General features: G+C 43.3%; 8 protein-coding genes and 2 pseudogenes across 11 annotated transcripts; 7 read left to right on the plus strand and 3 right to left on the minus strand.

The window, feature by feature from the left end:
• Positions 1-21,243: 21,243 nt before the first annotated feature.
• htr1ab (5-hydroxytryptamine (serotonin) receptor 1A b) lies at positions 21,244-23,102 on the minus strand. The gene has a single exon (XM_055874252.1). The coding sequence runs from the start codon at positions 22,817-22,819 to the stop codon at positions 21,575-21,577; it is 1,245 nt and encodes a 414-aa protein (XP_055730227.1). The 5' UTR covers positions 22,820-23,102; the 3' UTR covers positions 21,244-21,574.
• Positions 23,103-23,274: 172 nt separating this feature from the next.
• rnf180b (ring finger protein 180b) lies at positions 23,275-34,820 on the plus strand. Its single transcript, XM_055874251.1, has 7 exons — positions 23,275-23,620; positions 24,352-24,457; positions 25,848-25,946; positions 26,064-26,912; positions 30,194-30,407; positions 30,554-30,679; positions 30,967-34,820. Exons 2-7 carry the CDS (start codon positions 24,377-24,379, stop codon positions 31,158-31,160), a joined length of 1,563 nt encoding a protein of 520 aa, XP_055730226.1. The 5' UTR covers positions 23,275-23,620; positions 24,352-24,376; the 3' UTR covers positions 31,161-34,820.
• Positions 34,821-34,853: 33 nt separating this feature from the next.
• LOC129818407 (regulator of G-protein signaling 7-binding protein B-like) lies at positions 34,854-37,908 on the plus strand. The gene is made up of 6 exons (XM_055874254.1): positions 34,854-35,440; positions 35,940-36,112; positions 36,855-36,985; positions 37,137-37,281; positions 37,503-37,573; positions 37,674-37,908. Exons 1-6 carry the CDS (start codon positions 35,291-35,293, stop codon positions 37,763-37,765), a joined length of 762 nt encoding a protein of 253 aa, XP_055730229.1. The 5' UTR covers positions 34,854-35,290; the 3' UTR covers positions 37,766-37,908.
• A 3,690-nt stretch (positions 37,909-41,598) lies between these two features.
• On the plus strand, positions 41,599-47,891 carry LOC129819187 (complement component C6-like; annotated as a pseudogene).
• A 214-nt stretch (positions 47,892-48,105) lies between these two features.
• Positions 48,106-53,881, minus strand: c7b (complement component 7b). 2 transcript variants are annotated; one of them, XM_055874247.1, is made up of 17 exons: positions 53,590-53,881; positions 53,443-53,504; positions 53,275-53,350; positions 52,997-53,165; positions 52,694-52,841; positions 52,347-52,485; positions 52,116-52,244; positions 51,768-52,011; positions 51,543-51,656; positions 51,161-51,327; positions 50,823-51,051; positions 50,469-50,640; positions 50,235-50,322; positions 49,984-50,116; positions 49,299-49,487; positions 49,066-49,162; positions 48,106-48,944 (listed from the first exon to the last, which is right to left on the minus strand). In XM_055874247.1, the coding sequence occupies exons 1-17, from the start codon at positions 53,593-53,595 to the stop codon at positions 48,641-48,643; spliced, it is 2,466 nt and encodes an 821-aa protein (XP_055730222.1). In that variant the 5' UTR covers positions 53,596-53,881; the 3' UTR covers positions 48,106-48,640. The 2 variants fall into 2 exon arrangements, with proteins under 2 accessions (XP_055730222.1, XP_055730223.1); XM_055874248.1 differs by having other exon boundaries at positions 53,024-53,165; positions 53,590-53,877.
• Positions 53,882-57,926: 4,045 nt separating this feature from the next.
• LOC129818404 (growth hormone receptor-like) lies at positions 57,927-80,946 on the plus strand. 2 transcript variants are annotated; one of them, XM_055874249.1, is made up of 10 exons: positions 57,927-58,220; positions 61,103-61,195; positions 67,736-67,877; positions 68,102-68,268; positions 68,967-69,145; positions 72,923-72,988; positions 78,506-78,650; positions 78,765-78,855; positions 78,971-79,040; positions 79,207-80,946. In XM_055874249.1, the coding sequence occupies exons 2-10, from the start codon at positions 61,114-61,116 to the stop codon at positions 80,113-80,115; spliced, it is 1,851 nt and encodes a 616-aa protein (XP_055730224.1). In that variant the 5' UTR covers positions 57,927-58,220; positions 61,103-61,113; the 3' UTR covers positions 80,116-80,946. The 2 variants fall into 2 exon arrangements, with proteins under 2 accessions (XP_055730224.1, XP_055730225.1); XM_055874250.1 differs by lacking the exon at positions 72,923-72,988.
• Positions 80,947-81,648: 702 nt separating this feature from the next.
• LOC129818408 (coiled-coil domain-containing protein 152-like) lies at positions 81,649-85,681 on the plus strand. The gene is made up of 8 exons (XM_055874255.1): positions 81,649-81,711; positions 82,041-82,146; positions 82,603-82,671; positions 82,806-82,870; positions 83,012-83,147; positions 83,491-83,618; positions 85,307-85,402; positions 85,555-85,681. Exons 1-8 carry the CDS (start codon positions 81,649-81,651, stop codon positions 85,678-85,680), a joined length of 789 nt encoding a protein of 262 aa, XP_055730230.1. The 3' UTR covers position 85,681.
• Positions 85,682-98,953: 13,272 nt separating this feature from the next.
• Positions 98,954-101,837, plus strand: LOC129818411 (serine/threonine-protein kinase NIM1-like; annotated as a pseudogene).
• Positions 101,838-102,534: 697 nt separating this feature from the next.
• On the minus strand, positions 102,535-104,258 carry LOC129818409 (growth arrest and DNA damage-inducible protein GADD45 gamma-like). The gene is made up of 3 exons (XM_055874256.1): positions 103,944-104,258; positions 103,623-103,830; positions 102,535-103,505 (listed from the first exon to the last, which is right to left on the minus strand). The coding sequence occupies exons 1-3, from the start codon at positions 104,255-104,257 to the stop codon at positions 103,392-103,394; spliced, it is 636 nt and encodes a 211-aa protein (XP_055730231.1). The 5' UTR covers position 104,258; the 3' UTR covers positions 102,535-103,391.
• On the plus strand, positions 104,065-114,009 carry LOC129818410 (growth arrest and DNA damage-inducible protein GADD45 gamma-like). 2 transcript variants are annotated; one of them, XM_055874258.1, is made up of 5 exons: positions 104,065-104,162; positions 110,844-111,010; positions 111,561-111,661; positions 111,791-111,998; positions 112,116-114,009. In XM_055874258.1, the coding sequence occupies exons 3-5, from the start codon at positions 111,561-111,563 to the stop codon at positions 112,227-112,229; spliced, it is 423 nt and encodes a 140-aa protein (XP_055730233.1). In that variant the 5' UTR covers positions 104,065-104,162; positions 110,844-111,010; the 3' UTR covers positions 112,230-114,009. The 2 variants fall into 2 exon arrangements, with proteins under 2 accessions (XP_055730233.1, XP_055730232.1); XM_055874257.1 differs by lacking the exons at positions 104,065-104,162; positions 110,844-111,010 and having other exon boundaries at positions 111,032-111,661.
• Positions 114,010-144,179: the final 30,170 nt, after the last annotated feature.

The following is a 144,179-nucleotide window of genomic DNA, read 5'->3' on the forward strand; positions in this document are numbered from 1 at the left end:
TATTTGGCGTTGGTGTCTGTAATTTTTCTGTCTGCTTTCGGTGCAATTTCTGACTGTAGCTGCAATGTAAACTATGATTTATACCTGAAATATGCACATTTTTCGAAAAAAACATGCTATACAATAAATATGTTATCAGACTGTCATCTGATGAGGTTGTTTCTTGGTTAGTGGCTATTTATATCTTTATTTGGCCGAATTTGTGATAGCTACTGATGGAGTCAAAAACTGATGGAGTAATAAAAGTGGAGTCTTTTGCTAACGTGGTTAGCTAATAGATTTACATATTTTGTCTTCCCTGTAAAACATTTTAAAAATCGGACATGTTGGCTGGATTCACGAGATGTGTACCTTTCATATGCTGTATTGGACTTGTTAATGTGTGAAAGTTAAATATTTAAAAAAAATATCTTTTGAATTTTGCGCCCTGCACTTGAAGTGGCTGTTGTCATAAATGTACCGACGTCGGGCTTGCACGCCAAACAGGTTATTAAGAGAGAGAGACATTTAAAAATATTTTAAAGATATGTGGGTTTTTAGTAACAGAATTTTAAGGCACAAGGCTATGTTTCTTAAACTTACAGAAGGCAGAAAAATTATCCAAAACTAAATATACATTCAGTGTCCAGTTTATTAGGTACACCCATCTAGTACCGGGTTGGACCTCCCTTAGCCTCCAGAACAACCTGAATTCTCCATGGCATGGAAACATTGCTCAATTGGTATCACGGAACCTAATGTGTGCCAGGAAACATTCCCCACACCACTACACCATCGCCACCAGCCTGTACCGTTGACATCAGACAGGATGGGGCTATGGACTCATGCTGCTTATGCCAAATCCTGACTCTGCCATCAGCATGACGCAACAGGAACCAGGATTTGGCAAACCAGGCTATATTTTCCACTCCTCAATTGTCCAGTGTTGGTGATCGCGTGCCCACCGCTTCTTCTTGTTTCTAGCTGATAGGAGTGAAACCTGGTGTGGTCATCTGCTGCAATAGCCCATCCGTGACAAGGACAGATGTGTTGTGCGTTCCGAGATGCCATTCTGCACACCACATTTGTACTGCGCCGTTATTTGCCTGTTTGTGGACCACCTGTTAGCTTGCATGATTCTTGTCCCTCTGCTTCGACCTCTCATCAATGAGCTGTTTTTGCCCACAGGACTGCCGCTGACTGGATGTTTTTGTTTGTCACACCATTCTCAGCAAACTCTAGACACTGTAGTTCGTGAAAATCGCATTTGGCCCGGCCGTTTCTGAGATAATGGAACAGTGGCAGGGCTTGCAAACCATTACAGACTACAAAGGGAAGCGCAGTCGAGTGCTGCCCAGTGACACGAGCCTACCAGATGAGCTAAACTACTTCTATGCTCGCTTCGACGCAAATAACACTGAAACATGCATGAGAGCACCAGCTGTGCCGGAAGACTATGTGATCACGCTCTCTACAGCCGATGTGAGTAAGACCTTTAAACAGGTCAACATTCACAAGGCTACAGGGCCAGACAGACTACCAGAATGTGTACTGCGATCATGTGCAGACCAACTGGCAAGTGTCTTCAATGATATTTTCAACCTCTCCCTGTCCGAGTCCGTAATACCAACATGTTTTAAGCAGACCACCCTAGTGCCTGTGCCCAAGAACACTGAGGTAACCTGCCTAAATGACTACCGACCCTTAGCACTCATGTCTGTAGCCATGAAGTGCTTTGAAAGGCTGGTCATGGCTCACATCAACATCATCATCCCAGAAACCCTGGAACCACTCCAATTTGCATACCAGATCCACAGATGATGCAATCTCTATTTTTATTTATTTTATTTTATTTAACCTTTATTTAACCAGGAAGGGCTCATTGAGATTTAAAATCTCTTTTTCAAGAGCGTCCTGGCCAAGATAGGCAGCACCAAGTCATTACAAAAAATTACAGACAGATAACATGAAAAACTACAAGTAATCTAGTAAAAACCATTCATGAATTCACAAGAGTATAACAATATCAAAAACAGCAAATTAAAAACATTGACAGGTCAGGGAATCAGCCTCAAAATCCTTCATCAGTGATTTAAAAACACCAATCGGGACAAGTTCTTCCAGATTAAAATTATTTTGTAAGGTGTTCCAAGACGATGGCGCAGAGTACATAAAAGACCTTTTACCAAATTCAGTTCGGACATTTGGAACAGTTAGCAGGATAAAGTCCAGTGAACGAAGAGAGTACCCACCAAATTTCTGAACAATAAAAATGCCCAAATAAAAAGGTAGTAAACCCAAAATGACTTTGTAAATAAAAGTATACCAGTGACTGAGCCTACGAGTGACTAGAGAAGGCCAGCCAACCCTGGTATACAAAGTGTAGTGGTGCGTAAGGGTTTTGCAGTTTAAAATAAATCTCAGTGCGCCATGGTAAAGAGTGTCAATTGATCTCAAACACTGAGCGGAAGCATTCATATATAAAATATCCCCATAGTCTATTAAAGGCATAAATGTAGCTGATACTAGCCTCCTTCTGGCTTCAAAAGAAAAACAGGCCTTATTCCTAAAATAAAATCCCAATTTCAGCTTAAATTTTTTGTAAGTTGTTGAATATGCAATTTAAAAGAGAGGCCGTCATCAATTAGAATTCCAAGATATTTATATGAGGTTACAACCTCAATCTCCTTGCCCTGACAGGTAGTAACAGGTGAAAGGTTCAGAGATGTATTTCTTGCATTAGAAAACACCATTAGTTTAGTTTTGCCAGTATTGAGGATAAGCTTCAATTGACACAAGGTATGTTGAACAGTATAAAAAGCAGTTTGCAAGTTCAGTAAAGCTTTTGTAAGAGAGGAGACAGTAAATAACAGTATCATCAGCATAAAAATGAAGTTGTGCATTTTGGACATTTTTGTCTAAATCATTTATATAAATAGTGAATAAGAGAGGACCAAGTACAGAGCCCTGGGGCACACCATTCAGGACAGACAATTTAACAGACATAAGCCCATCAAATTGAATGCACTGAGTTCTATCAGACAGATAGTTAGCAAACCATGCAACTGCATGCTCCGAAAGACCTACACTCAACAATCTCTGCCTTAGTATAGCATGATCAACTGTATCAAAAGCCTTAGAGAGATCAATAAAAAGTGAGACACAGTGCTGTTTTTTGTCAAGGGCTTCAGTGATATCATTTAAAACCTTCATGGCTGCTGTAATTGTGCTATGCTTCTTCCTGAAGCCCGATTGGTACATTGAAAAAATAGAGTTAGTAAATAAAAACTCTTTTAGCTGTTCACTTACAAGGGTTTCAAGTATTTTCACCAGGGGTGACAGCTTTGAGATTGGCCTATAATTATTTAAAAGAGTTGGATCTCCCCCTTTTAAAAGTGGTAGGACAAATGCTGATTTCCAGATCTTTGGAATTTCATTACATTCCAGGGTTAGATTGAACAGATATGTAAGTGGTTCAGCTATGAAATCAGCTGCCAGATTTAAAAAGCAGGGATCCAAAAGATCAGGACCTGCAGGCTTTCTTTGATCTAAGGATTTCAGGGCTTTATGTACCACCTGCACTGAGAATGGCAGAAAGCTAAAAGTTTGACCAGCTCTCACTGGTTCATCCACACAGGGTTGTACAGAGACAGAGGACACTGAATCAAACAGCCTACCAGATGATACAAAGTGCTCATTGAAACAATTCAGCATTTCAGTTTTGTCATATATAGCAACAGGGTCCTTCGAAACACATGACGGTAATTCATTAACATTACTGTTATTGAATTCCACACTGCCCTTTATATGGATATATGGAAGCAACATCTCAAGATATCAGTCAGGAAGTTAAAGCTTGGTCGTAAATGGGTCTTCCAAATGAACAATGACCCCAAGCATACTTCCAAAGTTGTTGCAAAATGGCATAAGGACAACAAAGGCAAGGCATTGGAGTTGACATCACAAAGCCCTGACCTCAATCCCATGGAACATTTATGGGCAGAACTGAAAAAGCGTGTGCTTGCTAGGAGGCCTACAAACCTGACTCAGTTGCACCAGCTCTATCAGGGGGAATGGGCGAAAATTAACCCAACTTATTGTAGGAAGCTTGTGGAAGGCTACCCAAAACGTTTGACCCAAGTTCAACAATTTTAAAGGCAATGCTACCAAATAATAATTGAGTGTATGTAAACTTCTGACCCACTGGGAATATGATGAAATAAATAATTCTCTCTACTATTATTCGGACATTTCACATTCTTAAAATAAAGTGGTGATCCTAATTAGCTTCTTATGGCTGCAAGGGCAATATTGAGTAGCTTGGATGAAAGGTGCACAGAGGTGCCCATAGTAAACTGTCTGCTCCTCAGTCCCAGTTGCTAATATATGCATATTATTATTAGTATTGGATAGAAAACACTCTGAAGTTTCTAAAACAGTTTGAATGATATCTGTGAGTATAACAGAACTCATATGGCAGGCAAAAACCTGAGAAAAAATCCAAACAAGAAGTGGAAATTCTGAGGTTGGTCGATTTTCAACACAGCTAGGAGGCCTACAAACCTGACTCAGTTGCACCAGCTCTGTCAGGGGGAATGGGCGAAAATTAACCCAACTTATTGTAGGAAGCTTGTTGAAGGCTACCCAAAACGTTTGACCCAAGTTCAACAATGAACACACAGTGGGATATGGATGAGTTTGCACTTCCTACGGCTTCCACTAGATGTCAACAGTCTGTAGAACCTTGTCTGATGCCTCTAAAACATTCGAAAGATTGATTCAATACATCGTTTGACATGTTTCTACTGACTGTTACGGAACTTTTTGACATTTCGTCTGCTTTTAGTGAACGCGCTCCGTGACTTTGGATTTGTTTACCAAACACGCTAACAAAAATAGCTATTTGGACATAAATTATGGACATCACCGAACAAAACGAACATTTCTTGTGGAAGTGGGAGTCCTGGGAGTGCATTCCGACGAAGATCAGCAAAGGTAAGTGAAGATTTATAATGCTTTTTATGATTTTTGTTGACTGCACAATTTGGCGGGTAACTGTATGGCTTCCTTTTGTGGCTGAACGCTGTTCTCAGATTATTGAATATTGTGCTTTTGCCGTAAAGCTTTTTGAAATCTGACACAGCGGTTGCATTAAGAACAAGTGTATCTTTAATTCTATGTAAAACATGTATCTTTCATCAAAGTTCATGATGAGTATTTATGTTATTTGACGTGGCTCTCTGCAATTTCTCCTGGTATTTTGGAGGCATTTCTGAACATGGCGCCAATGTAAACTGAGGTTTTTGGATATAAATATGAGCTTTATTGAACAAAACATATATGTATTGTGTAACATGAAGTCCTATGAGTGTCATCTGATGAAGATCATCAAAGGTTAGTTATTAATTTGATCTCTATTTCTCCTTTTTGTGACTCCTGTCTTAGGCTGGAAAAATGACTGTGTTTGTCTGTGATTTTGCGGTGACCTAACATAATCGTTTGTGGTGCTTTCGCTGTAAAACCTATTTGAAATCGGACACTTTGGTGGGATTAACAACAAGACTACCTTTAAAATGGTAGAAGATACATGTATGTTTGAGGAATTTTAATTATGAGATTTCTGTTGTTTGAATTTTGCGCCCTGCACTTTCACTGGCTGTTGTCATATCATCCCGTTAACGGGATTGCAGCCATAAGAAGTTGATCCTAACTGACCTAAGACATGGAATTTTTTCCTAAGATTAAATGTCAGGAATTGTGAAAAACTGAGTTTAAATGTATTTGACTAAGGTGTATGTAAACTTCCGACTTCAACTGTATGTGTCCCTTTCCTTGTGAGTGGTAGCTTTAGCATTTAGCCCAGCACATATATTTCCTGTATTCAATGGTTTTTGGTTTGAATGCGTTCTTATATTCACTGTGGCGACGACATTGTCTATGCACTTATTGATGAAGCCTGTGACTGTTGTGGTAAACTCTTCAATGCTATTGGATGAATCCCAGAACATATCCCAGTGTGTACCATCAAAACAGTCTTGTAACCTTGCTTCTGCTTCATCTGACCACTTCCGTATTGAGCGCATCACTGGTGCTTCCTGTTTGAGCTTTTGTTTGTAAATAGGAAGCAGGAGAATGGAGTCATGGTTAGATTTGCCGAAGGGAGGGCGAGGCAGCGTCTTGTATGCACATCTGTGGGTAGAATTAAAGTGGTCTAGAGTTTTTGATGTGAGGAGAGGTGTTTGTGTTTGTATTTGTATTCATTATGGATCCCCATTACCTGCTGCCAAAGTAGCAGCTACTCTTCCTGTGGTCCAGCAATATTAAGGCAGTTTATACAATTTTAAAACATTACAATACATTCACAGATTTCACAACACTGTGTACCCTCAGGCCCCTACTCCACCACTACCACATATCGACAGTACTAAATCCGTGTGTTTGTGTGTGTCAATGTTTGTGTTGCGTCACAGTCCCCGCTGTTCCATAAGGTGTTTTTTTTATCCCTTTTAAAATAAATCTCATTTTACTGCTTGGATCAGTTACTTGATGTGGAATAGAGTTCCATGTAGTCATAGCTCTATGTAGTACTGTGTGCCTCCCATAGTCTGTTCTGGACTTGGGGACTGTGAAGAGACCTCTTGTGGCACGTCTTGTGGGGTATGCATGGGTGTCTGAGCTGTGTGCCAGTAGTTTAGACAGACAGCTCAGTGCATTCAACATGTCAATACCTCTCATAAATAAAAGTAGTGATGAAGTCAATCTCTCCTCCACTTTCAGCCAGGAGAGATTGACATGGATATTATTAATATTACTTCTCTGTGTACATCCAAGGGCCAGCCGTGCTGCTCTTTTCTGAGCCAATTGCAAAAGTCATTTTTTGTGGCACCTGGTCACACGACTGAACAGTAGTCAAGGTGCAACAAATCTAGGGCCTGTAGGACCTGCCTTGTTGATGGTGTTGTTACAGACTTCTCCCCATCTTAGCTACTACTGCATGCGTTTGTTTTGACCATGACAGTTTACAATCTAGTGTTACTCCAAGCAGTTTAGTCATCTCAACGGTGCTCAATTTCCACATGATTTATTACAAGATTTGGTTGAGGTTTAGGATTTGGTGAGTGTTTGGTTCCAAATACAATGCTTTAGGTTTTAGAAATATTTAGGGCTAACTTATTACTTGCCACCCACTCTGAATCTAACTGCAGCTCTTTGTTGAGTGTTGCAGTCATGTCAGTTGCTGTAGTAGCTGATGTGTATAGTGTTGAGTCATCCGCATACATAGAAACTCTGGCTTTACTCAAAGTCAGTGGCATGTCGTTAGTAAAAATTGAAAAAAGCAATTGGTAGTGTTGGTAGAGGTGAGGTAGGAAGGTTTTAAGTCTCCCCAAGTTAAAATATCCGCCCACCAGAAATGCTACCTCAGGGTGTGTGGTTTCTTATTTGTTTATGGGCCCATACAGTTGGCTGAGGGCCAGAGTGGTGTTGGCTTGGGGTAGAATGTAGACAGCCAGGATGATTACGGATGAGAACTATCTTGGTAGATTAAGGGTCTGCAGTTTACCATGAGGTACTCTATATCAGGTGAACAAAAGCTCCTGTTAAGGCACTGTTAACACTGATCCCAGAAGAAAGACTTAAATCCTGCTAGACATTTCACTCTGTACCTTATATTAAAAAAAATACCCTGATTTATTTGACAACTTGGGTTCCCAAGGTGACAGGCTTTTCTGTGGCTTGGGGACACATATGAGCACTTTAAGAGGAATTTCCTGGGAGACAGAATTAACTCATACCTTTACTGCTACCATGCAACGTTAACTATATTTCATTGCTGGGGTCACATTAATTAAGACTGTTGGATCCTTGTTCCAGGGGTCTGCTGGAGGAGCTGAAATATTTAAGTGACCTAAAAAAGTCATTTAGAAAGGAGACGACAGAGCCAGAAACCATCTGGTTAGTCAGTGGGTGTGTGTATGTGCTTATGTGCTGGCATGTATTCCTAGTACAGTATGTGCTCAGCATTATCTGTAATGAGATACACAGCAATTTACCCTAATTACATTTGTTAAAAAACTGATTTGCGTATGTAGGTTCGTTGATGTTTTGATTAGGCTCTGTGACTAAATAATTATGGCAATTCAGTTGGTCCCTGCACTTACTATACTTTACATTATTTACCATACTGTAGCTTATCCTTAGTTTTAAGTTATAGTATGTACAGTCTGTACTAAAACTTAAATGAAAGGTAAGCTACAGATAGCTTACCCCCTCATGTATTGCAACACATGAAAGAGTGACAGTACGCCTTTCTTAATACCTGGGAGACATTGGGTTAGTGTTTGTACTCCACTGTATGTGGGCAGATTCCCTCAGTGCTGTTCAAATGTGAGCATCTTTTCAACTCTTCTTTTTCATCGAGAGGAACCAAGGCTATTTCATCTTTCATCTGCTAGCCACAGGAGAGCCTCTCTGCTCTGCTTTCTGCTTAGATAATGACTGGAGCTCCACTAATTTGTGACACATCTCCACCTCCCCTTATTCAAATACTCTTGGATTTCTGTTGTCTTGTGTTTTCTTGTAGAACGTTTTCACCTTATTGGTAAATATGCTGCCAGTGTGGAGTCAGATTTGGAGTAATTTGTGCAAGTTTGGTTTAAAACTTCTTAGGGCTAGGCCCCTTTTTTCTCAATTTCCGCCTGAATGACATGCCACTGCCTGTTACTCAGGACCTGAAGCCAGGATATGCACATAATTGGTTCCATTGTAAAGAAAACACTTTGAAGTTTGTATAAATGTTAACCTTTCTCGCCCCGGGGTTCCGCTAGCGGAACACCCACAACATTCCTCGAAATTCAAAAATATTTTTTCGAAATATTTAACTTCCACACATTAACAAGTCCAATACAGCAAATGAAAGATATAAACGTCTTGTGAATCCAGCCAACATGACCGATTTCTTAAAATGTTTTACAGCGAAAACACAATATATATTTATGTTAGCTCACCACAATAGCCAAACACACAACGCCATGTTTTCACCGCAAACATAGCTTTCACAAAACCCACAAATAGAGATCAAATAAATCACTAACCTTTGAACAACTTCATCAGATGACAGTCTTATACCATCATATTATACAATACATTTATGTTTTGTTCGAAAATGTGCATATTTATAGGTATAAATCGTAGTTTTAAATTGCAGCCACCGTCACAAATAGCACCAAAACAGACAGAATAATTACAGAGAGCAACGTGAAATACTTAAATACTCATCATAAAACATTTATGAAAAATACATGTTGTACAGCAAATGAAAGATAAACCTTTGAACAACTTCATCAGATGACAGTCTTATAACATCATGTTATACAATACATTTATGTTTTGTTCAAAAATTTGCATATTTATAGCTACAAATCGTGGTTTTACATTGTGAATACGGCGCCATAATGCACCAAATTGTCCGGAGATATTTTGGACAGTCCCGTAATCTAACCAAAAAACTCATCATAAACTTTGCTAAAAAATACATGTTGTACAGCAAATGAAAGATACACTGGTTCTTAATGCAACCGCTGTGTTAGATTTAAAAAAATAACTTTAGTACAAGGTACAGCATGCAATATTCTGAGACAGCGCCCAGCTATTCTCCGCCATGTTGGAGCCAACATATTCCACAAAAATACGAAATAACATAACAAATATTATCTTACCTTTGATGATCTTCCATCAGAATGTAGTGCAAGGAGTCCTAGTTCCACAATAAATCGTTGTTTTGTTTTAGAATGTCCATTTCTTCTGTCGAATTAGCAATTTGGCTAGCATAGTGGAGCTCACGTGTCCATCAACTCTTGGCGCACGTAACGAAAAATTCCAAAAGTCACAATAAACATTGAATAAACTGGTCAAACTCAGTTGAAAATCCATCTTTATGATGTTTTTCTCATATGTATCCAATAACGTCGAAGACGGAGCATTTCGTTGTGTATACCTAACGCATTGCAGAAAACAATGTCGTGTTCCCTGGTGCGCAGCTGAATACTGCCAATAGGGCGGACCTGTCACTCCAAAAGCTCTCATTCGGTCTCACATCAAGCTAGACACCCCATTCAACATTCTACTGCCTGTTGACATCTAGTGGAAGGTGTATGAAGTGCACACAGATCCATAAATAAAAGGCAATTGAATAGGCAAGGCCTGACACAGAGCCCCATTTTCAGAATTTTCACTTCCTGTTTGGAAGTTTGCTGCCAAATGAGTTCTGTTTTACTCACAGATATAATTCAAACAGTTTTAGAAACTTCAGAGTGTTTTCTATCCAATAGTAATAATAATATGCATATCGTATGATCTAGAACAGAGTACGAGGCCGTTTAATTTGGGCACGATTTTTTCCCAAAGTGAAAATAGCGCCCACTATTCACTAAGAGGTTAAAATAATGTAGGAAAATATAAGACAATTGATATGGTAGGAGAAAATCCAAAGAAAAACCAACCAGAATGTTTTTGAGAGAGAGACCATCCTATTAGAACGGCAAGTATATGGTCATATTGGAAATTAGCTCACTGGATGAAATTCCTATGGCTTCCACAGGGTGTCAGCAGTCTGTTCAAGGTTTCAGGCTTGTAACTTCAAAAACGAATAAGAAATATCAGTTTTAGTACAGGGAAATTGCATGCGCTATGAAGACAGGAAGCACCTGCTAAAATCGGTTTCCTATTGAACATACTTCTTTCCGTAATAAATATTATAGTTTGACTACAGGGTATCTGAGGAGTAAATAGAAACGTATTTTGACTTGTTGAAACAAAGTTTAGGGGTAGATTTTCGGATTCCTTTCTCTGCCTGTTGAACGAGTGGATTACTCAAATCAATGGCGTCATTTAAACAGACTTTTTGGGATAAAATCCTTCTTTATATCTAACAAAACGACACTACATGTTATAGCTGGGACCCTTTGGAAGACAAATCAGAGGAAGATTTTCAAAAAGTAAGTGAATATTTAATCGTTATTTGTGAAATTATGAAACCTGTGCCAGTGGAAAAATATTTTGATGTGGGGCGCCGTCCTCAAACAATCGCATGGCATGTTTTCGCTGTAATAGCTACTATAAATCAGACAGTGCAGTTAGATTAACAAGAATTTAAGCATTCAATCGATATAAGACACTTATATGTACCTAAAAGTTTAATATTGTAACGGCTTCTCTCCTCCTCTTGGCTCTGGCGGATCCTGGCTGGCTGGCTCTGGAGGATCCTGGCTGGCTGGCTCTGGCTGATCCTGGCTGGCTGGCTCTGGCGGATCCTGGCTGGCTGGCGGCTCTGGCGGATCCTGGCTGGCTGGCGGCTCTGGCGGATCCTGGCTGGCTGGCGGCTCTGGCGGATCCTGGCTGGCTGGCGGCTCTGGCTGCTCATGGCTGGCTGGCTGGCTGGCGGCTCTGGCCGCTCATGGCTGGCTGGCGGCTCTGGCCGCTCATGGCTGGCTGGCGGCTCTGGCCGCTCATGGCTGGCTGGCGGCTCTGGCCGCTCATGGCTGGCTGGCGGCTCTGGCCGCTCATGGCTGGCTGGCGGCTCTGGCCGCTCATGGCTGGCTGGCGGCTCTGGCCGCTCATGGCTTGCTGGCGGCTCATGGCTGGCTGGCGGCTCTGGCCGCTCATGGCTGGCTAGCGGAAGGCTCTGGCTGCTCCTGTCTGGCAGAAGGCTCTAGCTGCTCCTGTCTGGCGGAAGGCTCTGGCTGCTCCTGTCTGGCGGAAGGCTCTGGCTGCTCCTGTCTGGCGGAAGGCTCTAGCGGCTCCTGTCTGGCGGACGGCTCTAGCGGCTCCTGTCTGGCGGACGGCTCTGAAGGCTCGGGACAGAGGGACGGCTCTGAAGGCTCGGGACAGACGGGCGGCTCTGACGGCTCGGGACAGACGGGCGGCTCTGACGGCTCGGGACAGACGGGCGGCTCTGACGGCTCGGGACAGACGGACGGCTCTGACGGCTCGGGACAGACGGGCAGCTCTGACGGTTTGGGACAGACGGGCAGTTCTGGGCAGACTGGCAGTGCAGGCGGCTTTGGGCAGACGGGCACACCTGTAGGAGAGACAGCCTGGTGCGTGGGGCTGCCACAGGACCCACCAGGCTGGAGAGACCTACAGGAGGCTTGATGTTAAGAGGCACCTGAAGGACCGGGCTGTGAGGGAGCACTGGAGCTCTGGTGCGCAGCCTTGGCACCACTCCCCCAGGCTGGAATACTACTCCAGCCCGTACCCTCCAGAGTGCAGGCACAGGTTGAACCGGGCTGTGGATGAGCACTGGAGATCTAGTGCCTACTACGCGCACCTCTCCCTTAGGCTCCACTCCCACATTTGCCCGGTACGAGCGGAGCGTAGGCATAGGACTCACTGCACCCTCCCAGCGCAGAGCCGGCGCAGGATACCCTGGACCGAAACTGCGTACCGGAGACCAGACGCGCTGAGCAGGCACAATACACCCCGGCTGGATGCCCACACTCACGTGACACTTTCGGGGGGCTGCCCTATAGTGCACCGGGCTATGGGCACGCACTGGCGACACCGTGCGCTTAACCGCATAACACGGTGCCTGACCAGTGACGCGTTGCTTATAATAAGCACAAGGAGTGCGCTCAGGTCTGCTACCTGGCTTAGCCACACTCTTCTCTAGCCTCCCCCCCCCAAAAAAATTATGGGGCTGCCTCTCGTACCTGTCGCGCAGCCGTGCTGCCTCCTCATATCGCCGCCGCTCAGCTTTCGCTTCCTCCAGCTCAGCTTTGGGGCGGCGATACTCCCCAGCCTGTGCCCAGGGTCCTTCTCTGTTCAAAATCTCCTCCCATGTCCAGGAGTCCTGGGATTTCTGCTGCTGCTGTCGCTGCCCTTTTTCCCGCTGCTTGATCCTTTGTCGGTGGGTGATTCTGTAACGGCTTCTCTCCTCCTCTTCGTCTGAAGAGGAGGAGTAGGGATCAGACCAAAATGCTGCGGGTTGTGAAGACATAAAGAATATTTATAAACAGAACGACGAAACACGAAAACTCTTTAACAAACTACAAAACAAATAAACGACGTAGACTGACCTAAAACATGAGAACTTACAAATACACGAAGAACGCACTAACAGGTACAGACTACAAACCAACGCTACAGTCCCGTGTGGTACGAACATACATACAGACACGGAAGACAATCACCCACAAACAAACAGTGAGAACAGCCTACCTTAATGTGGTTCTCAATCAGAGGAAACGTCCAACATCTGCCTCTAATTGAGAACCATATCAGGCAACACATTAAACCCAACATAGAAACACAACACATAGAATGCCCACCCAGCTCACGTCCTGACCAAAAAACAAAGGATTAACACAATAACTAGGGTCAGAACGTGACAAATATCCACAATTTTTATGATTATTTATTTTAATTGCGCGCCCTCCAGTATCACCGGAAGTTGTCCCGCTAGCGGGACGCCTAGCCCTAAATTAACAGCAAGCAATCTTTGTTTAGTGTCATATGGCGCACCACCTGTTACCAACATCTTAGATTAAAGTGTTTGTCTGTGTATTTACCTTCATTACAATTGGTCTTATTAGTTGGTTTATCCACATTGAGGAAATGTTTGCTTATGATTCAATGAGTCCAGACTGTATGTTTTGAGCGAGAGGCACAGAATGTCACCGACTGACATACTAGAGTCCTCTCTAACAACAGCTTTAGGATAATATTTTATTTTATTAACCTTTATTTTAACTAGGCAAGTCAGTTAAGAACAAATTCTGATTTACAATGACGGTCTACACCGGCCAAACCCTGACGACACTGGGCCAATTGTGCGCCGTCCTATGGGACTCCCAATCACGGCCGGTTGTGATACAGCCTAGAATCGAACCAGGGTCTGTAGTGACGCCTCTAGCACTGAAATGCAGTGCCTTAGACCGCTGCGCCACTCAGGAGCCAACAACCGCACACGTATCCTACCTTTATATCTCCATGTAATATAGGCATAGCCATATCCGTATGTGGCCTGCTGGAGGTCATTTTGCAGGGCGCTGGCAGTGCACCTCCTTGCACAAAGGCGGAGGTAGTGATCCTGCTGCTGGGTTGTTGCCCTCCTACGGCCTCCTCCACGTCTCCTGAATTACTGGCTTGTCTACTGGTAGCGCCTGCATGCTCTGGACACTACGCTGTCAGACACAGCAAACCTTTTTGCCACAGTTCGCATTGATGTGCCATCCTGGATGAACTGCACTACCTGAGCCACTTGTGTGGGTTGTAGACTCCGTCTCATGCTACCACTAGAGTGAGAGCACCGCCAGCATTCAAAAGTGACCAAAACATCAGCCAGGAAGCATAGGAACTGAGAAGTGTGGTCAAGTCTGTGGTCACCACCTGCAGAATCACTCCTGTTTTGGGGGGTGTCTTGCTAATTGCCTATAATTTCCACCTTTTGTCTATTCCATTTGCACAACAGCATGTGAAATGTATTGTCAATCAGTGTTGCTTCCTAAGTGGACAGTTTGATTTCACAGAAGTGTGATTGACTTGGAGTTACATTGTGTTGTTTAAGTGTTCCCTTAATTTTTTTGAGCAGTGTATATATATATATATATATATATATATATATATATATATATATATATATATATATATATATATATATATATAGTCCATGAGCCAGACTATTAGTTTCTTATGAAAGGGCAAGGCCAGAGTTCAGGAAGTTAACTTGTTTGCAGTAGCAGTGTCAGGGTAAAATCACTGAGGAAGCTAAGCCAAGCCAGTAAAAAAGCCATTTTACACGGCACCGTGATATAAAATAAGGCCGTGACAACAAAAAACAACAATCACACAGTGCCAGAATAAATGTATATTCACATACAGTACATTTGTTTCATCACAAAACTGGAGAACAACATCTATCCGGTGAAGTCCACAAGGTAAATATTGCATGTAACAAACAGTTAGTTATATTACGTGCAGTAAGGTCAAGCAAGTTAATATTTTCTACAGTTTACTAAACAACAGCTAATTTAGAACCACAGAGTTACTGCAAATTAGCACAAAGACAACAGGAGCACTACCTCCACTATTCCAGCACCATTTAAACTTAAACATTTAAATATCATCAAGTCAACAAGGCTATATATGCTTAGTTTAATACACTGAAAACAAACTTAAAGATACCAAAAACAATTTATTCCAATCAATGTTGCTAAATATCATGTGGCTGTCAATGGTACTGATTGGTACGTGTCGCGTGTGCGCGCAAGTAAAACAAAAAGTTGACTCACCCTACTTGTCGACTAGTTGAACGCCAATGCCATCCTCCTCTCTTTCATGTTGAAAAAACAGTCTATGGCTCTGTCATACAGTATGCTTTTAGTTTTTGTTGTCAGGGTTACCTAGCTAAAACGCTTGCTAGCCTAACTTCCTTGCATGGGCAGAAATTAACCAGCTAAGTTAGCCAACTAGTTAACATGAGCCTACTAGGCTACATCTAGGCTACATATTGAACTTCAATCGCCTCAGACCAGTGGCACAGTATATACATTTATGGTTAGATTAGAATCGCTGTCATAATCATTGGCCTGTAAAGAGAATTAAGTCAAAACCACAAGTCTAAATCCACATTTCCATCCATGGCTTAGGATTGGGCCGATTTAGCAAGCTAGCTACAGTACTGCAGGACATAAACACAAGCAGGCCAGAAACAGACATGTTTGTCTGACAATGATGACGTTTTGTTAAGAATGTGATTAGATTTTTTATTTATTTCACCTTTATTTAACCAGGTAGGCTAGTTGAGAACAAGTTCTCATTTGCAACTGCGACCTGGCCAAGATAAAGCATAGCAGTGTGAACAGACAACAACACAGAGTTACACATGGAGTAAACAAACAAGTCAATAACATGGTAGAAAAAAGAGAATCTATATACAATGTGTGAAAAAGGCATGAGGTAGGCAATAAATCGAGTAATTACAATTTAGCAGATTAACACTGGAGTGATAAATCATCAGATGATCATGTGCAAGAAGAGATACTGGTGTGCAAAAGAGCAGAAAAGTAAATAAATAAAAGCAGTATGGGGGATTGGAGTGAAGCCAAATCCAAACTGTCCTCTGTCTGTGTTAATGATCCCTGTCTTATTGTGCTTGAAAGATGGGGGGTGAGGGACAAGTAACAAAATATGCAGTGTGTTGGCACATTACATATCCATCTGATAGAGAGATAGATAGATGGAGAGCCCACCTACAGGTATGTGCCCGTCCATCTGTTCATCTTCTGTCCCCTCATTCTGCACCAGCACCTTTTTCCTTTCTCTCCACGCTTTTGTGCTTTCTCTTTTTGCCCACCCCTTTCACATTGTCCCCACCTTATCGTCCCTTTCCCAGTGCCCTTCATTCTTATTTCCCCCCCTGGCTGGTTCACTTGCTCCCCATCCCTCATGTGGCTCAGAAGGAGAGACAGAAATTGGAAGAGGGAAGAGAAATGGAAAGAACAAGATGTGCACTTTGTCTGACCTCTTGATAAACACCCACGGCTGGGAGATGGTGACTGTTTTGTGTGCTAATACAGTCATTTCTCTCATTTAATTCCTCCGTTTTTTAATGAGAGGACAAACAACTTGAGAATAGTTCTCAGAACCATACAATGCCAATGTGAATTACCTTAAGACCTGTATCGAAAATAAATCAAACTTTTTTCCCTTTTTCCACACGTGTGTGTGTGTCCTCTTCTTCTCTTTCACTCTCTCTGATGTAATATATCTGTAGTCATCTTTAATCTTCCTGTCCCATTGTTCTCTATAGATCACAGGTGAGTGGGAGCAGCCCCTGCAGAATGACAGCAACTGCTGAAGGTACAAACAGCAACACTACAAACAATGAGCCTCTGTTTGATGTCAAGCATTCATCTGGTTCCTGCTCCTACAAAATTGTAGCACTTGTGTGGGCTGAGAGAGAGAGCGAGAGAGAGCGAGAGAGAGAGAGATAGATTTTATCGCTAATTTTGCTGCCCCTAACACAAAATTAAGCAACACAACTACACCCTTTTGACTAAACCTGTACTTTGGCCAAAATATATACAGTTGGGAGGAGAAAACCTCTCCCAACGCTGAGAACCAATTAGTGATCAGGTCAATCATCCCGACCAACCTGGAACACAGTAAAAACAGATGTGCCAGAGTTTAAGACTCAGCACAGAAAGGACACCCCTCCCCAACAGTAGGATCCAGGTGTACCAGATACATATTGGCTCCATGTATTATCCTCCATTGGAGGTCAGCTGTTCTCTTATCAATAGGCAGTTTGTATAATGATCGCCAACAGCCTTTTGGGGAGGCACCTGGACCAAGCACACCCGCCCACCTCGTCGATGTTACCCCTTCCAGGGAAGAGGCATGGGACACCTTTACACATATTCTGTACATGGCCTTCTTTCCCACCTCCTTGAACTCCCCTAGCTCCGGGGTATCGAAGGAGAGAAGCATCCCCATGTCCTCCTCGAATGCCCCTGCCGCAGCACAGTGCAGGGAACACATAATCCAGACCCTCCTTCCACCGATCAGAATTGGAAGTGTCAGTCACATACTGCAGATGAAGCACTGGCAAGGAGTCACAGACCTCAGCGACGACCTTCTTCAGTAGGCGAGATGATCGGATCCCTGCTCTTTCTCCCAGCTCCTCCAACGATCTGCTCCTGCTCCGCATCAGATGACCCAGCTTAGTACACCCCACACCTAACAGGCATGAACGTAGGCTGGCTGAACCCAGAACACGGGAATCGATGCCAGTGTTGTGAAAAAGAGGCTTACTGTAAAGAAAGGTGCTGTGTAAGGACTAGCAAGCAGAGAACAAAACGGAAACCAATTATTCCATGGGTTTATTGGTCTACTTGAAGGACTGTAAACTTAATGGTACTGACAGAAGAACACCAGGAGTTCTTCACTTCCACGGAGGGAGCATGACTTTGCCACCAGTGCCCTCCTCATGTTCTCCAATCCACAGTGATTTAGTGAGGAGGGCACTCTGTATCCACTCACAGACCCAACAAGTGGCTCAACTGGAGATTGCATAGGAACCTGAAGGGCAGCGTCATGATTAATTCTCCATCATGGTTCTGTCTGTGTGAAACGATCTCCCGGCTATTTGCAACAGAAAGAGACCATTGTACAACCGACAAACACTGCTCTTTGTTGGAAAGAAGAGGAGAATGAGTGAGATGTGACATGTTGATGGACGGTTGTGTGGAGGAGTGGGCCTTGGATATGGTTATATGGCCAGGAGATTTTCGATTCTTCTGATCAGAGCAGGAACAATGTGGGCCCTCTGTTCCTCTTTATTCCTGTATTCTAGACACCCTTTGATCAGATAATTGCCCCTCAGGCCCGGATTTTGAAGGCCCTGAGGGTCGCTGTGGCAACGTGGCTCGCCGTCCTATATTCCATTGAGTGGTCTTTAGTGGGTCCAGCTTCTGTGGGAAGGGGTGCTGTGTGTGCAGAAAGAAACAGGGTGACATGCTCCATGGGGCACGCTGGTCAGTTTAAATAGGTGGTTGCTTATAAACTCAGCAAAAAAATAAACGTCCTTTCACTGTCAAATGAGTTTATTTTCAGCAACTTAACATGTGTAAATATTTGTATGAACATAACAAGATTCAACAGCTGAGACATAAACTGAACAAGTTCCACAGACATGTGACTAACAGAAATGAAATAATGTCTCCCTGAACAAAGGGGGGGTCAAAATCAAAAGTAACAGTCAGTATCTGGTGTGGCCACCAGCTGCATTAAGTACTGCAGTGCATCTCCTCCTCATGGACTGCACCAGATTTGCCAGTTCTTGCTGTGAGATGTTACCCCACTCTTCCAACAAGGCACCTGCAAGTTCTCTGACATTTCTGGGGGGAATGGCAATAGCCCTCACCCTCTGATCCAACAGGTCCCAGACGTGGCTCTTCGCTCCGGGCTCTTCGCTGGCCATGGCAGAACACTGAAATTCCTGTCTTGCAGGAAATCACACACAGAACGAGCAGTATGGCTGGTGGCCTTGTCATGCTGGAGAGTCATGTCAGGATGAGCCTGCAGGAAGGGTACCACATGAGGGAGGAGGATGTCTTCCCTGTAATGCACAGCGTTGAGATTGCCTGCAATGACCATAAACTCAGTCCGATGATTCTGTGACACACCGCATCAGACCATGACGGACCCTCCACCTCCAAATACATCCCGCCCCAGAGTACAGGCCTCGGTGTAACGCTCATTCCTTCGACGATAAACGCGAATCCGACCATCACCCCTGGTGAGACAAAACCGCGACTCGTCAGTGAAGAGCACTTTTTGGCAGTTCTGTCTGGTCCAGCGATGGTGGGTTTGTGCCCATAGGCGACGTTGTTGCTGGTGATGTCTGGTGAGGACCTGCCTTACAACAGGCCTATAAGCCCTCAGTCCAGCCTCTCTCAGCCTATTGCGGACAATCTGAACACTGATGGAGGGATTGTGCGTTCCTGGTGTAACTCGGGCAGTTGTCTTTGCCATCCTGTACCTGTCCCGCAGGTGTGATGTTCGGATGTACCAATACTGTGCAGGTGTTGTTACATGTGGTCTGCCACTGCAAGGACGATCAGCTGTCCATCCTGTCTCCCTGTAGCGCTGTCTTAGGCGTCTCACAGTACGGACATTGCAATTTATTGCCCTGGCCACATCTGCAGTCCTCATGCCTCCTTGCAACATGCCTAAGGCACGTTCACACAGATGGGCAGGGACCCTGGGCATCTTTCTTTTGGTGATTTTCAGAGTCAGTAGAATGGCCTCTTTAGTGTGCTAAGTTTTCATAACTGTGACCTTAAATGCCTACTGTCTGTAAGCTGTTAGTGTCTTAACGAACGTTCCACAGGTGCATGTTCATTCATTGTTTATGGTTCATTGAACAAGCATGGGAAACAGTGTTTAAACCCTTTACAATGAAGATGTGTGAAGTTATTTGGATTTTTAAGAATTATCTTTGAAATACAGGGTCCTGAAAAAGGAAGGTTTCTTTTTTTGCTGAGTTTATATGTCCTGTTTCACTGTATGTACAAGTGGGTAACCTATACAAGTGGAAGGTGTGAAATGTGTTTTTTGCATATCCCAACTCCCCATGAGTCGCTCTTAGAGAGTGGGGTCACGGCCATGGTGAAAGTTAGGTCTGAATGTGGTAACAATACAGTTTCATATTTAAAGTAAAGATAGGACAGACAGTCTTGGGCAGAGGCTGTTGCATGACTGGATTCCTTCAGCCTCCGGAGATTTGCTGAAAGTCACACAAAGGGACGTGTGTGTGTTTGTTTTGCACAGAGAAAAGCCCTGCTCTGAGTTGAATTGGTCTCTAGTACGCTGTGCAAATATTTCATCTTTGTTGCTATGCTAATGCCCCACTACAGACTATGCAATGGCTCCCAGATGCAGAATGACACAATCACTCCAGCTAGCATCTTGTTTTACAGCAGTGATCCGATCACAACCTACACATTGCACCATACTAGATAGTTTCTCTTGCGCTCTCTCCCCCTCATCATTTCTGTTTCGTGTCTGTCTCTCTCTCTCGTGGACCGTGCAGGTGTAATGAATGAAAATATGTCCACCATTCATATTGGTGTGTGGGCACACACACGCAAACACATGCATGCACACACACACACACTTGCAAACACACGCACACAGTATAGTAGGGGAGTGTTGCAGGCTTACTAGGCTGTTGGTTTTTAAAGGTTGTTATTGTCGGGTTATCAGCTTTGACTTGTTGTGACTTGTTTTTAATTCCTTTTTTTTTAAATGACTTAGTGACATGCCTCAATTGCAAAATACAATTTGAAATTCCTGAAATTATTGTATCTAGGATAGACTAAAAGCACAGTTCAGTGGTGGCTTTCAACATTACTCTTTCAAATGTTTCCTTATTTTCATATCTGACCATGTACAATTTTGAACATTAGAACATCTTTGTGTGTGTAAGTAATTTGGGAATATAACAGGTGATTTCTGTGAGTAACTCATCCACCAGTCTGTTGTAAAATAATGTCTTCTTTGCTGGGGGCTGATTTGGGTATAATCCAAAACGCCATTATGGAAGAACAAATGATGCTTATTCTTCCATAATACTTTCTCTTACTGTTAGATTTAGATTTGTCTCAACACAAAGACTATTTCTTCATAAAATGCTATGGCAAATGCCCAAGAGATAATGTGAATCTTCAATTATGCACACATATCAACACAGTAGTACAGAAGTTTCTGAAATAGGACATTGTTTATTGAACACTACGAAGCATGTTTGACATGGGCATGAGTGGTCCGCTCTAACATCCAGCAATCTTGTTTATAAAGTTTCATAAAACTCCTGGTATAATAATACAAATGATTAATAATATAACAACACGTATAACAGTAATAATAATACAATTATTTTTATGAAACAACATTCCTATCAACTCTCCCACCTCTCAATAAATGTATATTTCACTGAGTAATGGCACTGGAATGGTTGTAAGCTTTGTCTTCTGCACACTTCAGTCGGAAGTCCGCAGTCAAACGTTTTAGACCATACAAGGATGATGTATGCTTATGTTTTGAAGTAGTGACATTTTATTATTTTCTTAAAAGCACTTTGGAAGTCCTTGTTGAAGTATGCGTAAATTATGGGATTCAGTAGGGAGTTGGAGTACCCGAGCCAGTTAATGACGTCCTCGAGCCACTTTGGCATTTGGCACGACTGGCAAAAGGGCATTACCAGGGCAACGATAAAGAAAGGCAACCAGCAAAATATAAAAGTGCCCATAATGATACCCAGGGTCTTTACCGTTTTGCGTTCTCTGGCCATGGCCATCTTTCTCTTTGCCTCCATGTTCTTATCGTGTCTGCTCTCAAAGAGCGGTTCGGAGTTGGGGGTGTTGGGGAGTGGCAGGTTGTTTTTCGAGTTGCTGTGAACCTCGATGATCTCCAGCGACTCACCGTCCTCCGCGTGCTTGACCGCGCCGTTTACGCACAGGGTCGGTTTGGGCTTCACGCTCCTCTTCCAGCTTTTACTCGGGTCGCCGTTGGTCCTCTTGTGAAAAAGAGTAGGGGACAGTCCCAAGCAAGAATCAGACACTTTCTTTTTATCTGTTTTACGCACTGTTCTCCTGATTCTAAACCTGGCGGCTTTGAATATCCGTCCATATAAGACCAACATGAGTATCAACGGAATGTAGAACGCGCCGAATGTTGAGTAGATTGTGTACCATGGGTCTCGACTTATCATGCACTGCTCGGGGTTTGCTATGTCCTCCGCCTTACTACTCGGCTGGGAACGCATGATCAACATGGGTGGAACAGAGATGGAGAACCCGACAAACCAAGTGACACTGATCAGAACCGCCGCTCTTCTGGGCGTCCTCTTCTTCATATACTCTATGGGTTCGGTAATGGCCCAGTACCTGTCCAAGGCGATGGCGCACAGGTGCAGAATGGATGATGTACAACATAACACATCTAAAGAGATAAAAATATCACATGGTACCTGTCCGAGAGCCCACCTGTTTAAGACTTGGTAAAGGGCCGCCATTGGCAACACCAGAACCGATACCATCAAGTCAGTCACGGCCAGAGACCCGATCAGATAGTTCCCTACATTCTGAAGATTTCTCTCCAGGGCGATAGCTGCAACCACACACGCGTTACCAAATATGGCACAGAGAATGAGCGCAGCCAGGAGAAAGGACGGGAAGATTTGGGAACTTAGTTTCACCTCCTCGGAATCAGCTGTCGAGGTTTCGTTTTGAGAATCAAATAGAAACCATGCGGCCGTCGAGTTGTTTCTTTCCTCCATGTTGATGAAAAAGGAAGCGCTCCTCAGTTACATTGTGTCATCTCCCGTGCCCAATAGAGCTCCACCCTTGGAGAGCGCATTGTGATCTACAGCTGGACTCTGCGCTGCGCGCTCAGCATTGTATGCACTCTGTGCCGGTTGGTGACGACTGACGAGAGGGTTCATTTATACCAGTGATGGAAAATACGTCAGTTGGCTGTGAGATTGAAAGAGATGTTCTGTCCGCACCAACAGTTGGACTCTCTGAGAGAGTGCGCGCATTGAGATGCAGGTGCTATCATCCCATTACCAACAGGATTTGAAAGAGCACTAATAACACTGAATTGGCATAGACACACACACGCGCGCGCGCACGCGCACACACACACTAGTTTTCAACGTTTTTATTTGTATGACGTATTTATTATTCAATGTTTAGATATGAGCAATAGCCTAAATTATTCTAGAAAACCACAGCTGTAACGGAAACCATAGGACTATGCCTGTCCTTTCTAATTACGAAAATATTACAAACGAATCTGCCATTGCTGTTCTTGCTTAACAAATAAAGATATGGAATTTATTGAAGTTATTTCTCAGATCAGCACCATGGACAGCGTACCTCGCTGTGACCAGGTCTGATGCTGCCACCTGGCGTAGACCTACTTGGCAGAGTGGATTACTTGTGAAGTTTGGTGCATCTGACGCTCCGTAACAAAAAGCAATGACGTCATTGTCCTCTAACTTTCGGACGAATTTTTCTTCCATGAAATTGTTAATTAATCGTTTCGAAGGGAAAGCATAGGAATTTGGAAATCCCAGGTAGGATATGTTATTTTTTCAGTATGGCAATTGTTTCAAAAGCCATCGTCATAAACATTTGCATTTGTCTAAAAGAATGAACAGAAATGTTGATCTAGCTGCACACCGCCTCACGAGAGGAGAAGAGTTTAGTTTTTAGATTGTTGCTTGCTAGACTTAGCTCAGCTGGCATGGCTAGTTTTGTATTTCACGTTATTAATAACAATCATTGACATTTGGATGTTGCCTTTTTTATTGTATTTTTTATTTACGTAGTAAATTATAGACTATCTAAATAAAGCCTAAATGTTTATTAGCTGTTATATCATGAATTTGGCGTGACGCTACTGTATAGGGCTATGGCCATGCACGGTTAGAGTAACTGCATCCATGAGCAAGGTTGAGTAGATAGGCCTACTGTCTCAATTTTGACTCTTAGTTGAAATGTTGTCAGTTATGTTCAAATGAAGGCTATATACGAATATAGGTACACATACAGTTAACCGTTTTCCAGCAGTTTTTCTGAAAACTCAAGAGTCATCATCACATGGATCATATTGTAATTCAACCTTATTTGGGTTCATCTTCTAACAGTGCTTCAGAAAAATTCCCATTAGCCTTATCACCTGTGCTGAATGCATATCACATGTTCTGGTATCCTCTCCATGAGAGGAAATACATGCTCCCTACCTATTTGTCTGTGTGTTGGCATTTAGCCTACTGTGCCCACTTTTTCATTGATTCTGTGGCAGATCAGAACAACAGACATCGGTCTCCATGGACATCCCAGGGGCGGTGGCTATGCTCCGCTGCAGAAAGTGTCGTAAAGGCTTTGTAGACACAACATGCCTGCATCCGGTGAGTGACGGGGTTACTTTTCCAGCTAGTATAGTGTATGTAAAGCACATAGGAAAGCATTCTAGCTCTGACTCCCAAGGCAATATTTCAGAGGCTGTCCATCAACCATCTCATGCTGCGTTCGCACATGTTTTCCACTAATTGGTATTTTGACCAATCACATCAGATCTTTTTCAGAGCTCATCTGAAGAAATCAAGGGAATTGGGCTGACTGTCTAAACAAAGCCTCAGAGTAGGAATGCTGATCTAGGATAATTTCCCCCCAGTCCATGTAATCTTATTTATTGTAATCTAAAAGGCAAAACTGATCCTAAATCAGCACCCCTACTCTGAGACATTTGTTACACACAGCCCTTGAAGGGCCCTGCCTTAGACTGCAAAAACATCCAAGTAATGTTGAGTGTAGTAAAGGTCAGTGACTGCAGTCCAAACAATCCAGTCATTCCCTCCTAAAGTTCATGAAGTCATGACCTAACCCGGTGGAACCAGACGGATCCATAGCTCACATTCTGATTCATGTAACTGTGACAGTGTTGCTTCCATCCTTCTCCTTGCCCCAACCAGGGTTGTAAAGAAGGGGTCAGCAACACATTTTATTTTGCCCCCCAAGGTTTTTAGAATAAAAAATGTACATATAAAAAAATACTAAAACGACCAGGAATTCAACTAAAAGTCTGTTCCCAAGTGTTCCCACAAATACAAGATTCTCAATGTAATCAAGGTGTGAAAGGATTGTTATTTTCAAATTCCATCTCTTTTGGGGTTTAGTTGTCAATATGCACTGTACAAGTTATCTTAATTATGTTCACCATCCTCTCTGACAAAAATCGGCCCATGGCTGAATCTAGTTTCCTACCCCTGATGTAAAGTCTCTCAGTGGTAGGTGAGAAAATAGAGCAGCACGTGTCTTTAGCATTTTATTAGCATCCCCATTAGTCACTGCTAACACAGCAGCTACTCTTCCTGGGGTCCACACAAAACATGAAATGCTACAAAACATAAATAGACAATATCAACTCAAGGACATAACTACACACATTTAATATAAGTATATACACTTTCATACACTTAGGCTACTGTACATCACTATAGACAACAACACATAGCTTTCGCAACGCACAGTGCTGCTTTTACCTAAACCACTTAAGACGCACTCATTCAACCAATTACACATTTCCCCCGGCACATACATTTCACTATTCTGCTTATATGAAATAAACAAAACCGTGCATCAGACGGAGTTTCACCATAGGTCCTTCACTCCTGTTCAGTTCATAAAAGGAAAAGAGCAATGTTTCTTCAGTAGGGAGAGCCAGGCTGGTGTTATAACATATGGTTAGGAGTTGACCGGGTCTGTACTGGGTAAAGATGGGACTTTATCTCCCTACAGATAGTGCCTGATGATGACACAACGGCAGCAGGTACATGCAGTGTCTGGCACATGAACGTTGATACACTGCCAGAGTGGATACTGACGTCAGTTCACCAGGTAAGGGTTTGTGTTTGTACAGCTGTGTGCTAGTGTTTGATTTGCACTGTGTTCTTTTGTAACTTTTGAATAAAAATTTGAGACAATCCTATCAGTTCTGATGTCCTCTTTCTGCAGGCCCAGTGGACAGTGGGGAAGCTGAACTGCGAGAACTGTGGTGCTCGCCTGGGTGGCTTCAACTTTCTCAACAACACCAAATGCTCCTGTGGTCAGGAGTCCACCGTGCACCTTAGCAAGAGTCGGGTCGACCAGGACCATAAACGCTACCTTCATGTGGTCAGACCGCAGACGACGAGAGGTAGGGGAGGACCGGGCTGCCTGAAGGGCGTGTCGGGGGGTTTTCACAGTGAGCAGGACAGGTCAGAGGTCGGGGAAGACTTTCTGGTTGGCTCACAGCTCTGCTGTACTTCTGTGTCCCGCCTTACCGCTGAGAGCCGACCAATCACACCACACCCAGATGCATTTTTCCAGTTGGCTGACATCAGAGCCACCCAATCAGTTCCATTGAGCTCCCCCAGCATTGTTTCTCATATGAAGTCTGGTGCGAGGGGCAGGTTGGAACCCTCCTGTAGCTCTGGCTCCCAGACTGGCCCTGTAGAAGTGACTGAGGGAGAGGTGAGGACTGGGACAGAGCAGCTGCCCCATTCACCTGTTGTGTCCTACACCCCTCATCTATTTGCAACTAGTATTATTAGGTCACCTACCTGCTTATCACCTCTGACTAGAGAGGCCCCTGGTTCTCGTCTTCTCTCCCTGAGAGGGCCAGGTGTCTCACACATCCCTGGGGAGCAGGAGGAGGACGTGGAGGAGGAGAGAAGGGGAACCCCCACAGAGCTCCAGGCCCAGCTAGTAGCCAACAATGCTTCTCCAGCCATGCAAAGGTTCAGCAAGAGAGAGAAGAACCGGCTGAAGAGCCAGAGGCGGAAACAGAGGAAGAAAGAGCGCTGGCTCCACTCCCAGGAACAGGTGAGAATTGGTCATGGCCTCAATTGAGATCGGACGGTTATTTACAGGTAGAGAGAAAGAGACACTTGCTTTGACAATGTTAAAATATGTTTCCCATGCCAATAAAGCCATTGAATTGAATTGAGATAAGTGTCAGTAAGAAAGACATCTGGCTGTAACAGAAATGTCTCATGGAGTTATGCATGTAATGGTAAGTCAAACATTCATACAGTTTAGTTTGTCCAGTATTTTAGTTACATTGCATTTTTGTGAGATTATTCTTGACCATTTTGTTGAGCTGACAAGAAGACCACAGTGGAGTCCCTGTGGTTGTTAGTCTGACACTGTTTACCACAAGCAGTTACATGTATGACACACATTTCAAAGTCCTTCACCTTACTTTTACTGTGTCTGGAAGGGGGAAAGTTATATCTTGCGTTTGATAATGTCGTCGCCCATCAGCTAAGCAAACACAAACACAGAAGATTAGTGAGTTGGGTGTTGCCTGCCAGGTGGGTGACTACATTTCCCTGTGTTGTCAGCAGTAGCAGAGAGATTGTTGGTTGACAGTGGCCAGTGTGGACCTACAGTGTATATGATTGAGAGACACTTACAGTACTGTGGAGTGTGGACTACAGGTACTACGCTTGTTCTAGTCTAACTGACCATAGAAAAGAACAACACCATGGCATTCTCTTGTGGATGTACCCAGATTAGAGGTTGATTTATGTGGTTTGATAAAGTTGGCTAATCTATTGCCATGTAGTTTACCAATTAAATGGTCTGACGGAGATGTGGACATACTCGGTATAAAAATCTCAAAAGAAAGAAATGATCTCACTCCAATAAATTTTTATAGAAAGTTAGCAAAAATAGATAAGATCTTGCTACCATGGAAAGGAAAATACTTGTCTATTTGTGGAAAAATCACCCTGATTAACTCTTTAGTCATATCACAGTTTACCTATTTGCTTATGGTTTTGCCTACACCTAGTGACCTGCTTTTTAAATTATATGAACAAAAAATATTCCATTTTATTTGGAACGGCAAGCCAGATAAAATTAAAAGGGCCTATTTATATAACGAATATGAATTCGGAGGGCAGAAATTATTAAATATTAAAGCATTAGACCTCTCACTAAAGGCATCAGTCATACAAAAGTTATACTTAAATCCAAACTGGTTCTCTAGTAAATTGGTACAAATGTCTCATCCTATGTTCAAGAAGGGCCTTTTTCCCTTTATTCAGATTACACCTGCTCACTTTCGGTTGTTTGAAAAGGAAATAATCTCCAAAATATCATTATTTTTTAAACAAGCCTTAGAAAGTTGGTTGCAATTTCAGTTTAATCCACCTGAAAGGACGGAACAAATAGTACAACAAATATTGTGGTTAAATTCAAATATAGTAATTGATAAAAAAACTGTATTTATCGAAGAAATGTTTAAAAAAGGTATAATTTTTGTGAATGATATCATAAATAGGACTGGTGGAGTTATGTCACACATGCAGCTAACACAGACATATGGAAATGTCTGCTCTACCCAAAATTACAACCAATTAATTGCAGCATTACCACAAAAATGGAAGAGGCAAGTAGAAGGGGAAAAAAGTAAGGAACTTGTATGTCGGCCCTGTATTAAAGAACATAAATGGTTAAAGAAAAGTGTGATAAATAAAAACATATACCAATTTCATTTAAGGACCAAAAAACTGACAGCTGTGCCATATAAATTGCAAAATAGTTGGGAAGAGATTTTCGATGTACCCATTCCATGGCACATGGTTTATGAATTGATACGCAAAACAACGCCGGATTCAAAACTTCGAATTTTTCAATTTAAATTACTGTACAAAATTCTTGCAACTAACAGAATGTTATATATATGGGGTATACAATCTTCCCAGCTCTGCAGATTCTGTTGTGAGGAGGCAGAGTCATTAGATCATTTATTTTGGTATTGTCCGCATGTAGCTCGTTTTTGGTCACAGGTCCAGGAATGGCTGAAGAATTGCAACATTTGCCTAGAACTAACGCTACAGATAGCAATACTGGGGGATTTGAAAAGCCATAGTCAATCAATCAATAATATAATAATTATTTTAGCAAAAATGTTTATTTTTAATTTACAATCTGTAGAAGCTATGAGAATAGGAAGGTTCAAATCTTTTGTGAAGCATCACAGCACAGTTGAAAAATATATGGCAAATAAAAATCCGAAATGGATGATGTTGGAAGATAGATGGGAAGGGTTGAGTGGAACTGAAGGGTGGGACTAATAACAAGATAAACAATGTAGGGCATACGGGATCTGTGAAATGTGTATAGGTGTGGAGCTTTTGTGAAATAGCACAGTTACAAGTGGAAATAAAATTGGATGGACAACAGAAATAGAAGAAGGACTAAGAACAAACAAGAGAGAACTATTATAAAGTAGTCTGTGTATGTAAAATAGGTATAAGATGTATAAATTGAAGGTAAAAGCAGAAGTGTTTATTAGTTTACTCCAATTGGGGGAGCGGTGGTAGGGTTGTGGGGAATAATAATAAAGGTATATTCTTTAAAAAAGTATGTATGTCTATATAGGTATGTGTATGTATATATGTATATATGTATGCATGCGTGTATGGATATATATATTTACCCCCAAAAAATATGGGGGATTGGAAATGATGCAGACAATTACATTGGAAGCAACATTCTTTCCGCAATATTAAGCTGATCACCCCCCAAAAAAAAAAAAAAAAAGTTGGCTAATCTTGTGCCAAGATGAGTTTCATTGTTTTTGGTTGATAGCTTGTAAACTCAAGCCCTTCCACGAACCACTCATCATGGTTACAGTCGGTCTCTGTGATATGGGTATCTGAATTGGGGTGACTAGTGCATGTCAACAAGCCGTCCATTCTGCCCAAACCATAGACTCTATTTTGCGGTCAGTATTCTCTCACAATGACACTCGACGGGCTGATTGGAGTGCTCTCATCATATGTGAGCATCATGTGCAAAGTGAACAAAGAGATGTAAAAAGCAACAAACGGGCCAAATGTCCCCTCCCTTTCCAAAATTCAGAAGATGCAAGCACCTGCGTAATCGTGATTTGTCCAAATGATCAGTGATGACAAATCAAAGTGCCAGAATCAAAGTTCCTCGCTAGTCGTTGCATCCCACAGTCTGTTGACAGACGCTATGATACCATTTATGTTACGTGTCTGTCCACAAGAGATTAGTAGTGCTACTGTGTTACTGTTGGATATTATTTTCCATATTGCCTCACTATTATTTGATCTTATTGTATATAGAGTGTGACAGGGCTGCTAACAGACAGTGAGGAGGTGGACAGAGAGGGCTACACCTGCGCTGTGTGCCTGGATGTCTACTTCAGTCCCTATAGCTGTCACCCCTGTGGCCACATCTTCTGTGAGCCCTGCCTCCGCACGCTGGCCAAGAACCGGCCGGCCAACACCCCCTGTCCCCTCTGCCGCACCCTCATCTCACACACACTCTTCCAGAAAGGTGAGCTACGGCATCAATTTATTGTGCATACTCCTCCCAATGGTTCCGTTATTGATAACAAATAGCTGTTTTCTCCATAGCTGTAAATAGTAAGAAGCCCTTTGAGAGTTGTAACTAAATTTGTTTAAATTGCCTTTTGGTTTCAGAGCTCAACCAGACAGCTAAGAATTTTTTCCCGAAGGTCTACCACTCACGGAAACACAACTTTCAAAAAGCCAACTGTGCTAAATTGCCTCTTCCCAACTGCCGAAAACGTTTCCGCATCTTTTGGGGTAAGGTATATTGTGGATGTGGATATATTGTGTGTTGCTTGCAGTAGATATCTGATCATCTGTAACTCAGTTTGTCTTATTTTTGTGCGGTCTTGTAAGCTCTTATGCAACAAACATGTTATAATTCTCATGTAACTAATGAATTTCTCACAAAGTGAATGTCTCTTTTAGTTAACTAGCATGCCAAGCTTGAGCAGTACTAAACAAAAACGCATTATTGTAAATGTGTACTCTAGGGACTGTGTCTGCCTCCCTCTCTGACCCCAGTTTTCCTGTTTGTATCCCAGGGTACCAGGGGCAGGTGGCTCCAGGGAGGTGGTGGCACTTTGCCCCAGCAGGCTTCGCCCTGGATGCCTTGGACCTGGCCGACATGCGCGGCTGGTTCTTCGATATTGACCTGGTCATCATCTACATCCACTCTGTCAACTGGATACTGGCCCTGCTGGTTCTTTGCTTTCTAGCATACTTCTTCTTGTCTTGAGTGCTGTTCGTGTGTTTAGCCAGTGATGGCTGACCTCTAAAAATGGTACAGCTGGGGTTTCTGGGTGATGTAGTATTGTGCCTAATAGTGCTTACTGCCAGGTAACTCACCTGTCACCTCCATATGTTAACTGGAATCATGAGCAGTCTTGAGTGGAACTGGAACTGTGAGATGTTTTTTTGTTGCAGTTTTGGAGGTCATATATATAGAAATACTAGTACTCACATGAAGTTGTGTAGATGGGCTTATTTCATATTTTGTGAGAGTTTTACCCAAAATGTTTTTACTGTAAATCCAAAATTGTTTTATGAGGGGTAGAAGTGTAATAGAAGTGAAAACGAAAGACCAATAATTATTATTGTTTAAAAAAAAAATCAGGTTAGGGAATGCACAGATATCTATAATAATAGGCCTATTTTGACAGATGTATGACCAGTGGGCCCGCTCTGTCAAGGACTTCCCTCAGGTCATCAACATGAAGGTAGCATAATCACATACAGTACCAGTCAAAAGTTTGGACACACCTACTCATTCCAGGGTTTTTCTTTATTTTTACTATTTTCTACATTGTAGAATAATAGTGAAGACGTCAACTAGGAAATAACATGTGGAATCATGAAGTAAGCAAAAAAGTGTTAAACAAATCAAAATATATTTTATATTTGAGATTCTTCAAAGTAGCCACCCTTTGTCTTGATGACAGCTTTGTACCCTCTTGGCATTCTCTCAACCAGCTTCATGAGGTAGTCACCTGGAATGTGTTTCAATTAACAGGTGTGCATTGTTAAAAGGTAATTTGTGGAATTTCTTTCCTTCTCAATGTGTTTGAGGCAATCAATTGTGTTGTAACAGGGTAGGGGTGGTATACAGAAGATAGCAAGTCCATATTATGGCAAGAACAGCTCAAATAAACAAAGAGAAACGACAGTCCATCATCATTCCTTTCAGACATGAAGGTCAGTCAATATGGAAAAGGTCAAGAACTTTGAAAGTTTCTTCAAGTACAGTTACAAAAACCATCAAGCACTATGATGAAACTGGCTCTCATGAGGACCGGCACAGGAAAGGAAGACCCAGAGTTACCTCTGCTGCGGAGGATAAATTCATTAGAGTTAACTGCACCTCAGAAATTGCAGCCCAAATAAATGCTTCACACAGTTCAGCAGACACATCTCAACAACTGTTCAGAGGAGAATGCGTGAATCAGGCCTTCATGGTCGATTTTGCTGCAAAGAAACCACTACTAAAGGACACCAATAAGAAGAAGAGACTTGCATGGGCCAAGAAACACGAGCAATGGACATTAGACCAGTGGAAATGTGTCCTTTGGTCTGATGAGTCCAAATGTGAGATTTTTGGTTCCAACCGCCGTGTCTTTTTGAGACGTAGAGTAGGTGAACGGATTACCTCCGCATGTGTAGTTCACACCGTGAAGCATGTAGGAGGAGGTGTGATGGTGTAGGGGTGCTTTGCTGGTGACACTGTCTGATTTGATTTAGAATTCAACGCACACTTAACCAGCATGGCTACCACAGCATTCTGCAGCGATACACCGTCCCATCTGGTTTGCGCTTAGTGGGACTAACATTTTTCAAAAGGACAATGACCCAACACACCTCCAGGCTATGTAAGGGCTATTTGACAAAGAAGGAGAGTGATGGAGTGCTGCATCAGATGATCTGGCCTCCACAATCACCCAAACTCAACCCAATGAAGATGAGTTGGACTGGAGAGTGACGGAAAAGCAGCCAACAAGTGCTCAGCCTATGTGGGAAGACTGTTGGGAAAGCATTCCAGGTGAAGCTGGTTGAGAGAATGCCAAGAGTGTGCAAAGCTGTCATCAAGGCAAAGGGTGGCTACTTTTAAATATATATTGATTAGTTTAACACTTGTTTGGTTACTACATGATTTCATATGTGTTATTTCATAGTTTTGATGTCTTCACTAGTATTCTACAATGTAGAAAATAGTACAAATAAAGGAAAACCCTTTAATGAGTAGGTGTGTCCAAACTTTTGATTGACAATGTACATCTCATATAACTATAAACTTTTTATTCAATATGCACTACAAGACCTAAAGTATGTGGATACCTACTCGGTGAACATCTCATTCCAAAATCATGGGCATTAATATGGAGTTTCCCCCTTGCTGCTATAACAGCTTCCACTCTTCTGGGAAGGCTTTCCTCTAGATGTTGGAACATTGCTGTTGGGTCAAGGGCGTTACTGAGGTCGGGCACTGATGTTGGGCGATTAGGCATGGCTCACAGTCGGCGTTCCAATTCATCCCAAAGGTGTTCTATGGGGTAGAGGTCAGGGCTCTGTGCAGGCCAGTCAAGTTCTTCCACACCTATCTTGACAAACCATTTCTGTATGAGCCTCGTTTTGTGCACTGGGGCATTATCGTGCTGAAACAGGAAAGGGACTTAAGTTGGATGCACAGAATTGTCTAGAATATGATTGTATGCTACAGTGTTAAGATTTCCCTTCACTGGAACCAAGTTGCCTAGCCCAAACCATAAAAACCATCCCCAGACCATTATTGCTTCACCAAACTTTACAGTTAGCACTATGCATTGGGGCAAGTAGCGTTCTCCTGGCATCTGCCAAACCCAGATTTGTCAGAGGGACTGCCAGTAAAGTGTAATTCATCACTCCGGAGAACGAGTTTCCACTGCTCCAGAGTCCAATGGTGGAGAGCTTTACACCACTCCAGCCAACGATTAGCATTGCGCATGGTGATCTTAGGCTTGTGTGCGCGGCTGCTCAGCCATGGAAACACATTTCATGAACAGTTTTTCTGCTGGAGTTGCTTCCAGAGGCAGTTTGGAACTCGGTAGTGAGTGTTACAACCCAGGACAGATTATTTTTACGCATGTAACAGTATAACTTTAAACCGTCCCCTCGCGCGAACCAGGGACCCTCTGCACACATCAACAACGGTCGCCCACGAATCATCGTTACCCATCGCTCCACAAAGGCCGCGGCCCTTGCAGAGCAAGGGGAAACACAATTTCTAGGTTTCAGCGCAAGTGACTTAACTGATTGAAACGCTATTAGCGCGTACCCTCTAACTAGCTAGCCATTTCACATCCGTTACACGCGCTACACGCTTCAACACTCGGTGGTCCCGTTCTGTGAGCTTCTGTGGCCTACCACTTCACGGCTGAGCCCTTGTTGCTCCTAGATGTTTCCACTTCACAACAACAGCACTTGACCGGGGCAGCTCTAGCAGGGCAGAAATTTGGCAAACTGACTTGTTGGAAAGGTGGCATCTCTATGAGGCGCTACATTGAAAAACCCTGAGCTCTTCAGTAAGGCCATTCTGCTGCCGATGTTTGTCTATGGAGATTTTATACACCTGTCAGCAACAGGTGTGTGTGAAATAGCCGAATCCGCTTATTTGAAAGGGTGTCCACATACTTTTGTATATATAGTGTATTTTAGTGCTGTTGCAATTTTGTGTTACAGGGACTCATTGTAATATTTTGTCTTACCAGTGTGTCATTCAGTGTATTACCAATGATAGACATCTTATATACATTTTACAGAACAAATTGCCAAATCTCTGGTAAGTTATGTGTCAAATGTACAGTTTTCATTGGTTTGCAATTGTGGTGACAATAATACATGGGGTTGCTTGCAGCCAACAGTAGTAGCCTGTATGTCTGTATTCTTCTGTATCTCACATCGGTCGGGGAGGCTGCGATGTGCGTAAATTGATGAGATTTACTTTGAGCATTCATATTCCTGCTGGTCTTTGAATGTGCTGTTGCCCATGCCAGATACGAATAATATTTGGAGATATTTGCGTTTATTCTCAATACTTTCCTGCGACAGACCCGCTTGCTTTGGAGTCGTCGACGCCTCAACAGTTAACGGGATGCCGGAGCAGTGACAAATGGTTGGCCCAGCTCCCGGTGAATTCGCTTCTCATGTGAAGGCACGACAGAAGACCGTTCAGCCGCAGTTGGCCTTCTGCTTGGGTGAAGGTGACTCGCTTCGCCGCTGAGGAGAGAGATGCAGAGAAGAAGCTGCAAGCCATACACTACTTGCTGTCGTCCTGCAAGCTGAACATACGAATATTATAGATAGGCTGTCCGTGGGATTTTATCAGTGACTGTATGCATGTGTTCTGCACCGAACGGGCGCATTAACCGCCCCAGATCCGCAGCGAACATTTTCCAGCTCGGCAAACCACCGCAGAGGGACCCCGAGCGCCGGGAGAGCACCGAGAGCGCGCGGAAAGCCCAGCGGGCCGTAGGCGACTGTAGGATGGTGAGATATGATCTATCGTGCATTGGTAAAAGCAATGGAGTCATTTCTGCCGTACTAGTATAAGAGCAGACACTATCCTATATATATTTTACCCACAACAAATTAAAATGCGCAACGCTAGATATACTAAATATAATTAACCAGAGACATTTTCTTACCATTTATCTGCCAACTAAGTCGTAGATGGGAGTCCAGGAGCCATAGAGAAATTCATTTAAGAATGTCCTTGAATGGTTTCTTAACGCTTTAAGGTGCGATAGACTAAATAATGTATGTTGCACTCAGAAGGGCATGACACAAGTATAGCTACTACAATATTACACCAATGTGCCACAATTAGTAGTTGTGTGTATATATCTATGTATATATATATGTGTGTGCGTGTGTCTTTATAGTGCAATAGTGTTATTAAACTTTAGGCCTATATTGGGCCCTTGAAATCCTATGGAGCTATGCATTGACTTGCTGAAAGGGGATATTTGTACATGTTGCTTCTCAGACTGTCCAAGAATTCAACACTCTAGTGGCGCTGTACCGAGAACAGGTCATCTCTATTGGGGAGATTTCTGCCGATTGTCCCTCTTTACGGGCCGTGCTGCACCGTACCAGGACCAAAGGATGCGCTATGGCTCAAGCTGCTCATCAGAACCTCACCGTGATATCTGGGTCTGGGTAAGGAATCTGCGTCTACGATATACGGATAGGCTACAATTTAATGAATGTGATCTGTTGACATCTTCAATCGTCACTGGGGCTGTCCACGGTGCTAGTGTGTCAATCCAAGCCCTGCTATTCGACAGGATAATTAAATACAGTAGCAGGGTTGGGTTCAATTCCATTTCAATTCAGAAAGTAAACCAAATTCCAATTCCACGTTTTACTAAAACCCATTAAAGATAATTGATTTGGAATTTCAGTGTAGACTACTTCCTGAATTGACTGGAATTCAAATAAAATGTACCCCAAGCCTGTACCGTGGGCTGCTTGGAATCTATGATACAGTTACTGGACGTGATATGTTGATGTCTTCAATTGCCGCTGGAGCTGTCCTTGTTGCTAAGTGTAATCTACTCATAAATGATCTGCTCTTTGCTTAGCCATTAAAGACCCCTCACACCTCCAGTCCCTTTAGAGCAAGGATGGGCAATTAGCGCCTGCGGCCCCCCTTATGTAGGCCCATGGATCAACAAAAATGTTACTTAGGCCCTTATGTGCATGTGTGGGTATGGATGTGGATATGTAGACCCTTAAGCCACTGTGGCCCCCCATGATGAGTTCAGATTTTTTGTGGTCCCCACCAAAGTTGCCCCCCACCCCTGCTTTAGAGCCAGGGGGATTCACGAAGGGCTAGAATAGGAGCCAGTGATAAGATTTGAAACTGTCCATTCTCCTACTGTATGTGTATGTGTTGTAGGCCAGAGGATGGGGAGATCCACCCAGAGATCTGCCGGCTCTTCATCCAGTTGCAGTGCTGCCTGGAGATGTTCATCACGGAGATGCTCAAGTCCATGTGTCTATTGGGGGTACTGCAGCTCCACAGGAAAGGTGAAATACCAATCTCAACCAGCAGAGGGCAGGATAGTTCAGATAAATGTCAAGATAGAGAGTAGTATGTCTACACAATGAAATAAGTAGCTACAATATGAAATACATGGCATCACAGGTTACCCAGTATTATATGTTGATCATATCCCAGGAAAGGATTCGTACCCGGAGCCCAGGCTGGACTTCAAGATGGATGAGAGTTCTGATGTACCCATCCTGGAGGAGCGCTCCTCCTCACCTGTGGACTACCAACATGAGTCCTGGCTGGTGTGCACCGATATTGAAAACATAGAGAGGTATAGTGTAATGCAATATGCTTACACACTCATGGTCTCTCGTGGTCAACAGAAAGCCCAGGCCACATAGTACTGTTTAAGCCATACATTAATAGAATTATCAACAGATTGGACATTACAAGTTATAATAGACGTCCATGTTTCAGTTTGTGTGTAGGCTTCCTCTGTGACCATGTAGAGGTGGTAAATAGATTTACCCATGATTCACCCTGTCTCCTCAGGGACATGCGAGAGATGAGAAACCTACTCAGCAAACTTAGGGAGACCATGCCTTTACCACTAAAAAACCAAGGTAAGTAGCATTTGTACTGTAAGAGTGTGTTAAATCATGAAAGATACACGAGATGGAAGGCACTGCACTGTACTCAGGCTCCTCTGTCTGTGTTGTCTAGATGACAGCAGTCTGCTGAATCTCACTCAATACCCACTAGTCAGGCAGAGGAAGAGGCGCTTCTCTGGGTTCTGCTGCCTGGTGTCTGGCTGAGTCAGTCGGGTCCTGCAGGCAGCAGCAAGGGCAGCACACCAACCCTACACAACACCTTACATGTTATTACTGCCATTTGGGGAAGGAACTTTCTGATCAGTCTGTCTTTATTTTGTAATATGATTATATGTAGAAAAAAGCTATTCAAATATAATGTTACAAACATGCATATTTTGCTATTATATTATTCAAGCTGTCTCTCTTTGTAGAAAAGGAGGACCCTTAGGTCTATAGACGAGCACAAACAGATGTGCCAAACTGATGCCATGAGAGATGCAGTATGTTGGTAGACAGCTTTGCCTAATCTTTGCCTTCAGACATCTTCCTCAGAATGTCATTATATTTCTTCACTGTGCAATGCTTCTTTTGCAGTCTTCCATGAAAAGGAAATCTGTCTCCAACTTACTTTTTCCATCACAAGGGCTTTGCAATGCTCCATATCAAAAACATTTCTCATTTAATGTAAATACAGTATATAAATGGTGGTAAATGTTTTGTATGAAACTTTCTTTGAATAATGTAACTATAGATTATCTAAAGATTGGATGTCTAAATCGTTTGCATTGATTTATTTTGATGTCTTGGCCGGAAGTGTACAGCATGAATATTGCTATTTGTACTGTGGTAGATGTGTAGTGTATAGATGTTGTGCTATAGATTGTTCTACGGCTGACAGTATGTATAGGCCATTTTATAATGTGAATAAACTTTTTGTATTTAAATAATCATTTTTTTGTCTGGTTTATAGAGAGGCTCTGATCTGTTGTTTCTTGTTGGTTTCAGAGCCCACACATGATGTCCGCTTAAAGTATACTTCAAATGAAGGAGACAAATTAACCTATTCTTTGTACATTACATTTTTACATTTAAGTCATTTAGCAGACGCTCTTATCCAGAGCGACTTACAAATTGGTGCATTCACCTTATGACATCCAGTGGAACAGCCACTTTACAATAGTGCATCTAAATCTTTTAAGGGGGGGTGTCAGAAGGATTGCTTTATCCTATCCTAGGTATTCCTTAAAGAGGTGGGGTTTCAGGTGTCTCCGGAAGGTGGTGATTGACTCCGCTGTCCTGGCGTTGTGAGGGAGTTTGTTCCACCATTGGGGTGCCAGAGCAGCGAACAGTTTTGACTGGGCTGAGCGGGAACTGTACTTCCTCAGTGGTAGGGAGGCGAGCAGGCCAGAGGTGGATGAACGCAGTGCCCTTGTTTGGGTGTAGGGCCTGATCAGAGCCTGAAGGTACTGAGGTGCCGTTCCCCTCACAGCTCCGTAGGCAAGCACCATGGTCTTGTAGCGAATGCGAGCTTCAACTGGAAGCCAGTGGAGAGAGCGGAGGAGCGGGGTGACGTGAGAGAACTTAGGAAAGTTGAACACCAGACGGGCTGCGGCGTTCTGGATGAGTTGTAGGGGTTTAATGGCACAGGCAGGGAGCCCAGCCAACAGCGAGTTGCAGTAATCCAGACGGGAGATGACAAGTGCCTGGATTAGGACCTGCGCCGCTTCCTGTGTGAGGCAGGGTCGTACTCTGCGGATGTTGTAGAGCATGAACCTACAGGAACGGGCCACCGCCTTGATGTTAGTTGAGAACGACAGGGTGTTGTCCAGGATCACGCCAAGGTTCTTAGCGCTCTGGGAGGAGGACACAATGGAGTTGTCAACCGTGATGGCGAGATCATGGAACGGGCAGTCCTTCCCCGGGAGGAAGAGCAGCTCCGTCTTGCCGAGGTTCAGCTTGAGGTGGTGATCCGTCATCCACACTGATATGTCTGCCAGACATGCAAAGATGCGATTCGCCACCTGGTCATCAGAAGGGAGAAAGGAGAAGATTAATTGTGTGTCGTCTGCATAGCAATGATAGGAGAGACCATGTGAGGTTATGACAGAGCCAAGTGACTTGGTGTATAGCGAGAATAGGAGAGGGCCTAGAACAGAGCCCTGGGGGACACCAGTGGTGAGAGCGCGTGGTGAGGAGACAGATTCTCGCCACGCCACCTGGTAGGAGCGACCTGTCAGGTAGGACGCAATCCAAGCGTGGGCCGCGCCGGAGATGCCCAACTCAGAGAGGGTGGAGAGGAGGATCTGATGGTTCACAGTATCGAAGGCAGCCGATAGGTCTAGAAGGATGAGAGCAGAGGAGAGAGAGTTAGCTTTAGCAGTGTTGAGCGCCTCCGTGATACAGAGAAGAGCAGTCTCAGTTGAATGACTAGTCTTGAAACCTGACTGATTTGGATCAAGAAGGTCATTCTGAGAGAGATAGCAGGAGAGCTGGCCAAGGACGGCACGTTCAAGAGTTTTGGAGAGAAAAGAAAGAAGGGATACTGGTCTGTAGTAAGTACATTAGAGTGTCTAGGTTGAAAAACAGACGCCTCACAAGTCCTCAACTGGCAGCTTCATTAAATAGTACCAGCAAAACACCAGTCTAAACGTCAACAGTGAAGATGCGACTCCGGGATGCTGGACTTCCAGGTAGTTGCAAAGAAAAAGCCATATTTCAGACTGGCCAATAAAAAGAAAAGATTATGATGGGCAAAAGAACACAGACACTGGACAAAGGAACTCTTCCTAGAAGGCCAGCATCCCGGAGTGATAAAAGATCTGCATTAAAAAGCACAAAGCAATTATAAAGAATTTTATATATTCAAGAAGTACTAAGATGAGATCAAGATTATGGTTCAGGGGCCTGCAATTAAAAAAATATTGTGTGTCTGCTCATCCCGGAGTTTTGCGGTTACTATTTAATGATGCTGCCAGTTGAGAACTTGTGAGGTGTCTGTTTCTTAAACTAGACACTCTAATGTACTTGTCCTCTTGCTCAGTTGTGCACCGGGGCCTTCCACTCCTCTTTCTATTCTGGTTAGAGCCAGTTTGCTCTGTTCTGTGAAGGGAGTGGTACACAGCGCTGTACGAGATATTCAGTTTCTTGGCAATTTCTCGCATGGAATAGCCTTCATTTCTCAGAACAAGACTAGACTGACGAGTTTCAGAAGAAAGTATTTTCTGGCCATTTTGAGCCTGTAATCGAACCCACAGATGCTGATGCTCCAGATACACAACTAGTCTAAACAAGGCCAGTTTTATTGCTTCTTTAATCAGAAAAACAGTTTTAAGCTGTGCTAACATAACTGCAAAAGAGTTTTCTAAAGATCAATTGGTCTTTTAAAACGATAAACTTGGATTAGTTAACACAACGTGACATTGGAACACAGGAGTGATGGTTGCTGATAATGGGCCTCTGTACGCCTATGTAGATATTCCATTCAAAATCTGTTGTTTACAGCTACCATAGTCATTTACAACATTAACAACGTCTGCATTGCATTTCTGATCAATGTGATGTTATTTTAATTGACAAAAAATGTGCTATTCTTTCAAAAACAAGGAAATTCTCGAAGTGACCCCAAACTTTTGAACGGTAGTGTATATTTCCCCTTGTCCCACGTTCGCAGTATCAGATCCAAACTAACATGCAATAAACAGAATGACTGTGGGGACAACTCAGATGAGAAGAACTGTGATGAATTCAACATTTTGTGTCATGTTGAGAAGAGAGTGGTCCCTGAGCTGACCTCATAGGAAGTGGGTAGATTAAAGGTCAAATGTCAGCATAAGACATTGTCTGGAGCAGTGGTCAATGTCACAGTAGATGTTTCGCCGTAGTCAGTGGCATAAAAACAGATAAGGACTGCTTCATGTATCAGTCATGGAATTTCTTGATATTTCTTCAAACACTCAACGTGTCCTGTGATTTGAAGAAAAGTAAAGTAACTTCAGGGTCAATGCTGCTGGCTTGTGTTACTGTCCTGTTTCAGGTTCAACTCTGTGGCAGAGGACATGAGGGGTGCGGTTCTAGATGACAAGTTCATGGGTGACACCTGCAACCTGAACAAGAGTAGAGGCATCAGATACAGGCTTAACTACCGCGTCCCAGCCAATGTAGAGAGCTTTGAGATCAAGGTACAATACTACTACATAGGGATCTCATCTCAGGATATTTCCCCATGTTTAACTGGTCTGGGATCAGTCTGGGCGTAGGTCTAGCTGTGGTTCTGCTTCCACAGGTGGAAATCCCAGATAACTTTATACAGCTGACTGGAGCTCAAAAACAAAGGTACAAGAGCACAACCTAGTGGTCAAAAGGAGGCATGACACCCGGTGCCAGACCAGTTTTCCTTGTTTTGTAACAAATTCATGAATTGTCTATTTGTCTGTTTGATTTTCATAGGTTTAACAGAAGAGCATATCAAAGGATGCCTCAGGTCTGAGTCGAGCATGAACATCATAATATACTCGCAAAGTTCAAATGTTGTAAGATGCTCTGACAGTACGATGACTCAAAAACATGTTTTTTATTACCGGTACACACAAATTGAACATTGCTCTAGTCATCTTGACTTTTTACTTGTTAGGTTGCATTGTGTATCGCTCTCAAAGGTTGTGATGAGAATTGGCATTTCACCATTTACTGTTGTTGGTAAGGCTCGTTTGTGCAGTTCGAAAAGTCTTTCTTCACTGTGTGCGGAGGCAGGACCGGAGAGGCGGCAGCCCTGGCCTGGGAGAGAAAAGGGTCTGCACCTGACTGCACCACTTATGGGAACTGGGCCAAATCCCTCATAGACAACCCTGCTGTATTGGAGTATGAGGCCAGAACTCGCTCCATGGAATATAATGAAATATGAAAACAATTAATTCACTTATTTCATTGTTTGTGTATGTATGACTTATGTATGACTTACGTTTACCTGCCAAAGGTGCTTCTACAAGGGGCGCGGCTCTGTTGCATCCCCCAATGTGTGTGACATTTGGTGTGGCATTCTTTTACGTTTTTAATTTGTACACTTTGTAAGCTATCTGCCATTTGTCAACGATGGATTTACAGTGGTGGGATGTTGGACTGATCTTGTTGATCGTGTACATACCCGCTACAAATGGACTAAATTATGAAAACGCTGCTGGCAGCGGAATCCAATACAGGTGAGTTCCTACTACAATGCAACTCAAACAAACGTGCTGGATATCCCAATGCCCCATCTAATCCCTGATTGTCTGCGAGTGGATTACAAACCCAAATGCAAACTTGGAAAATGCGGGGTCAAAGACTTCAGACAAAGACTTAAGACATTAAAGAACAAACTTCCCTTACCCACCACCTTGCTGATCAATGCCCAGTAACTGAGTGGGAAAGCGGATGAGCTGTCAGCGAATCTGTGCTTCCAACACGGATACCGGGAGGCTTGTTTGCTGGAGTTTACTGAGACTTGGCTGGATGACAGAGTCCCGGACAGGGAAGTGGAGCCGGCTGGCTTCACTCTGGTCAGAGCGGACCGTGATCTGACCATCACAGAGAAACCACTGGTCTCTGCCTGCTTGTCAGAGACCAGTGGTGTAAATCCCGGTAAGAAATAAACTGTATCCCTGACATTGAACTGCTTTCTGTGTCACCGCGACCCTACTATCTGCCCCGTGAGTTCCCCCAATTGTTTGTTACCATTGGGTACATTCAACCAAAAGCTAATAGCAAAATCAGAGATTATTTATAATCTGTCACAGAAACTGGAATCCATCTCCCCTGACGCACCCCCCAAAAAAACTCAATAATCCTTAGTAAATTAAATGCTTTGAGAAAATTGTGAAAGTCATGCTCTCAGCGCCACCCAGAAGCTCCTCCACCCATTTCAGTTTGCCTATCAGCCCAGCAAAGGAGTTGATGACGCCATTCTTATTCTCCTCAACATGGTCTATAGACATCTAGAGGGTGCCAAATCCGATGTCAAGGTTTTGTTTGTTGACTTTCCTTCTGCCTTCAACACAATCCAGCCTTACATTCTGGCACAGAGACTCATTCGGGACTTCTCCTTAGATGGGGGGCTGGTTTTGTGGCTGTTGGACATCCTGAGCCAGCGGTCACAATGGGTCAAAGTAGGTCCCCACATGTCGGACATACGCACCACCAACACAGGCTCTCCTCAGGGATGTGTTTAGTCCACACTCCTGTACATCTTGTACACTAATAGTTGTACCAGTTTACATCCTGACAGACACCTCATTAAGTTCACTGATGACACTGTCTTGATCAGCCTGTTGCATGATGATGAGGAACAATATGGCCCGGTCCTAAATGACTTTGTAAAGTGGTGGGACGAATCACACTTGGTCCTCAATACCAACAAGACCAAAGACATGTGCATAGACTTCAGGAAGCGTACAACACCTACATCTGCAACATCTATCAGAGGTCAGAACATAGAGATTGTAGAGGAATACAAATATCTGGGTGTCCTCTTGTACAGTAAGCTTCAGTGGAGTAAATGTACAGACCTGATCTACAAAAAGAGTAATTTTTGCCTTAAGCAGGAATCAGGAGGATGGAGTTATGGTCAGATTTGCTAAATGGTGGGCGAGGAAGAGTAAAGGTGGTTTAGAGTTTTTTCCCTCTGGTTGCACATTTAATATGCTGATAGAAATTAGGTAAACTGGTTTAAGTTTCCCTGCATTAAAGTCCCCGGCCACTATGAGCTCCGCCTCTGGATTAGCTTTTTCCTGTTTGCTTATGACAGAATACAGCTCATTCAGTGCGGTTTTAGTGCCAGCTTCAGTCTGTGGTGATATGTATACAGCCACAAATATACAGACGAAAACTCGTTAGGTAGATAGTGTGGTCTACAGCTTATCATGAGATACTCTACCTCAGACGAACAAAACCCTAAGACTTCCTTATATATTGCGCACCAGCTATTTTTTCCAAAATGCATAGGCCCCCGCCCATCTTACCAGAGGCTGCTGTTCTGTCCTGCCGATAGAGTGTATAACCCCCCAGCTGTATGTGTTTAATGTTGTTGTTCAGCCACGACTCGGTGAAACAGTAGATATTACAGTTTTTATTGTCCCATTGGTAGGATATCTGTGCTTTCAGTTCATCCCATTTATTTTCCAGCGATTGAACGGTAGCTAGCAGAACGGAAGGCAAGGGCAGATTAGTCTCTCATCGCCTAATCCTCTCAAGGCATCCTGATCTCTTTCCGCGAAACCTACACTACCGTTCAAAAGTTTGGGGTCGCTTAGAAGTGTCTGTGTTTTTGAAAGAAAAGCAATTTTTTTGTCCATTAAAATAACATCAAATTGATCAGAAATACAATGCAGACATTGTTAATGTTGTAAATGACTATTGTAGCTGGAAACTACAGATTTTTTATGGAATATCTACATAGGCGTACAGAGGCCCATTATCAGCAACCATCACTCCTGTGTTCCAATGTCACGTTGTGTTAGCTAATCCAAGTTTATCATTTTAAAAGGCTAATTAATCATTAGAAAGCCCTTTTGCAATTATGTTAGCACAGCTGAAAACTGTTGTCCTGATTAAAGAAGCAATAATACTGTTCTTCTTTCCTGAGTTGTCTTGAACTCACTGAAGTCAGACTTCCTAGTTCTGAGTTAACAGTTGTTTTAGTTGCGGCAGAAATCATGCTGGATTTACAGCATGACCAACCTTGAATGTTTATCATTTTAAAATAGTAAAAGAGAACCTTAAAACAAGAATTGGGACATCACAGCCACTCCACTGAATAGCAGGCTAGTGATTGCTTTGCAATGCTTGCAGTTAGCCACTGATTCCTTCCAAACCACTCATTGTTGAATTTGAGATTTCCAACTTGTTGTGTAATGCTTATGTCCAATGGCCGATGAGCACCGATACGTTTTATCTGTAATTTCTCTTCATTATTTCTCTTCATATGACAAAGATTAAAAAGGATTTGCCAGTACATTGTTGACTTGATTTATGATGACTGCTAGCTAATATTTTGAAAGTATGATGTTGACATGATCAATCCAATTAAAGATACTGTAGATATAACGTGATTTGACTTAATTTTATCTGTGGCCAATCTATCTGTTGAGCCTTCTTGGATGGGCACTTCTAATGTAACTCTATGGCAGCACCCAAGGGGCTTGAATTTTCGAGCTCTACACTTAGAATTGGCAGTGACGTAGAGTCCCCATGAGTGACAGAACACTGAGCCAATCACGGCGCAACTAGAGAACATTATCAACCCCTACGCTCCGTATTTTCCACTGGCTGCCCCACCACCACAAAAAAGCAATGAACTAGGCTGAAACACCTGCATTTTGGAGCTGCCGTACTCAAGAAAGCAAAAAAGAAACCATGTTTGTATAGAGGCTTTCTTAACTCAATTATTTTAAAGTAGTGCAAAGTGGGCCACTCTGTGGGACTGGACTGCACTGACAGTGCAGTCGAGTCAGTGCAGACCCGATGTCCCAGGTAAGAGTCTAACCTGGGAGCCTTCACATCCCGATGACCTGCACTGCAAAATAGGTGGAGACTGTCTCAAATGGGCTTTGAAGAAACATTAGAGGATGTTGGTGTCCTTTTTAAGTCATATAGTTTATCGACAATTAAGTGAAGATCACATGATTGACAATAGGATTCAATTACATAATGACGTAATTGGATTTTTGTCCTGTCTGTGTGTCTGTCCAGATAAGTTGTTTGTTTCTAACACTCAATGTGGGGGAGGAGAGGCATGATAGTTCCAAATGTATTTGCGTGGCGTGAGACTTGTATGTGAGCACTTTCATTTATCAATCTTCATTAAGTCATGAATAATGTAATATTAATGGGTTGTTAAGTGCCTTTTAATGTTAGCTCTACTTGGATTGATCTATGGTTTCCATGTCTGTGTGTGCTCCACCTTTGTGTGTGTTGTGTGTATTACAGCGAATACAAAAACAAGTTCTGCATCTTCAATGTTGAAGTTGGCAGTAGTATGATGATGTCCTATTGTGGTTTCCACCCGGGTTGTTGCCATGGTGACCAGCTCTTCTCCATGAATGTGGGTCCATGTGACAAGGATGTGGTCAGCCTGGGCCAAGTTCAGTGCCACGATGTCTGCCAAGAGCTCAGTCCAGGAGCCCTGCAACTCTGACATCTGTTACGAGTGTAAGAGCTGCACCGGTAACTCTGACTGGCCACACATTCCCTCTGAGTCAGATAGCACTTGACCACGTTCAGCTGAAATAACTTTATCTGAAAATAGTTTTAACTAGTTAAGATGCAATACAATTCTTTTAATTTTTATTTTTTTTCTCTTTTTTTTTTCTTTTTTTTTGGGGGGTGGATCAGCTTAATATTGCGGAAAGAATGTTGCTTCCAATGTAATTGTCTGCATCATTTCCAATCCCCCATATTTTTTGGGGTAAATATATATATCCATTCTCGTATGCATACATATACACATATATACATACACATACCTACATAGACATACATACTTTTTTTAAAGAGTATACCTTTATTATTATTCCCCGCAAACCCTACCACCGATCCCCCAATTGGAGTAAACTGATAAACATTTCTGTTTTTACCTTCAATTTATACATCTTATACACATTTTACAGACACAGTCTACTTTATAATAGTTCTCTCTTGTTTGTTCTTAGTCCTTCCTCTATTTCTGTTGTCCATCCAGTTTGATTTCCACTTGTAACTGTGCTATTTCACAATAGCTCCGCACCTATACACATTTCACAGATCCCGTATGCCCTACATTGTTTATCTTGTTATTAGTCCCACCCTTCAGCTCCACTCAACCTTTCCCATCTATCTTCCAACATCATCCATTTCGGATTTTTATTTGCCATATATTTTTCAAGATGCAATACAATTAATTATTTGTCAAAGATTAATTTGTTGATAGAATTTCAACATAGCAAAATAATTTCATATACATGTTGCTATTACCCTTGTCTTTGTGCACTCAGAGTCCAAACAATGTCTGTGTGAAGTTCCCCAGGACTGTCCTGAGGGAGAACACATGTTCTGTGTGAAGTTCCCCAGGACTGTCCTGAGGGAGAACACGTTCTGTGTGAAGTTCCCCAGGACTGTCCTGAGGGAGAACACATGTTCTGTGTGAAGTTCCCCAGGACTGTCCTGAGGGAGAACACATGTTCTGTGTGAAGTTCCCCAGGACTGTCCTGAGGGAGAACACATGTTCTGTGTGAAGCTGCTGAAGACCCAGAGTATGACCCTGTGCTCCATGGCTGCCATTAAGTGTAGAAAGATGGTGTTTGAGATTCTCAATGAAGGCCTGTGTGAAGAGTCCACATAATCAGGTTCTGCTGTACCCATCCTCTTCCCATATTCTATCACTCTCTCCTTGTCCATAATACCATAGAGCACACACTACATTTAACTGTAAAGAGTAACGTTCATAAGGAGCACGTTTTGTCCCGTTTCAGTTGCAGCTTGGTTCAACTTAATTTGCTAAAATTTAGATTGTTGTTAACTTGTTGTTAAAAAATGTAACTTAATGCAATCAACTCTATTGTGTCACAACGTAGCGTTTAATTGAAATTAACAAAAATGTAACCTTTTTTGTCTAATGCTCTTTTATTTACAACTTGCAACAATCCCAGTCATCTTTTAGACATATTTTCCAGACATGACATAATGTGCATTTCCGGTACTGAATGAAAGGTTATAATACATCTTATACGGACGTCAAAAATACGTATTTTCCGGACATTGAAAATACGTACTATCCAGACATTGAAATCAGGTGCATTTTAGGTGCTGAATGAAAGATAAAATACATATTTTACAGAAGTTGACAAGGTGTCATTTACAGACATTGAAAATACGTGTTTTTCGTTCATTGATTCTATGGCCAAATTTCAACCAATAAAGGAAGTTCAAAAAAGTTGTCTGAAGTCAAAAGCTTCGTGGCATAGTTCTCTCCATTACCATGTAGAGTAGAAAATGGATAGCTCTACCTTGATGCACACTTTATTAGAATATAAGGGACTACTCTCTTCTATGTAAAAAACAACATTACAATTATGGATTAAGAATCATGCTTTAAAGTGCAGAACAGGCCTTGATGCTGACCACATCAAACTGCTCCCCCTGGCACCTCCGAGCCCCCACCTCACATTCTGACATTGTCACAGCAACAGCACTGTCTGGTAGTTTGACACAGAGCTGGACAGACGTGTCAAAGCACTCCTCCTGGCAGGAAGTGAGCCCCTGATCCGACCAATCACAATCACTGTCCTTCACCAGCTTGAAGCTCCGCCCCAGACACTGCAGAGCTCCAAGTTGACACATGCCCAATTTACTTGTTCTGCCTGTGTGGAGGGTGGCACATAACTGCAGGGATGGCCTTGAAGAGAAAAATAATCAGATTCAAATATCTTGTTTATTTCCAGTGGGTTGTATATACTTAGTTGTATTACCCTGTCAAAAGTCAATAAATGTGAAAAGACTGCAGTTGAAATACTCACTGGCATTGGTATGGAAGCTTACACACACACTGACTCTTTCCTGGTGTTTCCCATAGTTTGCAGTTTAAGCCAAGTGGAGGGGTGGGGCCCTTTGGCACTGCCACACACAGAATAAACACATCAAAATTAATATTTAATGGAATGGGATGCCTCCTCATTTAATTTCAGAGCAAAGATGGTAAGAATTTGCTTTCTTGATTCCCATGTAGCAGTTGAATCTCTGGATCTCTTACCTTCTCTGCACCTTATGCTGTCTGGGGATGGAGACCACTGCAGACTGGAGCTGCAGATGATCTCTGCCATGCCCTCTCTCATCATCCCCACAGGACAGGACAGGGACACACTGTCCCCAATTTGATAGATCACTTTCCAAGGCGTGCCTGTGACATCATTCTCAAGGGACGGAACATCACATGTTGCACCTAGAATAGAGTTTGAGCAAAGACAGTACAGTATGAAGATAGGCTAAAACTGCTTCTCCAATAGAAATCCCCGATCAAACTTGTTGGCAATGTCATGGCGACGTTGGCTAGCTAAGCTCATGCGTAGAAACTCATAATTAGGTCTAACTGTTGTCTCGCGCCAAGCTGTGCATGTGCAGTCTCTCAAATCAATGGCATGAAAATGAAAATGGGTCAGCTTGTCACTTTTACGAAGTCAGAGTAATAACATGTTCAACTACTTAAGACCTTGTCTCAAATCTAGGTTGTGCCTTTATATTTTGAGAAAATTAACATCTAAAGAAGAATTGTTCACTTCTCTCATTGACTTCTCAAACCCCAAACTCCAGCCTGGTCTGCTTCGCAAGCGTTCCCGGGAAGTTTTGCGATGTTGCGCCTCTGAGTTTAGAAACTCTGTGGTTTGAGGGAGTCAGATCCAACCTCAGTGTCTTAAAAAGTTAACCCTTTGAGTACCTACTCTTGCACTCCAATGGTCCTCTGGTCCAGCTGTTGTTGTCAGTGCACTCAGCCACAGTTTCTCCAGTGATGTAGTGGCCCTCTATGCAGGAGTACTCAATCTTACTGCCTACAAGGTATACATCTCTGGGGCTCTAGATACAAATACACATTGATGCTTTTTCACAACAAACAGCAGACAAATTCACACACACTTCCTTGAAGGTTATTGAATTTTGCAATAGATAACAGGAATGGAAAGGTGACCATTACCAGGACAAAGCCATTCCTCAGGGCTGGCGGGGCTCTACATGCCTTTGGTGGACTTATAGAGAGACCAAAACACTGAGGCTCCATCATCCTGCAGATAAACACACAGTCAACCCCCATACTCTGAAGCAGATGTGGCAACTGGTCAAGTCTACTGAGGTTATTGTAACTGTAGCTACTGTGCTAAGGTGTGCTTGTTGTACACAGCATATTTGGTGAGAGGTCAAGTTTCCTCACTGTAAATGTTGTAGGTCTGGCTCTTCACAGGAAGTATGTTCTGTGGGCAGCCCCACACAATGGAGGCCCCCTCGCCGGGGAGCAGGGTTAGTGCAGGTCCTAGACCTTGACATTTGACTTTGAGAACAAGATCCCCATGACGACCAGCAGCTCCAGCTCCCATGGATCACCCCTTATAAAAGACAAAGCCAAAATATCCCATTTATAAGTCAATCATTATGGATAAATGTACAACAACATCATACATTGATCTGAAATCTTGCTGGCTCAGTGTCAGAGGCAAGGGGCCTGTAGGAACAAGACAGTGTCAGTGGACAAGTCAGTACAGGAAGTGAGCAATTTAGGTTGTTTTACCTGGCTGCTCCCCTATAACAGTGCCACTTTCACAGGCAGGACCCGAGGTACCAGGCCTGCAGACACATTTACACTCTGTGCCAGTCAGCAGGGGCTGCCCGTTGTTGTGGCAGGGCCGGCAGTGGCAGGGATGCTCCTCTGCCAGGTACTCCTCTGTAGCTCTCTTCAGATGGAGCTTCCTCAGCCCGGCACACTGCACCTCCTTCACCAGCTCATACAGAGGCCGCAGCTACAATATGGATGGACACGATACAGCATAACATGATGGCATTCCAAAAAATATGATATAAATTGACTAAAAAGTTTATAGTTATATGAGATATATGTGATTATGCTACCTTCATGTTGATGACCTGAGGGAAGTCCTTGACAGAGCGGGCCCACTTGTCATACATTTGTCCATTGGCCTCAGGGTTCTCCAGGTCCAGGACACTCAGGCCAGCTATGAAGGATGTGTCTCCACCGATGACATTGGTCTTAATAGGCAGCTTGTTGTTGTTATACTCTGCAGACAGGATCATGGTTGGCAGAGGTGATTACATACAATGCATCTGTTATTGTCAATTCAGACCTATTCAATTCAGTACCTTTCTATTCTTAACAATTCAGACTAGTTGATATGTTCTACTACTGTGTTGTTTTTGATTCACTGTAGAACTCGTGGTGCATACCGTGTATATAAGGTTTACTAAGGGTGACATAGAAACTTGTAGGACCTACCTTTAGAGGTCTTGAGAGAGTCCACCAGTTTCTCACATGTGGTTTTGACCTTTTTCCTGAACAAGCGGCGCTTCTTCTTTGTAACACACCGTTGGTACTCTGTATCTGTTGTGCCTTTAATCAGAGAAAGAGGAAATCAAAAAGAATGTGTAATGTATTCAATACATTGAATACCATATTTAACAGTTATGTGTCTCTATCTGGTGAGAAAGGGGTCCTACTCACTGGTCTCTTTGAGGGCCTCGTTGTCAAACTCCAGCAGGGCCTGGTACTGGCCCCCCAGGGCCCCCTCTGACAAGTAGTGGGTGCCATAGGTCTGCAGGAGGGAGCGGTAGGCTGAGTAACTGTACGTGGTTGGGAGGGAGGACAGCGCCTTCCAGAAGCCCTCAGCCAGAGTGACGTACTGGGGCACGGTGTTCTGGAACTGGGCTAGCTCCACCTGATTCTTTATGATCAGCAGCCTGTGAGACTGGCAGAAGAGAGGGACACACGCATATAAGACCTAACCATCATACTCTATATACTCACGCAGGGCTATATTGTCATCAACCAGCTATAGTCTCAGTGAGTCACCTTGTCTTTGTTGAGCTCTGTGTGAAAAGTGCGGCGATCATGTCCCCATAAGGCATTGTCCTGGATGTGCTTCATGTAGGACCAGGAGCTCTCATAGGCCTCATCGGTGAAGTCATTCTCAACCACCACCTAGGAAGAGATCTCACAGATTGTAGTTGTATTCCTTCACCAGTAAGTTACTACCTGTTACTAAACCAAACCTGCAGTCCCATGTAGTATAGTATAGCTCACCTGGAAGGTGTACCTGAGGATACTCTGAGGCAATCTGTAGAAGGTCTTGTGGTCTCCACTGAAAACCTTCCTGCACTGCCCTCCGAAGCTTAGTGTGTTAATGACACCAGACCTGAACTTCCCTGTCAGCACATCATACCTACAGGGGACAATACAAACCATAACTCGGATACCTATCTGCACATCTTCAACACTGGATTATCACATCAACATGTTGGGAAATACAGTATAGCCAATGCAAAGTGACCATTAAGAAAAACACAAGCAAAACTCATCACATCAAATTTGCAAGATGTGTTGTACTACACATGTCATATGATGTTAGTGATAGAGGGGGGCGTGCCTACCCTTTGCCAGTGTGGTCAGAGTTGGGAGGAGTCTTGTCCAGGTCACACACATAGTGGCTGTTGTCAGCATCACAGTGTCTCTCGTCTGTCCCGCCCTCCTCACAGTCCTGGTCTCCGTTACATACCAGAGAGAGGCTCACACACTGTCCTAAGATACACATACATATGTTGTTGTTGTCGTTTATGAATCATATATGCACATACATACACATCGGTCACCTGTATGAGATGAAAATACACATACTAAACAATACACTAATTCAGTACACAGTGCACAAATAGACAAAAATGTCTTATTTTTACTGGTTTCATGTGGATTTGAAAAAGAACCTGCGGAACAGCGGAACCTTTCTCCACAGCCTATGCCCAAGGGACATCCTTTCTTGGGGACACACTCTTGACTCTGAGAAGCCTCCCCAGAGCATGGACTGCCCTGATACTGGGCAAACACTTCAACAGTCCGTGTGCGGACCTGTAAATATTCAGAAAACATCATATTAATACATGCAAGTTTTTTAAAAATACCTTATTTTCTTGAAGTCCATGCAATTAAGTGTGTGCGTGTGATTGACTGTGTGTACCTGTGTTTTTGTGCAGCCATCGCATTCAGACCATTCCCCATAAAGTCCCCATCTGCAGTTCACAGGGCGCTCACAGCTAAGTGGACGGATGGAGACAATCATGTTCAGCTTTTACGTTGAATGGTAAATGTCAACCATGAATGAGACATTCAGGTTCTCAGTACATACCAAATGTGAGGGAGAAGGGAGAGTAACAGAGTCAGACAGGACAGAGTTACATCCAAGTTCAGCTAGGAGAAATAATGACATTCACATGGTCAGATAGAGTTATAGTAATCATCATTCATGTTGAGAGGATAAGTGAGAACTCCTTACCTTCATAATGCACACCACAGAGACAGACAGGTCTTTTCCTTTGGCCCAGCACAGTGAGCCCAGCTCATATAGCCAGTGAAGAGAGAGCTTACTCAACAGCACCCAGAGTTCAGGACATTCCACACTGGAGAAACACTCATGTTCTTTCCCGCAGCCAGACAACAATAAGGACCCATTTCCCCCTCCCTTGCTTGATGCGTAATTAATGGGGGCCTTGTAGCCCTGTGCCAGCAACAAACCTAATCAGTATATTTCTATCCATTTTGCCATGGGCTTTTATTCATTTGTAGCAAAGGTATAGGTGGTGTCAAGGTTTTTGTGATGGTATTAGCTAATACTGCATGTACAATCATGAAATAAAAGTGTTTTTGTTCAAACACACTGGGACTTTGTTTCTGAGTTGGGAGGGAGTTGCGCAATCATTGTTGTTCCAGGATGAGTCTCTCTGCTCCACACAACTGGTGCAAAGGTCACAAGCCTGTATTTACCCAAGTTAGTAGAGCCAAATTGTATGGGTTTTTCTACTCCAGTTGCTCCCAAGCAAATGTGTATGTAATGTATGACATCAACCAGACACAATACAGCAGCTGACAGGGAGTTATCATCCCATACTGAACAAAAACAATTGTATGTTTTTAGCTTTAGAGTTTCACATTTTACTGAAAAACTCAAGTACAGATTCTTATTAGAGGTAGTTATAGGTGTCATTTTAAAATAAAAACAATCAGACATTAATAACATCAAATATACAGCTTTTGAATGACCAGTCATTGCAGTGCAGTGTATTCTTCAACAGGCTGAATCTGTTGTAAGCCGTGGGCACATTGTAGCCCACTGACTCCCTGTTATCCTCTCTGCTGTCACTGGTCAATACCTTCACCAAGCCTGCAGGCCCTGGCCATCTTAAACATATAGTATTTCTCTTTCACTAATGTATTCCTCTCTCCCAGAGTGATGTGGTGTAAACACAAACAAGATAAACACAAACAATGATCAACGAGTTATGCGTCATGCATTATAATGGAAGCACAGAACATTCAGTGTTGATATTATTTGTATGGATGAGTCAGCATGCTTATTTAATGATTCATCAGCTGAGATGAAGGATAGGCTTTTCATGGTAGTCAAACTGACAGCAAAGTCTGTGCCAGTGCATACTCTGATGTCATCAGGATTCAGTCCCTCCCATATCTCTATAAGATTGAAGCCGCTGGTCTTTTCAATATCATAAAACTGCCTGGGAGACAGAGGGTGACAGGAAAAGAGAGTGAGTGACAGAGTGCATACAGGGAGAGGGGATTGACACTGCCTGCAGAAGTCAAGTTAAAGAAAGCTCACCTTTTCAGTGATCACCCTATTAACACAGTGCAGAGTACAACCCTCCAGGATTTTATGCTTGCCCTCCGTTGAGTGGAGGGAGAAAGTTTTTAATATAGTATTTAGAATAGGGTACACTACTACCATATAGTGTATTAGGTTAGGTACACTAGTATAGGGTAAAAAGTATTGTGTATGAAGTACCATAGGTACTTGTGTACCGTAGCAGAATGTTCCATGGTCACCACCACTTTGGTTCATGCACTGGCCACTAGGTCCATAATCCTTCCCATTCCCTTCACCATCTTTCCCTGTGGAAGGCAATGAAGAGAGAGAATACATGTTTAAACATTCATTTTACACACATGTAGTCCTACGATCGGCCAGCAGCGTCAAAGAGACACATGATCATACCGTGGTCATCCAGTTGGCCAGGTCCCCATACTCAGGGTTGGGTACTTTACTTTTTAAATGTAATCCATTACAGTTACTAGTTACCTGTATAAAATTGTAATCAGTAATGTACATTTTAGATGACCTGGCCTCAGTAACGTAATCTGATTACTTTCAGTTACTTTTGGATTACTTCACCCATAAACACATAACAAGAAAAAAATGATAATTACCCATTTAACAACATTTATTGCAGGATGTTTGAGCCACTAAGCAGAGCCACATTAGAACACATCACAAAACATTGTGACAAAAAATGTATTTAAGCCCTGTATACCTGCCTCTAAAATGCATCCTTCATCCTGATCTTGTCCATTTACACCTATAAGATCTGATCACAGTCAGACCACAATGTGTATTTGAATCATGTACACCTGTCTAAAAATGTGCAGGACAAAGGAAACATGTTAAAACCATGTATAGGTAAGGGCTTAAGTAACACAGCAACATGGATGGTGCTAAACACTTATCCCACAGGACACCATTACAAGAAAGTATGAAAATGTATGCACTCCTTACTGTAAGTCACTCTGGATAAGAGCGTCTGCTAAATGACTAACATGAGAAATAGAAATATGAATAAAAAATGTTTTTACAATATGCACAGTGTAATCACACATTTAGTCCACCAAGTAGTTTTTTTAAGCTTAAGCAAAAAAAAGTGCAACTAGGTGCAATAAACCCACATATCAGACATGGCATTGCAGTAGGCCTATTCTGAAGCTAGCCTACTGAGATGATTGAAGGCAGAAATTGCTGTTGTATTGCAGCAAGAGGACATGCTGTAGATGAGCATCAGACATCCTGTTTCGCTGAGAGGTACACAGGTTTCCACCATAGCTGAAAAGGCACTCAACTGGGGCACTGGAGGGCAGTGTAGTGTTGCACTTCAGAAAACAGTTCCGAACTACGGGGAACGATTTCAGAGTCCAAAGACTTGTCTTTTTTGTGTCTTTTTTTCTTTTATTATTATTAACCCATCCACCCTCTTCGGAGGACAGGTTTCTTGTTTGTTTTTACAGTTTGTCTGCTACACATGCATTTTACATTGAAATTTTACATAGACATTTTTGTACACATTTTGCATAGTCGCATAATACTGGCCTGCAAAGTGATGTGTAATTCCTATTGGAATCAAGCCAGACTTTTTTAATCACCCACAACTTGCATACAGAATGACTGCCAGGGTAGGGAAGACCATCTCATTAACGGATGCAATAACTCCATCACATTGGATTAGTTTAGAAAACTGTATGTTATTTATCTTTGTGTAGCATCAAATGTATCAACCAATCAATGTGATATTACAGCAAAACAAGCAATTCTGAGAATCTACCTGCAATAAGGCATGCTGGGAAATATTCTATATGGTTCTATGTAGAACCTTTCTTGCCTGCCAAAGAATCGTTCTCGCCTTCCAAAGAATCATCAAAGAACCTTTTCTTCAAAAAAGGGTTATTTGGATGTTAAAGGTTTTAGGTAGAACCCTTTGCCTTACAAAGAACCCTTGTCTACCAAAATGGGTTATTCTGATCCAAACGGTTATTGGTAGAACCCTGTCCATCCACAAAGAACCGTTTTGAAACCCTTTTTTCTAAGAGTGTAAACAGTATATTTGACATTTCAGCTTCCAGACAACCTAACAATGACAAATGGTTTGATGAAGAATGCAAAAACCTAAGAAAGAAATTGAGAAACCTTTCCAAGCAAAAACAGAGACTGAGAAAACCTGTGCCTATGCCTTCAGCATGTCAGAAATCAACTCAATGGGATTGAAGAATCTATAGAATCTAACCACTTCTGGGAAAATTGGAACACACTAAACGAACAACTACACAAAGAGTTATCTATCCAAAATGGAGATGGATGGATAAACCATTTTTCCAATCTTTTTAGCTCTATAACAAAGAACAAACAGCATAAACATAGACATGATCAATTACAAATCTTAGAATCAGCAATTAAAGACAAAAAGAATACACTGGATTCTCCACTTACATTGAATGAACTACAGGACAAAATACAAACTCTCCAACTCAGAAAGGCCTGTGGTGTTGATGGAATCCTAAATTAAATGATAACATACAGTGCCTTCAGAAAGTATTCACACCCCTTGACTTTTTCCACATTTTGTTGTTACAGACAGAATTTTAAATTGATTGAATTGAGATTTTGTGTCACTTGCATACACATAATATAGTCCCATAATGTCAAAGTGGAATTATGTTTTTAGACATTTAAAAAAATACTGAAAAGCTGAAATGTCTTGTGTCAATACGTATTCAACACCTTTGTTATGGTAAGCCTAAATAAGTTCAGGAGTGAAAATGTGGTTAACAAGTCAAATAATAAGTTGCATAGACTCACTCTGTGTGCAATAATAGTGTTTAACATGATTAATCACCTGACGAAGCTATGACAACGGTTTTTATTCACGTCTGAACTGTAGGCTATGTAATTTTGGTGCTTAAATGTGTAAATAACTATTTGTAGTCGTGTGTTATATCAAATATTTACCAGCAGGTGGCGCTTTCATGTTGGCTCTGGCAGTTTGAGCGCGCCTAGGATAGACGACCAAACATCCCCCACCATCCTCCGCAGCCACACTAAAAAAAAGCAGCTGCCTGCCAGAGATTTTTAGAATCTCTGTGCAAGACAGAAAAAGCTATGTGTCTTGCTACAAGTTGCAACCTGTTCTCAACATTACATATGTCGAATATGGCCACGTTTAAATTGTGTTTTTTTTTAAAGCCATGAACGTTTTGGGTTGTCGTCTACCAAATCCAAGTATTCCCGTCTTCAGCCGAGACGAGCGTTTCGCCTTTGAAGAAAACAACAGCGATTTACAACTTGCTGATACGGTGAGTGGTTTGCATAGATATTAAAACCAGGGTTAGGTAGTATGCAGTATTTTGTTGTTCAAAGACGTTTATTCAATCTAGTCTACTGCATATGCCCACTTTCGGTTAATTTGTGTGTGTATGGGGAGGTTTAATTGAAATATTTTAAAGATTTAAAGTCACTTTGTATATTTTAAAGTCTTAAACACATGACTGTCCTCATATAAAATTAAGAATATGATGTTTGTTGATATCTCCTTCAACAATCTGTCTAAATGACAATGCTTCCTCAAATGTGTATGTATTAATGAAATATGTGTATGTATTAATGAAATAAGATATGCCATCTTAAACATACTAAAATGTCAATACGAATACGTATACATTTAAACACTGGTAATCAAATATACACTTTGGATTGAAATAATTACTTTTCTACTGAAAGGTCTTCTCCCCCTTTGAACAGATTTTACCATCTCCTTTAGTGTAGCTCAGTGGCAATTTTAGCATGTAAATCTTGGTGAGTCAACAACAACAACAAAAAAACTGGGGTGCATGCCAGCAAAGCCACTACACAACACTAAACAATACACCAAGATTGGCAAATTCGCCACTGGCGCCCTGTGCTCTTCACAGATGAAAGCAGGTTCACACTGAGCACATGTGACAGACGTGACAGAGTCTGGAGACGCCGTGGAGAACGTTCTGCTGCCTGCAACATCCTCCAGCATGACCGGTTTGGCGGTGGGTCAGTCATGGTGTGGGGTGGCATTTCTTTGGGGGGCCGCACAGCCCTCCATGTGCTCGCCAGAGGTAGCTTGACTGCCATTAGGTACCGAGATGAGATCCTCAGACCCCTTGTGAGACCATATGCTGGTGCGGTTGGCCCTGGGTTCCTCCTAATGTTGCACCACAGACTGTCCAGGAGTTGGCGGATGCTTTAGTCCAGGTCTGGGTGGAGATCCCTCAGGAGACCATCCGCCACCTCATCAGGAGCATGCCCAGGCGTTGTAGGGAGGTCATACAGGCACGTGGAGGCCACACACACTACTGAGCCTCATTTTGACTTGTTTTAAGGACATTACATCAAAGTTGGATCAGCCTGTAGTGTGGTTTTACACTTTAATTTTGAGTGTGACTCCAAATCCAGACCTCCATGGGTTGATAAATTTGATTTCCATAGATCATTTTTGTGTGATTTTGTTGTCCGCACATTCAACTATGTAAAGAAAAAAGTATTTACTAAGAATATTTCATTCATTCAGATCTAGGATGTGTTATTTTAGTGATCCCTTTTATTTTTTGAGCAGTGTATTTGAGATTCTTCAAAGTAGCCAACGTTTGCCTTGATGACAGCTTTGCACACTCTTGGCATTCTCTCAACCAGCTTCATGAGGAATGCTTTTACAACTGTCTTGAAGGAATTCCCACATATGCTGAGCACTTGTTGGTCTCCTTCTTGGTCAAATAGCCCTTACACAACCTGGAGGTGTGTTTTTTTGGTCATTGTCCTGTTGTTAAACAAATGATAGTCCCGTAAGCGCAAACCAGATGGGATGGCGTATCGCTGCAGAATGCTGTGATAGCCATGCTGGATAAGTGTTCCTTGAATTCTAAATAAATCACAGACAGTGTCACCAGCAAAGCCCCATCACACCTCCTCCTCCTCCATGCTTCACGGTGGGAACCACACATGCGGAGATCATCCGTTCACCACGATTTGTCTCGCAAAGACACAGCGGTTGGAAACAAAATTTGGACTCCACAGACCAAAGGACAGATTTACACCATTGCTGGTGTTTCTTGGCCCAAGCAAGTCTCTCTTTCTTATTGGTGTCCGTTAGTAGTGGTTTCTTTGCAACAATTTGACAATGAAGGACTGATTCACGCAGTCTCCTCTGAACAGTTGATGTTGAGATGTGTCTGTTACTAGAACTCTGTGAAGCATTTATTTGGGCTATAATCTGAGGTGCAGTTAACTCTAATGAACTTATGCTGCTGAGGTAACTCTGGTTCTTCCTTTCCTGTGGCGGTCCCCATGAGAGCCAGTTTCATCATAGCGCTTGATGGTTTTTGCAGCTGCATTTGAAGAAACTTTAAAGTTCTTGACATTTTCCGGATTGACTGACCTTCATGTCTGAATGTAATGAGGGACTGTCATTTCTCTTTGCTTATTTGTGCTGTTCTTGCCATAATATGGACTTGGTCTTTTACCAAATAGGGCTATCTTCTGTATACCACCCCTGCCTTGTCACAACACAACTGATTTGCTCAAACGCATTAAGAAGGAAAGAAATTCCACAAATTAACTTAACAAGGCACACCTGTTAATTGAAATGCATTCCAAGTGACTACCTCATGAAGCTGGTGAGAGAATGTCAAAAGTGTGCTCATCTGTCTTCAAGGCAAAGGGTGGCTACTTTGAAAAATCTCAAATATAAAATATATTTTGATTTAACACTTTTTTGGTTACTACATGATTCCATATGTGTTATTTCATAGTTTTGATGTCTTCACTCGTATTCTACTATGTAAAACATCGTAAAAATGAAGAAAAACCCCTTGAATAAGTAACTGTCCAAACTTTTGACTGGTACTGTATATATAATTTGATATCTGATTAATCTCTTTTTATTACCTTTTTGTAGTTTAATAAATCCAATTTGAAAAGTGATAACTAAAGTATCCTTAACTAGCATTGAAAAAGTGAATCATTCTATAATTAAACATCTCTCCCTAATTTCCAGACTGGACTTATATAAGGGTATGGGAGTACAGATACGTTTAGGGGGTAGCACACCCTACTTAATGGCAACAGGTCAGTTTTAGGGTTATGGTTCAGTGGAGTTGACACAGTGAAATAACTCATATAACTCAATAACTCTCCTGTCATGTTTTTCTAGGGTCGAACATCATGGCAACCTCCCACATTCTCTTCATCTGCCTCCTCCTCATCCTACCAGTTTTATCGCAGGAGCCGCCCACCTCTAGACAAGGTACCTTTTGATCAATGATGAACCAGACCAAACTAGAAGGCCTTTCCTTTCACAGGACTATCAATACTGACCCAACATATTCCTATAAGTCAAGTACTTCCTTTGTATGTAGAATTCCTACTAAGGACAGTATAGTATGTACACTATGTAGTGCAGGATGATATACTGTATGACACTATGGGTACACGTTATGGGTACATACCAAGGGGTATCATCACACTATGGGTACACACCAGGAGGTATCATCACACTATGGGTACACGTTATGGGTACATACCATGGGGTATCATCACACTATGGGTACACACCAGGAGGTATCATCACACTATGGGTACACGTTATGGGTACACACCAGGGGGTATCATCACACTATGGGTACACGTTATGGGTACACACCAGGAGGTATCATCACACTATGGGTACACGTTATGGGTACACACCAGGGGGTATCATCACACTATGGGTACACGTTATGGGTACACACCAGGAGGTATCATCACACTATGGGTACACGTTATGGGTACACACCAGGGGGTATCATCACACTATGGGTACACGTTATGGGTACACACCATGGGGGTATCATCACACTATGGGTACACGTTATGGGTACACACCAGGGGGTATCATCACACTATGGGTACACACCAGGAGGTATCATCACACTTTAACTGCGTGGCACACTCTTAGAGGAATAGATTACTGATATACAATATGAATGATCTCATTACACACTCTGGTTTAAATGTTACATTACAAATTAAATATAATAGTTATTTGTGAAAACTCTGTAATATGCTTTATGATAATGCAATGGCACTGTGTAGTGTATTATACAGACTAATACAATCTCTTAGAACACGGGCTCTAAATAAGCATGCATGCATGGGCACATATCGAGTTCTTCCCAGGAACAGGATTTCCAGGAATTCTGGAGGGGGCAGTGGGAGCAGTGAGTGGTGCACTGTGGGAAACTGTTTAGTTATTCAGACTCCCCCTCTCAACAGATGCAGCGTTGTAATGGACTAAGTTTGAGTGCAGGAAGTTCTATTCCTAGGTGGTTCAGGCCTTTATGATGAAGTCACACTTCTCCTAAGTGTCTCTTCATGTTATGCAACATTATACACGTTATATAACTCTTTAGCGCTGACGGATTGAATAGAAGCTTTCACTCTACTGTAAGTCTCTTTTGTCTCATATTTCTATAAGCTTTGGCAGTAGTGCTTTGACAGAGTTATTCTGTTTCCAGTAAGTGGTACTTCACACTCTGTCAGAATGGGTGAAAGGGTTTGAGCTCCCAGCAAAAAATATACTAGATTTTTTTTCTTCTGAGAATCAGCAGTACCCAGCCAAAAAGGTTACTGTCTGAGTGAAACAGATGGACATAGAACAGTGCAGTAGGAGGGGACTGTCACGTTCTGACCTTAGTTATTTCTTTATTTTAGTGTGGTCAGGGTGTGAGTTGGGTGGGTTATCTATGTTCGTTTTTCTATGTTGGTTTTTTCGTTTGGCCTGGTATGATTCTCAATCAGAGGCAGATGCCGTTAGTTGTCTCTGATTGAGAATCATACTTAGGTAGCCTTTTTCCACCTGGGTTTCGTGGGTGGTTATTTTCCATGTCAGTGTTTGTTCCACACGGAACTGTTTCGATTGGTATTTCACGTGTCGTTTGTTGTTTTGTTTCTGTGTTCGTTCGTTATAATAAAGAGCAGAAACACGTACCACGCTGCGCATTGGTCCTCCGATCCTTCTTATTACTCCTCCTCAGATGAGGAGGACAGCCGTTACAGGGACACTGCCAGCTCACGCACACAGACAGAAAATACACATTTTCAATGCTTCCCATACTGGAGTAAACCAAGTTTTTTCCTCACAGAGCTTTAAAGATGTTCAGTTGAAGGGGACAACCTTTGTTGCAGCTATTGCTTTAAAGTGTCTACTTAAGTAGCTACAATATATAACACCAGCTGTCCTTCACGTAAGCTTTTCTCTACCATAAGTGGGAAAATTTTTACTTTGCACATGTAATTGCTTTTGATTTCTGGAACAAACAGAATAAGTAAAGACTCGATGTACTCGATGTTAGGTACATATTTATTTTTAAACACCATCTTGTGAATTACTCTCTAACAGTAGGACTGAAAAGTCAAAACATTCATCCTGACTTTAATCAAAGGGAAGGACAGGATTGTGTTGGTTCGGCTGCTGTGTAATAGGAGAGATGGAGGGAGGAAATTAGTGTTTTAATGCGCAGGGTGTTTTAATACACACGTTGCACAAACATCACTCCAAATGAGAAGAAACAACATTGAGAGGTTGGTAAGGCAATAGCACCATCCCTTTCATCTGTATAATTGTGTATGTGTATCTGGCATACGTCAGTGACGCACATAGGAGAGAGAAAATAGTGAATTAGACTCTATAAAGCACGTGTCAAACTCATTCCATGGAGGGCCGAGTGTCTGCAGGTTTTCGCTCCTTTCTTGTACTTGGTTGATGAATTAAGGTCACTAATTAGTAAGCAACTCCCCTCACCTGGTTGTCTAGGTCTTAATTGAAAGGAAAAACCAGCAGACTCTAGGCCACTGGTGGCCTAGAACTTTATGGTTCGAGGGCTACATCAGGATTATGAAATGAAATTCAACGGAGGGCCGCATTTTTGGGGGGACCAATTGTTTGTTCAAATCAATTTGCTGGGGCCTGCCGAGGGGCCTGCCGAGTGACGCTTGAGGCGTCACTACAGACCCGTGTTCGATCCCAGGCTGTGTCACAGCTGGCCGTGACTGGGAGACCCATGATTTTGCGCACAATTAGCCCAGCGTCGTCCGGGTTAGGAGAGGGTTTGTCAGGCTGAGATTTCCTTGTCCCATCACACTCTAGTGACTCTTGTGGCGACCCGGGCGCTTACATGGTTGCGAGGTGTATGGTGTTTCCTGCAACACATTGGTGTGGCTGGCTTCCGGGTTAAGCAGGCATTGTGTCAAGAAGCAGTGCGGCTTGGCTGGGTCGTGTTTCGGGGGACGCAGGGCTCTCGACCTTCGCCTCTCCCGAGTATGTACGGGAGTTGCAGCGATGGGACAAGACTGTAACTACCAATTGGATACCATGAAATTGGGGAGAAAAAAGGGGTAAAATAAAATGTTATATTTAAAAAAAGAAATAGTAATAATGTCTCGTGGGTTGGATTGAAGTGCCCAGCGGGCCACAGGCCGTTTCTGTTCTAGGCCCTTCATGGAATGAGTGACACCCCTGCTATAAATCATCCAGTGCTAGCGCTCATCATCATGTGTACTCTACAGAGAATTACTTTATGCATTCAGAAACCCCTTGATTAAAACACCCATTCCCTCCCTCCATTCCTCCTAGTACACAGCAGCCAATCAAACACAACCCTCTATTTCCCTTTCATTAAAGTCATAATGAATGTTTTGAATTTTCAGTCCTAATGTGAGCGATGAGTAGGTTAATTTACGAGATAGTAGAGGACATTTTGTATCAGAAGTGGGAGACATTTTGTAAAAGAGTTCACCTTCCAGCGACTGGAACACTAGAATATCTGGAGCCCAAAATTATACACTGCTCAAAAAAATAAAGGGAACACTTAAACAACACAATGTAACTCCAAGTCAATCACACTTCTGTGAAATCAAACTGTCCACTTAGGAAGTAACACTGATTGACAATAAATTTCACATGCTGTTGTGCAAATGGAATAGACAAAAGGTGGAAATTATAGGCAATTAGCAAGACACCCCCAAAAAAGGAGTGATTCTGCAGGTGGTGACCACAGACCACTTCTCAGTTCTTATGCTTCCTGGCTGATGTTTTGGTCACTTTTGAATGCTGGCGGTGCTCTCACTCTAGTGGTAGCATGAGACGGAGTCTACAACCCACACAAGTGGCTCAGGTAGTGCAGCTCATCCAGGATGGCACATCAATGCGAGCTGTGGCAAGAAGGTTTGCTGTGTCTGTCAGCGTAGTGTCCAGAGCATGGAGGCGCTACCAGGAGACAGGCCAGTACATCAGGAGACGTGGAGGAGGCCGTAGGAGGGCAACAACCCAGCAGCAGGACCGCTACCTCCGCCTTTGAGCAGGAGGAGCACTGCCAGAGCCCTGCAAAATGACCTCCAGCAGGCCACAAATGTGCATGTGTCAGCATATGGTCTCACAAGGGGTCTGAGGATCTCATCTCGGTACCTATTGGCAGTCAGGCTACCTCTGGCGAGCACATGGAGGGCTGTGCAGCCCCACAAAGAAATGCCACCCCACACCATGTCTGACCCATCGCCAAACCGGTCATGCTGGAGGATGTTGCAGGCAGCAGAACGTTCTCCATGGCGTCTCCAGACTCTGTCACGTCTGTCACATGTGCTCATGTGCTCAGTGTGAACCTGCTTTCATCTGTGAAGAGCACAGGGCGCCAGTGGCGAATTTGCCAATCTTGGTGTTGTCTGGCAAATGCCAAACGTCCTGCACAGTGTTGGGCTGTAAGCACAACCCCCACCTGTGGACGTCGGGCCCTCATACCACCCTCACGGAGTCTGTTTCTGACCGTTTGAGCAGACACATGCACATTTGTGGCCTGCTGGAGGTCATTTTGCAGGGCGCTGGCAGTGCACCTCCTTGCACAAAGGCGGAGGTAGCGGTCCTGCTGCTGGGTTGTTGCCCTCCTACGGCCTCCTCCACGTCTCCTGATGTACTGGCCTGTCTCCTGGTAGCGCCTCCATGCTCTGGACACTACGCTGACAGACACAGCAAACCTTTTTGCCACAGCTCGCATTGATGTGCCATCCTGGATGAGCTGCACTACCTGAGCCACTTGTGTGGGTTGTAGACTCCGTCTCATGCTACCACTAGAGTGAGAGTACCGCCAGCATTCAAAAGTTACCAAAACATCAGCCAGGAAGCATAGGAACTGAGAAGTGGTCTGTGATCACCACCTGCAGAATCACTCCTTTTTTGGGGGTGTCTTGCTAATTGCCTATAATTTCCACCTTTTGTCTATTCCATTTGCACAACAGCATGTGAAATGTATTGTCAATCAGTGTTGCTTCCTAAGTGGACAGTTTGATTTCACAGAAGTGTGATTCACTTGGAGTTACGTTGTGTTGTTTAAGTGTTCCCTTTATTTTTTTGAGCAGTGTATTTTACCCTTGTTTTCTTGGAAAGGTCTGTTTGAAATTTGAGCTTCAGCGTCCTGTTGGAGCCAGTGATATCTGCTGTGCACATGGTGTGAAAACAAATGACCTCAACTTGGCAGACTGCACTTACTCACGTACACATTCAAGAACATTCACAAGTACTCACATACACGTGCATATTTATATTCTGAAAATATTAAGTCAAAATGGGGAGTCTGGATGTAGGAGATGTAGAGTCACAATTTGTGCACAGCACCCACACAAGCACGCATGCACACACACCACCTGTCCTGAATCCTCATCAGTAACGGGAAATTGAGCAAGTATGAAACACTTGAGCATTGCCACGTGTTGGATTGATTTTTCCTGTTCATTCCGAGGAAGTTCCTGGTAGAAAAGGATCTGGTAAACAAGTTATTTTTAACCTTTGGCCACCCTGATGAGCTGCTAACCAAGCCAGTGGTATGCATCTCTCCTCAGAAGAGCCACACAGCTGTGAATCTCCCTAGGCGCCAGAGCCATTCTACCTGCTATTGTTCTGTCCCTCTCAGTGGTGCTGATGTGGCACATTATGGGAGATGGTACTAATTACTAAAGGACCTAAGTGCCTCTTCAGGGCTATGAACAAATAGGAGTGTTTACCTAAAGCTCCCCTCTCTCTGGGAACACATTCATATAATCATGTACTATAGTACAGACAGACCAGGACAGCGCTCGCCTGATATGTCATATTGCTGTCATAAACAAGATAGGAATGATCATTTATCTTTCCTACAGCTTATTTATAGTTTCCTTTATTGACCCCTAGGTGCAGAAGGTAATAAGATGCATCATATTACAGCGTTTCAGGTGTAGTAGTAATTGGCTTTGGAGAAAATACTTCCAATTGCACTATTTTATTGCCAGCTGTCATTTTCCTGCAGATACAGCAGATCTCTGAACACTTACTATGAGTGTAGTTTTCATGCAGTGTACTATGTAAGTGCAGTTCTGAGAACAGATGATGGCAGATGCAGTGTACTATGTAAGTGCAGTTCTGAGAACAGATGACAGCAGATGCAGTGTACTATGTAAGTGCAGTTCTGAGGACACATGACGGCAGGGTTTTCCCCGAAATTCCTGTGGGCGGTAAAGTCTGGCTGACAGATTTTAAAGAGGTATGCGGATACTTCCAGGAAAACGTAGCTGTCTGCCATGCGGCTACGCCACTCAGAGGAGTTATGTTACACTCTGTTTGTCTTACACTTGAAGAGCAACTCAGCCCTGTAAATGGTCTCAGCAATAGGCATAGATAGGTCGACTAGACAGGGTGTGTGTTCATGTTTGACTTTTTGACTTTTTTTGAAAGTCTATATAGAATGTGTGTGCTCACCTCTTTCTCTCTCTCCCTCCCTCCCAGCCTTCTCCCAGATCCGCCCCCAGATCTCCGGCTGTGTCTCCCATGACATGAACACATTCCGCTGCAGATGGAATGTCGGAGTATTCCAGAACCTCACAGAACCCAGAGACCTGCGGATATTCTACTACATTAATGATAGGAAGTGAGAGAAAAAATATTCCCTAAGAGAGAGATAAACATTCTGAGGCTGAAATTAAATAAATTAAATATTTGAGAGCCAAATAGTTTTTCTTCTGAAATAATTTGTAGTTCTTAACTGTATAGGAGTCTCTCCCTCTTATCTAAATGATGTCAGGTGCATGATGTCAGTCTTTTCTGCCATCAGCTCAGTATTAAAACCCCTATGTTGTCTCCCCATGCCTGCAGCACATCTCCCAAAGAGTGGGTTGAATGTCCTCGCTACGCTGACAGGACAGACGAGTGCTTCTTCAATGAAAGCTACACGAAGGTCTGGATGACCTACAGTGTCCAGCTCCGCTCTGGCGATCAGGACATTCTCTATGACGAGGTCATCTTCACTGTGGAAGACATCGGTTAGCCTGGCCCCTGTATTCCTAAACCACAGTCATTCCTCCATTCATAGCTACCTATAGCTACCCTACACTCACCTGTTTGTCCTCTGTCTGCCTCCACACATCTCCCATATTTTAAACCCTAATCACTTTTTTATCATTGGAAATTGAAATGTGGAAATACTGAATTATATAGACCAAACATTAGAACCCCCCCCCTCAAAAAAAAAGCATTCCACAGGGATGCTGGCCCATGTTGACTCCAATGCTTCCCACAGTTGTGTCAAGTTGGCTGGATGTCCTTTGGGTGGTGGACCATTCTTGATACACATGGGAAGCTGTTGAGCATGAAAACTCAGCAGCATTGCAGCTCTTGACACACTCAAACCGATGTGCCTGCCACCTACCATCAAACGCACTTAAATATTTTGTCTTGCCCATTCACTCTCGGAATGGCACACATACACAATCCATGTCTAAATTGTCTCAAGGCTGAAAAAATCCTTCTTTAACCTTTCTCCTGCTCATCTACACTGATTGAAGTGGATTTAACAAGTGACATCAATACGAGCTCCTAGCTTTCACCTGGATTCACCTGGTCAATCTGTAATGGAAAGATCAGGTGTTCTTAATGTTTTCTATACTAGATATACTACATTTTTGATGTGCCATTCTGCATTTCAAGTGGTGAACCTAATGTGGTTTTAAATGTGTTCCAGTGGAACCAGACCCTCCAATAGCGCTGAACTGGACCCTGCTGAATGTGGGTCTAACCGGGAGCCACTTTGATATCATGTTGAGCTGGGAACCGCCACACTCTGCAGACGTGTCGATGGGCTGGATGACGCTGCAGTACGAGGTGCAGTACCGCGAGGTCAACTCAACACTGTGGAGGACGGTGAGTCTACACACCCTTGAACAGGGGAAAACTCCTAGCCCCGGACTTTATGCATAGGGCTGGGTTAGGAGTTCTTCCTGACTCCGTGATTAGACCAGGAAAACTCCTAGCACCACCTATACCCCTTCCATGAGGACTGTTTGACTCTTTTGTTCAGACTATTGCAGATCATTGGGTCATTTCAGAATCTTTACATTGGCAATAAAGATTAAATGCAGTGTTCCAATGTTCATATAAACCTTTCTCTGGACATACAGTACCTACTGAGACTGTTCGGTCCAGATTATTTTGACCTGACTAAGGTTTACTGCATTTGTTTTTGCGTGTATTCCGCGATGCGTTTAGCTTTTAACAGCTAGGAAACACCTCTAACCTAACAACAGTGCTAGGTGGCTGTACTACAGACACCGGCCATCGTCGTGGGAAAGACACATTTTTTTTTAACTTTTGAAAAACAACTGGTTGCAGTAATGAGCCAACCTGGATACTAAGGAGATCCTGAGGGTAATCGACAAGCACCAACAGCTTTACGCTATGGAGGAACAATATACTCCCATCATGGAAAGATCCGACTACCTCACAAAAGAACTCTAACCCGACAAAAAAAAGAAAAACAGATTCATCTACAGACACGGACGATTGACTTACCGTTGAAGTAGAGGCTAGTGTTCTGGCTGGAATCCATGCAACACTGGAAAAGTTGTGTGAGGAGGTATTAGGGCTGAGGGGGAGTTTGGAGTTTAGCCAGAGGGAAATTCTCACGCTCCAATGAGAGAACAAGGCACTCACAGCCAAGGTGAAAATCCACGATTCTAAAATGGATTGTCTACTCAGGGAAAACAGGGTGATGAAGGAGTTGCTGCTAGACATACAAAGTCGTAGAATGTGTGAAAATCTCATATTTTCTGGGATTCCTGAGGACGCATCCAATAATTCAGAGGGCGCGACCAGAGAATTCATGCAATCCGCCTTGAAATTTCCTCTAGAGACTGTAAACAAGGTGGCTTTCCACCGTGTACACAGACTTGGAGCTCAAAGCGACAAGACCAAGGGTCCATGATCGATCATTGCAAAATTTGAACACTACCAACAAAAGGAGCTGATCAAAAGCAGGGGAAGGGAGCTTAAAGAGACCAAATTCGGTCTCAATGACCAATTTCCATGTGAGGTAAACGAACGTCGCAAGAGACTGTATCCTGTACAGAGGCAACAGAGAGAGAGAGGGATAAGCGTGCCTTTATCATTGTGGACAAACTCTTTATAGATGGACAGCTATTCTGAGACAGCTCCATAACACCATGGCTGTACTAAATTCTACAGGGACTTCAGGTTACGAAAAAAAGAAAGTATGGGAACGGTAAAAATATCTGAACACTATAAAGTGGATATTAACACACACGTACTCAATTACATGTTCACTTACACATATGGACTAATATATACTGTTAGGTTCTAATTCTCAGAGTAAAAAACTCAACAGACATTTATGAAAGCTTAACCAAGTTTATTATGCTCAGAGTATCAATACAGCTGCATTCAGACAAAAACATTTTCACACAAGCACTGATATTCATCCGTTCCTCATAGGCTGAGTCTCCTCCTACCCATCTGTACAAACATCGTTCTTTACTGCTAGGCAGGACACTAGTGATACGGGCCATAAAATTGTATTTCTCCCTTAAGGTGACCTGACCTGACCTGACCTCAACCGCCCTCTATCACTAATCAATGGCTCTCTCCCCTTATCAATGCCTGCCACATGTAATTGCTTCCCTGTACTCAACACATTCCAAGCTTAATTGCACACACTATATACCTTCCTCCAATAACCATTAACTTCTGGTGTAGACCCTCTAAACTAGAGGTCGACCGATTTATGATTTTTCAACGCCAATACCGATTATTGGAGGGCCAAAAAAGCCGATACCGATTAATGGGCCGATTTCTTAAAAATGTATTTGTAATAATGACAATTACAACAATACTGAATGAACACTTATTTTAACTTAATATAATACAGCAATAAAATAAATTTAGCCTCAAATTAGTAATGAAACATGTTCAATTTGGTTTAAATAATGCAAAAACAAAGTTTTGGAGAAGAAAGTAAAAGTGCAATATGTGCCATGTAAGAAAGCTAACGTTTAAGTTCCTTGCTCAGAACATGAGAACATATGAAAGCTGGTGGTTCCTTTTAACATGAGTCTTCAATATTCCCAGGTAAGAAGTTTTAGGTTGTAGTTATTATAGGAATTATAGGACTATTTCTCTCTATACCATTTGTATTTCATTAACCTTTGACTATTGGATGTTCTTATAGGACTATTGGATGTTTGTCACGCCCTGACCGTAGATTGCTTTGTATGTTTCTATTTTTTGTTTGGTCAGGGTGTGATGTGGGTGGGCATTCTATGTTTGTATGTCTATGTTTTCTATTTCTATTGTGTTTGGCCTGGTATGGTTCCCAATCAGAGGCAGCTGTCAATCGTTGTCTCTGATTGAGAACCATACTTAGGTAGCCTGTTTTCCCACTTTTAGTTGTGGGTGGTTATTTTCTGTTTAGTGTTTTTGTTGCACCTTTCAGAACTGTTCGTTTTGTCGTTTTGTTGTTTTTGTTCGAGTGTTCATATTTATTAAAAGTATTATGAATAGTTATCACGCTGCACTTTGGTCCTCTTCTCCTTCTCCCGATGACAATCGTGACAATGTTCTTATATTCTCAGAACCCAACAATACACATACACACTTGATCTCGCTCTCTTCTCACTCTCGCTTTCTTTCTTTTCTCTTCTCTCACCTCTCTCTATTGTCGAGAACTGTTCTATAATTGAATATGTTTCTTGTTTGTCTCTTTTCTATGTCTTTGTCTACATGTTTATATATGTTTGCAACAAGCAAGGGGAAGATATCAGAATAGGGACATTGGGGAATAATAACATATTGTACGGGATTGCATTACTATAGAGTGAAGCCGTCTCTATAGTAATGCAAGGTCTCTTTCATGATCATGTGAAATGTCAATTGCTATGGAAATGCTGGGATGTGTTTTTTAATGATGTTAAAGGTATTTATGATGCAACTATGATGGTGATACAATATGGATTACAATTATCATCATGAATATTAAAACTTCTTATGGCTGCAAGGGGCAGTATTGAGTAGCCAGTTAAATCGTGCCCATTTCAAACGGCCTCGTACTCAATTCTTGCTCGTACAATATGCATATTATTATTACTATTGGATAGAAAACACTCTCTAGTTTCTAAAACCGTTTGAATTATTTCTCTGAGTGAAACAGAACTCCTTCTGCAGCACATTTCCTGACCAGGAAGTGGAATGTCAGAAATCGATGCTCTGTTCAACCTCATGCCTATACAAGGGCAATGAACGTAAGAGTCTACGTACACTTCATACACCTTCCCCTGGTTGTCAAGAGGCGGTGAGAGAAGAAATTTCGTGTCTATCTTGGTCTGAGGTGGAATTAAAGCTCTTTGTATGACGTGACCGTCCATTTCTTGTTTCTGGAGCGCGCGCAAGAGGACATGGATTTGCTTTCTGTTTAGCTGTCGTTATGGATGACTAACATCTCCGGTTTAGATTTTATTTGATACATGTGACCATATCGTAAAGTATGTTTTTTCAATATAGTTTAATCAGATTATTGAAATTTTTCGGGAGTTTTGCCGTGTTCCGTTCTTTGACTTTGTTGACGTTGGAGAGATCCGTGCCACTTGGCAAGTGCCCATGCTAAATCAAGAGGGAAATTTGCCGTTCCAGATCCAAACAACGACTGTTCTGGACAAAGGACACCTTGTCCAACATTCTGACGGAAGATCACCAAAAGTAAGAAACATTTTATGATGCTATTTCTAATATCTGTCGTGCATGTGAACTGGTCGCTGGCGCCCAAGTGTTTCTGGCTATTGTGGCTACGCTAATATAAAGCTATATTGTGTTTTCACTGTAAAACACTTGATAAATCGGAAATATTGTCTGGCATCACAAGATGCCTGTCTTTCCATTGCTGTACACTATGTATTTTTCAGAAATGTTTTATGATGAGTAATTAGGTATTTGACGTTGGTGTCTGTAAATATTATGGCTGTTTTCGGTGCAATTTCTGACTGTAGCTGCAATGTAAACTATGATTTATACCTGAAATATGCACATTTTCGAAAAAAACATATGCTATACAATAAATATGTTATCAGACTGTCATCTGATGAGGTTGTTTCTTGGTTAGTGCCTATTTATATCTTTATTTGGCCGAATTTGTGATAGCTACTGATGGAGTCAAAAACTGATGGAGTAATAAAAGTGGAGTCTTTTGCTAACGTGGTTAGCTAATAGATTTACATATTTTGTCTTCCCTGTAAAACATTTAAAAAATCGGACATGTTGGCTGGATTCACGAGATGTGTACCTTTCATATGCTGTATTGGACTTGTTAATGTGTGAAAGTTAAATATTTAAAAAAAATATCTTTTGAATTTTGCGCCCTGCACTTGAAGTGGCTGTTGTCATAAATGTACCGACGTCGGGCTTGCACGCCAAACAGGTTAACACTATACGCATTACATGTTACACACATAGACACTCAACCATGCAAATTGGCCGGGTTATAATCTATTTGGACATCACACATTATAGTCTTACTCTTATACAGACATTGTACACACTCTCACTAAATCACATCCAATGTCATACACATCAACTTACTCAGATTTACTACACACATAATATCGTGTCTCAATTTTCTAACATATGTGGCATTGGCTCACAGTCAAACAGGCAAGGGAATAAAACATATATTGCTAGAACCAATTTTTTAAATTCTAAATATCAGACATTTGAAAGCTATTTTTGGCCGTCATAATACTTCTGATGGCAGTAACTTTACAAGCACTAATTATGGTCAATTTAGACTGAGAATAGTATCTAGTTATGGTAAGGGGGAAAATAACTATAGCCAGTTATAACAGTTTATCAGATTATAAAAAAATATCAGTCTTTAAGTGGCTAAAAGAAAGTAATACAACATATACTGTTAACAGGAAACTCACTCTACATCCTTAGATGAAGTTGTGTGGAAAAAGGAATGGGGTGGTGAAATAATTTTCTGTAATGGACAAAGGAACTCAAAAGGTGTGATGATATTAATTGCAAATAGTTAGGAATGATTCACAAGGAAGGTGGATCTTTTTGAATATGTAATTGGGTGAAAAAGAGATTTGGCTCATCAAGCATTTTGCTACACTCGCATTAACATCTGCTAACCATGTGTATGTGACAAATAAGATTTGATTTGATTTGATCATCTATGTGGTCCAAATCAGGATGATCCAAACTTCTTCGAAAATATTTATACCAATTTATTGAACTTACAGGCAACAAATGATCAAATCATTATGGTAGGAGACTATAACCCAGTGTTAAGTACCTGAATGGACCGTAAAGGAAATCACTCTACAAACTATCATCACCGTGCCCTTAAGGAAATCACAAATATTATGGACACATTAAAAATCGTGGATATTTGGAGACCTAGTCTCCAAACCCAGACCTAGTTAGATATACATGGAGGAGACTTAATCAAGCTAGTCGTCTTGACTACTTTCTTGTCTCTTTCTCTCTTGCATCAAAGGTTAAAAAAAAATTATAGGAGACAGAATGCGATCGGATCATCATCTAATTGGCCTTCACATAACTCTTATAGAATTTCCACGTGGACGGGGATATTGGAAATTTAATCAAAGTTTACTGGAGGACAACTATTTTTAACTAAGACAAAATAATTTATAACTGAATTTTTCCAGTATAATATAGGAACAGCAAATCAACTTATTGTTTGGGATACCTTTAAATGTACCTTCCGAGGTCATTCAATTCAATATTCATCAATAAGAAAAAAGCAGTTTCTGGCTAGAGGGACAAGACTAACAAGGGAAATCCATGAACTAATAGTACAGGTAGATAGCAATAAAAATGATACTACAGAGATATAAAATAAGTTAGATTAAAAACAAAAAGAACTTAAGGAAATTATTCAAGAACGATCTAATGTAATCTATTACAAAAATAAAGCAAACTGGAGGGAATATGGAGAAAAATTCACAAAATTCTTCCTGAATCTCCAACATAGGAATGCTAACAAAAGAACTTGCAGAAACTCGTTACTGAAGACGGAGTTATCTATTTTAAAAGAGGAAGCTAAATATTTTAAGCAGATGTTCTCTTTTCCGTCTCATCCTCTCCCACTGAATGAAGATTATGGTAAGGAATTCTTTCCAAATAATACAAAAAATTGAAAATTAACAAATGTTCAGAAAGATCAGTGTGAAGGCCAAATTACAGAGGAATAACTTTTTGAGGCTATTAAATCCTTTCAGTCTGGATAAACCCCAGGGCTTGATTGCATGCCGGTAGAGGTATATCAAGCCTTTTTTGATATACTAAAAGCTCCGTTGTTAGATTGTTTTAACTACACCTATATAAATGGTAGCGTGTCAGGTACTCAGCAGGAAGGTCTGATTTCACTATTATTAAAACAAGACCCAGATAGACTGAATCTTTATATTTTCCATCAAAACTGGAGGCCCCTACACTTCAGTGTTGTGATGCAAAAATATTAGCGAAATGCATAGCACTCAGAATCAAAAGAGTTTTACCCAGTATTGTTGTTCCTGATCAGACAGGTATGTTACATGGATGATACATTGGAGGTAATATATGACACCTACTAGAAATAATAGAACATCATGAAACAGCTAAGAAGCCAGGCCTGGTATTTATAGTGGATTTTGAAAAGGCATTTGATAGAGTAAGACTGGATTTTATTTATAAATGACTGTTTGTTTTTTTCAATTTCGGTGATTCTCTTATAAAATGGGTAAAAGTAATGTATAGCAACCCCAGGTGTAAAATAGGAAATAACGGCTACTTCTCAGAGAATTTTGAATTGTCAAGAGGAGTTAAACAAGGGTGTCCGCTGTCAGCATATCTATTCATTATGGCCATCGAAATGCTAGCTATTAAAATCAGATCCAACAACAACATTAGAGGATTAGAAATCCTAGGCTTAAAAAAAAGGTGTCCATGTTTGCTAATGACTCATGTTTTATATTAAGTCCGCAAGCTAGATCCCTGCAATGTCTCATTGAAGATCTATATAACTTTTCTGGACTCTCTGGACTACAACCTAATTATGTACAATATTACGTATTGGATCTTTAAAAAAATAAAACTTTTACATTACCCTGCAGTTTACCTATAAATTGGACTGATGGTGAAGTAGAAATACTTGGTATTCATATCACAAAATATATAAATAAGCTCTCCACAATGAATTTCAATAGATCCTGCAATCATGGAGAGGTAAATACCTGTCTATTTATGGAAGAATTGCCCTGATTAACTCCTTAGTCATATCTCAGTTTACTCACTTAATTATTTAGTAATCCTGATGATTCGTTTTTCAAATCATATGAGCAAAAAATATTTAGCTTTATCTGGGATGCTAAACCAGACAGAATAAAGAGTGCCTATCAATATTATGAATTGGGTGGGTTGAGATTATTAAATATAAAAGCACTAAACCTCTCTCTAAAAGCTTCACTTAGTCAAAAGTTTTACTTGAACCCTAAATGGTTCTCAAGTAGATTACTAAGAAAAGCTCATCCATTGTTTAAAAATTGCCTTTTTGCCTTTGTGCAGATTGCCATGTCTCATTTTTGATTAATTAGTATCTCTCTTTTTCAAACGAGCATTGCAGAGCTGGCTACAATTTCAATTTCATCCCCCTGAAAAGATAGAACAAATATTACAACAAATATTATGGCTGAACTCAAATGTGCTGGTTGATAAAATACCTGTATTCATGGGAACGATGTTTGAAAAGGGTATTTTGTTCTTAAATGATATTGTAAATTGTAATGGTAGAGTTATGTCTTTCATGGAGTTATCAGAATTGTATAGGAAGGTCTGCTCATTCCAAGAGTACAACCAATTGATTACAGCATTACCCCAAAAATGGAGGAGGCAGGTGGCAGCGGTAGGAGGTGGAGAACTGGTCTGTCTGCCCAATATAAAGGATCAAAACGGGTGGAAGAATAAAAATAGCATAAATATGAAAGTATACCAGTTTCATTTGAGGACCAGTATGTTGACAACTGTGCCATACAGATTGCAAAATAGTTGGGAAGAGATTTGTGATGTAACGATTCCATGGTACAGGGTGTATGAGTTGCTAAATAAAACGACGCAAGATTCAAGACTTCATGCTTTTCAGCTAAAAATGATTATATAGAAGTCTTGCCATCAACAAAATGTTGAATATTTGGGGCATAAAATCATCGAAGCTCTGCAGATTTTGTTGTGAGGATACAGAATCAATAGACCATTTATTTTGGTATTGCCCTCAGGTAGCCTGTTTCTGGTCTCAGGTTCAGGAATGGCTGAAAATGCATAACATTGATCTAAAATTGACCCTAGAAATAGTAATGTTAGGAGATGTGGAGAGTCAATTACTAATATAATAATACTCTTAGGAAAAGTATTTATCTTCAACTCGCAATCTGTGGATTCTATTCGATTAGATAGATTGAAATCTTACATTAAACATCACAGCATAGTTGAAAGATATATGTTGTGTAGAAATCCGAAGAGGGTGGCCAGCAGAGAAAGGTGGGATGGTCTGAAGGGAGCTGAGGGTTCGGTTGTGGAATTGGAGACAAGTGGTAGTGGAGTTGCTGGGCGGGAGATAGAATGATGTTTAAAGATAAAGTATAAAAAATAAAGTCAAAATAAAACGTAATAATAATAAAAAGTAAGATCTGTTGACGTGCCCTTGAGCAAGGCGTTGACCCTGGATGCTTCTGTGTGTCGCTCTGAATGAGAGTCTGTTGGATGACTGGTGTGGTGTAGTTGTTAAAATAAATAATAAATGAATAGATTTACTGCATTATTTTAAGATCATTTCAGTGAATAATAAAATGATCTAATAATCAAAAGACTTATGCCTCCTCCCACATTGTAATTTAGAACAAACTGCCTCTTTCCAAGGGCAGTCTGCCCTCTCATTCTCCCTCTTTCACTTTAACTCCTTCCATGCAAGGGAACATGAATCTTTGGGGTAATCTACCAAGGTGACATACCAAGGCTCTATTGCTTTTAAGTTGATTCATGTCTTTATATGATATTATATATTTCTCAATGTGACTTATCCTCAGTTAAACTCTAAGTAGCGTGTCCCTTAAACCAAATCATTAAACCTGCAGGTGTAAGTTATGTTTCCTCCTATTGTGTGGGTGATATTTACTAACTAACTGGTGTGAAACCTCTCTGTTTTGACTGCAACCCTAGGTGGACCTTGAAAAGGGAATGCAGCGATCGCTATACGGGCTGCGCACCAACACAGATAATGAGGTCAGGGTGAGGTGCAAGACGCTAGCATCCCGTAACTTTGGGGAATTCAGCGACTCCATATTCATACACATCCCTACTAAAGGTACTGATGTATTGTATTTAAATACTGTCATATAAAATGTTTGCTGTTATAATATGTATGATGTCTCTGTTTTGAATCGTATTAATTGCTTTCTATATATTCATATGTGCTCAGAGTCGAGACTTCCAGTTACTGTCCTGCTTGTCTTTGCTGCTTTGGGTTTTGCAGTCATCCTATTGCTGGTAATCTATTCCCAGCAACAGAAGTAAGAAACTCACTTTTACCTTTCACTTTGTCTTAAAATACCAAACCTCTTCATAAAAATGTGAAAGTCTAATGCTACATGTCTTTTAATAACACTTCCGCAATCTTTCTTCAAGGTTGATGGTGATTCTCCTGCCTCCAATTCCTGGTCCCAAAATCAAAGGCATCGACCCAGAGCTTCTTAAGGTATTAACTTAACACAATGAAAAATACCTAGAATTCTTTACTTGTACCATTAAAACCATTGCCACTAGAGTTTAATGGGGAGGCAATATGTATTACCAGCAAGGTTGTAATAAGTGTATGTTGCCCTTTAAACTAACTCTGCGGTATTATCTGTCGTTTACCATAGAAAGGTAAGTTGGCTGAGCTGACCTCCATCCTGGGCGGCATCCCTGACTTGAGGCCAGAGCTGTACAGCGATGACCCCTGGGTGGAGTTCATCGAGCTGGACATGGAGGAGCCCAACGACAGGCTGACTGTGCTGGACACCCAGTGCTTGATGGACCACTGTGCCTCCTCAGACTGTCCCCCTATCACCATTGGCTTCAGGGATGATGACTCGGGCCGGGCCAGCTGCTGTGACCCTGATCTGCCTGACCTAGAGGCCTCCCCCTTCCACTCCCTCCTCTCCAACACCAGCCGCGCCCTGGAGCCCTCTTCCCTGGCCAGTACTAAGGCCAGCTCCTCAGTCCAGACCCCCAACACTGAGGATTCTCCCTGGGCCGCCCCTGGCAGGGAGGACATCTACACCCAGGTGAATGAGGTGAGACCAACTGGTGAAGTGCTGCTGACACCTGAGGAGCAGAGGAAGGTGGAGGAGAATGCAGAGAAGGATGAGAAGGAAAAGGAGAAAGAGAAGAAGAGGAAAGAGTTTCAGTTGCTGTTGGTGAATGCTGATGTGGGAGGCTACACCTCAGAGTTAGATGCTGGGAAGATGAGTGCCAGACTCCCCACTGGGAGAGCCAGCCAGCCTGCTCCAACGGAGGACAGTAGTCTTGTGCAGGGACAGCCCTTCGGGGAGTACCAGAGCCTGTACTTTGAGGCTGAAAGGCCCCCCATTCCACCTGCCTCTCCTGTCTCCCCACTGCCCCCTGTATCTGCCTACACCATGGTGGAAGGAGTAGACAGGCAGAACAGCCTCCTTCTGAAGCCTGGACCCACACCTGCACCCCAGCCAGTTCTAACCAAGCTTCCCCTGCCCACACCTACACCAGAGGGGTACCTGACCCCTGACCTACTGGGCAACATTACACCATAACAGAGGTGTAGGGACTATGCCAGTCATTTGTGATTGGACACAGATCAGAGGGGGCATGGGAATTCAGTGCCTGAGTGATTAAACATCAAAAGAGTAGGGTCCCAAATGTCATACCTACAAAAATGAGAGGGGGTCCCTGCCTGCCCCCCCTCTTCCCGTTCCTTCTCCCAACATGACAGCTGTAGACATTTTGAGGTTTGGTAAGATGGATGGTGAGTACAGGAGAGGGGTCTGTTCTTGAAGGTGCCACACCTGTCTGCAAAAACTGAGTGAACAAAGGAAATAGGGAACGGACAAGAAGGAATTATGGTCTCTCACAGGAACTGGCCATATGAATCTCTTCACATATTATGAATGTGAAATAAAAATATATATTTTGAAGAACATCACCTACATGTGACTTTAAATGCCATCACAAGGAAAAATTCTTAATTTAGTGTTGTTGTTGATAATGATGTTTACAATAATCCCAATAATTGGTCTTTACAACTATGAAAAGTATTTACAGATCTCAATATTTTGTCAAAAGGGAAGTATTTGGTGACCAAAAGTGGGAATCTACCATATGTGTTCTGCTGATTGCCTGTGGCTTTTCAACAAGTCTAAAATAGTAGGACATTATGCTTACTGAATGTTTGCTGTTATTTTGCATATATACAAAATGTGTGATTATAAAAACAAGAAAAAATAATTATGTTTACTATGTTGTAGTCTACCACTTACAAAAAGGGGACTATCAAATGTCAGAATATCCTTCTGGAGATCTCTAAATGCTAATGGTTCTTTATTGTACAGCTATAATGTTACTCATAAACATCTTTCACATTTAAACTGTACTGAGTCCATTCATTTGATATAGTACTGTAATGACCTGACTAGATCATATATGAACAATCGTCCAGACAGAGGATTGAGTTTGCGAATTGACGGTTTATTGAACCAACTTTACACAGGCTACTGTTTGGCCGTAACCCACGCCAAATAAATGACAGATAACCCACATGCCAATCGTGACCTTCTCTTGTGAAGCCCAGACATAAGAGAGAGAACAATAGCTAAACCTGGTCTTAACTTCCAATGCTCCGTCTCCCTGCCCAACCCCCCTCCACGCCACTCCGCCAACCACCAGGATGCCCGGCATCAGAACATTCCAGGCATTCCCTTGAATGGCAGATAGCAGGTTGATTGACACGTCGGACCCCGCGAACACTGGGTACTGGTCAGTACAACACAACCACCTACTAGCCTAACACATAACACACAGATAGATGTCTGTGCGGGTCGCTACAGTACTAATGCTTTTAAATTGTTTCCATAGGACTATTTGATTTTACAGCGTCAAGAAATAGCAACCGTTCGATTGGTGGACGTCTTGAGCGCACGCACCTGCAATACTGAACACGTGACACGTGCAGACAAGAGTTCTCGCTGTAGTTTAAAACAGATGTATAAACCGTTTTAATGTATATGGTATACACCTGCTAGGGAGCTAACTGGCTTAGCATATTGAAGAATAAAACACTGAACCTAGAGATGAAGAAATTTACAGTAGTAAATCTGGACAAGTTTATTGATGATTTCACTCATCTGGAACAGGTAACTAACAAAAAGTAGGAGGACAGCTAGTTCTTCAGGTAGGTAAGTTAAGTTAGCCCGCTAGCTAGCCAGTAACTTATCTAGCTAGCTAACTAACGTTAACTCTTAAAATAGCCTACTATGAGCAGGCTATGCTGAATTTGCCTTAAATTAATCCTGTCATGAAAGTGGCAGGAACAACAGTTCTCCCACTGCCTGAGGATTTCAATGTAAGTTATAGGGCAACAATTACCCTTTACTACCTTCATCAATTCTTCGTGAAATCTGTTTAAAAAGCCAGGGGCATATTTATTCAGTCCTTTTATAATTTAAATATATTTGTTTTAAAGAAAATTACAGAGCTCAAGGGTAAAAACAACATATTGGAGATCAAGTTGGAAGAGACCAACAGAGTTCTGAAATTTTCTCAGACCAAAGAGAAGTGCTTGATTGAGGGTGAGGATTCTTATGCATTCAAACTCTTTTGTCTGATCTCTAGCCAGCAGGTAGCCGAGCTTGTTAAGAGCATTGGGCCAGTAACCTACTAGGTGTAAAAATATGTCTGTGCCCTTGAGCAAGGCACTTAACCATAATCGCTCTGCTAGATGACTGATATGTAAAAAAAAAAAAAAAACATTTAAATTGATTTTACAGTAGCCACGCATCTGGATTGTGTTATCGTTAGTGATGGGTAGCACTTTGGTCTGGTTTGAAATTCCAACAAAGTGACCAATAGGAACTTTTACAAATGTCCAGTTCCAATCAAAAATGAAAATGTAAAGAATTGATATTCTCAAGGTATGGTGAATAGGCCTAAAATTCTCATTTAAAAACTATATTTAAAGTGTGTGTCTCCCTCTAGTGGTCCTGTAATGTAACATTAGTCCACCTGATGACGTCATTGTCCCACAGAGAGAGATGGGATGTTGGGGACAGTGAAGGGACTCCAGCAGACTCTACTGCAGCAGTGTGACCTCAGAGGTAATAAGCTCCTCTGCAAGGCACTCTGGTCAACACATCTTTAGTGTACACTATTTCTATTGTCTGAATCCAAGATGTAAACTGTTGTAATAAACTTATAATTCAATTGTAATAAACACCCTTTTATCTTACAGTGGAGAATGAAAAGTTGAAAAGCACTGTGTCAGATCTGAAAAGGCAGAGTGATAGGAAAGTAGAGGTGAGGGCAGAATGATTGAATAAACTGAATTTGAACATTCATTCTTGCACAATAAAATAGTTTGGATTCAAAATTGACATAATAGAACAGAGAAACGGAATATGTTGCCATTGCTTCCCTCTTGTGGTTGGTTGTGATCAGGAGGGGGAAGCTGAGATTCAGAGGCTGATGGCAGAGATGAGAGCTGTGGGAGAGAGACATCAGAAGGAGTTGGAGTCTCTGAGAGAGCAATGCAGGAGAGGGGTGGAGGGCACTCACAGAGAAACACAGAGCAAACGTAAGAACACATTACACAAACCCTTCCTTTGAGTGACTCTGGCAGTGATCATCAATACTGCTCATAGAGCTGCAGTGTTGCAGGTTTGTATCCCAGATTAGTGTAACCTCACCTGATTCAATGTATCAACTGATCTTCAACACACCTAAAGCTGAAGCATGTGTCTCACTACTGAGCTGGGACAAAAACTTGCAGTATTGCAGCTCTGTAATAGTATTGAGGATCACTGGACTGGCATTCCATCTCTGAAACAGAATGATCTACCACAAAATGTCACACATATATCAAAATATTACATATTTAGGGCTTCCTGTTTGTCTTATGTTGTGTTTTTTCTATGCAGTTGAAGCGAAAGATGCAGAACAGAAAGAGGCCCTGGAGAGAAAGGAGTCAGATATGGCAGAGATGAGAAGGAGAATGAGGGACCAGGAGAGAGAGAGGCAAAGTGAAATATTAAAGTTACAAATGGAGGTATACAGACTGGCTTTGATTGACTGATCAGCAGATATATATTTCTAACTGGTTTTATAGTTATAGGTGTCGTGTCTTTGACTATGCCAGATTAATTGCTATGACATGCTATTCTATAAAATAATTTCTCCGTAATTAATATTACCTGATTGAACTAATCATGTAAATATTAATTAACTAGAGAGGGACACCACGAAAGAATATTTATAGAGCTGTTATCTTCCGAATAAACTCTTAAAGATTTAGTAATATTTTACATCCATAGCAGTCACCTTAATCGTCAGTTTATTCAGTCTCATCTGAAAGTTGTAAATCCTTGATAATCTGCAAGAATCCTGGCTAACAAGTTGAATCAGCAATACAAAATTGGGTTTAATTATTTATTTACTAAATACCTAACTAATCACACAGAATCACACATATACAATTAAATCATAACTTGATTACAAAGTGCCGTCATACAGAAAAACGTCCCTAGCGGGCGGAATAGATATGACAGCTTGTTACACAAAGAAAGGGGGCGGGATTTTAGTGAAAGGGCGGGAGACTGGAACAGAGGCGAAGCTGTGCTATCGTAAATACAGTATCTTATGCATTCTAAATTACCGCCCATTTGAAGAAGGAAAATGCAATAAATATTTACTCTGAGCTGCGCTTCAGTAGGTTGGTGGTAGATGGACCGTGTCGCCAACCCGAGTCCTCTGTCCTTTGAAGAATGTCTCTGGTGTCTTACTGGATACGTTGGAGTAACGTGTGTAGTAGACGGGATACTCGGACTGTCCTTCCTAACCTGCGTTTGTAGCAGCTGTTGCTAACTCAACGGCTAGGAGATATCACTTCTGTAGTGAATACGAGTTCAAAGTTCATACCATTCACAATCAAAGTCCATGCTGCTGTTGGCTTGGTTCTGTAGTTATTATCTGAACTATTCTGACACCGGATCGTCATCCTAGCGTACCCGGAACAGGAAGTTATATTTTTGTCAATGGCTTTTATAGTGGAGGGAGAGGGGTGTGTCTGAAAAGTTTATAACCCATGTCTCTTCACAGGGCCGGGCCCCTAGTTGAGCAGAAGCCCAAATTTATGAAAATCCAAATCTCTTATTTGGAAGCTAAAATTACATTTAATCTCTTCACAAATAATTTCATATTCAAACATTTGAATTAAACAACAATTCCATGTGAATCCGATACCTCTGACGTTTAGACTTTCCACAGTAGAGTTTATGTCATTCTATCATTGATGAGAATGTGTCAGAGGGCAACCGAACTGACATAATATACCTTAAGTACCACCGCATATGTTCAGTTGGTCGGATTACCAGAATATAGTTCATTCCCCCCCACTTTCTGATGTCCCCAGAATCTCTGTTAACCAAGGGGTTTTCTTATGTCACATCAGTAGGGAAGAGAAAAGGGGGGAAAGAGGTATTTATGACTCATAAACCTACCCCCACTGCCAACGTCATGACATAGGCAAAGCTGCTCTGTGTAAAGATGACTGCTATTTTAGTAATCTGATACATACTGTAGCTAGACCAGCTTGCAGTCACAGTGATTTACTTCTGTTTTTTACAGGCAGGATAGTGCAAAGGTACATGTGGTTTTGATTTGCTGTTTGGGGTAAATATGTACATGACGTGAGTTTGATGGACAGATCAATCCTAACACTGTATCTTCTGCTGTCAGTTTGGTGCTAAGCTTGCCAGGGTGCAGAGTACCACACAGAGGATCCAGCAGCAGCCCCAGGGCTCAGGTCTTTTACCTCAGAACATCTTCAAACGGGTGAGGAGCCTCTGACCACGTACTAAGCCAACACTTCACACAGAGATGCGAGCTTGAAGCAACCTGTGCCCCCTTGTTTGTTGATGTTGCATGTGTTTATCCTGTGTTTCTGTATTGATAGCCTACCTGTGGGTTTCTTGGTGTGCTTCCAGAAGTTCCAGTTCCTTCAGGAGGAGAAGAACAGAGAGGTCGAGGCCCTGCGCCAGAGAATCAAGGAATTGGAGAAGCAGCACGCCAGCGGATTCAGTGACTCCCGTCTAAAGAGAAAGAAGATTTAGCATATTTAAAATATGCAGGAGTGAAATTCATCTACAGTAGTGCCTTTGTATTCTTTTTGGTATAGTGTTCCTGGTGTTTGCTTGACTGCTTGACTGCAGTCATGTTGGTTTGTGAAAATGTAATGAAGATATTTTCATGACAACAGTTTTGTGAGGGATAATTTTTTACTCACTTTGTCTTCTACCTATATTTGAAAGTGAAGTTGAATTTCATTTCACATAGAATGAGGATTAAGTGAATGAACAATTCTCATAAATTTGTGCATTACAACAAGCAACAATTAAATCAAATAATGGTTCTTTGCTGCAGAAGAGTTTTTTCACTGCTGAAATCTGCAGTCTACATTTCCAACCCTATGCTCCTGGTGACGTATGGAGAACCGGCATGTGTGTTTTAACATGGGTCCTTTACACATGTAAACAGCCTGTGTATTCAAGACCTTAATCCAATCAGCATAGATAGATGGCTGGCCGCCCCATGTACCAGTCATCCCCAGAGAGCGAGAGGAAACAAACTGTTCCTTTACTTAAGATACCTGGTAGACTGATCCATTTAAATAATTAAGATGCTGTGTTCCCCCCCAGGCCCAAGCAATATCAATTAATGTGTCATTATTGACCTCATTAATTTGGATCTCAAACAGTAGTTGGGTCATTCTACGAAATGAGTGCTTTTTCATAGTTTAGAAATTGTGCACCAATATTGAATTTTAAAAGCCTGTTATATTAATTGAAGTTCCCTTTAATATAGACCACATGGAGAATTCAATAAATCCGATTTTTTATATGAATAAAGACTTGCACCCTCTGTGACTTCTAGGAACATTTTAAATCCACTTAATCCCAACATTTCTCCAGGTTTTCACCATCATTGTAAAGCCCTAGTTATTATGTTGCTTTGACAAAGTCCTTTCTGAAGAGTATTATTTATTTAATGTGATTGGTGATTCATTTACATCTGTCCCTCATTTTATGGTCAACACTGTTACGTGAACTGAACTCTTGTTTTAATGTGGTGAAACTTCCTTTTTAAAATTTTATTTTCAAAAGAAACATTGAACATCTAATAGTTCAACCATAGTGTAAAAGCAGGTGAGTTGGTGCTGCAGACAGATATATTTGTCAGTCTAATACAAGACTATTAAAGGTCCAGTGCACTACCTATCATGAAAAAAATATTTCGATTTTGCAGAGGGTGCTGCAGCACCCATACTTCCTGTGGCTATGTACACCTGAAAACCATGGGCTGCAGCTGGGCAACTTGCTAGATTTACTGTCATTTCTTTATATGTGGTGTGCTGTGTCTGAAGGGAGCAGGCTGAGCTAATCTCCCTCTGGGAACATCCCCCTGATCCTCACGTCTCTCGCTACAATCAAGAACACGGACGGAAGCCCTTTGGTTACATAGAACTGGTGTTCTCTAACCTACAGTCAAGGCCAAAGGGTCTAAAAATGCACATTCCTTCACCTTTCTAAAACCCTAGTGCAGTGCACATACAGTACCAGTCAAAAGTTTGGACACACCTACTCATTCAAGGGTTTTTCTTTATTTGTACTATTTTCTACATTGTATAATACTAGTGAACACATCAAAACTATGAAATAATATCGTGTAGTGCCCAAAAACGTGTTAAGCAAATAAAAATATTTGAGATTCTTCAAAGTAGCCGCTTTTTGCCTTGATGACAGCTTTGCACAGTCTTGTCATTCTCTCAACCAGCTTCATGAGGAATGCTTTTCCAACAGTCTTGAAGGAGTTCCCACATATGCTGAGCACTTGTTGGCTGCTTTTCCTTCACTCTGCGGTCCAACTCATCCCAAACCTTCTCAATTGGGTTGAGGTCGGGTGATTGTGGAGGCTAGGTCATCTGATGCAGCACCATTACTCTCCTTGGTCAAATAGCCTTTGCACAGCCTAGTGGTGTGTTTTGGGTCATTGTCCTGTTGAAAAACAAATGATAGCCCCACTAAGCGCAAACCAGATGGGATGGCGTATTGCTGCAGAATACTGTGGTAGCCATGCTGGTTAAGTGTGCCTTGAATTCTAAATAAATCGCAGACAGCAAAGCACCATCACACCTCCTCCTCCATGCTTCACGGTGGGAACCACACATGCGGAGATCATCCGTTCACCACTCTGTCTCACAAAGACACGGCGGTTGGAACCAAAATTTGGACTCATCAGACCAAAGTAATGATGGACTGTTGTTTCTCTTTGCATATTTTAGCTGTTCTTGCCATAATATGTACTTGGTCTTTTACCAAATAGGGCTATCATTTGTATACTACCCCTACCTTGTCACAGCACAACTGATTGGCACAAACGCATTAAGAAGGAAAGAAATTCCACAAATTAACTTTTAACAAGGCACCCCTGTTCATTGAAATGCATTCCAGGTGACTACCTCATGAAGCTGGTTGAGAGAATGCCAAGAGTGTGCAAATCTGTCATCAAGGCAAAGGGTGGCAACTTTGAAGAATCTGAAATATATTTTTATTTGTTTAACACGTTTTTGGTTACAACATGATTCCATATGTGTTATTTCATAGTTTTGATGTCTTCACTATTATTCTATAACGTAGAAAATATAAAAAATAAAGAAAAACCCTTGAATGAGTAGGTGTGTCCAAACTTTTGACTGGGACTGTATGCTTTATGATCCCTTCTACCCTTATTCTTGTCACGACTTCCTCCGAAGTCGGTCCCTCTCCTTGTTCGGGCGACGTTCGGCGGTCGACGTCACCGGTCTTCTAGCCATCGCCGATCCACCTTTCATTTTCCATTTGTTTTGTCTTGTCTTCCCACACACCTGGTTTCAATTCCATCAATTACATGTTGTGTATTTAACCCTCTGTTCCCCACATGTCCTTGTCCGGTATTGTTTATTGTAAGTGCTTGTGCACGTTATGTCTAGGGTTTTTGTACCATTGTATATATTGTTTTTGTTCACGGTGATTTCTATCATTAAACTGCGCCGTTGTAACACAGTCTTTGCTCTCCTGCGCCTGACTTCTCTACCGCCAGTACGCACGCATTACAATTCTGCATGCTTTGTAGCCCTTCATCTTTAGGGGATTGAGATACATCTAAATAAAGTTTGGGGATTAGACTGCATGACACCACCTTGATTCCTAATCTGCAAGGGGAGAGGTGAGTAGACAGTGTCAGAGACAGGGGTGAGAACACTTTGTGCTATGAGTTCATTTAACTTTTACTCTGACATTTGAATAGGATGATGCTTCACATGACCATAACCTTGTGTACAGCTCAGAGCTGTGGAGACCACAGAAAATGTCAATAGACATATTCTGAGGCAGTTAGTGGAAATCTAAGACTACAAGCTAAAAGGAGTTAGATATTTGCATTTCAGGGTTGACCAGACATTGAGGAGGATTGGGGATCTTTTTTTCCATCTCCCGCTGGTTCCATAGAAAGGATTTGATCAATTTTACCATGACTTCTGAAGCGGCTGTGTGGGGATCCATAAATGCTGAGAGACTTAAAAATGGGATTAAATCTGAGCGACAGTTTTCAAACTTGTAAGGTGAGATATGTAAAAAGGTGTTCTCTCTTATCAAGCTGGTATTATTATATAACGCATTGTAAAATACTGACTTCAAATCAAAGTTTATTTGTCACGTGCGCCGAATACAACAGGCGTACAGTCGTGAAATAAAGTTTTGAGAATGTCACAAATATTAATTTCCACAACGTTTGCTGCTTCAGTGTCTTTAGATTTGTCAGATGTTACTATGGAATACTGAAGTATAATTACAAGCATTTCATAAGTGTCAAAGGCTTTTATTGACAATTACATGAAGTTGATGCAAAGAGTCAATATTTTCAGTGTTGACCCTTCTTTTTCAAGACCTCTGCAATCCGCCCTGGCATTCTGGCAATTAACTTCTGGGTCACATCCTGACTGATTGTCACGACTTCCGCCGAAGTCGGCCCTTCTCCTTGTTCGGGTGGTGTTCGGCGGTCGACGTCACCGGCTTTCTAGTCACCATCGATCCATTTTTCAGTTTTATTTTGTTTTGTCTGTATTATACACACCTGGTTTCAATTCCCCCATCATGTTCCCTATTTAACCCTCTGGCTTTCATTTCTGTTTTGTCCGTGATTGTTTGTGCGTTAGGTGTTGTAGTTGATACGTGTAAGTATTTGTTTATTTTCCATTTGTGGAATTGTGCATTTATTTTGAGTAAAACACTGTGGTTTCGCTCAACACCTGTGTCCTGACTCCAAATTTGACTCCAAATATTCTCCGCTCACAACCCTGACAGAATCACGGAACATAACTTCAAATGGAGTCAGCAGGCGCAGCCAGCCCTTCTCTCCCAGTAGAGGAGCAGGTTCAACAGCACGCGACTATGTTGCATAGTTTAGGGACAGCCATGGATCGCGTGCTGCAAACTATGGAAAGATGGGAGAGAGGAGGTCTCCCAGTAAATCATAACCCAGCACCAACACCCGCACCTCAACCTACACCACCATCCATCCCTCCACCGGTCGGAACCAGTGGAATTCGGCTCTCGCTCCCGGGAGCATATGACGGAACAGCAGCCGGGTGTCAGGGTTTCCTCCTACAGCTGGAGCTATACCTGGCATCTGTTCATCCGTCCCCTTCGGGACACGAGAAGGTGGGCGCTCTCATCTCCTGTCTGACTGGTAAAGCCCTGGAGTGGGCCAACGCCATTTGGGGAAGAGAGGGATTTACCCTGGATAATTATGATGACTTCTCTCGCCGCTTCCGGGCAGTCTTTGACCATCCACCTGAAGGGAGAGTGGCGGGAGAGCGATTGTTCCATCTCAGGCAGGGGATGAGGAGCGCTCAAGATTTCGCTTTGGACTTCCGTACTCTGGCCGCTGGTGCGGGATGGAATGAGCGGGCCCTGATCGACCACTACAGGTGTAGTCTACGAGAGGACGTTCGTAGGGAGCTAGCCTGCAGGGACACCACTCTCAACCTGGACCAGCTGGTGGATTTATCTATCCGGCTGGATAACCTGTTGGCCTCCCGCGGGCGTCTAGATCGGGGTCCGCCCATTCCATTACCCAGCTCCTTGGATCCAACCCCTATGGAGTTGGGAGGGGCTGCTAGGAGGGAGACCGGGGGGGGAACCACTCCATGTACCAACTGTGGACGCAGAGGGCACACTGCTGTCCGGTGCTGGGGTGTTTCTCCTGGGAGTTCCGGTGCTGGGGTGTTTCTCCTGGGAGTCGAGGTAGCAGGCGGAGCACTGGTGGGTCGTCTCAGGTGAGTAGGCACATAACTCACCCAGAGCCTTCTGTTGCACTCATGTGGTTATCTATAGAATTTCCTGGGTTTTCCCCACATTCCCAGCATAAGGCGCTAGTAGATTCAGGCGCAGCTGGGAACTTTATTGACCGCTCTTTGGCTCATAGCTTAGGGATCCCTATTATTCCGGTTGATGTTCCCTTCCCTGTACATGCCTTAGATAGTCGTCCTTTGGGGTCGGGGCTGGTTGGGGAGGTCACAGTGCCCATCGCTATGAGAACGCGGGAGGATCACGAGGAGAGAATTAGTCTCTTCCTGATCGACTCTCCTGCGTTTCCTGTTGTGTTGGGTCTTCCCTGGTTGGCCTCTCATGATCCGATTATTTCGTGGCAAGAGGGCTCTCAAGGGATGGTCCTGTCAGTGTTCAGGGAGGTGTGTAGGTGTTTCCTTAGGTGCCACTACGGTGGAGAGTCCAAACCAGGTTTCCACCATGCACATTCCTCCCGAATATGCCGATTTGGCACTCGCCTTCTGTAAGAAGAAGGCGACTCAATTACCACCCCATCGACCGGGGGATTGTGTGATAGATCTCTTGGTAGACGCTACACTTTCCAGGAGTCACGTGTATCCCCTGTCACAGGAGGAGACGGTGGCTATGGAGACATATGTCACCGAATCTCTGGGACAGGGATACATTCGGCCTTCCATCTCACCTGTCTCCTCGAGTTTCTTTTTTGTGAAGAAGAAGGATGGAGGTTTGCGCCCGTGTATTGATTATCGCGGATTAAATAAGATCACTGTAAGGGCTGTCGCTCTCCTCTTCCTCAGATGAGGAGAGGAGAGAAGGATCATCAGACCAAAATCCAGCATTCGGGAAATAAGCCATCTCTTTATTTGAAAACGATGATGGCAACACGAAAAACAAAACACTTTCAAAATTACAAAACAAGAAAACAAAGTAGACGAAACCTGAACATAAACTTACATAACTAAACGTAACACTTACGGACAGGAAACAGACTACATCAAAATAAACGAACGAACAACCGAACAGTCCCGTATGGTGCAAAACATAACACAGATACGGAAGACAATCACCCACAAACAAACAGTAGGAACACCCTACCTAAATATGACTCTTAATTAGAGGAGAACGCAAAACACCTGCCTCTAATTAAGAGCCATACCAGGCAACCAAAACCAACATAGAAACAGATAACATAGACTGCCCACCCAAAACACATGCCCTGACCTAAACACATACAAAAACAACATAAAACAGGTCAGGACCGTTACAGAACCCCCCCCCTCAAGGTGCGAACGCCGGGCGCACCAGCACAAAGTCCAGGGGAGGGTCTGGGTGGGCAGTTGACCACGGTGGTGGCTCCGGCTCTGGACGCTGTCCCCACACCACCATAGTCACTCCCCGCTTCTGTCTTCCCCTCCCAATGACCACCCTAAAACTAACATCCCCTAAATGAATGGCCAGCACCGGGAGAAGGGGCAGCACCGGGACAAGGGGCAGCACCGGGACAAGGGGCAGCACCGGGACAAGGGGCAGCACCGGGACAAGGGGCAGCACCGGGACAAGGGGCAGCACCGGGACAAGGGGCAGCACCAGGATAAGGGGCAGCACCAGGATAAAGACCAGCACCGGGATAAGGGGCAGCACCGGAACAAGGGGCAGCACCAGGATAAGGGGCAGCACCGGGACAAGGGGCAACACCGGGACAAGGGGCAGGTCCCGGCTGATATACTCAGGCAGATCCTGACTGAACGGCTCTCGACGCTCATGGCTGGCTGACGGCTCTCGACGCTCATGGCAGGCTGACGGCTCTCGACGCTCATGGCTGGCTGACGGCTCTCGACGCTCATGGCTGGCTGACGGCTCTCGACGCTCATGGCTGGCTGACGGCTCTCGACGCTCATGGCTGGCTGACGGCTCTCGACGCTCATGGCTGGCTGACGGCTCTCGACGCTCATGGCTGGCTGACGGCTCTCAACGCTCATGGCTCTCTGACGGCTCTGGCTGCTCATGGCTCGCTGGCGGCTCTGGCAGATCCTGTCTGGTTGGCGGCTCTGGCAGATCCTGTCTGGTTGGCGGCTCTGGCAGATCCTGTCTGGTTGGCGGCTCTGGCAGATCCTGTCTGGCGGGCGGCTCTAGCGGCTCCTGTCTGGCGGGCGGCTCTAGCGGCTCCTGTCTGGCGTGCGGCTCTAGCGGCTCCTGTCTGGCGGACGGCTCTGTAGGCTCATGGCAGACGGGCGGCTTAGCAGGCTCATGGCAGACGGGCGGCTTTGCAGGCTCATTGCAGACGGATGGCTCAGACGGCGCTGGGGAGACGGATGGCTCAGATGGCGCTGGGGAGACGGATGGCTCAGATGGCGCTGGGGAGACGGATGGCTCAGATGGCGCTGGTGAGACGGATGGCTCTGGCCGGATACGGCGCACTGTAGACCTGGTGCGTGGTGCCGGAACTGGAGGCACCGGGCTAAGGATAAGCACCTTCCTACTAGTGCGGAGAGCAGGGACAGGGCACACTGTACTCTCAAAGCCCACTCTATAACTGATGCGAGGTACCGGCACTGGTGACACCGGGCTGAGGACAAGCACATCAGGATTAGTAGGGGGAGAAGATACAGTGTGTACAGGGCTCTGGAGACGCACAGGAGGCTTTGTGCGTGGTGCCGGAACTGGAGGCACCGAACTGGATACACGCACTACAGAGAGAGTGCGTGGAGGAGGAACTGGGCTCAGGAGACGCACTGGTAGCCTAGTGCGTAGTGTAGGCACTGTAGGTACTAGGCTGGGGCGGGGAGGTGGCGCCGGAAATACCGGACCGTGGAGGCGTACTGGCACTCTTGAGCATTGAGCCTGCCCAACCCTACCTGGTTGAATGCTCCCGGTCACCCAACCAGTGCGGGGAGATGGAATAACCCGCACCGGCCTATGTAGGCGAACCGGGGAAACCATGCGTAAGGCAGGTGCCATGTATGCCGGCCCGAGGAGACGCACTGGAGACCAGACGCGTTGAGCCGGCCTCATGACACCTGGCTCAATACCCCATCTAGCCCTGCCAGTGCGGGGAGGTGGAATAACCCGCACTGGGCTATGCACTCGTACAGGAGACACCGTGCGATCTACTGCGTAACACGGCGCCTGCCCGTACTCCCGCTCTCCACGGTAAGCCTGGGAAGTGGGCGCAGGTCTCCTACCTGCCCTTGGCCCACTACCTCTTAGCCCCCCCCAAGAAATTTTTGGCTGTTACTTACGGGCTTTTTTGGCTTCCGTGCCAGACACGTTCCCTCATAACTCCAGTTCCTCTCTCCGGTAGCCTCTACTCTCCTCAGTGCCTCCAGCTCAGCTTTGGGACGGCGATATTCTCCCTGCTGTGCCCATGGACCTCTCCCGTCCAATATTTCGTCCCAAGTCCAGGAGTCCTTGTTGCCCTGTCGAGCTTTCCCTTGCCGCTTGGTCCTAATTTGGTGGGTGATTCTGTAAGGGCTGTCGCTCTCCTCTTCCTCAGATGAGGAGAGGAGAGAAGGATCATCAGACCAAAATGCAGCATTCGGGAAATAAGCCATCTCTTTATTTGAAAACGATGATGGCAACACGAAAAACAAAACACTTTCAAAATTACAAAACAAGAAAACGAAGTAGACGAAACCTGAACATAAACTTACATAACTAAACGTAACACTTACGGACAGGAAACAGACTACATCAAAATAAACGAACGAACAACCGAACAGTCCCGTATGGTGCAAAACATAACACAGATACGGAAGACAATCACCCACAAACAAACAGTGAGAACACCCTACCTAAATATGACTCTTAATTAGAGGAGAACGCAAAACACCTGCCTCTAATTAAGAGCCATACCAGGCAACCAAAACCAACATAGAAACAGATAACATAGACTGCCCACCCAAAACACATGCCCTGACCTAAACACATACAAAAACAACATAAAACAGGTCAGGACCGTTACAATCACGATAAAATACAGTTACCCGCTACCACTTATAGCGAGTATGACCGAGTCATTACACGGGGCACGCTTCTTCACAAAATTGGACCTCAGGAGCGCTTACAACCTGGTGCGTATCAAGGGGGGAGATGAGTGGAAGACAGCATTTAGCACCAGTTCTGGGCATTATGAGTACCTCGTCATGCCGTACGGGTTAATGAATGCTCCATCAGTCTTCCAATCCTTTGTGGATGAGATCTTTAGGGACCTGCACGGTCAGGGTGTAGTGGTGTATATAGATGACATTCTAATACATTCCGCTACACGCGCCGAGCATGTGTCCCTAGTGCGCAGGGTGCTTGGTCGACTGTTGGAGCATGACCTGTACGTCAAGGCTGAGAAATGTCTGTTCTTCCAACAGTCCATCTCCTTTCTAGGGTACCGCTTTTCAGCGTCAGGGGTAGAGATGGAGAATGACCGCATTTCAGCCGTGCGTAATTGGCCGACTCCAACCACGGTAAAGGAAGTGCAGCGGTTTTTAGGGTTTGCCAACTACTACCGGAGATTTATCGGGGTTTTGGTCAGGTAGCGGCTCCCATTACCTCACTGCTGAAGGGAGGACCGGTGCGACTGCAGTGGACAGCTGGAGCGGACAGGGCGTTTGGTCACCTGAAGGCTCTGTTTACCTCAGCTCCCGTGCTGGCTCATCCTGATCCTTCCTTAGCATTCATAGTTGAGGTGGACGCGTCCGAGGCGGGGATAGGGGCTGTGCTGTCTCAGCGCTCGGGTACGCCACTAAAACTCCGCCCCTGTGCATTCTTTTCGAAGAAGCTCAGCCCGGCGGAGCGAAACTATGATGTGGGGGACCGGAGTTGCTGGCTGTTGTCATGGCTCTGAAAGCGTGGAGACATTGGCTTGAGGGGGCAAGACACCCTTTTCTCATTTGGACTGACCACCGCAATCTGGAGTACACCCGGGCGGCGAGGAGAATGAACCCTCGCCAGGCAAGGTGGGCCATGTTTTTCACCCGTTTTGATTTCACCATTTCCTACAAACCAGGTTCCCAGAACGTTAAGGCAGACGCACTGTCCCGGCTGTATGATAGAGGAGAGGTCCTCAGATCCCACTCCCATCATTCCAGCCTCTCGCCTGGTGGCACCGGTGGTATGGGAGGTGGACGCGGACATCGAACGGGCGTCACGTTCAGAGCCCATTCCACCTGACTGTCCAGCTGGGCGTATGTACGTTCCGTTTGATGTCCGCGATCGTTTGATCTGTTGGGCTCATACGTCACCCTCCTCTGGTCATCCTGGTATCGGTCGGACGGTGCGCTGCCTTGCTGGGAAGTACTGGTGGCCCACTTTAGCTAAGGACGTGCGGGTTTATGTGTCCTCCTGTTCGGTATGTGCACAGTGCAAGGCACCTAGACATCTGCCCAGAGGGAAATTACAACCCCTTCCCGTTCCACAGCGACCGTGGTCACACCTATCGGTCGATTTTGTGACGGATCTTCCGCCGTCGCAGGGTAACACCACGATCCTGGTTGTTGTGGATCGGTTTTCTAAGTCCTGCCGTCTCCTTCCTTTGCCCGGTCTCCCTACGGCTCTACAAACTGCGGAGGCTCTGTTCACCCACGTATTCCGGCACTACGGGGTGCCTGAGGATATAGTTTCTGATCGGGGTCCCCAATTTACGTCTAGAGTCTGGAGGGCGTTTATGGAACGCCTGGGGATCTCGGTCAGCCTTACCTCAGGTTTCCACCCCGAGAGTAACGGGGAAAGAGTAAACCAGGATGTGGGTAGGTTTCTGAGGTCCTATTGCCAGGACCGGCCGGGGGAGTGGGCAGCTTACATCCCCTGGGCAGAGATGGCCCAAAACTCCCTCCGCCACTCCTCTACCAACCTATCACCGTTTCAGTGTGTGCTAGGTTACCAGCCGGTCCTGGCACCATGGCATCAGAGCCAGATTGAGGCTCCTGCGGTGGATGAATGGTTTCGGCACTCAGAGGAGACTTGGAACACTGCCCATGTGCGGTTACAACGGGCCATCAGGAGACAAAAGGCGAGTGCCGACCGCCACCGTAGTGAGGCCCCGGTGTATGCACCGGGGGATCGGGTCTGGCTCTCGACCCGAAACCTACCCCTTCACCTGCCCTGCCGGAAGCTGGGTCCGCGGTTTGTGGGGCCATTTAAAGTCCTGAGGAGACTGAACGAGGTTTGTTATAGGTTACAACTCCCCCCTGATTACCGTATTAATCGCTCGTTCCATGTGTCTCTCCTCAGGCCGGTGGTGGCTGGTCCACTCCAGCAGTCTGAGGTGCGGGAGGTCCCTCCGCCCCCTCTTGACATCGAGGGGGTCCCGGCGTATACCGTAAGGGCCATCATGGATTCTAGACGTCGGGCGAGGGGCCTTCAGTACCTCGTGGAGTGGGAGGGGTACGATCCGGAGGAGAGATGCTGGGTACCGGTGGAGGACATTCTAGATCCATCCATGTTACAAGAGTTTCACCGTCTCCACCCGGATCGCCCTGCACCTCGCCCTCCGGGTCGTCCCCGAGGCCGGTGTCGTCGCGCTGCTGGAGCCGCACGTCAGGGGAGGGGTACTGTCACGACTTCCGCCGAAGTCGGCCCTTCTCCTTGTTCGGGTGGTGTTCGGCGGTCGACGTCACCTGCTTTCTAGTCACCATCGATCCATTTTTCAGTTTTGTTTTGTCTGTATTATACACACCTGGTTTCAATTCCCCCATGTTCCCTATTTAACCCTCTGGCTTTCATTTCTGTTTTGTCCGTGATTGTTTGTGCGTTAGGTGTTGTAGTTGATACGTGTATGTATCTGTTTATTTTCCATTTGTGGAATTGTGCATTTATTTTGAGTAAAACACTGGTTTCGCTCAACACCTGTGTCCTGCGTTTGACTCCAAATATTCTCCGCTCACAACCCTGACACTGATGGCATCCCATTCTTGCATAATCAATGGTTTGAGTTTGTCAGAATTTGTGGGTATTTGTTTGTCCACCCGCCTCTTGAGGATTGACCACAAGTTCTCAATGGGATTAAGGTCTGGGGAGTTTCCTGGCCATGGACCCAAAATATCGATGTTTTGTTCTCCGAGCCACTTAGTTATCACTTTTGCCTTATGGCAAGGTGCTCCATTATGCTGGAAAAGGCATTGTTCGTCACCAAACTGTTCCTGGATGGTTGGGAGAAGTTGCTCTCGGAGGATGTGTTGGTACCATTCTTTATTCATGGATGTGTTCTTAGACAAAATTGTGAGCCACTCCCTTGGCTGAGAAGCAACCCCACACATGAATGGTCTCAGGATGCTTTACTTTTGGCATGACACAGGACTGATGGTTGTGCTCACCTTGTCTTCTCCGGACAAGCTTTTTTCCGGATGACCCAAACAATCGGAGAGGGGATTCATCAGAGAAAATGACTTTACTCCAGTCCTCAGCAGTCCAATCTCTGTACCTTTTGCAGAATATCAGTCTGTCCCTGATGTTTTTCCTTGAGAGAAGTGGCTTCTTTGCTGCCCTTCTTGACACCAGGCCATCCTCCAAAAGTCTTCACCTCACTGTGCGTGCAGATGCACTCACACCTGCCTGCTGCTACTCACACCTGTGTTAACGAGAGAATCACTGACATGATGTTAGCTGGTCCTTTTGTGGCAGGGCGGAAATGCAGTGGAAATGTTTTGGGGGGATTCAGTTCATTTGCATGGCAAAGAGGGACTTTGCAATTCATCTGATCACTCTTCATAGCATTCTGGAGTATATGCAAATTGCCATCATACAAACTGAGGCAGCAGACTTTGTGAAAATTAATATTTGTGTCATTCTCAAAACATTTGGCCACGACTGTAGACCTTACAGTGAAATGCTTAAACTTTCTTTGTAATACATCAAATGTTGATGCATTGCAACTATTATAATAGTATAATTCAGTTAAGTCATCATACAATTGACTATTGGGTTCTCAAGGTGACTTGATACAGTATTATATTTCCTTTCCACAGTTAGTTCCTTTCCATTACCTGCCACGCCCTGAGTAGCAGTAAGGATGCCAGGTGGCCAGTACCAGATGTCCTCCAGGAGGCCTCGCCCCAGCCTCTATAGCCTGTCAGTCAGAGGAGGGGGCCGACCCTCCCCAACGCCTCACCCCCCTGAAAAGGCTCACCACCGAAATGTGTCAGGATGAGCGGACCATCAAGGAGCTGATCATGGGCCGTAGGATTGGCTTCTACAAGGTCCGTGTTGAGATCGGATCTGGAACCTTTTCCCGCGTCAAAATGGCCTTCCACATCCTCACCAAAGGTAAAGGTCACACTGCTGACCATACAGAACTTCATCAACAACTTTGATAAATGTATCATCCATGTAATGATGATAACAGCAAAGCAATTCATTAGTGTGACTGTGAAACCACCACAGTAAAGCATGTTGAAACTGAACTGAGGAAAACACCTGTCTCAAGTTGTCAAACATCTGACTCTCTCCTTCTCACCCCCAGATAAGGTGGCCATCAAGGTGTTGCATAAGACGCGGCTGGATGTTCAGGTCCAGAGGCTACTCTCTGGGGAGATCTCCTGTATGGAGGCCCTGCAGCATGCCAATGTTGTGTGTCTTTTTTTTTTAATTATTTTTTTATCCCATTTTCCCCCCAATTTTCGTGGTATCCAATCGCTAGTAATTACTACCTTGTCTCATCGCTACAACTCCCGTACGGGCTCGGGAGAGACGAAGGTCGAAAGCCATGCGTCCTCCGAAGCACAACCCAACCAGCCGTACTGCTTCTTAACACAGCGCGCCTCCAACCCGGAAGCCAGCCGCACCAATGTGTCGGAGGAAACACCGTGTACCTGGCCCCCTTGGCTGGCGCGCACTGCGCCCGGCCCGCCACAGGAGTCGCTGGAGCGCGATGAGACAAGGATATCCCTACCGGCCAAACCCTCCCTACCCCGGACGACGCTATGCCAATTGTGCGTCGCCCCACGGACCTCCCGGTCGCGGCCGGCTGCGACAGAGCCTGGGCGCGAACCCAGAGACTCTGGTGGCGCAGTTAGCACTGCGATGCAGTGCCCTAGACCACTGCGCCACCCGGGAGGCATGTTGTGCGTCTTTACGAGGTGGTGTAGTCACACAGCCGCCTCTACCTGGTGATGGAGTACGCTGGGGGAGGGGACCTCCATACACACATCTGCTCCGATGGTAGGCTGTCAGAAGCAGAGGCCAAGATCACCTTTGCACAAATCCTGTCCGCCATCAAACACATGGTCAGTAATATTCAATTTAATTCACATATAGGATCAGCAATATGATCACAGGTCTTAATAAAGTCCAGTACAGAATTAATATAAAATATATTATTTCAGTCAATGTGAATAGTCAAATTATTTCATATAGTGTGTCAATTGTTTGTGTTTGCAGCATGACAAAAACATCATCCACCGGGACCTGAAGGCAGAAAATGTACTGTACACCTGTAATGGCTGTGTGAAGGTGGCTGACTTTGGCTTCAGCACCAAGGTCATCACCCGCAGCGACATCCTGGACACCTTCTGTGGTTCTCCCCCTTACGCTGCGCCTGAACTCTTCAGGGACGAGTGCTACGCGGGGCCACCAGTGGACGTGTGAGCCATGGCCGTCCTGCTCTTCTTCATGGTGACCGGCACCATGCCCTTCCAGGCTGACACCATGGGCAAGCTGAGGCTCGCCGTTATAGAAGGGGTCTACACCCTCCCGCCCTGGGTACCAGGCCCGTGCCAGCGGCTGATTCGGGGCATCCTTAAGCCTGTGCCAGCGGATCGCTATGCGGTGGACCAGATGTTGGGCTGTGACTGGTTGCTCCCTGTGGAGTACCCGTGGACAGTGGTGCCACCGGTCCCCCTCAACCCTCTGCGCCTGGCAGATGCAGAGTCTGGGGAGCTGGATGATGATGAGGCGGAGATCAGGGCCTCCCTGGAGGAGCTGGGTGTCAACGTGGAACATATACGCAACAACCAGGGCAAGGGCAGCCGCAGACCCATCACCGGACTTTACCGCATCCTATTACACCGCGCCCAGAAGAGGCGTGGCGCCGAGACTGTGCCTGTGATATGAGGGTTGGTCAAGGACCCTAATAGAGAGGGCCTCCTGGCCTACAGAGGTCTGATGCACTCCTCCAAGTTATGTGTCCTTCAGTAAGTGACCAGCCTGGACATGGGTCCTTATATAAGCCTGCTTTAATCCATTGAACATTCACTCAGCATCATACAGCCACAAATGTTCTATTGAACTTGAATACGGACATTTGTGGTAACACACAGGTACTGAAACATTGGCCTGAAGGACTGATGTCTCTTTTTTATCAACTCAGCATTGCTTATTCTCTTTTTCTATGATTTACTATTGTCTACTGTACACTGCTGTGTTATATTTCTTATATTGCAATTGCACTGTTGCTGAAGGGTTTGCAAGTAAAGCATTTCACTGTTTTGTGAAATTTGTGTTCTGTGCACATGACGAATAAGCTTTGATTTGAAGTAAGATTGTTATAATACAATAATATATGACATTTAGCACACACTTTTATCCAAAGCGACTTACAGTCATGCGTGCATATATTTTTCACGTAAGCCTATGGGTTGTCCCGGGAACCAAACCCACTATCCTGGTGTTGCAAGCCCCATGTAAGATATGAAATAGGGGTATAAATGTTCCTGATGAAATGAGCCCCATCAAAGTGACTTTAAAAAGCAACCTTATGTGATATGTATACTTTTATTCATAGCACAATAGACTGCATGAAATATGAAGAATGTGCTGAAAGAGTATTGCTTAAAGACACTCCTTGGTTGTTTGCGGAGATCATAGATAGTCTCTGAAATCCAGAGGATTTTTTTGTCATTGCGATTTTTTGTTTAATCTGAGAGATTGATTTTGCACAGGTGCTTGTCTCTGTATTATATTTGACCATCAAATTGAACTTCTACCATTGTGAATTTATTAACCCTTGAATACCTAAATATTTTCGATATATAGTACTATAAAGACCCAATTGACATTCATGCAGGCTTGTTTTGTTAATCTGAAACAGGTGGTTTTCAAATATAGGATAATGCCTATGCAATCAAATTTAGGGCTACTATCCAGCCGCTTTGTATGAAGTGCTTCCAAAAGCCAATGTCCTGCTCGACCCCATGTAAACAAAAGCCCACACCATCTGGCAGAGCAACTGATGATAGCCAGGCCCTATCCAAGCCCCCAAACCAGTCAATTCCAGCCCCCTTTGCACTCAAACTACCCTCGACTCCTCCTCCATCCGACCCCCAACTGCAGAGAGCGGCAGATGGCGCAACGTTGCTATGGAGACATCTGCCAGTCCAGCGACGTTCATACAATAGACCCTCTGTGTGGACCGCTGGGTGTGACAGCAGAGCGCGCGCAGCTATTGTGCGCCCCTATACACATGCAGATCAGCCGAGAGGAGACGGATGGAATACAGAATTTTACTGAAGGGATAACAGTGAGCAGATGATAGACTTTAGCGCTTGCTATGCAAATTTGCTCGAAACCTTTGTCAACCCAATAATCTCCCCACATTCTGCCTTCATAAGTAGGTCTACCCTCCAAACTTAATAAAGAAATTGAAAACACATGACAAAAAATATAATATGCAGTTTTATTAGGTTATTGTTTTTTTTTTTTCATAAACATTTCTTAAGTTAAACATTGAAAGAATTATAAATCAATGTCTTATTTTTCATTTTAAACATAATGAAATGTTCTTAAGTATAAACAGTGAGAACATTATAAGTTAATTTCTTTTTTTCTTTTTTTGACAAAGTTAATAAACACATTCTAAAGTGAAACCTTTAGAGCATTATAAGTTGCCCAATGTATTAAATGTGTATTGGTTTTGACAGCGTTAAACGTTCTAAAGTCAAAACTTTAGAGCATTAGGCCTAGGAGTTAATACTTTTTCTTATCTTTTTAAAAGGCTATTCTTTTTTGCCATGATTACATTTCTAAAGTGAAACCTTTAGAGAATTAAGACAATTCTGGAAAGTGGGAAACATTTCGCTGAATGCAACGGTTGTTATTGCTGCTCAGCAAGAAGACATTTTAAAAGTCCCTTTTTAAGAACGCTTCTTCTTGGCACCGCTTCTTCACCTACTGCGCGTGCTTCAACGTGCGACGTTTGCTCTTTGGACCACAAGATGCAGAACTCGCTTCTCCTTTCTCTCCAAACCTCATCCGCACAAAGAATGAGGGCCATCTTTGTCACTCTCGTGGCATACCTGACCTCATTCACATAAAGAATGGAAGTCATCTTGGTATGGACGGGACAAGAGACAACGAATCGCGGGGGCCACTCGGGCCGGCCACGGGCTGCCTGGATCGGAATCCTCCTCAGGAGTATCCAGGGATGAGAAACAGTGTCATCCTGTAAACGGATGAGTATTTCCTTATAGGTTGAAGGTTTACAGCATCTCAAGAGAGAAGAATCAAGTTCCAGATCAGCGCTCAAGAAGGGTGATCTCAGGAACCCAGTCGTTCAGACTGCGGCTCTCCTCACAGAACAGGTGCAGCTTCTCCAGAGCAGCGTCCTCCCAAGAACCATCAGCTGGGTTCTGTTGACAAACAAAAGGCGAAAGGAACATTAGTCACATGGACACAATGAGCAGTTCATAACATTCTATATTATTCAATGTTTGAATTAAATCACTTTGAGTTGTAATATAACATACCGTGATAAGACAGCAGTGGGCATCTTCAAGCTGGCCAGTCTTGTCACCAACAATCTCAGCCAGGCGCTGCATGTCGTTCACTCTGACGATGCTGATGTCGTTGTCAAAGCAGAAAGACTGGATGAGGGTGAAGTGGATCTGGAGAGCAATGTCACACTCCCACTCCTCATCGGTGGCCAGAATGCAGAAAGACACGCTGTCTGGGTCACTGCAAAGAAAAAATAGAAGCACCATAAGTATATGCAAAATGACTTCAAAATGATTAAAACATAGATAGAAATTATAAGTTTTACATGAGCATTTCAAGAAACTCATACTTACACATTCATAACTTTAGCAGACTCGTAGACACCAACCGTCAGGCAGTCATTTTCTTTAGCAGAGAGCAAAACTTCCTCTAGTGCTTTGCCGGTGCACTGGGCACGCTCAGCGAACTTCTGGATCAGAACTTCCTCAAGAGTCATGATGATGCAGAATATTTCAAAAGGAACTTCGTGAGTGAGAGGTACTGTAGTCGGAGGATAAATCCGAAAAGATTTGGTGAGTCTGAAGGGACTGTGCTGCGTTTTAATACCCTTGGGCTCGTGGCCCCTGTAAATACACAGCGCTCTGATTGGTTGACCTGAATGGTGCATTGGTATGCTAATGTAATTGTCCCACTCTAGCTCATGGCAGATTGATAGGGGTCATTACGGCACGTCTTTTTCTGTGCAAGGCATGCTCTCCAACCGAAAATAAATAATGTTGCATTACGTTCATATGCATTTATAATATTTATACTTTTCTACATGTTTAACTAGAAAAAATAGAGATTTGGGCTGTCATATTTTGCATTGCAAATTTACGTGAGTTTTTATAGTTTCAAATGCCGCACTGATGCCAATGGCCTCGAGATATGCTTTAGGGTCATGATCATTTATCAAATCAGACTATTCCCTACTGAAACTAAACATCCAAAGAAGGGCAATTGATTAATCAAACTGCGTAAAGGGCTTAAAAGTGCCCGAATTGTCTCTGATTAAGATTATGTAGGCTAAATTTCAGTTTTAGGTGAAGGTGCATAACATGGTGAAAATAAAGTGAATAAGACGCACCATCCCCCCTTTGGAGGAGGCAGGTGGCAATCTGTAGAACCTGATCAAAAACGGCCCCTATTGTGTCCGCAGAAACTCCTATTATCGCGCTCTCCATACAAATGCAAATTAACCGCGCGTGCCAGGACACCGTGTGTGCCTCACATTATGCACTGCTGGCCTATACTGACCACGTGATCGACATCAGCGGTCCGAACTCTGCATGGTTTTATTTATTTATTTTTGACACATGGACCAATGAAGATCCATGCTTTTCCATAAAAGTAAAAGTTGAGCAAGCCTATGTCCAAATCCAGATATTGCACACCTTATTAATGATCCTTTATTAGAATATAGCTGTCAACAGGTAGCCTAAGTTTAAAGAAACACATACACCTTACAGGCATATTTCAAGCCACTGCATTTGGACATGGGCACAGTTTTGCCCACTTTTATCTACTTTGGTGACATTTAAGGTGCATAAAATAATCTAGAATTGGCTTGAGTAATTCTATAATTCTAGAGGGTCGGTGATTGACTCAGCGCCATTGTTTGATGGATAGCAGCGCAGCAGATGGAGGACCGCTATGAAGACACCCCCTGTCACCCTGGCTGACCCCGACCCCGAGGCGCGCTGCTCCTGTTGTCCGCGAGTCTTTACATTCACTGGACGAACAAATCTGTTGTCTGAGTTTTGATCCAATTTAAATGTGAATAAGACGAGCGTATGGTCAAAAAATGAGGCCACGAGCCTAAATTGCAGCTCAGGGTTGAATCTTTCCGAAATGTTTGGAATAAAAACAAAAATATGCCTTTTTGATCAAAGAAGGTTATTTTGCTACAAAACAAACTAATTGATTGTGGCAATCATTGGTTTATTATCAGGCAATCATTAGTTGAGAAGTTTAAATGGCTGATGCACGACAACAACCCATAGCTTGCATAGGTTAATGCGCAACAGTTTACAAACATTACAGATTGAGTTCCTTGAATCAGAGTTCGATTCATCTGATAGCTGCTCAAAGACTAGACTCTTTTTTTGGAAGGATCAACTCAGCATGGCAACAGGCCAGGCGCGTGGAAGTCGATATGCAACGCATTGTTCTTGAAGTAGCACATCTGTCGGACGGGGTCCCCCTCCCCAGTAGCGCTTGACAGGTGTTCCTGGCTCAAGTCATGGCTTGCTCGGACGAATGACATGCTGCACGTTGAGCCATGACTCAAGACTTATTTGTGCAGAAGCAAATTAGCCAAAGCACACAACCAGACCAATCATACTTTCCATTAGCAAATAGCAAACAACGTTCTATTAATTTAGTGGTGGCTGACTGCTGGTAGCAATCATGTTGGTTCTTAGTAGCCTATAATAAATAATCAAATGGGGCATGCAAGATTAAGTTGGGTTTGTAACTTGCATGTTGAAACACTGTGGTCACAATGTAGGATGCTTTGTGTATACAATGCAATACAATAATATTGGAAGCTATGAGACTATATTACAACAGAACGACTTGATTAGTGTAGTGTTGGCTGGCTACACAGTTGTCTTTGCTATCTTTGATTTGTTTGATCTTAGCTAGCTACTTAGCTGGCTACATAGCCGTCTTTGTATCAAAGATAATTGTGTAGTTATCGAGGTTCGCTGAGTTTCACTAGCCAGGTATTCTCGTCCTAACGTAACGTAGTCAACCCTGCTAGCTAGCCAGCTAGCCACCGATTAGCAGCACTGTAGAAACGATTACCTTTACAACGGAACGACTTGATTTGTGTAGTGTTAGCTAGCTACATAGTTTTCTTTGCTATCTTTGTATCTAAGATAATTGTGTAGCTTTGAGTAATTATCGGTTAGCTAGCCAGCTATTTTCGCCTGCCGCGCTGCCGTCCTCCTACCTAGCCAACACTGCTAGCTAACACTGCTAGCTAGCCAACTTCTACCGAATAGCAGCACTGTAGAAACTTACATTACAACGGAACGACTTGATTAGCGTAGTGTTAGCTAGTTGTCTTTGCTGTCCTTGTATCCATGATAATTGTGTAGTTTAGAGAAATTTAGAGAAATTGTCGAGGTCACCTAGCCAGCTTCACTTTCAACAACGCAGCCACTGCTAGCCAGGCTACTTCACCAGCCAGCAGTACTATATCATTTTAGTCAATCAGATCTTTTATTTTACTTTTATTTTTTGCAACGTAAGCTTAACTTTCTGAACATTCGAGACGTGTAGCCCACTTGTCATTCTAATCTCCTTTGCTTTAGCGTAGCCTCTTCTGTAGCCTGTCAACTATGTGTCTGTCTATCCCTGTTCTCTCCTCTCTGCACAGACCATACAAACGCTTCACACCGCGTGGCCGCGCCCACCCTAACCTGGTGGTCCCAGCCCGCACGACCCACGTGGAGTTCCAGGTCTCCGGTAGCCTCTGGAACTGCCGATCCGCGGCCAACAAGGCAGAGCTCATCTCAGCCTATGCGTCCCTCCAGTCCCTCGACTTCTTGGCACTGACGGAAACATGGCTCACCACAGATAACACTGCTACTCCTACTGCTCTCTCTTCGTCTGCCCACGTGTTTTCGCACACCCCGAGAGCTTCTGGTCAGCGGGGTGGTGGCACCGGGATCCTCATCTCTCCCAAGTGGTCATTCTCTCTTTCTCCCCTTACCCATCTGTCTATCGCCTCCTTTGAATTCCATGCTGTCACAGTTACCAGCCCTTTCAAGCTTAACATCCTTATCATTTATCGCCCTCCAGGTTCCCTTGGAGAGTTCATCAATGAGCTTGATGCCTTGATAAGCTCCTTTCCTGAGGACGGCTCACCTCTCACAGTTCTGGGTGACTTTAACCTCCCCACGTCTACCTTTGACTCATTCCTCTCTGCCTCCTTCTTTCCACTCCTCTCCTCTTTTGACCTCACCCTCTCACCTTCCCCCCCTACTCACAAGGCAGGCAATACGCTTGACCTCATCTTTACTAGATGCTGTTCTTCCACTAACCTCATTGCAACTCCCCTCCAAGTCTCCGACCACTACCTTGTATCCTTTTCCCTCTCGCTCTCATCCAACACTTCCCACACTGCCCCTACTCGGATGGTATCGCGCCGTCCCAACCTTCGCTCTCTCTCCCCCGCTACTCTCTCCTCTTCCATCCTATCATCTCTTCCCTCTGCCCAAACCTTCTCCAACCTATCTCCTGATTCTGCCTCCTCAACCCTCCTCTCCTCCCTTTCTGCATCCTTTGACTCTCTATGTCCCCTATCCTCCAGGCCGGCTCGGTCCTCCCCTCCCGCTCCGTGGCTCGACGACTCATTGCGAGCTCACAGAACAGGGCTCCGGGCAGCCGAGCGGAAATGGAGGAAAACTCGGCTCCCTGCGGACCTGGCATCCTTTCACTCCCTCCTCTCTACATTTTCCTCTTCTGTCTCTGCTGCTAAAGCCACTTTCTACCAGTCTAAATTCCAAGCATCTGCCTCTAACCCTAGGAAGCTCTTTGCCACCTTCTCCTCCCTCCTGAATCCTCCCCCCCCCCCCCCCCCCCCCTCCCTCTCTGCAGACGACTTCGTCAACCATTTTGAAAAGAAGGTCGACGACATCCGATCCTCGTTTGCTAAGTCAAACGACACCGCTGGTTCTGCTCACACTGCCCTACCCTGTGCTTTGACCTCTTTCTCCCCTCTCTCTCCAGATGAAATCTCGCGTCTTGTGACGGCCGGCCGCCCAACAACCTGCCCGCTTGACCCTATCCCCTCCTCTCTTCTCCAGACCATTTCCGGAGACATTCTCCCTTACCTCACCTCGCTCATCAACTCATCCTTGACCGCTGGCTACGTCCCTTCCGTCTTCAAGAGAGCGAGAGTTGCACCCCTTCTGAAAAAACCTACACTCGATCCCTCCGATGTCAACAACTATAGACCAGTATCCCTTCTTTCTTTTCTCTCCAAAACTCTTGAACGTGCCGTCCTTGGCCAGCTCTCCTGCTATCTCTCTCAGAATGACCTTCTTGATCCAAATCAGTCAGGTTTCAAGACTAGTCACTCAACTGAGACTGCTCTTCTCTGTATCACGGAGGCGCTCCGCACTGCTAAAGCTAACTCTCTCTCCTCTGCTCTCATCCTTCTAGACCTATCGGCTGCCTTCGATACTGTGAACCATCAGAGCCTCCTCTCCACCCTCTCCGAGTTGGGCATCTCCGGCGCGGCCCACGCTTGGATTGCGTCCTACCTGACAGGTCGCTCCTACCAGGTGGCGTGGCGAGAATCTGTCTCCTCACCTGGCGCTCTCACCACTGGTGTCCCCCAGGGCTCTGTTCTAGGCCCTCTCCTATTCTCGCTATACACCAAGTCACTTGGCTCTGTCATAACCTCACATGGTCTCTCCTATCACTGCTATGCAGACGACACACAATTAATCTTCTCCTTTCCCCCTTCTGATGACCAGGTGGCGAATCGCATCTCTGCATGTCTGGCAGACATATCAGTGTGGATGACGGATCACCACCTCAAGCTGAACCTCGGCAAGACGGAGCTGCTCTTCCTCCCGGGGAAGGACTGCCCGTTCCATGATCTCGCCATCACGGTTGACAACTCCATTGTGTCCTCCTCCCAGAGCGCTAAGAACCTTGGCGTGATCCTGGACAACACCCTGTCGTTCTCAACTAACATCAAGGCGGTGGCCCGTTCCTGTAGGTTCATGCTCTACAACATCCGCAGAGTACGACCCTGCCTCACACAGGAAGCGGCGCAGGTCCTAATCCAGGCACTTGTCATCTCCCGTCTGGATTACTGCAACTCGCTGTTGGCTGGGCTCCCTGCCTGTGCCATCAAACCCCTACAACTCATCCAGAACGCCGCAGCCCGTCTGGTGTTCAACCTTCCCAAGTTCTCTCACGTCACCCCGCTCCTCCGCTCTCTCCACTGGCTTCCAGTTGAAGCTCGCATCCGCTACAAGACCATGGTGCTTGCCTACGGAGCTGTGAGGGGAACGGCACCTCAGTACCTTCAGGCTCTGATCAGGCCCTACACCCAAACAAGGGCACTGCGTTCCTCCACCTCTGGCCTGCTCGCCTCCCTACCACTGAGGAAGTACAGTTCCCGCTCAGCCCAGTCAAAACTGTTCGCTGCTCTGGCACCCCAATGGTGGAACAAACTCCCTCACGACGCCAGAACAGCGGAGTCAATCACCACCTTCCGGAGACACCTGAAACCCCACCTCTTCAAGGAATACCTAGGATAAAGCAATCCTTCTGCCCCCCCCCCCCTTAAAAGATTTAGATGCACTATTGTAAAGTGGCTGTTCCACTGGATGTCATTAGGTGAATGCACCAATTTGTAAGTCGCTCTGGATAAGAGCGTCTGCTAAATGACTTAAATGTAATGTAAATGTAAATGTAATTACAATCTCCGAGCTATTGCGTTTGCCTCTGTGCTTTTTAAAATCAAATCATAATCAAATCAAATTTTATTGATCCATACACATATTTATCAGATGTTATTTCGGGTGTAGTGAAACGCTTGTGTTCCTAGCTCCAACAGTGCAGTAATATCTAACAATACACACCAATCTAAAAAAGAATGGAATTAAGAAATATATACATTTTAGGACACGCAATGTGGAGTCCCGATAATAAATATATATAGCCTACATGTGATATGATGTGTAGACATTGTTGACAGTATGTGCATAGAATATGTCTGTATTGCCTATCTGAAGAATATGTAGGACAGAACTGTATATGTACAGCAATAGTTGAATAGGATGTCCTTGACTAGAAAACAGTAGGCCTATATACATCAGAAATGGGTAAAACAGTATGTAAACATTATTAAAGGGACCAGTGTTCAATTATTAAAGTGTATATGTATGCAGGACAGCAGGCTCTAATGTGCAGGGTTGTAACCAGGTGGTAGCCGGCTAGTGACAGTGACTAAATTCAGGACAGGGTACTGCGTGGTGACCGGATAGTGGTGGCTATTTATCAGTCTGGTTATCTATTTAGTAACGCGCTCTAACAATTTCTTTTTTAGAGACAAACTTTTTATGTTGGCTATGCATAATAGCAGCAGCAAGTCATTATCCATTATGCATTGCGGGTACAGAATTATCTGTGCTTGTATCATGCAGCAGTAGCTTTCTTTGTTGACCCCTCACCTTCCCCCACAGACAGATGGGATCTTGTTGCTATGGAGAGAGATACAGGCATCTGCAGATGCCACGCGCCTGAAGTGAGCCCTGCAAAGCAGCGGCGCATGCCATAATCGGTTGCCAATAGAAACGTTGGGCCAATTCTGTTCTCCAATAAATGCCTACTCAGTTATCTGGATATTAAAGTAAGTAACACAATAATATTTTGCGTCTAAATAAATGTAGATTTCCAGAAATCTTTCTGACTACATAAAGTTGGTATATAAACATACTATTTTTGAATCATGAAGGGTGCATCAAAAAAACGGAACACATGTAGAAAGTAACGCTGTAGCGATATCTTTATGTAGTTTGGAAGCCCTTAGTGTTAAACCTGGATATGGTTGTGGATTTTACAGTAGGTTAATAATCTTATCATTCAAACCGACCCTGCACGAGTCTGAATTAATTAATCCAGTACATCGGATAAAGGTCAGGGAGTTTCGTATTTGATCCATTCAATCGAAACTGCCCTGTCCTTTCTTCAATAGTTTTGTCTATAGACACGCGCCTGCTAGGGGGGGGGGTCACTCGTGCGTTGTCGCCCAGCAGCCAATCACAGAACGCGTGTGTGCCAGGTCTTGCCTATAAATATTAGCTGTTTCTAACAAACAGCACAAACATACTGTACTTCTGTTTTATCCTCATCAACATCTTCTCAACTGAGCTCTACAAACTTAACTATCTATCTTCAAGATGGAAGCTATTGGCAAATCTTTGAAGGAAGCTCTCAAGTCTGCCCAGTGTGAGGATCGCCTCACTGTTGGTGTCTATGAGAGTGCCAAAATAATGAATGAGTAAGTATTTTATTTTGCTAAACGTGTGCTTTATTTATAATTTTCTTGACATTTACTCATTTACTGACACAATTGTGTTATTTTATGATAATATTGACTAATGAAAGTACATTTCTTCTATCTCAACAGTGACCCAGACAGCGTGTCTTTCTGCATTCTGGCCACCGATGAGGAGTGGGAGTGTGACATTGCTCTCCAGATCCACTTCACCCTCATCCAGTCTTTCTGCTTTGACAACGACATCAGCATCGTCAGAGTGAACGACATGCAGCGCCTGGCTGAGATTGTTGGTGACAAGACTGGCCAGCTTGAAGATGCCCACTGCTGTCTTATCACGGTATGTTATATTACAACTCAAAGTGATTTAATTCAAACATTGAATAATATAGAATGTTATGAACTGCTCATTGTGTCCATGTGACTAATGTTCCTTTCGCCTTTTGTTTGTCAACAGAACCCAGCTGATGGTTCTTGGGAGGACGCTGCTCTGGAGAAGCTGCACCTGTTCTGTGAGGAGAGCCGCAGTCTGAACGACTGGGTTCCTGAGATCACCCTTCTTGAGCGCTGATCTGGAACTTGATTCTTCTCTCTTGAGATGCTGTAAACCTTCAACCTATAAGGAAATACTCATCCGTTTACAGGATGACACTGTTTCTCATCCCTGGATACTCCTGAGGAGGATTCCGATCCAGGCAGCCCGTGGCCGGCCCGAGTGGCCCCCGCGATTCGTTGTCTCTTGTCCCGTCCATACCAAGATGACTTCCATTCTTTATGTGAATGAGGTCAGGTATGCCACGAGAGCAACAAAAATGGCCCTCATTCTTTGTGCGGATGAGGTTTGGAGAGAAAGGAGAAGCGAGCTCTGCATCTTGTGGTCCAAAGAGCAAACGTCTCACGTTGAAGCACGTGCAGTAGGAGAAGAAGCGGTGCCAAGAAGAAGCGTTCTTAAAAAGGGACTTTTAAAATGTCTTCTTGCTGAGCAGCAATAACAACCGTTGCATCAGCAATGTACTTCTCACTTTCCAGAATTGTCTTAATTCTCTAAAGGTTTCATTTTAGATGATTTAAATATGACAAAAACAAAAAACAGAAAGAAAACAAAAAAATGTACTAATACTCTAAAGGTTTAACTTTAGACCTTTAACATGAGATTTATTAACATTTTTATGAAAGATTATTTCAGTTGTTATTATCTAAAATGTTACAATATTGAGCTCCTGATTATGTCAACAACTAAAAAGAAAGATATATTACATTTGTTATAATTAATTAAAATGCCTTTATTTGTATGGCCTTCGTCGGGGAGTACAGAAAAAGGAGCTACAGTATTTATTTTTTTTATTTTATTTTACCGTTATTTTACCAGGTAAGTTGACTGAGAACACGTTCTCATTTGCAGCAACGACCTGGGGAATAGTTACAGGGGAGAGGAGGGGGATGAATGAGCCAATTGTAAACTGGGGACTTTTAGGTGACCATGATGGTTTGAGGGCCAGATTGGGAATTTAGCCAGGACACCGGGGTTAACACCCCTACTCTTACGATAAGTGCCATGGGATCTTTAATGACCTCAGAGAGTCAGGACACCCGTTTAACGTCCCATCCGAAAGACGGCACCCTACACAGGGCAGTGTCCCCAATCACTGCCCTGGGGCATTGGGATATTTTTTTTTTTTTAGACCAGAGGAAAGAGTGCCTCCTACTGGCCCTCCAACACCACTTCCAGCAGCATCTGGTCTCCCATCCAGGGACTGACCAGGACCAACCCTGCTTAGCTTCAGAAGCAAGCCGGCAGTGGTATGCAGGGTGGTATGCTGCTGTATTTCACCTTTTCATGTGTATATTATTGCTTACTAGGTGTGTCCAATTTGGTAACCACTCCCTCTTCTAATTAGGGCTAATTGGAAAAGCCTTTCAAAAGAGGACATTGTATTCTCCTTTTTCTGTACTCCCTGACGAAGGCCATGCAGCCCAAACGCGTCGGTTTTTAAACAACTTTGTTTCTATTGAACATGCCATACTAATAAAGGCATTTTAATTAATTATATGAAGAGTGCCTTGGTCCTCCTTTCTTTTTGATGACCAATTTACCCCTTTTACCAAAGAGCACCTTCTATCTACCAAAATATACTATAGTGTACCTTAGTAGCGCTTCCCTTCCTCTTCTTTCTATATTACATTTGTTGTTCTCTAAAATGTTTTACTGTTGAATTCTTGATTATGTCAAAAAATAAGAAAGAAGATACATGAATGAATACATTTGTTATTTTCTAAAGGTTTCGCTGTAGACATTACTTGTATGACAAAATGATGAATAAAAAGTTGAATGTAAATCTTGGGTCTTGAATGTTCTATACATACTAGACACACATTTAAGTGTGGTAACAAATCAGTCTCCCATCCAGCATTTGTAAATAAACATTAGCTCTTACACACTGTTTGGTGGTCTTACCAGTACCCAACACTTGTACATCCCATAGGCCTGATGTACTGTGGTCTATCCTAATTGCCACCTATCATCATGGCCTGTCATAGCCATGTGTGTGCAGTGTCGTTGTTTACAATCTACTGCCCCTGCAGGTCCATGTTTATTCTAACCTCTTGAAGCATCTACCTGTGAGAGGCATATCTGGCAGTGGTAGTATGTGTTTACAGCATCCCAGGTTCAGTTGAAGGGATCCCTATATGTTAGCCCTAACTTTCAGACCTCTCCTCCACCAACATACAGGTAGCTTCAGTGATGGGAAGTAGTGAACTACATGTTGTTCAACTAGTCGTTGAATTACATTTGGCTGTAGCTTGGTGGTAGTTGAACTAAATGGAAATCTTGGTAGTGTTTTCAGTAGTTCATTACTTTGTGCCAATGTAGCGGTGTAGCTAACTACCGGAACTACCATATACTTTTCTTTGCAAAAAGAACAGAAAATATGGGTAAAGTAGGCAAGATTTCCGTTCTTTTTTTGTTTTGTTGTTAACATCTAACTCCAGAGTGAGCTGCTCTTGCATTTTGTAGTCTGACATTTCAGATTTAAATAAAAATGTTCAAAAAGTAGTTTGGATTTAGTGAACTATTTATACAAATAAACTTTAGTTAAGTAAACTATATGTTTATTAAGGGTAGCTTTAGTGTAGCGTAACTTCTTCCAGTGTGATGTAAACTATATTTTCAGAGTAGCTTCCCCAACACTGAAGAGCTTGAGCCTGTGCCTTAAGACCCACAACCACACACAGCGTAGCAGCATATACAGTATAGCAGTACAGGAGAACAATTGGAGTTTCTGTCCACTAATCAAATGACAGGTAACCAGAGTGATTGATCATTAATACATTGATTATATATTGTCACTTGATGTCCTTAGCCACTTAAGAGTTGAGATATGGTTGAATGCCTTAATCATTGTCTCATATGGTAATTAGGCACATCTATTTACATTGAATGCATCATCAAATTTCCTGACAGTGTTTAATGATGATGGTGCATAGCATTCACACCTACTTCCAATTGCATGTTGCAGCAGGATTAGGATTATAGTTATTTTGGTGCTGTGAACTAGAGTTTGCACCTGATTCTAACTTCTATGGTCAAGGTGTGTTTAGGTGTTGTGCCTCTAATCAGTCCTGTGAGTACAGACTGCTGCATGAGGTAGCTTTCAATTTTGGGGAAGCTACTCTTGAAATAAAGTTTACCAAGCTACCAATTTCTTAACGTTGGAAGTAATTTAGCCTATTAAACTCAAAAACTGTTTAAAGTGAGAATTAGGCAGGTCTGAGGCTGAAAAAGAAAGGAAATCTTGCCTACTTTATGCGTATTTTCTGTTATTTTTGCAAAAAAAATGTAGACTGTAGTTAGCTACACTGCTACACGGCAACAACTACTGAAAACACTACCAATATTTCCGTTTAGTTCAACTACTACCAAATGTAATTACATGTAGTTCACTACTCCCCATCACTGGTAGATTTAGAGGCAGTGGATGGAGGATAGTGGTGTTGCTAAATGTCTTTTGAAGATTAATCCAGATCACTACTTTTTTTGTGCGCTGCCTCATGAGTCTCACCGGTCATAGCTGTGACACTTCCTGGGATTGAACCCGGGGTTGTAGTGACACCTCACATACTGTGACACAGTGCTTTAGACCGCTGCGCCACTCGGGAGGCCGGGTTCTACTTTTGTACTGGAGTGTTGATGTGTGGTAGAGGAACCTTTGGTTGTTATTAGCTGACTTATCTATTGAGTTCACTCCTGACCTATGTATCAGTTGGCTGCCGCCTGCACCACAAAAAGAGATGTGCAGTCCATGTGGTGTGTCTGCTTGAAACATTCAGTTGCCACTCTCAAATAAGGAGCAAAATATCTTACGGGTGTTTTATGCAATAGTATAAGAGTGACTGAGTAGCTTACGGAAACACCTGAAGATGACATAGAATTACAAAACCACTCTTATATAGTCATTACTCCATCCACAGGTTTGTATGTCACAGCTGAACAAAAGAAACAAGAAATACAGTGGGGCAAAAAAGTATTTAGTCAGCCACCAATTGTGCATGTTCTCCCACTTAAAAAGATGAGAGAGGCCTGTAATTTTCATCATAGGTACACTTCAACTATGACAGACAAAATTAGGAAAAAAAATCTAGAAAATCACATTGTTAGATTTTTAATGAATTTATTTGCAAATTATGTTGGAAAATAAGTATTTGGTCACCTACAAACAAGCAAGATTTCTGGCTCTCACAGACCTGTAACTTCTTCTTTAAGAGGCTCCTCTGTCCTCCACTCGTTACCTGTATTAATGGCACCTGTTTGAACTTGTTATCAGTATAAAAGACACCTGTCCACAACCTCAAACAGTCACACTCCAAACTCCACTATGGCCAAGACCAAAGAGCTGTCAAAGGACACAAGAAACAAAATTGTAGACCTGCACCAGGCTGGGAAGACTGAATCTGCAATAGGTAAGCAGCTTGGTTTGAAGAATTCAACTGTGGGAGCAATTATTAGGAAATGGAAGACATACAAGACCACTGATAATCTCCCTCGATCTGGGGCTCCACGCAAGATCTCACCCCGTGGGGTCAAAATGATCACATGAACGGTGAGCAAAAATCCCAGAACCACACGGGGGGACCTAGTGAATGACCTGCAGAGAGCTGGGACCAAAGTAACAAAGCCTACCATCAGCAAGGGCATTGAAGATGAAAGGTGGCTGGGTCTTTCAGCATGACAATGATCCCAAACACACCGCCCGGGCAACGAAGGAGTGGCTTCGTAAGAAGCATTTCAAGGTCCTGGAGTGGCCTAGCCAGTCTCCAGATCTCAACCCCATAGAAAATCTTTGGAGGGAGTTGAAAGTCTGTGTTGCCCAGCAACAGCCCCAAAACATCACTGCTCTAGAGGAGATCTGCATAGAGGAATGGGCCAAAATACCAGCAACAGTGTGTGAAAACCTTGTGAAGACTTACAGAAAACGTTTGACCTCTGTCATTGCCAACAAAGGGTATATAACAAAGTATTGAGAAACTTTTGTTATTGACCAAATACTTATTTTCCACCATCATTTGCAAATAAATTCATTAAAAATCCTACAATGTGATTTTCTGGATTTTTTTTTCTCATTTTGTCTGTCATATTTGAAAATTGATGAAAATTACAGGCCTCTCTCATCTTTTCAAGTGGGAGAACTTGCACAATTGGTGGCTGACTAAATACTTTTTTGCCCCACTGTATATCAAGCTTTTCACTGTGCACTTTTGCTCCTGCCACACGCCATTCGTGAATAGCTGTCTTTCACTGGAAGTTCAGAACATTCTGTGGCTTTTTGCTTTTGGAAACAAACTGTGAAGTCATTCTGACCCAGCATGCTTCATGTCATTCTTAAGCATTGTGCCTCTATGTAGTAGTCAACAGTTGCCCCAGCCCTCATGCCCCAACTCTGACCCTCCAGATCTGAATACCCCTCCTCTCCATCTCCTCCCCCTTCAGCAGCACTCCTATCTGACCTCCAGATCTGCGGCCTTGCACTGAGCTGCCAAATGCAGCCATCAAATCAGCCCCCCAGAATGGTTTGTTTAATTAGTGGCCAAGCGCAGTGTGTGTCAGTGTGCAGCAGGCGCTATTGTTCCCCGTCAGACAGCGAGCGCCTGCAGACTACAAACCCAACCGAACCCCCCAAAACCTACTACCAATACCCCAAATCTGCCCGGCAATCAGACCACAAACACTGATTCCATCTGCTTCCCTGCATAATGAGACAGAAGAGAGGAGGAGAGAGGAAAGACGAGGAGAATAAAGAGGCGTAGGGCACTGTGCCTGGCACAAGCCAGCTCTCATTCATCCATTCAACCCCCCCCCCCATCTTTACCACTAACCCCCACATTGAAGAAGCATTACAGAGGGTGTCCTTGCAGGAGAAAATCAGAACATAGCTGTAGTAGGAATAGTGGGCTGCTTTATCCACTTATCTGCGCTGAGAGAGAGATTGAAGCCCAATGCAATGTTAATAGCAATATCCCCATGAGGTTCATGCACTCATATGAAAGCATGTGCTCTGCAGCTATTCATCCCAACAGGGCTGGTGCTCTCTCCATCTTTCTATTTCTGCACTCCACAGCTGCTCTGTTATGTGCAGTGTGGAGGGGGGGGGGGGGGGGGGGGGGCAGAGGATACTTTAATTGCCCTGTGTCACAATATTTCATTATCTGTCCCCCTTCCACCAAACCCTGGTTGCCCCCCGTCTCCACCCGTTTTACAAGGGCTCTGTTCCAACCACATGGCTCTTCTCAAGTGTCTTTTCAACACTAACGGCCCCCTCTCTCTCTTCATAGTGAGCTGAAGATGCCCTAGGAGCAGCAGATGGTGCTGAGGGGGGTGGGGTGGGTGGGTGGGGGGGGGGGGGTGTGACATCTTCCACTACCCCTAGTCTGCAGTACCAGTGAGATTCTGTTTGGTTCTATTTTTAGGGACAGTCAATTAAATGATTCGATTGGAATGATTAAACGGTCAATGAATGACTACCTTTTTACTTGATAATCTTAAATCGCATGGACTACAGCTCTCTGGACCCTAACCAATAAACGTGTGCACACACAAGTACACACACACACACACTCTCGCACATGCGCATGTACACACACACACATACACACAGACACTTTTCCCCGCCACCTCAGCTATTCATATGCAAATCACCAGTGGTTGGCTTTATCTCATATCCTCTTTGAATTCATGATTAATCTGATAATTAATTTTCATATGTTTCACAACATAAAGATATGCTAAATCCTCTAATTATGTACTGTGAATAATACTGGTCAGCTCCATGACTGCATCACTATCATTTTTATAAAAACGGTTTATCCTTATCTTGCTTGCCTGTGCTTGAAATTCTTCCAAATTTACTGGGTTGTACTGTATATCCAAACACCGCTATCTCCCAGACAGAGCAGAATGGCAGCAGGTGGTAGGCGAATGCATTGGTTAAGTGAGTATGTGTGTATGTTACAGTGTATTCAGTACCAATATCAGTGTAAGGGTGTGTTTGTGAGTGTGTGTAGCCAGTGTGGGTGTTTATGTGGTGGGGTTTCTAGTTTGGTCATGTCTTGTGCTGTAACCATGGAGCCCAGTGCTGACATGTTGTCAACTGTTGCCAAAACACGTCTCCTCAACCAGACAATCCTGAGGTACATCTGAAGCCCCCCCCACACACACACAAACACACTCCTGAACCCCCCTATCCCCTCTTGTAACTCTCCTCAGCTAGCTCTGTCTGTCTGTCTGTCTGTCTGTCTGTCTGTCTGTCTGTCTGTCTGTCTGTCTGTCTGTCTGTCTGTCTGGTGTTGGGAGGGGTCTGTAAGGATTTGCTGAGGAGGCTGGGCTTGCCAGCTGTGCTCTGAGGGGCTCCCGGAGGGGAGGGGTTGGTCTTGGCCCACATTAGATGGCTAATGTGGTTGTAGCCCCCCCCCCCCCCCCAAAAAAAAATCAAAGCTCAGCCACCACTCTCACACCCTCGTCAAAGGGTAGGATGCAGAAGAGGGGCATTGCACAAAGGTGCATTGATACCCCCCTTTTGTTTCATCTCTGAAAGAATGGTGAGGTCCAGGAGCAGCTGCCGTGGCTGCAGAGGAGATTTGAGACGGTCCTTTTCACAAACACAAAGTCTAGACCAGAGTGTGCAGGGTGGAGGGGTGCAGGGAAGGAGGAAGAGGGGGGTAGAGTAGAGGGCGGGTGCGGGATTTATGTACAAAACGAAAGGCACACTTTGCCAGGACAATGTGGGCTCTCCATTGAAAGGAGAGAGGGAGAGCAGAGGGATGGGTGGAGCTGCTAGTATGGGTTGGGTTGGAAGAGAAAGAGCCTTTAAGGATGGTAGGCATTAAGGGGAGCCCATCAGTCACAGCACAAAGGATTCCCAGAGGACAGCCATATGGGAGCAGGCATCTCATCTGTTCAGGGATCACTATCACTAGTCTAGTAGAGCCAGGCCTTTACTAACCAACAGCAGCACAGCCCCTGCACCCCCCAACCATAACCAATACCACGGGTTCTGATTGGAAATGGATGAAGTGTTTCTCTGCTCTTAGTAAAGTTTCTCTTCAATTAGTTGAGCTATCATGTACCTTTAGTTGGTGATTCATTGTTTTAATTGCCTCCCTTAATTTTAGGTCTTGTAGTATTCTTAAAAAGTAATGAAAGTCAGTTGTAGTTTTTCCTCTTTTGATATTTAAAGTGTTGTACCCCATGCAGATCTATATGGATACAGTAGACAGTTAACTGTCCCTGAGCTTAGTGACATTGATTTGGATCTTTAGATAAATGAAATGTAAAATGTAGATACCTGTATTACTTACACTATTAGGAATACATTGAGGAATGACTTACCTGTTTTCTGAGTATATAAAAGTTGTTTTGTTTTCAGTATACTGCGCAAACAAACGCAATAATATCCAGGAGAATGTTGAAAACACAGTTCTATTTTCAAATCAAATCAAATCCCTCAGTGCACAATAAACGTAAACAAACTGGTCACGCGCTGTGAGTTTAGACTCAGAAAACGCACCACCATTCAATGATTATACACCTGCCTTCCTGACTAGCTCTGAGATGTGTGTGATCTGCCATCTGGTGAAAAAAATCAAGTACTGCAGACATTGCTATTGCCAAGTCCACTTTGCTGCTTCTCTCTTGTGTTGAATCAGAGAACTGTCATTGGCTACAACTGACTACAAGGCAAAGCGCCACCTAGTGGACAAAAACAACACCTCGTTTAATTTATAATTAAATTACTGCTCAGCTAAACCGCTATACTGTGTTCATTGCATTTACACAGCTTTAGTTCGTTTACAGAACATTGCCGTTAAAATAAAAGCTAATCATTTTTATGCCATTTCATTAACCATGATTTATTTACATAGGTTTTTCTATTGTGTTATTGACTGTACGTTTGTTTATATGTAACTCTGTGTTATTGTTTTTGTCGCACTGCTTTGCTTTATCTTGGCCAGGTCGCAGTTGTAAATGAGAACTTGTTCTCAACTGGCCTACCTGGTTAAATAAAGCTGGAAAAAAATCCAAATAAATGTAAGCACCAATTATCATGTTGTATATAGTAGAAGAGTCAGGGTCATTTCAATGTGACCCTGACACATTTGGTTATATCATGAGCTCAGAGAAGGTAAGGAGAAGAAGAGTGATTTCTCATGTCAACAGCTCATTAGTAAGCTATAAAAATAAGTGAAGAGAGTCGCACACGCTATATAAATAAACTCCAAGTCATTTATTGTGTAAAACACCAACGTTTCGCCTTCACTGTGCCCTCTTCAGGGTAATGTCATGAATGCTTGAACCAGGTTATGTAGACAAACAGTGCAATTAGTGCAACCAACGACAATAGTGAGGGGTGTGTCATACTTATTAGGTTGATTAGAATTAATTGAGTGAAACTGTTAAAAAGACAATAGTTTACAGCATATAGAATATATTAGGCTATTGTTATCATATGGAAACATATTTATATATTGTACATAATATTAGCATCAACATACATTGTTTAATTTAATTTCACACAAATATGTAATTGTTTCCAATTTCATAAAATTGTTGTTATATGTAATATTTTGGTTCAACCATAATGCATAATAAGCATCATCAACAGGGGACACATATTGGGTGTACTCTGATAAGCTGTAGAAAAAATATATTGTTCATAAAGAAGAGAGTAGAACGAAGGATTGTTCATTAGAAGGGACTGAGATCAAAGTTAATATTCAGACCACGTTTTTAAATATCCAGTAGGCTTCCCTCTGTATTAGTAGGATCTCGATGTTACCCCCTCTCCTTGGTAAACATGCTCAATGCCTGTGTATTTGAGGGAGGAGATTGGATGGTTAGCTTCAACAAAGTGAGCTGCTACTGGATAGTCAGTGTTCTTACACCTGATCGAGCTGCGGTGTTCAAATCATATCAAAGTGTATTTGTCACATGTGCCGAATACAACAAGTGTAGACCTTACAGTGAAATGCTTACTTACAGGCTCTAACCAATAGTGCAAAAAAGGTATTAGGTAAACAATAGGTAAGTAAAGAAATAAAAACAACAGTAAAAAGATAGTGAAAAACAGTAGCGAGGCTACATACAGACACCGATTAGTCAGGCTAATTGAGGTAGTATGTACAGTACATGTAGATATGGTTAAAGTGACTTTCCATATATGATAAACAGAGAGTAGCAGCAGTGTAAAAGAGGGGTTGGGGGGGGGGGCACACAATGCAGATAGTCCGGGTAGTCCTTTTGATTAGCTGTTCAGGAGTCTTATGTCTTGGGAGTAAAAACTGTTGAGAAGCCTTTTTGTCCTAGACTTGGCACTCCGGTACCCCTTGCCATGCGGTAGTAGAGAAAACAGTCCATGACTGGGGGGCTGGGGTCTTTGACAATCTTTAGGGCCTTCCTCAGACATCGCCTGGTGTAGAGGTCCTGGATGGCAGGCAGCTTAGCCCCAGTGATGTACTGGGCCGAACGCACGACCCTCTGTAGTGCCTTGCGGTCGGAGGACGAGCAATTGCCATACCAGGCAGTGATGCAACCAGTCAGGATGCTCTCGATGTTGCAGCTGTAGAACCTTTTGAGGATCTCATGACCCATGCCAAATCTTTTCAGTTTCCTGAGGGGGAATTTGCTTTGTCGTGCACTCTTCACGACTGGTCCAAACACACCAAGACATTCTAGTTTGTTGGTGATGTGGACACCAAGGAACTTGAAGCTCTCAACCTGCCCACGACAGCCCCGTCGATGAGAATGGGGGCGTGCTCGGTCCTCCTTTTCCTGTAGTCCACAATCGTCTCCTTAGTCTTGGTTACGTTGAGGGAGAGGTTGTTATTCTGGCACCACCCGGCCAGGTCTCTGACCTCCCTATAGGCTGTCTCGTCGTTGTCGGTGGTCAGGTCTACCCCTGTTGTGTCGTCTGCAAACTTAATGATGGTGTTGGAGTCGTGCCTGGCCATGCAGTCGTGGGTGAACAGGGAGTACAGGAGGGGACTGAGGATCAGCGCATTTGCACATTTAACATGTTGATAGAAATTTGATAGAATTGATTTAAGTTTCCCTGCATTAAAGTCTCTGGCCACTAGGAGTGCAGCCTCTGGGTGAGGTGTTTCCTGTTTGCTTATTTCCTTATACAGCTGACTGAGTGCGGTCTTAGTGCCAGCATCCGTCTGTGGTGGTAAATAAACAGACACGAAAAGTATTGCTGAAAACTCTCTAGGCAAGTAGTGTGACCTGCAATTCATCACAATATACTCTTCTTCAGGTGAGCAAAATCTAGAGACTTCCTTAGATTTCGTGCACCAGCTGTTGTTTACAAATATGCACAGACCGCCCCCCGTGCTGTTCTAGCTAGCCGGTGCAGTGTATATCCCGCTAGCTTAATATTCATTTCGTCATTCAGCCACGATTCCGTGAAACATAGGATATTACAGTTTTTGATGTCCCGTGTAGGACATTCGTGATCGTACCTTGTCTAATTTATTGTCCAATGATTGCACGTTGGCGAGTAATATTGACGGTAACGGCAGCTTCCTACTTGCCTTCTGCGGGTCCTCACGAGGCATCCCGCTCTGTGTCCTTTGTACCTACATCTCTTCCTCTTGCAAATAACGGGGATGTTGGCCTTGTCGGGTGTTTGGAGAATGTCCTATGCATCCTGCTTGTTGAAGAAAACATCTTTGTCTAATCCGAGGGGAGTGATCGCTGTCCTGATATCCAGAAGCTTTTTTTTGCCGTAAAATACGGTTGCAGAAACATTATGTACAAAATAAGTTACAACCAACACAGGAAAAAAAAACACATAATAGCACAATTGGTTGGGCGCCCGTAAAACTGCTGCCATTTCTTCTGCCGACATTTTATACTATGTGTTGTTATGTGTTGTTTTAAATGTCTTTTCGTTTGTCCTGCGTAGGCTTTCTCACATGAACAGGTGATGAGATAGATTACTCCCTTTGTCTAGCATGAGATGATACCCCGAACATGGATTTTTTTTACCTGTATGTGGGTGTCTGGAGAAGGATGTTTTTGTAGTGCTATTGCACTGTGCATATGAGCCACATTTGTAGTTCCCATTTATAATGGGTGTCAAGAGTGTCTGAGTGGGCTCAGGTGGCAGGTCAGATCCCCAAACAGCTCATCAGTAACATTAGACTGCCTGAAGGCACATTGGACAGGAAGTGTCAGAACTGGACACTTCCTGTGTCAAATGGACCATCCACAGTGAGGAGGAAGAACGGATGGGTTTTCCACAATGTTGTTTACAGAGGCAATACTACAGGCCTGTGGTTTTAGCTCTGAGAGACTGACTATGTTACAGGAAGACAGAAGGTAAACCATGCAGCATAGTTGCTTGCTAGGATGAAAACTGGCGATGAGTTTAGGAGAAGATGGATGAATCTGAATATTGATGAGAACTATATGTGGAAAAATATATTTATACAGATTATGCAGAGGAGAAATGTGATTGATGTGTTTGATGCCTGAATCCCACAAAGGGCTAGAAGAAGTCAAGTTTGACTCTTTACCTGTGCCAAATACTCACGGCCATACTGCCTAACATGAAAGATGTAAATGTGGATGACTAAATTTCCTATTATTTATCTGTCCATAATTCTTCTGAAGTCAGTCCAGGAGCGCATCTCTTTGCAAATGTATGTGTGCAGCTCAGACACAAATTAAAGCTTATATCACTGTGTGCGTATCATCACGATCATACCTCAAGTAAGTTTTTTGGGCAGTTCCAGGCATTCCAATGCTCTGACTATGATGCTATAGAAGAGAGAGAACCTCAGTAATTCATCACATTCCTCATCATTGCAGAAGACGACCTGAGGTTGCTCTTAGGGGTGTTGCTGTGTCTGAACTGCATCACCATTAGATGGATTTATTTCACTCTGGGCTTATGTCCACCCCAGTTCCCACGCCAACACACGGCTCAGTAGCGACCCTCTCCTCCCTCACAGTCTCTCCGCTCTGCAGATAGACCCAATGGAAGTCATTTCAGAGAGAATTAACACAGGAGGCTAATACTTCCACAGAGCAAATTGGATTTCTGCGCGCGGCTGCCTCCAGAGTATCACTGTATTACAGCGGACCAAAGTCGCTCTCCTCCTGGTCAGAAAGTGGACACATGAGACTAGATCATGACATTTTACCACAATTTATCATCTACACGCTTAGAAAAAGGGTTCCAAAAGGGATCTTCGACTTTCCCCATCGGAGAACACTTTTTTGTTCCATGTAGAACCCTTTTGGGATCCATGTAGAACCCTCTGTGGAAAGGGTTCTACATGGACCCCTAAATAGGTCTACCTGGAACCAAATTGGTTATTGGGAACTGAAGCCTCTGGCCCTCATAGCACTGTGTGTGTGTGTGTGTCTGTGTGTGTGTGCTAACTCTGTAAATGATCATCTGGGAAGTCAGTCGTTTTTCCCGCCATTGTCATTCACTTTTATAATTCTCAAAATTCACGCATAATCAAATAAATGAGCATTTATGCTAATTCCTTATGGCTCAATTATGTTAAAAGCCTGGTTTGACTGACAGACTTAATTACAGTCATAATGTTGGCTGAGATATTACCTGCAAATTACTCTGTAATGGACATGAAAGCCTGGTTCCTTCTAGATGAAGACAGGCTGGCATGAGTAAATACACTTTGATGTGTTTGCAGTGATGAGCTGCCTGTGCCCCAAAGCAGTGATAGGACACCACAGGGGTCAGTGCTGAATGAACTAGCTGAAATAGCTCAAACTAAGGATTTGATGTGCACAGAAAGACAAGGAAGATAATTTACCCTAAAATGTTTTTTCTGTGTTAGGTAATACTGAGTCAGACTAATCGTGTCCAGTCCCATATATCAACATATATAGTTTGTTTGCATATCATCCTACTTATGTAAAGATCAAAATGTAGTACTTACTGTACTTTCCAAGCCCTTTATAAGGTTTTCCCTTATAGGATAACAGTAACGTTACTACTAGTGTTAGTCCATTCACGAAGATGACAACACCATTTCATTTTTCTCTTTAATTCCATATAATCCCTCATTTCAAAAATGTAACTGATGTTACCCTATAGAATAACATGAATGTGACAACACCTATTTATAAAGTCTGTCTGGTTAAGTGCATTCAGAATTTGTTGCAGTAAAGTGCCTTCTCCCTTCTCCATTGTAATATCTAGCATTGTTCTGTTAGTATACTGTGGTGTTCTTGGCATTGCATTGAGACCTATGATGAATGTATTCCAAACAAATGTAAAGTCATTGCATATTTTATGCTCCTCAGATGAATCACACAGTGATGGTCTGTTAGCATGATAGTGAAACACAACCCGTCATTTGCAGTGAGGAATGATGCTCAACACTGGTATTTGGACAACTGCAGGGGGTAATAAATTAATCCAGCGACACAAACACATTAGTTCAGCTCTTTCATCACATTCTCAAACAAGGTAGCGTCCTCCTCTCCTGCGGTGTGGATGACAGTAAATACCAGTCTCTCTCTCTCCCCCCCCCCCTCTCTCTCCAAACCAACCACCCTACTTTCATTTTTGTCTTAAGTAACCTTCTGTCTTATGTAACCCTACCAAACGTGACGTATCTTACTAATTGAGTGTACCAAATTTACATTTACTATGTTGCATCTAGTCTATGAGACCAGGCTGGTCTCTCTAACAACTCATATACTATCCTTCTCCTGAACAGGATATGAATCAACAGTCTCTACTGTGCTGCTGCCTCGCTCCTGATAACTCCGTCCAATTAGATCACACAGGGAACACACAGCCAAAAGCCAGCTCTTTTCTAAAGGTGACAAATATTACAATTACCTGCTGCTGCTGCTCGCGGCTTATTGGCTGATCCATCATGGCACTAACGTTAGGTGAAGACAAGGCATATTGGGAATACCTAGATGAATGCATCACTCTGTACTTCAATAAAAGACTGTATACCTGTTTTATTGGAGAATTACCTTGGTTATACAATATAAAATATGTTGTAAGTTGCCTTTATTATGTGCTTATGCCTCTGGCCCTCATAGGTGCAGGGGGTTATGATGCTAGCCGTTTAGAATTCTCTCGCTCTCTCTCACACTCACTCTCTGAATGTGTACTGCATTCATCCAATGAGGGTTGGACATGTTCTTGCATGTGTGGAGTCCATGTGTGATGTCAGAAAACCATCCATTGAAAATAAACCTCAAGTGCGGGTATGTTTTGATATGTGTGGGTGAGTACAGGAGGCGTAGGTAGAGAGAGATAGATGTATGCCAAAATATACATAGGGTGTTCAGTTAGTCTTATAGTAGCTAGTAAGATGACCAGAGGACTCCATTCCATTGAGAGGCAATTCTTAATTCCAGATTCCATAACACACAAGTGAACGCGGAATATAAAACATCTGTCTACAGAAAACTGAATCCTTAAAACATAATAGATTTGAAATGATATAGTTCCATAAATCGCAAGAACCGCACAGAACTCAAAACACACAAGAAACACAGAAGCCACAGCATATACACTCCTTCCTAGGCCTTTCCTGCAGTCAAATGACCTAGTGGCCTCATGGGTGGAATGTTCATATTTTTCATAAATATATATATTTTTTAATTTAAAACACGCCGAAAATCCTGTGATTCTATGTCAAACAGTTTTGTTATACTTCAGTCTTCTGTGATGTATATAAAGTGTAATTTTGGGATGAAAACTGAAAATGTAATACATTTCAACTCTATATCTGACATGGTACAGGTGTCTTCTTTTTTGCAAGTTTCAACGTAGATTTGTTTAAGACTACTAAGAAACACTCTTTGTGACCCTGATTTAGTCCACTGCAGTAAAAGGTTAATGAGCTGTGGGACAGAATAGCCGACTACGTATATGTGGTCCTCCCTGCGTACACAGCACTAAAACTCTTCTAATGTTTTTGTGGACTTTGATTCTTCTTGTCAGTCTGTCAACGGGATTAGAGAATCCAGGACAAACATGTTTATTGACCTAGATTAGAGCACTGACATGAGAAGGGGGGGATTATTGTACTCTCTGAGTTCTAATATCCACCAAGGTTACACACAAACAGGTGTCACGGACCGTAGGCCCACAATATTTACATAATAAAAAAACAGATGAACATGGAAAAGAAAAAGTCTGTAGACTTAACCCAAGCTCAATCATACATGACATGGGACAGCACCAGCAGCCCAACTTCTCACCCATCTGGTTAGGACAGAATGACAGGGATTTAAATACTTTACCCATAATGCATTCAACCAATGGGAAGCCATTTGACATAATGATTAATTAACATCCAAAAAGTAATGAGTTACAATATAATCATCTTAAGATAATAAACATACATGTTATCATAAGCACACAGTTCAATGAAGGTGCTAAACTTATCCTCCCTGTGGGAATTGGCAACCTTTGCACTAGGCTACCCACAACACAGGTTAAACCCTGCATTAATGACCCATCATTGTTAAGAACCCTGCACTGTTTGACACACCTCCCTAGGATGACGCATCAGGAACACTTCTCGTATAAAGGGGTTGTTTCACCAATTGAGTACTTTTTGGATATATGTAACTTAGTAAAACAAAATTAATTTCACTACATTTTTACATTCTGTCATAAAAAGCTCAAACTAAATTCATCTGCTGCTCTATGTTCACTACATACTTCAGTCTGAGACTGCCATCGTTGAAGTCATTTGTAGCGGCGTCAAAATGAAGGGTGCATCATCAGCGATTGCATCATCTCTAACCAATCAGAGAATCAAAGCCAATGACACATTTTTTAAACACCGATTTATTGACCTGTGTTCTGGCTCTGGTCCAACCCATCGGTTGCTGGGACCAATTAGAACGGTTAAAATGTGTTTGTGTTCCAAAAATTGTCGGGGATGTACTCCGTGGGCGTGGCGTAGAGTTTGGCTGAAGCAAGGAGTCTGGCTAGCCTGGCAAGGTGATGTACATCAGGGAGCTGATCAACTGGGCTAGTACAACTACAGGTAAGGAGTGAAGTTCAAGTTAGAATATGTGAACTATCTTACCACATTTACACTTTATCAGAGTGAGTCTTTTCTGTATTTATCTGCATATACTTGGAGAGAATGACTTTCTCTGTCATTGACTGTTTGATAAGAGTGAGACAATGAATGTATACAGACCTGTCGTTGGCCTCTATTAGGCTACTATGTAGTGACTGCATTGTATCAAGCAGTGATATCCCCTGTTGTTGGAGAGTAGCTCGATCGTGACATAGACTTTATTATTTCATATTGACATAATGACAAAAAAGAAGTTGGCCACTTGTTTCTGGCAGCATATGAACCTCTATATCAACATATTTTTGTACCATACCTGACTCCTGCCAGATGAGCCCCCCTGACTCCTGCCAGATGAGCCCCCCTGACTCCTGCCAGATGAGCCCCCCTGACTCCTGCCAGATGAGCCCCCCTGACTCCTGCCAGATGAGCCCCCCTGACTCCTGCCAGATGAGCCCCCCTGACTCCTGCCAGATGAGCCCCCCTGACTCCTGCCAGATGAGCCCCCCTGACTCCTGCCAGATGAGCCCCCCTGACTCCTGCCAGATGAGCCCCCCTGACTCCTGCCAGATGAGCCCCCCTGACTCCTGCCAGATGAGCCCCCTGACTCCTGCCAGATGAGCCCCCCTGACTCCTGCCAGATGAGCCCCCCTGACTCCTGCCAGATGGACCTTGACCTACGAGTAATATAACCTGTCACTCAAAAATCCAAGTAGACTAAAATAGATCATCATTAGTTCTTAATTCTGAGGTAACTCAAATAGATGAGGGTTAATCCTTTTGATTTGTTTACGTTCTGAATCCAGGAGACCACAGAGTTAGCTAAATCTGTGAATCATTCAGACAAGGATTGATATCCATTCATACGAGTTGGGTATTGGATAAAGTAATGGATGAGCTAGAAATATAGCATGGATTTGTTTACCCACATGCACTGGGTGAGTCATTCATCTGGTACATTGGCTGCATGGGGCCTGGGTGACATACCAAAACTTTACACAGAAATAGATGTTTATCGGGCGTCATTTTAGAATCATATGTTCCAGATTTAATTCAAACTCATTTTTCTGAGAATGGATAATGAAAATGTTAAAACTCATTTGTGACGGGATCAGTCAGATGCTGCAGTTTGCGAGGTCAGCCATAACTCAGACATTAAAGCACAGTAGGAGGGGATGTGCAAGAGGAGAAGAGACAGGAAATATTCTCCCATGGAGGAAATATCATTTATTTCTAAATGAAGAGAAATGTTTTGTCCTCCATTCACTCCTTATTTTCCTCATCATAATCTTTAACGTAAATGATATATTTTGTCATAATTACGATCATTATCATGCCCATTACTGTCATTATTACCCTCTTTATGGTCTTCACCATCTTTACCATCGTCACCGTCCTCCTCCAAAGTCTCCCTATAGGACACACAGAGTGTTGCAGTACATGGTAATGTTAAGGTAACTTACAGAACGGAAATGTAGGCTTGGCCCTAATCTTTGTGCTCTCTGTCACCTCTGGGTCTGCATGGCAAATGTCCCAGGAACACGTGGAAAACACAAAGGAGAATGATTTAAGGACCAGTACACTTCCTCTGAGGACACAAAATGTATCTCTCTCTCACACACAGTATCCAGATAACTGATTACTGGAATGTGTGATAGAATAATACTACTGCAGCCATGATTGGTATCTATTTGAAACTTCTTCCTTGAATAGAACTCTAATGCCGTCTACAGTATGTGGATGTATGATCTCTGTGGTAACTTGTATCTATCTGTACAGAGTGAACTCTACGTTACTCTATGGAAAGGGATTATTGTCTCTAGGAATGCTATCTTTTTACGTTGGTCTCATCCCCCACACAAGCCTTTAGATGCCGTGACATCCTGTTGAGTTTGGGCCTGGGTGATCATGTTACTGTAAACTATCGTTTGATTGGTCAATGGTGGTTGGTTTTGGTTTGGAAGAGTTACACCTTCAAATGTAATGCGTCACTTCCTCAAGCCATGTATGCTGTATACCATTGACCAATGTATGCTGTATACCATTGACAGATTAGTGGAATCTGTGTGGGTAGCTGGACAGGTAGGATGACTGACAGTGAAGGTGAACAGGTGGTCACGTGTCAGGTGACAGAGGAATGGACGAGACTGAGGCAGGAATTCCTTTAACCATAGTATATTTACTGAGTAGTCTGTGCTGCATAACAAAGGAAACAAAATAACATGTATCCAATCAAATTCATAATCACAAAGAACAAATCATAACAATCATTCATTATTAACATAATTAGGGAATTCAACAATCCAGTTCATTAAGAAGTCAATAGTAATCACCCGTGAGTCATTTAGGCTCTTAACTATTTATCATAAATCATGAAATAAATACAAACAGTGAATGGTCATTCAATCTATAATCTCCTTTAGTTTGATATCAAAGTAAAACTAACCTAAACCCAGCTCACGTACCTAACTAGTATGGTAAAACTAACCTGTCTCACGACGGTCTAAACCCAGCTCACGTACCCTATTAGTGGGTGAACAATCCAACGCTTGGTGAATTGTGCTTCACATTGATGGGAAGATCCGACATCGAAGGATCAAAAAGCCACATCGCTATGAACGCTTGGCCGCCACAAGCCAGTTAGCAAACAATGACGTTTCTCATTTCACCCTTTTAATTGTCTTCATGTGTACATGTAATTAATTTAATTACATATTAACCCTATCGATTGCATAATTGGCCTATGAGGATCCGTGTGGACGCGATCATTTACAATTCACATTACACAATATGTTTGAAGCGCGCGCTCCAAGCCGCGCTCCGCGGTAATAACTATAAACAATAACTGATAGCCCACTCTCCCGATCGCAACAGATAGTTCAGATGAAAGGTAACAGAGTCGGTGGACTTACGTGGATTCATGGACGCACAGAACTTCTGGAGCAGACGGAGTTAAGGAAGAGAAAGCAGCGAGATCAGGCGATGCCGTTTTCCTCCTTTTATGTGGATGAGATCTGTCGGTCATTGCCACCTGACCTAATTAAAGCGTCCCTGGCCCAGCTGAGTAAGTGGCCATGAATTAAAGGATTATTCCACCAACTCCATGGGCCTTTTCTACAGCCACCCTGGAAATTTGTTAAATTCCACACTCCTCAAAAAGGCTCATTGCTCCCGTCCTCCGTCATCTCAGGGAGAGGAATTAGTCGAGCAACTGGCCTAATATATGTCCGGTTCTTTACCTGGATCTCCACTGATCTAACGCGACCATCGGTCCCAGGCATGGTCTTAGTGATACGTCCCACCGGGCAGGAGGCTCGAGGCAGCTGAGGGTCCACCACCATTACTACTTGGCCAGTTTCCAGGCTGGCCATTTCTCTCCGCCATTTCCCTCTGTGCTGTAGGCTTGGTAGGTAATCCCGAATGAATCGGGCCCAGAAATGGTCAGCCAAGATCTGGCTGTGTCGCCACCGGCGTCTGCCAACGAGGTTGGTATCAGCATACATGGCTTGAGGAAGTGACGCATCTCGGCGTCCCATCAAGAGCATATTCGGTGTAACCGGATCGGGGTCAGCGATATCTGCAGAGAGATATCCCAAGGGTTTGGAGTTCAATATCCCTTCCACCTCTATCAGGACGGTCCGCAAGACAGTTTCAGTGACAGTTTGGTCCCCCAGGACGACACGTAAGGCCGTCTTTACAGATTTGATCTCTCGCTCCCATGTTCCTCCAAAATGAGGAGCTCCTGGAGGGTTAAATTTGAATAAGATTTGTTGGTCCATCAGCTGATCCTGGAGGCTGGGTTCCATGGCTTGGAAGGCTTCCTCCAACCTGGCTTCTCCTGCCTTGAAGTTTGTGCCTCTGTCAGCCAGGATCTCGTAGGGTTTTCCCCGTCGGGAGATAAACCGCCGTAGGGCCATGAGGAAGGCTTCAGTATCCAAACTCTCCAGTAGGTCCAGGTGCCCCAGCGCTTTTCCACTCGACGACCTAGCTTGATCGTCAAGGGGCCAAAGCAATCTACTCCTGTTGACCAGAAGGGTGGTTTGAGAAGGTGCAAGCGAGCAGGGGGTAAGGAAATCACAGGAGGCTGCTGAGGAGAGGACGGCTCATAATAATGGCTGGAACGGAGCGAATGGAATGGTATCAAACACCTGGAAACCATGTGTTTGATGTATTTGATACCATTCTGCTAATTCCACACCAGCCATTACCACAAGCCTGTCCTCGCCAATTAAGGTGCCACCAACCTAGTGTGACTTAAGCTTTATGCCTTGTATGTGATTTCATTCATTTAGCTAAGTAAATAAATATCTTCTTCAAAGTTATTAAATATCTGCTTCAAGAGATGGTCTGATGAATGCATAGCTGCGGAAACACATTAGCCTACCCGAAAGGTAGAAAGGTGACTTCATCTTGTCCTTTCAAAAAAAATTTTTTGGGGAGAGCCCCCGTTTCCCAATGTTCTTGAACTTGGGATTTAATTTGAAGTCAATGTCATATATGGCAGAGAACTCAGCAATTAAAGCGATATCGTGCACCTGTTACCCACTCCACAACAAATGATTAAATATATGCCTTTAGTATTCCACTCTCAGACCAATTCTTGCTTGTCAACGTCAACTCATTGCCTAATGCTTGCTTGCATGTTCTTTATGGAGTCAGATAAAAATGGTAGTCACCTGGAATGCATTTAATTAACAAGTGTGCCTTATTAAAAGTTAATTTGTGGAATTTCTTTCCTTTTTAATGTGTTTGAGCCAATCAGTTGTGTAGGGACGGTATACAGAAGATAGCTCTATTTGGTAAAAGACCAAGTCCATACTATGGCAAGAACAGCTCAAATAAGTAAAGAGAAATTGTCACAAGGATGACGCTGGAGAGACAAAGCAGGTACGGGGAGTAACATTTAATAAATAACGGACATGGAACGAGACATAAACAGCGTTAGAAAACAGAAAACAATCAATGCAGAAGCGGGGAACAGAGCTGGGGAACTGACACATTTAGGGGAGAAAATGAACAGGTAATAAGAGAGTCCAGGTGAGTCCAATAACGCTGATGCGCGTGACAAGGAAAGGCAGGTGTACGTGATGGATGGCAGGAGTGAGTGATGCAAGGCATTCTGGCGCCCTCAAGCGCCAGGGGAGGGGAAGAGCGGGAGCAGACGTGACAGTACCCCCCCCTCTAGGGGCGCCACCCGGCGTCCCACCTGGGCGAACCGGCCGAGACATGGGCGCTGGGCAAGCCGGTTGAGGCGTGGAAGCCCGACGAACCGGCAGGAGCGTGAGAGCCTGGCGAGCCGGCTGAGGCATGGGAGCCTGACGATCCGGCTGAGTCAAGACGCCTGTCGATCCCGCTGAGGAAACCCGATGATCCGGTAGAGTGTGACGTGGGATGGGAAGCCACCGAGCCAACCGAGGCAATGAAACCTCTCGAGCCAGCCAGGGCATGAAAGCTCGACGGGCTGGCTTAGGCACCCCCGGTTCCAACGGCGGCAGAATCCACCCCCGACGTCACCGACAAAACAAAAAACAAACAAAAAACTCCTGGACCGGCTGGGCAGACAAGAACTGACGATCCAGCTGAGGCCCGACGTGGGATGGGCGCCATCCGAGCCAACCGGGGCAAGGAAACCTCTCGAACCTGCTAGGGCGTGGAAGCCCGACGAGCAGGCTATGCACCCCCGGTTCCAACGGTGGTGACCCAGAGCCGATGCCACTATACCAACCAGAACGCCAGTACTCCCCGATGCTTTGTGTGATGGCTTCTGCATTCTGTCACAAGGATGACGCTGGAGAGATGAAGCAGGTACGGGGAGTAACATTTAATAAATAACGGACATGGGGAGGGGAAGAGCGGGAGCAGACGTGACAGAAATGACAGTCTATCATTACTTTCGGACTTGAAGGTGGGATTTACTTTTTTGTTTTGACGAAAAACTATGCGAAAAACTTCAAGCGCTATGATGAAATTGGCTCTCATGAGGACCACCACAGGAAAGGAAGATCCAGAGTTACCTCTGCTGCAGAGGGTAAGTTCATTAGAGTTACCAGCCTCAGAAATTGCAGCCCAAATAAATGCTTAACCAGCATGACTACCACAGCATTCAGCAGCGATACACCATCCCATCCGGTTTGCACATAGTGGGACAATGACCCAACACACCTCCAGGCTGTGTCAGGGCTATTTGCCCAAAAAGGAGAGTGATGGAGTGCTGCATCAGATGCCCTGGCCTCCACAATCACCAGACCTCAACCCAATTAAGATGGTTTGGTATGAGTTAGACGGCAGAGTGAAGGAAACGCAGCCAACAAGTGCTCAGCATATGTGGGAACTCCTTCAAGACTGTTGGAAAAATATTCAAGGTGAAGCTGGTTGAGAGAATGCCAAGAGTGTGCAAAGCTGTCATCAAGTTTAACACTTTTTTGGTTACTACATGATTCCATATGTGTTATTTCATAGTTTTGATGTCTTCACTATTATTCTACAATGTAGAAAACAGTAACAATAAAGAAAAACCCTTGAATGAGTAGGTGTGTCCTAACTTTTGACTGGTACTGTATATACTGTATATAATATAGTTATACGATAAATATTACCCCACTAAAGAAACACTTGAGTAATTGAGGGATACAAAGTATATTGAAAGCCGGTGCTTCCACACAGGTGTGGTTCCTGTGTTAATTAAGCAATTAACATCCCGTCATGCTTAGTTAGGGTCATCTGTCTTTTGACCATTATTTTGGCTACCATGGCTATGCTCCAATCGGATGACAATGCCCCCATCAACAGGGCACGAGTGGTCACTGAATGGTTTGAAGAGCATGAAAATTATGTAAACCATATGCCATGGAAGTCTCAGTCACCAGATCTCAACCCAATTGAACACTTGTGGGAGTTTCTGGAGCGTTTTTCACCACCATCAACAAAACACCAAATTATGGAATTTCATGTGGATGAATGGTGTCACGTCCCTCCAGTAGATTTCCAGCCACTTGTAGAATCTATGCCAAGGTGCATTGAAGCTGTTCTGGCTAGTGGTGGCCCTATCCCCTATCCCCGACACTTTATGTTGGTATTTCCTTTATTTTGTCATTTACCTGTATGTTGAGAACAGTTCTTCCCAGAGAACATTATCAAACATAAAACACAGGCCCTAAAAGCCATGCTAAGGCTACATAAATGTTTGTGACCACACAGTGTCGGAACTAGAGTTTTATACATGGGGTGGCCAGGGGGTGGCCAAGGCTACTTCAGGGGGTCCATAGACCATGACAGAAAATGTGTGTGTAACCCTAACCTGGCATCTAAGGAGCATGAATGAATCTTATGATTGCTGATTAGAGGTAGAAGTGTTCATTCACTTAATCCGGAGTTCCTCAATGTGGCAGATAGTGAAGTAACCCTTTTGGACCACACAAAAATCCTTTAACATACTATGAATAGTCAGTGTCTCTACCTCGGAACTGCAACTCAATTTATTTCTCTCTCTCTCTCTCTCTCTCTCTCTCTCTCTCTCTCACACACACACACACACACACACACACACACACACACACACACACACACACACACACACACACACACACACACACACACACACACACACACACACACACACACACACACACACACACACACACACACACACACACAGTACTGTACTCACATACTGGAGAGACTTGGGTCACTCTGTTTTCATGAATATATAATCTGGGTCTATAAGTGTTGAACATCCAAAATATTTTCAGAAAATAAAGCTCAAGCACCAAGGAGATAAGATTGCAATGTTTGTAGCCCACAAATGCTTAGTTTATTTACAAAGAAATACATTTACAATAAATCACACTGCAATTTGACATACCAGGTATCAAGCAGAAATTGACATGAAAAATACAAATTATTTTGATGTCCATTCATATTACAAACTTACAGTATCATATTTATGCTCATATATATTATGTTAACTAATAGCAAAGCCAAGTTTTGGAATTGGCCTAATCAAGACCAAATTAAATCTGTGTGACATGATTTTCTTTGGATTTATAATTTTAGAATGTCAGTGTACTAGTTAGTACACAGTGCAGGTTTTAATCATTACCAGAGGGACCGCCTAAGTGCCAAATTATCCTAGGTAGATTTAAAACAGCATAATTATGCAGTTCTGGTGAGAACTGGCAAAATGTTTAACAAACTCATTCATGTTTAGGGAGCGTGCCCTTCTTGACTCAACACTGATAATTCCGAGGTGACTTAACCTGTCATCAACCATTGTTGTCCTAAGGTGGGTTTTAATCATTTTTAAAGCTGAGAAGCTTCTCTCGCAAGAAGCACTGTGTAACAAAAGAAATCTTACAAAGTTGAAATAGCTCATGGAAGACCTCTTTATAAGGCTCTAGAAACACAACAAAGTCAAGGAGATGGTCTGTCCCTTCCACTTTTCACTCCCCTATCAAGAAGCCTCTTGGTTTGATGAACCTCATGTTTGAGGTCCTCTAAATCTGACTCAAAGGTCTGAGCAAAGGCAAACAGAGGCTCCTCACTAAAGACTGTTGTACTTTTGGGGTTGAGAGACTGGACCCCTTGCATTACCTCGCAAATTTTCTTTGAAAAACGCCCCTGCGACACAGCTGTAAGACTGTCAAGCACCTGATAAAAGATAGCTCTTTGGAAGCTCTCACCATCACTTTGGTCACTATTTTTCTGTCCTACAGTGCTCATCATCAATGAGTTGTGAGTTCTTAAGCTTGTTTTAGGCTGTCTTTTACACACTGTTTGTACACTTATTTTGCAGTGCTCTGCAATCTCTTCAACCTCTTTCCATAGTTCTCCAAAGTAACCCTCACTTCTGTAGTCCTGTAATGTGTCTGTAAGGGCACCTACTAGATCCACAGCCCTTGCTAGGTCAAGAGAGCTTGATGGGAGCATGTCAGAAAGACATTTGGCATCACCAAGCACTTTACAAAAGGTAACCAAAAGCCCTATGAAATGTAAATCTATCTGAGAAAGAAGACCCCTTGCCTCCACTGATCTATCACCATTATTTTCAAGTGTGATATCCTGTAGCACTCTCAGAACTGCTGGAAGCCTGTCCCTCAGATTACGGCATGCCATGTATCTGCATGCCCACCTTACATCCGTAAGTCTCTGTAGTTCCCTGGGCTGCTGCTGTGGATACAGCTCTTTCTAAACTGCAAGCCATATGAGATGAACGTACAAGCCAGATACAAAGTTATAAAGCTTCTGCAGGAGAGCAAAAAAGTGAACTGCCTCAGGCACTGATTTTACATCATCGACAAGAACCAAATTCAAACAATGTACATTACAGTGCACATAAAATGTAAATCTTGTACTGTTTTTAATCCGTGCAGACACAGCAGAATGCTTTCCGCTCATGACGGATGCACTGTCATAGCCCTGCCCCACAAGATTATTTCTGTAGTCCAGACCATGTTTTTCAAGACAATCAATTATCATTTTTGTTAGACCTGCTGCATCTAAGCTTTCAGCTGACTGAAAGTGTAAAAAGCTTTCGTGGATGGCCCCGTTGTAATTGTACCTCACAACTAAAGACATTAGTTATTTTTTCTTTAAATCTTTGGTTTCATCTGCAATTACACTAAAAACTTCACATTCTTTTACTTCTCTTACTTCACTTTGTACCATCTCAGCTAAGCCCTCAAGAACTTTGTTCTGGATTTGGTGGCTTGTGTACTTAGCATTGCCACATGCAATCATCCTTTTCTATATGAATTGGTCATGCTTTGCTGTTTCTTCTAAGATTGTTAAAAAAAATACACTTGCTGTGAGAGTCATTAGACTCTCGATGACCTCTCTGCGCTATATTTTGAGTGGCAGTTAACAGGAGCACATCTGCAATTGTTTTAATGCAAGTACAGTTTTTCTCCACTTTCTTTTTCCGGTCCTCATTTATGACATCTAACATTTATGAGTTGCTGTCAATATCCCTTTTATGCCGATTCCAAGCATACATAGCATTGATATGATGCTTTGCTTTTGAATGGAGCTTAAACCTGTAACGATTCTCGTCTGGTGAAGGAGAAGAGGACCAAAATGCAGCGTGGTAAGTGTTCGTCATATTGAAAATTGAAAACTGAACACTACACAAAATAACAACGATGAGAAAACGAAATAGTTCTGCAAGGTGAACAGACACTAAACAGAAAATAAACACCCACACCTAAAATGGGGAAAACAGGCTACCTAAGTATGATTCTCAATCAGAGACAACGATCGACAGCTGCCTCTGATTGAGAACCATACCAGGCCAAACACAGAAATACAACAACATAGAAAAAGGAACATAGACTACCCACACCAACCCACGCCCTGACCAAACTAACACAAAGACATAAAAAAGGAACTCAGGTCAGAACGTGACAAAACCCAGAATCTTTAAACAGCGCCTTTTTCCAGTTACAAAAACCTTACTGTGATGTGAAGGCAGATTCAGCTGTATTGGGCAGAGAAAAATGCCTACATGCAAAACAATAAGTGGAATCTTGACTTACAGAATATTTAAGCCATGAATTGTCCTTATACCAGGAGCTGTTGAAAGCCCTTTTCCTAGTACCATACTGAGTTCTGGGAAATGTTTTCAAACATGGATGTTTTCAAAATTAGATCTTGAATGTCTGAAATACACGTTAAATAATGTGTCATATCTCTATGGAAATGTATAATTAAGGGATCCAGAAGATTAGATACTAACAGCTGCTAACTAAAATGTGTAGTTTAAAGTATAGGCCTGGCCTACCATTGGGTCCTTTTGGAACAGCATATCTGGTGCTTGATGCAGTTGGGAGGGGCTCGATGACATCTCCTGGCAGCTCTGGCTCACTGTCTTGCTCAGAGCCAGAGGTCTCTGTGTCATCCCTTGATACATCTATTACATTAAAATAACACAAGAACCATTAGTGTATAATCACAATAAAATGCAACAGCCATCAAAACAAGAACACACATGAATCAACAACCAACATTTTAAAGTGAGGCTTAATCTGACAAAAGCATCTATTACAAACTGAAGCTAAACTTAAATTCTGAACTGGGCATGTGACTGACTGCCTGGTAGATGCTCTGACCTGGTGGTGGTAGACTGGGTCCTTGTGAAGTCTGACCACACTGACTCTGACTAGCCTCAGGTAGGGAGCTGCTCTGGGGTCCAGTGGTGATGCAAGGGCTGCGGTCTGTTTGCACCTGATCTGCCTGTTTGTGCTTCTTTAAAAATAAGTCTCTCCCTTTCTTTTCATGTTTAATTGACCCTATTCAAAAACAAGACAGTCTATGGTTACATCTAAGCATCCAATTACCCTTATTTTAGTCCAATCTTAATTACAAATCCCCGTTATTATAACTGTACCTTAAAATCAACTACCAGCCTAAGTTACTAGTTAGATCATGGCTAGCCCTACTTTGCAGTAAGTAACTTAGTTAGCTATACATTTCTTCTCCCCTACGATAGCAAACATTTTATCTGCAAATTGTGGTAATCTTTTGAGGAACATTAACAGATTGATAATAACAATTGTTAGATTTGAGTTCAAGTACGAAAATCTAACTGAGTTAATGGATTTAAATTACCGAATGTTAACTTGCTGAACACCGACATCAGTAGCCTACTAGTTACCCCACATTAGCTAAACATTCGTATACTGTAACTTACGACACTGCACTGTATATGCGTGTATTACTAGCACAGATGTAAACATAATGTTAGGCTAAATTGGGAACCAATCTCTCTTATCTGATTAACTGTCTGTTAATGAAGCCAAAGGTCTAACGTTAACTTACACAGCGACTCAACTTTCGTAAAAGCTGTTCAGGAAACCTAAACCCGATGCTTAACCTTAAAACTTACTTCAAATATGATGCTTTCACCAATCGCGAAAAGAGCTTGTAGAGCCGTGGAAATATTCTCTCTTCTTCTTCTGTATGTTATTCTTATTCTTATGTATCTCACAACCAACATTAATATTCTCTGTTCCTCGTCCTTGATTTGAAAACTTCAAAATAAACGCTTCCTTCAACAAGAGGGGAAATGAGATGTCAATCAACATCAAACTGCTACCCGGGGTGGCAAATCAGATGTCAAGGGTGTCCAGTGCCACCCCGGACACCCCTCTGGCTACGCCTCTGCCTCCACAGACCCTAAAATTGGTTGTGAAGGTCAAATGATCTTGTATTTCTGCTCACCAGTCGTTATTAAATGACCGTGACAGCCATAAGATACAACAATAGTTTCATTCTGGAGTTGTTTTCATACATTTCTGAGAAAAGTTGCAATTTTTCTCCCATAGTGTGTGTTAATGTTCGCCTAAGGAGTCTGTACCCAGGAGCATACCAGACAATATGTGACTATGGGTATATACTGTAAACGTTCCCTCGTTTCATTTTAACCAGACTCTGCTAGACTGTTTATAAGCTTTTAAACATATTATGTCTGGGCCTAACTCAAAACATGTTTTTTTTATCAGCTAACACAGTTGAGTGGCATTCCCGTGAAACGTTATTCTTCATTTTGGAAGTTCACTCTCGGTCTACCTGGAAAGTGTTTTTTCCAAATTCTGGGAATGAACAGTGATACATGATCCCATTCCAGGCACTTCGTGATCTTCCCAGCCAAAACGAAGCTCTTGTTTTATGGATAAATAAGGGCCAGGCTTGCTCCACGGGATCACAGGAAACATGATTTGAGTTAGTTTTTCGCAGGAAGAGAGGACATAGATACTGTTGGGGACATATGATAAGAGTAGAAATAACATTTATGAGGAAGAGCTAACCATACTGTACATTGTCAAAACCCTGCTTAAATCAAGACAGATAAACGGTGTGTATTTAATCTGAATGGAGAGCGATTCTTGTGCTATAAACATGACAGTGATGTCATATGAGCTTATAACCTAAAGTATGATAAATCATGGATCTATAGGGAAATGCATATTCATCATAAAGTCAACTCTATCAGCGATTCAGATAAAGGGAGTTATTTTCATTAGTATTCGTATGTGAACAAGGGCCTCCAGGGCCCTATACACCAGACCTGTGAGGGTTTCCTTGCCACGACCCTTTACTGTGACCCTCATTGCTTACCACTTCCTGTCAGATATTTTCCCACCACTCATGACCCACTCACCCTGCTAGGATGACCTCGATGGTCATTTTGGCGTGACCGCTCGCACCTCACTTAATCGAAACCTAACCTTAGTTCAAAGGTCTAAGTCATTTTCATGATTTCCTCTTTTTGGTATTTGGAATATAAACACTTTCCAGGCCTTTCTCATGACAACAGATGACAATATACAAATTATTACATGGAAATGGAACACAAACCTTATGAAAATTGGAATTTGCAGATAAGGATCGAGTGTTAAAGTTTTACCATTGTTAAGATTGCAGGTGAAGTGTGTGTTTACAGGTCATTTCGTGGTTTACACAGAGTGACACATTGTCAAATAAACATCACGTTGTAAAAGTGTGACCATTTTACCTTCATTTCCTCAGAGTTGACCACCAAAGTCAAACATGCACTAGACATTTCTTATGATTCCAGTACGCACTTCCCTTGAGTTTCGTATAGACATGCATACTTGTGCAACTAAATCTTAATGACTATGCATGATGAATATTTCCTGAAAGGAAGGATGTGAGAGAACCCTCGTTTAACAAGGCATTGTGTAGTTTAAGTGTCAAATAAATCACCTCTCTGACCGACCACCAAAGAGAAGACTCAGGAGATGAGACATACAGTTGAAGTCGGAAGATTACATACACTTAGGTTGGAGTCACTCCACAAATTTCTTGTTAACAAACTATAGTTTTGGCAAGTCGGCTAGGACATCTACTTTGTGCATGACACAAGTAATTTTTCCAACAATTGTTTACAGACAGATTATTTCACTATCACAATTCCAGTGGGTCAGAAGTTTACATACACTAAGTTGACTGGGCCTTTAAACAGCTTGGAAAATTCCAGAAAATGTCATGGCTTTAGAAGCTTCTGATAGGCTAATTGACATCCTTTGAGTCAATTGGAGAAGTACCTGTAGATGCATTTCAAGGCCTACCTTCAAACTCAGTGCCTCTGCTTGACATCATGGGAAAATCAAAATAAATCAGCCAAGACCTCAAAAAAAAATTTGTAGACCTCCACATGTCTGGTTCATCCTTGGGAGCAATTTCCAAACGCCTGAAGGTACCACGTTCATCAGTACAAACAATAGTACGCAAGTATTACCACCATGGGACCACGCAGCCACCATACCACTCAGGAAGGAGACGCGTTCTGTCTGCTAGAGATGAACGTACTTTGGTGCGAAGTGCAAATCAATCCCAGAACAACAGCAAAGGATCTTGTGAAGATGCTGGAGGAAACAGGTACAAAAGTATCTATTTCCACAGTAAAACGAGTCCTATATCGACATAACCTGAAAGGCCGCTTAGCAAGGAAGAAGCCACTGCTCCAAAACCGCCATAAAAAAGCCAGACTACGGTTTGCAACTGCACATGGGAACAAAGATTGTACTTTTTGGAGAAATGTCCTCTGGTATGATGAAACAAAAATAGAACTGTTTGGCCATAATGACCATCGTTATGTTTGGAGGAAAAAGAGGGAGGCTTGCAAGCTGAAGAACACCATCCCAACCGTGAAGCACGGGGGTGGCAGCATAATGTTGTGGGGTTGCTTTGCTGCAGGAGGGACTGGTGCACTTCACAAAATAGAGGGCATCATGAGGCAGGAAAATTATGTGTATATATTGACGCAACATCTCAAGACATCAGTCAGGAAGTTAAAGCTTGTTCGCAAATGGGTCTTCCAAATGGACAATGACCCCAAGCATACTTCCAAAGTTGTGGCAAAAGGGCTTAAGGACAACAAAGTCAAGGTATTGGAGTGCCCATCACAAAGCCC

The sequence above is a fragment of the Salvelinus fontinalis genome, chromosome 21 (assembly GCF_029448725.1).
Source record: "Salvelinus fontinalis isolate EN_2023a chromosome 21, ASM2944872v1, whole genome shotgun sequence".
NCBI lineage: Eukaryota > Metazoa > Chordata > Actinopteri > Salmoniformes > Salmonidae > Salvelinus > Salvelinus fontinalis.

Coding starts and splice junctions, on each gene's coding strand:
- htr1ab (XM_055874252.1), bottom strand. CDS start 22,819: ATGGAGGAAAGAAACAACTCGACGGCCGCATGGTTTCTATTTGATTCT.
- LOC129818407 (XM_055874254.1), top strand. CDS start 35,291: ATGTGTTCTGCACCGAACGGGCGCATTAACCGCCCCAGATCCGCAGCG. Junction 36,113..36,854: donor ACCGTGATATCTGGGTCTGG/GTAAGGAATCTG, acceptor TATGTGTTGTAG/GCCAGAGGATGGGGAGATCC. Junction 37,282..37,502: donor GATATTGAAAACATAGAGAG/GTATAGTGTAAT, acceptor CTGTCTCCTCAG/GGACATGCGAGAGATGAGAA.
- c7b (XM_055874247.1), bottom strand. Junction 50,641..50,822: donor TGTTATAGGGGAGCAGCCAG/GTAAAACAACCT, acceptor GTCTTTTATAAG/GGGTGATCCATGGGAGCTGG. Junction 50,117..50,234: donor TGAGGAATGGCTTTGTCCTG/GTAATGGTCACC, acceptor ATTTGTATCTAG/AGCCCCAGAGATGTATACCT.
- LOC129818408 (XM_055874255.1), top strand. CDS start 81,649: ATGAAGAAATTTACAGTAGTAAATCTGGACAAGTTTATTGATGATTTC. Junction 81,712..82,040: donor ATTTCACTCATCTGGAACAG/GTAACTAACAAA, acceptor TTTGTTTTAAAG/AAAATTACAGAGCTCAAGGG. Junction 82,672..82,805: donor GCAGCAGTGTGACCTCAGAG/GTAATAAGCTCC, acceptor TTTATCTTACAG/TGGAGAATGAAAAGTTGAAA.
- rnf180b (XM_055874251.1), top strand. CDS start 24,377: ATGGACATCCCAGGGGCGGTGGCTATGCTCCGCTGCAGAAAGTGTCGT. Junction 25,947..26,063: donor TACTGACGTCAGTTCACCAG/GTAAGGGTTTGT, acceptor CTCTTTCTGCAG/GCCCAGTGGACAGTGGGGAA. Junction 26,913..30,193: donor GGCTCCACTCCCAGGAACAG/GTGAGAATTGGT, acceptor TATTGTATATAG/AGTGTGACAGGGCTGCTAAC.
- LOC129818410 (XM_055874258.1), top strand. CDS start 111,561: ATGGAAGCTATTGGCAAATCTTTGAAGGAAGCTCTCAAGTCTGCCCAG. Junction 111,662..111,790: donor AGTGCCAAAATAATGAATGA/GTAAGTATTTTA, acceptor CTATCTCAACAG/TGACCCAGACAGCGTGTCTT. Junction 111,999..112,115: donor CCCACTGCTGTCTTATCACG/GTATGTTATATT, acceptor GTTTGTCAACAG/AACCCAGCTGATGGTTCTTG.
- LOC129818409 (XM_055874256.1), bottom strand. CDS start 104,257: ATGCACCATTCAGGTCAACCAATCAGAGCGCTGTGTATTTACAGGGGC. Junction 103,831..103,943: donor TCTGCTAAAGTTATGAATGT/GTAAGTATGAGT, acceptor TTTTCTTTGCAG/TGACCCAGACAGCGTGTCTT. Junction 103,506..103,622: donor CCCACTGCTGTCTTATCACG/GTATGTTATATT, acceptor GTTTGTCAACAG/AACCCAGCTGATGGTTCTTG.
- LOC129818404 (XM_055874249.1), top strand. CDS start 61,114: ATGGCAACCTCCCACATTCTCTTCATCTGCCTCCTCCTCATCCTACCA. Junction 67,878..68,101: donor TACTACATTAATGATAGGAA/GTGAGAGAAAAA, acceptor CCATGCCTGCAG/CACATCTCCCAAAGAGTGGG. Junction 78,651..78,764: donor CATACACATCCCTACTAAAG/GTACTGATGTAT, acceptor ATATGTGCTCAG/AGTCGAGACTTCCAGTTACT.